The 107181-nt window shown below is 45.4% G+C and overlaps 3 protein-coding genes across 18 annotated transcripts; 2 read left to right on the top strand and 1 right to left on the bottom strand.

Moving 5' to 3' along the window:
• Positions 1–3881: 3881 nt before the first annotated feature.
• On the top strand, positions 3882–24478 carry LOC131193478 (zinc finger protein with KRAB and SCAN domains 1-like). Of its 4 annotated transcripts, none has more exons than XM_058173681.1 (4): positions 3882–3998; positions 11539–12692; positions 15381–15642; positions 21155–24478. In XM_058173681.1, the coding sequence occupies exons 2-4, from the start codon at positions 11916–11918 to the stop codon at positions 21835–21837; spliced, it is 1722 nt and encodes a 573-aa protein (XP_058029664.1). In that variant the 5' UTR covers positions 3882–3998; positions 11539–11915; the 3' UTR covers positions 21838–24478. The 4 variants fall into 4 exon arrangements, with proteins under 4 accessions (XP_058029664.1, XP_058029666.1, XP_058029667.1 ...); XM_058173683.1 differs by lacking the exon at positions 3882–3998 and adding an exon at positions 4022–4346; XM_058173684.1 differs by lacking the exon at positions 3882–3998 and adding an exon at positions 6501–6530.
• Positions 24479–24680: 202 nt separating this feature from the next.
• Positions 24681–53257, bottom strand: LOC131193472 (zinc finger protein 383-like). Of its 5 annotated transcripts, none has more exons than XM_058173660.1 (9): positions 52337–53257; positions 50725–50809; positions 50410–50644; positions 49097–49210; positions 46883–47569; positions 42684–43325; positions 40807–41013; positions 36604–36771; positions 24681–33963 (listed from the first exon to the last, which is right to left on the bottom strand). In XM_058173660.1, exons 3-8 carry the CDS (start codon positions 50411–50413, stop codon positions 36626–36628), a joined length of 1800 nt encoding a protein of 599 aa, XP_058029643.1. In that variant the 5' UTR covers positions 50414–50644; positions 50725–50809; positions 52337–53257; the 3' UTR covers positions 24681–33963; positions 36604–36625. The 5 variants fall into 5 exon arrangements, with proteins under 5 accessions (XP_058029643.1, XP_058029641.1, XP_058029638.1 ...); XM_058173658.1 differs by having other exon boundaries at positions 50494–50623; XM_058173655.1 differs by having other exon boundaries at positions 50494–50644; positions 52337–53256.
• On the top strand, positions 50830–72227 carry LOC131193473 (zinc finger and SCAN domain-containing protein 31-like). Of its 9 annotated transcripts, XM_058173662.1 has the most exons (6): positions 50830–51253; positions 51587–51680; positions 51920–52019; positions 59508–60497; positions 64357–64462; positions 68071–72227. In XM_058173662.1, the coding sequence occupies exons 4-6, from the start codon at positions 59703–59705 to the stop codon at positions 69087–69089; spliced, it is 1920 nt and encodes a 639-aa protein (XP_058029645.1). In that variant the 5' UTR covers positions 50830–51253; positions 51587–51680; positions 51920–52019; positions 59508–59702; the 3' UTR covers positions 69090–72227. The 9 variants fall into 9 exon arrangements, with proteins under 9 accessions (XP_058029645.1, XP_058029644.1, XP_058029646.1 ...); XM_058173661.1 differs by lacking the exon at positions 50830–51253 and having other exon boundaries at positions 51548–51680; XM_058173665.1 differs by lacking the exon at positions 50830–51253 and having other exon boundaries at positions 51662–51676.
• Positions 72228–107181: the final 34954 nt, after the last annotated feature.

The raw sequence follows: 107181 nt of genomic DNA, 5'->3' as shown, positions 1-107181 counted from the left end.
AATAGTTTGACAGTGTTGATGGAATTATTTGTTTAGCAGAGTGATGGCCTTCGGGAACAAACTGTTCTTGTGTCTAGTTGTTCTGGTGTGCAGTGCTCTATAGCGTCGTTTTGAGGGTAGGAGTTGAAACAGTTTATGTCCAGGATGCGAGGGGTCTGTAAATATTTTCACGGCCCTCTTCTTGATTCGTGCAGTACATACACACACATATGACCCAGAGAAACATCATAGTCTAGTTCAGATGAATACATATACATGGCGGGGGTGGGGGGAGAATCCAACTTTACAAGATGGATGGCATAAGGAACAAAGCTGTTACAGAATCTAGTAGTCCTGCTATAAATACTTTGAAACCTCCCAAAGGAGGATAACAGAAACAGGATTCAAGGTTCAAATCAATGATTCCTGGGCTGGTATGAAAACCTATGGGATTCAGTGGGAGGCTGTGCTTTTTTAGGTCCCTCTTGGTGAAAGTAAAAAAGCTGTGGGGATGGGGGGGGGCAGAGATTCCTAATTTTAAAGAACCCAACTGTGTAAATAAAGCTTTAAGATGTGAGGATTCAACTCCCAGAATTCCTTTGCCAGCCATGCTGGCTGGGGAATTCTGGGAGTTGAAGTCCATACTAAATTTAAAAAAACTGGTGTAATTTAAAGTGGACTACAGATTGTAAAAGCTTCAGAGAGATAATTGGGGGTGAGAATTGAGGAAAATCACAAAAGAGGGACATAAAAGACTCTTACTTTTATCTATGTCTTATGTGTCAGTTTTACATTCTGCCATTTTCTTTGAGTTTAGGAGATGGATATAAACTCATGCAATCTAGAAGTGAAAGGGAGCTTTTATTCATGCATAGATTTGCTTATTCTGGGGCTACTGATTTTGTCATTTGCACAATGGGGGCACGTTGTTTAGACAACCTTGTGGTTTATAATAGATACTGGTTAATGCAAGATTACTTCTGCCTTATGAAAACTACTAATCGGTTGATGAACTAATTCTGTCAATGGGTTTAAAACTATGTACAGAAAGTCCCTCCTTTCTGACATGAAGGCGAGGACAAATATTGTGTTTGAAATGTGATTGCAAATGTGACTACAGGTAGTCCTCCACTTACGACAGTTCACTTAGTGAGCATTCAAAGTTACAACGGCACTGAAAAAAGTGACTTATGACCATTTTTCACACTTATGACTGTTGCAGCATCCCCGTGGTCACATGATCAAAATTCAAACGCTTGGCAACTGACTCTTATTTATGACGGTTGCAGAGTCCCGGGGTCACGTGATCCCCTCTTGCAAACTTCTGACGAGCAAAGTCAATGGGAAACCAAATTCACTTAACAACTGTGTTAGTAATTTAAAAACTGCAGTGATTCATTTCACAACTGTGGCAAGAAAAGTCGTAAAATGGAGCAAAATTCACTTGACAAATTTCTCACTTAGCCTCATAATTTTTAGTCTGAGTTATGGTCGTAAATCAAGGACTACCTGTATAAAGTATTTGAAATACATTTTGGGGCACCCAATTATGAAATCTCTTCAGTCATCAAAATCTTAAAATCTTGGCTGTTATATTATTTTCTTAAAATATTACTCTTAACGCCATCCAGGATCCTTTGGCCATCGTGGTGCTGACATTTGGGGTAATTACACTTGTTCTCATATATTTGTTTTCAAATTTATATAGACGCCCATCTCACAAACAAGTGAATTCCTATGGGAAATACCCATGAATGTCAAGAAATGCGAAAAAAACCCACCCCTTCCTGATTCTCACAGCATGTATCCTCACATCCAGGACATAAACTGTTTCAACTCCTACCCTCAAAACGACGCTATAGAGCACTGCACACCAGAACAACTAGACACAAGAACAGTTTTTCCCCGAAGGCCATCACTCTGCTAAACAAATAATTCCCTCAACACTGTCAAACTATTTACTGAATCTGCACTACTATTAATCTTCTCATCGTTCCCATCACCAATCTCTTTCCACTTATGACTGTATGACTGTAACTTTGTTGCTGGCAATCCTTATGATTTACATTGATATATTGACCATCATTTGTGTTGTAAATGTTGTACCTTGATGAAGGTATCTTTTCTTTTATGTACACTGAGAGCATATGCACCAAGACAAATTCCTTGTGTGTCCAATCACACTTGGCCAATAAAAAAATCTATTCTATTCTATTCTATTCTATTCTATTCTATTCTATTCTATTCTATTCTATTCTATTCTATTCTATTCTATGTAGATCTAAATTGGTGATAGCCTCTTGTCCTCTGTTTTCCTGGACATGTTCAAGACAGAGTCTATTGGAATTGGCAGCTATAATAAATTTGAATAAATGAACGGATGGGTAAACAAATAGATGGATAATGCAACTCTGAAGCTTTCATTTGGATTGCCAAATTCAATAGCCTAAATTCCCACTTGTAATTTGGATTCCTCGAAGCAAACCAAGACTCATTGAACTAAGCACAGAATGCCTTGTCCTCCAACTGATGAGTGCGCCTGACCATAAACCCTACAAACCCGATGAGGATGCATCCTTAGATATCTTCCCCCATTGCGAGTGTTCCTGAGCATGGGCCAAGTGCTTAGTGCAAAGCAAAAGGTTTCTTAACCTGAGGTCAGAAAAGCAAGCTACGCAACATTTTCACCCATAAAATTAAAGCAGGCAGGAATATATCCGGGAATTTAAAAGGAAATTTGAAGTGGGAAGAGGGGAAGGCAATTAAAACAATTCCCCTCTTTCCTTCACCTAGTCCAGGGGTCTCCAACCTTGGTCCCTTTAAGACTTGTGGGCTTCAACTCCCAGAGTCCTTCAGCCAGCAAAGCTTTTTAAACTTAATGTCAACCGCTTTAATCTAGATTGCAGAAAATATGACTTCTGTAACAGAATCATCAGTGCTTGGAATACTTTACTTGACTCTGTGGTCTCTTCCTATAATCCTAAAAGCTTTAACCAAAAACTTTCTACTATTGACCTCACCCCATTCCTAAGAGGACCATAAGGGGCGTGCATAAGAGCACAAACGTGCCTGCCTACCGTTCCTGTCCTATTGTTTTTCTTTTCGTCTTCCTATATATATATATATGCTTATACCTCCTAATATTTACTCATATATATGTTTAGAATAGAATAGAATAGAATAGAATAGAATTTTTATTGGCCAAGTGTGATTGGACACACAAGGAATTTGTCTTGGTGCATATGCTCTCAGTGTACATAAAAGAAAAGATACGTTCATCAAGGTACAACATTTACAACACAATTGATAGTCATAAGGATTGCCAGCAACAAGTTATAGTCATACAGTCATAAGTGGAAAGAGATTGGTGATGGGAACTATGAGAAGATTAATAGTAGTGCAGATTCAGTAAATAGTTTGACAGTGTTGATGGAATTATTTGTTTAGCAGAGTGATGGCCTTCGGGAACAAACTGTTCTTGTGTCTAGTTGTTCTGGTGTGCAGTGCTCTATAGCGTCGTTTTGAGGGTAGGAGTTGAAACAGTTTATGTCCAGGATGTGAGGGATCTGTAAATATTTTCACGGCCCTCTTCTTGATTCGTGCAGTATATACTATATAATCTTTTTGTATGATGCCTACATATATTGTTGTGAGAAATAAATAAAATAAATAAATAAATAAATAAATAAAGCTGGCTGAAGAACTCTGGGAGTTAAAGTCCACAAGTCTTAAAGGGATCAAGGTTGGAGACCCCTGACCTAGTCCTAGACCTAGAACTTCCAACTGACTTATTCTGTTGTAAAATACCTTTTGAAAGAGTTAAATCCACAAAGTGTCGCCGCCTAGAGCAGCCCAGAAGCGTGAGTGGCGGCGGCGCGCATTTCCCTTTCCTGTCCGTTCCTCTCGGCTGGGAGGAAGTGGCCGCCGCCGAAGCCTGTCGGATTGTCCGAAGTCGGGCGCTGGGCGGCGGAGGGGGAGGGGAGGGGCGGCCCGTTTGCGGGTCCTCCGTTTGGCAGACGGTGAGTTTCGGCGAGGCGGCGAAACGGGAGGAGACTGTGGGCGGGACGGACCTGCAGCGACAATGCAACAATCCGGTGCATTCCAATTCTATAGGATGCAGAGCCCATCCTTCCCAGCCCCGCTAGCTGGAGGTGATGGGTTTTGTAGTCCAGCTCTCCCCTCTCTTCCCCAATCCTGACAGGGCGCCGGCTGAGGTGGGCGTATTGAAAGGAGTGAGGATCGCTCTGTCCCACAGAAAGAAAGTCCCACCCTAGTGCCCCCTTCTTCAAATACCTTGCTGGGAGTGACAGCGCCCCCCCCCCATTAGTGCTGCAAATGGCTTGGTTTCCACTACAGTAGCAGACCAGGTAACGAAACTAATCTCGTGTAATTCAGGACCACTGCTATTGTAACGGAACGAGGAATAGGAATAGGAAGAATAGGAATAGGAAGAATAGGAATAGGAAGAATAGGAATAGGAAGAATAAGAATAGGAAGAATAGGAATAGGAATAGAAAGAATAGGAATAGGAAGAATAAGAAAAGGAAGAATAGGAATAGGAATAGAAAGAATAGGAATAGGAAGAATAAGAATAGGAAGAATAGGAATAGGAAGAATAAGAATAGGAAGAATAGGAATAGGAATAGAAAGAATAGGAATAGGAAGAATAAGAATAGGAAGAATAGGAATAGGAATAGGAAGAATAGGAATAGGAAGAATAAGAATAGGAAGAATAGGAATAGGAATAGAAAGAATAGGAATAGGAAGAATAGGAATAGAAAGAATAGGAATAGGAAGAATAAGAATAGGAAGAATAGGAATAGGAATAGAAAGAATAGGAATAGGAAGAAAGGAAGAATAGGAATAGGAAGAATAGGAATAGGAAGAATAGGAATAGGAAGAATAAGAATAGGAAGAATAGGAATAGGAATAGAAAGAATAGGAATAGGAAGAATAAGAATAGGAAGAATAGGAATAGGAATAGAAAGAATAGGAATAGGAAGAATAAGAAAAGGAAGAATAGGAATAGGAAGAATAGGAATAGGAATATTGGCCAAGTGTGATTGGACACACAAGAATATGTGTGATCTTGGTGCATACGCTCTCAGTGTACGTAAAAGACAAGATACATTCATCAAGAATCATAAGGTACAATACTTAATGATAATCACAGGGTACAAATAAGCAATTGGGAAACAATATCAATGTAAATCGTAAGGATACAAACAACAAAGTTACAGCCATACAATCATAAGTGGAAGGAGGTGGGTGATGGGAACGATGAGACGATTAATAGTAACGCAGACTTAATAATTAGTTTGACAGTGTTGAGGGAATTATTTGTTTAGCAGAATGATGGCATTTGGGAAGAAACTGTTCTTGTGTCTAGTTGTAAGAAACTGTTCTTGTGTCTAGTTGTTCTGGTGTGCAGTGCTCTATAGCATCATTTTGAGGGTAAGGGTTGAAACAGTTTATGTCCAGGATGTGAGGGGTCTGTAAATATTTTCACAGCCCTCTTTTTGACTCGTATATCATAGCAATATAAATAGCAATAGAATAGGAATAGAATAGCAATAGAACAGCATAATAATAGCAATAGAATAGGAATAGAATAGCAATAGAGTAGCAATAAAATAGGAATAGAATAGCAATAGATAGATAGCAATAGAAATAGCAATAGAATAAAATAGAAATAGCATAGCAGTAGATTTAAAAACAATAGAATAGCAATAGAATAGCATAGCAATAGAATAGCAATAGCACTTAGACTTATATAGAGCTTCACAGTGCTGTACAGCCCTCTCTGAGCAGTTTACAAAGTCAGCATATTGCCCCCAACAATCTAGGTCCTCATTTTACCAACCTCAGAAGGATAGAAGGCTGAGTCAACCTTGAGCCTGGTGAGATTCGATCTGCCAAACTGCTGGCAGCCGGTGATCAGCAAAAGTAGCCTGCAGTACTGCATTCTTAACCACTGCGCCACTGTGGCTCTATACAGGTAGTCTTCAACTTACGACCACAATTGAACTCAAAATTTATATTGCTAAGTGAGAAATGTAAGTGTAATTTTGCCCCGTTTCACGACTTTTCTTGCCATGTTTGTTAAGTGAATTAGGTACCGCAGTTGTTAAGATTAGTAGCACCAAGTGAAACTGGCTTCCCCATCGACTTTGCTTGACAGAAGGTAACAAAAGGTGATCACATGATCTCAGGACACTGCGACAGTCATAAATGTGAATCAGTTGTCAAGCATCCGTATGTAAATCATATGACCAAGGGGATGCTGCGGTGGTCGTAAGTGTGAAAAATGGTCATAAGTCACTTTTTTCAGTCCTGGTTGTAATTAAGTGAACTATTGTAAGTTGAAGACTACCAGTAACATAACAGTAGAATAGAATTAGAATAAATTCTTTATTAGAATAAATGATGAAGATGACATTGACAATCCTCTTTGGCTGCTGAGTACTTTAATTTTTCTTTTTTTTTTCTTTTTGGACTTTATGATGGGAATCGATTTGCAGATCATTCACTGCCCGGAATCCCTTGCTGAGGTGGGAGAAATACAAATTGAATGCATGGATAAATAAATTTTTTTGCTAGAGGCGCTCATCTCACATACGAGACTTCCAATAAAATGGGAAGGTGGCTTCCAATAAAATAAATAAAGTAAAATAGATAAAATGCATAATATGCCTTATACAATGTAAGCCGCCCTGAGTCTTCGGAGAAGGGCGGGATATAAATGTAAAATAATAATAATAATAATAATAATAAAAAAAAAAAGACATTGCAGGCCGGCCTGTATTTTCATCTGTCGGTTGGCTGGCCAGTTGTAGCACACTTGTCACACGAGCAACATAATAAAAGCAGAAGTGGTTGGGTGACAAGAAGGGAGGAAATAATATGTGAGATGCAAAGGAAATATGTGAGGTACAAAGAAAAGGCAAGATAAAGTTACCTTTGCTGGCATAGACCAAAATCAAGATTATGCAATGATTCTATTACGTAAAGCCACTTAGCAACCGAATAAGGAGAAAGCACTATATCTTTACAGTTGCTTCTTCCACTTCTAGATCTAAAAAAAAAAACTTGACAGACTTGAACACAGGTGACAAGAAAAACCAAATGCCCTGATATAAAATAGGAATTACTGGCTCAACAGCAGTAACTGTTAAGGGATCTAGAAGTCCTAGTGGACAACCACTTAAATATGAGCCTGCAGTGTGTTGCAGCTGCCAAAAAAAGCCTAGGCTGCATCAACAGAGATAGTATCAAAACCAGATACAGTAGAACGCTCCTGACCAGTGGTTGGTTTCAAAAAATTTTATTACCGGTTCTGTGGGTGTGGCTTAGTGGGTGTGGCAGGGGAAGGATACTGTAAAATCTCCATTCCCACTCCACTCCAGGGGAAAGTTACTGCATAAATCTCCATTTCCTCCCAATCAGCTGGGAATTGGGAGGCAGAGAATAGATGGAGGTGGGGCCAGTCACAATTTTTACTACTGGTTTTTTTTTTTTTGCATTTATATCCCGCCCTTCTCCGAAGACTCAGGGCGGCTTACACTGTGTCAAGCAATAGTCTTCATCCATTTGTATATTATATACAAAGTCAACTTATTGCCCCCAACAACCTGGGTCCTCATTTTACCTACCTTATAAAGGATGGAAAGCTGAGTCAACCTTGGGCCTGGTGGGGCTTGAACCTGCAGTAATTGCAGGCAGCTGCTGTTAATAACAGACTGTCTTACCAGTCTGAGCCACAGAGGCCCTCCTCCGAACTACTCAAAATTTCCACTACCGGTTCTCCAGAACTGGCCAGAACCTGCTGAAACCCACCTCTGGTTCTGACCACGACCAAATCGGGATTTTTTGTAACCACCAAATTTGCTGTTGTTTGTTTACAAACAACAGCGACCCATGTGTGGCCACTGCATTAATTTTGGTTAGGGTTGGGTCACAACCAAATCGGGTTGCGACCAAAGTTATGGAACGAATTATGGTCGTGACCAGAGTGTAGTAGCCATGGTGGCGCAGTGGTTAAAATGCAGTATTGCAGGCTACTACTGATGTTTGGCGGTTCAAGTCTCACCAGGCTCAAGGTTGACTCAGCCTTTCATCCTTACGAGGTGGGTAAAATGAGGACCCAGATTGTTGGGGGCAATATGGTGACTCTGTAAACTGCTTAGAGAGGACTGTGAAGTGTTATTCCTGCTTTATGCTGCTTTGGTAAAGCTACCTTTGGAATATTGCATCCAGTTTTGGTCACCACGACCAAAAAGATGTTGAGATTCTAGGAACTAGAGCGCAGAGAAGAGCAACAAAGACAATTAGGGGACTGGGGGCTAAATCATTCGAATGCAGGTAGTCCTTGACTTATGACCACAAATGAGGTCAAAATTTCTGTTGCTAAGCGAGGCAGTTAAGTGAATTTTGCTCCAAAGTGGGGAAAATGGTCCTAGGTCACTTTTTTCAGTGTGGTTGTAACTTTGAACAGTCACTAAATGAACTGTGGTAAGTCAGGGACTACCTGTATGTGAGAGGTTATCACAAAGAAGAGGGAGTCAAGCTATTCTCCAAAGCACCTGAGGGTAGAACAAGAAGCTATGGGAGAAAACTAATCAAGGAGAGAATTTCCTGTCAGTGAGAGCGATTAATCAGTGGAACAGCTGGCCTTTAGAAGTTGTGGGTGCTCCATCACTGGAGGCTTTTCAGAAGAGCTTGGACAACCATTTTCCTGTAGTGAGATATGGTCTCCTGCCTGAACACGGGTTTGGACTAGAACAGGGGTCTCCAACCTTGGTCCCTTTAAGACTTGTGGACTGCAACTCCCAGAGTCCCTTAGCCAGCAAAGCTGGCTGAGGAACTCTGGGAGTTGAAGTCCACAAGTCTTAAAGGGACCAAGGTTGGAGACCCCTGGACTAGAAGACCTCCAAGATAACATAACATAAGATAACATAACATAACAACAGAGTTGGAAGGGACCTTGGAGGCCTTCTAGTCCAACCCCCTGCCCAGGCAGGAAACCCTACACCATCTCAGTCAGATGGTTATCCAACATTTTCTTAAAATGCGCTTCAAGGTCTTGATTACCATCTTTAAAGCGCTCCATGGCATAGGGCCGGGTTATTTACGGGACCACCTACTGCCACCGATCGCCTCCCACCGACCCGTACGGTCTCACAGAGAGGGACTCCTTAGGGTGCCGTCCGTCAGGCAGTGCCGACTGGCGACACCCAGAGGAAGGGCTTTCTCTGTGGGGGCTCCCACCCTCTGGAACGAGCTTCCCCCAGGGCTTCGTCAACTTCCTGACCTCCGAACCTTCCGCCACGAGCTTAAGACACATCTATTTCTTTGCGCAGGGCTAGCCTAGGGTTTTAGTTTTTAAATTTAGTTTTTAATGGGGTTTTATATTATTTTATTTTAGCTATATTTTTAATTCGGCCTAATTAATAAGTTTTTTAATTGTTGTTTTTACCTGTATTATTTGCATGTTTTTATCTGGCTGTGAACCGCCCTGAGTCCTTCGGGAGATAGGGCGGTATAAAAATTCGAATAAATAAATAAATAAAATAAATAAATAAATAAATTAAAAATTTCCAGTGTTGGAGCATTCACAACTTCTGCAGGCAAGTTGTTCCACTTATTAATTGTTCTAACTGTCAGGAAATTTCTCCTTAGTTCTAAGTTGTTTCTTTCCTTGATCAGTTTCCACCCATTGCTTCTTGTTCTACCCTCAGGTGCTTTGGAGAACAGCCCGACTCCCTCTTCCTCTCCCAATATCCCTGAGATATTGGAACACAGCTATCATGTCTCCCCTAGTCCTTCTTTTTATTAAACTAGACATACCCAGTTCCTGCAACCGTTCTTCATATGTTTTAGCCTCCAGTCCCCTAATCATCTTTGTTGTTCTTCTCTGCACTCTTTCTAGAGTCTCAGCATCTTTTTACATCGTGGCGACCAAAACTGGATGCAATATTCCAAGTGTGGCCTTACCAAGGCATTATAAAGTGGCACTAACACTTCACGTGATCTTGATTCTATCCCTCTGTTTATGCAGCCCAGAACTGTGTTGGCTTTTTTCGCAGCTGCTGCACACTGCTGGCTCATATCTAAATGGTTATCCACTAGGACTCCAAGATCCCTCTCACAGGTACTACTATTGAGCAAGGTACCACATATACGGTACCGGTGCATTTTGTTTTTTTGGCCTAAATGTAGAACCTTACTTTTTTCACTGTTGAATTTGGAAGATGGAAGATGTCTTCCATTGTTCTGTTTTGGCACCCACCCCAGTCATTCTTTCTTATGGGGATAACCGCCACCTGGCACATTCTGCTACCCACCTTCCTGATACCATCTGTTTCCTGCTCCAATTTCCTTTGGTTGTTTTATGCCATCTTTGGGTACATGCTTTTCCTGTCTCCTTTCCACCAGTTGTTTCTGCAGTTGATCTTCAGTTGTGACTCCCCAGGGTGAGAAATGCATTGCCTGGGCTACACTGTGAAGATTTTTCCTGACCTCAAGCAAGCATTTGTAGGGTTTTGCTGATCAAGATAGCCCTATATAGTAGAATAGAATAGAATAACAGTTGGAAGGGACTTTGGGGGTCTTCTAGCCCAACCCCCTGCTCAGGCAGGAAACCTTACACCACTTTAAACAAATGGTTGGTTATCCAAACTCTTCTTAAAAACTTCCAGAGTTGGAGCATTCACAGTTTTTGGAGGCAAGTTCTTCCACTGATTGATTGTTCTAACTGACAGGAAATGTCTCCTTAATTCTAGGTTGCTTCTCTTCTTGATTAGTTTCCACCCATTGCTTTTTGTCCTGCCCTCAGGTGCTTTGGAGAATAGTTTGACTCCCTCTTCTTTGTGGCAGCCCCTGAGATATTGGAACACTGCTATCATGTCTCCACTAGTCCTTCTTTTCATTGAAATAGACATACCCAATTCCAGCAACTGTTCTTTATATGTTTTAGCCTCCAGTCCCGCTAATCATCTTTATTGCTTTTCTCTGCACTCTTTCTAGAATCTCCACATCTTTTTTACATCGTGGTGATCAAAACTGGATGCCGTATTCCAAATGCGGCCTTACCCCAAGGCATTAGAAAGTGGTGTTGACACTTCACGTGATCTTGATTCTATCCCTCTGTTAATTCTGTAGCCAACATGGGGTTGAAAATGCTACTTTAAATTGAACATTAGTTTAAATCAGCATTTTTAAATGTTTAAAGACTGGACAGTTATTCGTCTGGAATAGTATAGGGTCTCCTGCTTGAGCAGGGGGTTGGGTTGGACTAGAAGGCCTCCAAAGTCCCTTCCCACTCTGTTATTCTGTTATATCTTCCCTAAGATCAGGGAGCAGTTGCATGGGGCAACCACGCAAAGATGCTAAAAGCTGCATCTGCTTTAACTGGTTCCTGCTAAACATTTCGCCCCTCAGGAGTCCAGATGGCTCAAACAACCCTCGTATCTATCTTTTTCCAGAACGTTGGAATGGAAGCAGCTGAAATAAATCCTGTAGTAATAAAAGTCTTTTCTCCCAACATTTTATGTCTCTTAGGTTTTTAGGGCGCCACTACTTCTCATGATGATTGTGATATCCTGCCTGGGAACGATGCCGTCTGTTTTGACCCAGCCGTCGATGCCCTGGCTGCTTCTGGCGTAAGGCAAGGGGCAAGGCCGAAAGGCAGCCCTTAAGTTCGCGGTCCGACTGCTTTTCCTGCTTTGAGAGGGCGGAGGGGGTGGGTGAGCCTGAGCTGCTCTCCCTCCCCTCCCTTCCAGAAGGAACCCATAGGCAAAATCTTCTCCGTGCCCTGCAGTTCTCACTGCACTCCCCGCTGGCCGCCGGGCAGGGCCAGCCATCCTTCCTGCCAGGGCCCCAGGGCCTCACCTCACTCATCCCGAGGTGAGACGTGGGCCTCCGTTGCGGGGGACAAAATGGCATCGGGGAGAGGAGAAACAGCTGCCCTTCACCTCCAGCAGCAGGGGGCTGCCGAGCCGAGCTCGCGGCCGGCCATGAAGATGGAGGACACGGCCGTGCAAGAGATGGGGCGGGGCGGAGTCTCGCGCTTCCTTCAGATCGGCTCCACGCGGGAGTTCTTATCCGGAGAGGCTTCGCGCCACGTCAAACAGGAGCCGGATGACCACCTCCCGCCCCATCACTGGGCTCCCCCGAGACAGGAGTTTTCTCCATCGGGGTGGAGAAACACTGCTCCACCCAAACTCCTGACATGGGACAATAGCTCTTTCCAAGCCCCATACGAGGCTCCGGCCAACCAGAGCCCCTGGCCCTCGGGGGGATGGGGAGGCCAGACTCTGGCCAGCCTGAGCAGGGGGACACAAACAGCCTATAGCATCCAGGAGCACCGAGAACGGAGGACCTACCGGGGCCTCAAGGAAGAGCCTCCGAATGAAGGGACGGTGGGCATAGAGATCCGGCGCCAGCGCTTCCGGCGGCATCGCTACCAAGTGGCCGAAGGGCCCCGCGAAGCCTGCAGGCAGCTGCAGGAGCTTTGCCACGAGTGGCTTCAGCCCGAGAAACACACCAAGGAGCAGATCTTGGAGTTGCTGATCCTGGAGCAATTCTTGACCATCCTCCCCCAAGAAGTGCAGAGCTGGGTCCGGGAACGGGGGCCGGAGACCTGCAGCCAAGCAGTGGCCTTTTCAGAAGAGTTCCTGGTGCGGCAGAGAGAGACTCAAAGGAAAGAGCCACAGGTAATCAACATGGGCTATTGTCCACCTACCTGCTCATAAGCCATCATTGTTCCGTGGGTAGATCACTGGGTGAGGTAAAATGGAGCCCATCCCCCCAACCTTTTGGGCACTAGGGACGGCTTCCGTGGAGATAGGTTTTTCCACAGATCGGAGGGGCCCCTGGTATAATAGGGTGCCTGCATCCAGTGATGGGATTCAAATAATTTAACAACCGGTTCTCTGCCCTAATGATTTCTTCCAACAACCAGTTCACCAAACTGCTCAGAAGGTTAACAACCGGTTCTCCCGAAGTGGTGCGAACTGGCTGAATCCCCACCACTGCCTGCATCTCACAGATGGGGCTTTGCTTGTTTGTGTGGCCTGGTTCCTGGCATGTCGTGGCCCAGTGCCGATCCACAGACTGGGAGGTTGAGGGTCCCTGATGTAAAATATCGAAACCACAACAAGCAATGAAACCCTGAACAGAGAATGCCAGCAGTAAAATGGATATACCGTATTTTTCAGAGCATAAGACATACCTTTTGCCCCGCACAAAAGAGGGTGAAAATCTGGATGCATTTTATACTCTGAATGTACCCCCTCCCAGCTTCTCAAAGGGAGGTTTCAGAGACTGAAAAAAGCATGAGAAATGAAGCTTCAGAAATGAAGCCCCCAAACAGAACTTCAGAGGCTTTTTTCTGAAGCTCTGTTTTGGAGGCTTTCAGAGGAATAAAAAAAAGTTTTTTCTGAAACAAAGTTTCAGAGGCAGAAAAAAAAAGCAAGGCACAGAGCTCACAACCAAGGAACCTGTTGCTAAAATTCACCACTGGGAACAGCTGATTGGGGGTATTCCGGGAGGCCGATCCACCTGCCAATCAGCTTTTTTCTTATTTTCCTCCCCAAAAACTAAGGTGCGTCTTATACTCCGAAAAATACGGTAGTTATTAACCGTTAGCAGGTAGTCCTTGATTTATGACCGGTTACTCAGCAACCATTGAAATGTATGACTAGATAACCACAAACGGTACAGCCCGATTCTGGACGTTCCAATGGCCACGCCCCCCCCCCAAACACACGGCTGCATTTTGGGCCCTTTGGCAACTGGCCTCCCTTATAGCTATTTGCAGCGTCCACAATTTATGATGGTGTTTGCTTCTGTCTTTCAGCAAACGCTCCCTAGCGATCAATGGGTTTGCGTAACAATCGTGGTGTTCAGTTAATGATCACAGAATCACTTCACCACCACCTCAAAAAGAGGTCGTAAATGGCAGGCACCATTGCGGTTGTAAGTCGAGGACTTGCCTGTATCTTAAAGCAGGATTAAACTAATTTGTGGAAGTGAAGATGATTGAAGAGAGTTGGTGTATATTTTATTTAGTTGTTATATCAAGCATCTAGCTGTCGTGTCCCTCTCCCCCTCCGAGGGCCGGGTCTGGGAAGTCTGTATCAAGCGTGGCCACGAAGCCTCTGCAGCTTTGCCAAATTCCTGTCAGAGTTCTCAGGGCAGGCAGGAATCCAAGGTGTGACTTCAGCAAACCAGATGGGACTTTGCTTGACTCAAGGAATGCCAGAAAGCAGATCCTTTATATAGGCCATGGGGTGTGGCTCCATGACTCAGCACTTATCCAGGCCTGCCTCTCCCTTCCTTTTGCTGACGTCACCTTTCCATTCTCCGGAAGCGTGGAACCGTCTACTGTAACTTTCCGTCCTTCTGATCTGCTGCCAGCAATTCTAGCACATGGCTGGCTTCGTGCTCACACGCTGTAGAAGGGAGGTTTGTTGGCTCATTCCTGACATACTGTCCGGGCATGGTGCCAGAGCTGGGGGCTGGAGGCATGCCAGGCCGTTCCTCTTCATTATCAGACTCTGACTCAGATAGCAGGAGATGGGAGGGGCCCGTCTGAGGAGAGGAGGGCGGGCGAGGCGCAACACTAGCAATGTAGCAAGGATTAAAAGGCCTGGAGACTTAAAACATAGGAAGAATGGTTGCAGGATTTGGATTTGACTAGTCTAGAGAAAAGAAGGACTGGGGGGACATGAAGCAGTATTTTGGTATTTGAGGGGCTGCCACAATGAAGGGGGAGTCAAGCTATTCTCCAAAGCACCAGAGGGCAGGACAAGAAACAACGGATGGAAAATAATCAAGGAGAGAAGCAACCTGGAATTAAGGAGAAACTTCCTAACAGTGAGGACAATTAACTAGTGGAATAGTTTGCCTTCAGAAGTTGTAGGTGCTTCATCACCGGAGGTGTTTTAGAAGTGACTGGCCAGTTACTTGTCTGAAATGGTAGAGGGTCTCTTGCTTGAGCAGGGGGTTGGACTAGAAGACCTCCAAGGTCCCTTCCAGCTCTATTCTGATTCTGATTCCGTTTTCCAAAGCATCAGAAGGCAAGACAAGCAACCGAGGGAAACTAATCACGGAGAGAAGCATTCTAGAACCAAGGAGAAACTTCTTAACAGTTGAGGACAATCAACCAGTGGAACAGCTTTGCCTCCTGAAGTTGTGGGTGCTTCATCGCTGGAGGTGTTTAAGAAGAGACTTGTCTGAATTGGCATAGGGTCTCCTGTGTGAACAGGGGGGCTGGACTAGAAGACCCCCAAGGTCCCTTCCAGTTCTATTCTGATTGATTGATACAAAATCCAGATCCCTCAGAGCATTTCCCCAAGATAGAAACAAGTCGGAATTAACCTCCCTGTTGCCATTTTCAGGTGATGTGGTCCTTCGAGGACTTGATGTTGAACCCTACCCGGCCACCATCTGTCCAGTATTCTGCCAGGACACAGCAGGTCCATTACCCCACGGTGGCACTGCCCATGCAGTACCCACCCTTGGCACCACAGTCCCAGTATCCTGCCATCGGACAGCCGGCCCCCCATCCCATTGTGGCGGAGCGAATGCCAGCGGATTCTCGGCAGAGGATTATCGGCAGGAAGTCCACGGCAGACGATGGCGCCACCCTCCGCCCTTATGGTAAGCTGATCTTCCAGGGGAGCTAGAGCTCCCTCTACTGGTGGGACTCCACTTCCCAATAACTTCCCTCAGCTGATCTGTGCCGGCTGAGAGTCGTGGGGTTGGATTCCCATCTTTCCAAAGAATAGCAAGAGTGGCTAAAACATGGGAAATTAATCTTTTTGGGTCTTTGAATGGATCTATTTCTCAATCAGTCGTTAAAAATTAGCTTTTTAAGACGTGGTTTCCTATCTTGGCTGCAAAGGGAAGAAACCACTGCAGGTAGACCTCGACTTACAACAGTTCCGTTTAGTGACCGTTCAAAGTTAGAGCAGCCCTGAAAAAAAATGGCTTCCAACCAGTTTTCACACTTGCGACCGTTGTAGCATCCCCAGGGTCACGTGATCAAAATTCAGACACCTTGGCAACTGACTCATCTTTATGACGGTTGCAGTGTCCCGGGATCCCCTTTCGCGACCTTCTGACAAGCAAGAGTCAATGGGGAAGCCAGATTCATTCAACTACACTTTGACTAATTTAGCAACTGCACTTTAATTCACTTAACCACCGAGGCAAGACAAGTCGTAAAATGGGACCGACTCACATAACAAATGTTTCACTCAGCAAGAGAAGTTTTGGGCTCCACTGCGGTCGTTAAGTCGAGGACTACCTGTACATCCATGGTCAGTATGAAAACACCCCTATAAAGATTACCGGTTGTTTCTCAAGAGAAGTGATCCTTGCCGTTTTCTCCTATCCTCAGCTTGAAATTGTGAAAAATCTTATGCAGGAATTCCATTTTCTCATTTTTGTTGCTTAACTTCCTACTTGTCAAGATTCACAGTCTTTCACATCTTTTGACCATGTTAAAATAATCAACGGTCAAATGATGTCTCTCTCCAATGTACAATTCTTTTTTTTTTTTTTTTTGAAAAAGTCCAAACAAAAACCCATAAACCCAAAAAGACAAACAAAAACATTTTTCCCCCTTTTCCCTCCCCTCCCCCCCGCAAAACCCCCTTCACCCCTCCCTTCACACACACACCCTCGCTTCCCGGGTCAATCACAAGGTATTGTTATACATAAACCAAACATAGGGTAAAATTTTCCCTTCTAATCCAATTAACCTCATCCAAATCTTTTCATTTCCTAACCCCCCCATTATATAAAATAATACATCCTAATTATTCAAAGGCAATCTGATATCTCTTAATCTGATATCTGTTTTGTAAATAATCAATCCATTTTTTCCATTCAATTAAATATCTTTCCTGCGTATTGTCTTTCAAAAAGGCTGAGATTTTAGTCATCTCAGCCAAGTTAGTAACTTTCAATATCCATTCTTCTATTGTAGGTAACTCTTTTTTCTTCCAATATTGTCCAATCAACAGCCTTGCTGCTGTTATTAAGTTCAAAATCAATATAATCTCAGTCACTGTACAATCCGTTATAATTCCCAAAAGGAAAAATTGTGGCAGGAACTTTATCTTCTTCTTCAGGACATTTTGAATAATCCACCAAATTCTTATCCAAAAGGCCTTAATTTTCTTACAAGTCCACCAAATATGAACCAATGTACAATTCTTTTTTCTGTGTTTCAAGGAAGCCCCTCCCTCCTTCCCTCCCTCCCTCCCTTTTGGCTATACCTACAGTAGTGACCAAAATAGTGGAAACCTTTTGGGAAAAGTGTATTTTCTAAAACTAGCTAATAACACCACTTTTTTTGGGAGCTGTTGTTGTTAGTTGCGAAGTCGTGTCTGACCCATCGCGACCCCATGGACAACATTCCTCCAGGCCTTCCTGTCCTCTACCATCCTCTGGAGTCCATTTAAGCTCAGGCCTACTGCTTCAGTGACTCCATCCAGCCACCTCGTTCTCTGTCGTCCCTTTCTTCTTTTGCCCTCAATCGTTCCCAGCATTAAGCTCTTCTCCAGTGATTTTTTTGGAGTAGTACCATAAAATTACACAGAAGAACTATACAAGAATGAGTTTAAGATCCCTGATAACCACGATGGGTGGTCACTAACCTTGAGCCAGACATCCTAGAATGTGAAGTCAAATGGGCCTTAGGAAATCTGAGCAACAACAAAGCTAGTGGAGGAGACAGTATTCCAGCTGAGCTATTCAAAATCTTAAAAGATGACGCAGTAAAAGTGCTACACCCAATTTGCCAGCAAATTTGGAAAATTCAACAATGGCCACAGGATTGGAAAAGGTCAGTTTACATTCCAATTCCAAAGAAAGGCAATGCCAAAGAATGTTCAAACTATCACACCATTGCACTCATTTCACATGCTAGTAAAGTTATGCTTAAAATCCTACAAGCTAGGCACCAGCAGTATGTAGATTGAGAACTACCAGAAGTACAGGCAGGATTTCGTAGAGGCAGAGGAGCTAGAGATCAAATACGCTGGATCATGGAGAAAGCTAGGGAGTTCCAGAAAAACATCTACTTCTGCTTCATTGACTATGCTAAAGCCTTTGTGTGGATCACAACAAATTGTGGCAAGTTCTTAAAGAGATGGGAGTACCAGACCATCTTATTTGTCTCTTGAGAAACCTGTATGCGGGTCAAGAAGCAACAGTGAGAACTGGACACGGAACCACTGATTGGTTCAAAATTGGGAAAGGAGTCCGGCAAGGCTGTATACTATCACCCTGCCTATTTAACTTATATGCAGAACACATCATGAGAAAGGTGGGGCTAGATGAATCAAAAATTGGAATTAAGATTGCCGGAAGAAATATCAACAACCTCAGATATGCAGATGATACCACTCTAATGGCAGAAAGTGAAGAGGGACTAAAGAGCCTCTTGATGCGGGTGAAGGAGGAGAGTGCAAAAGTTGGCTTGAAACTCAACATTAAGAAAACTAAAATCATGGCATCCGGCCCTCTCAATTCCTGGCAGATAGATGGTGAAGAAATGGAGGTAGTGACAGATTTTATTTTCCTGGGCTCCAAGATCACCGCAGATGGGGACTGCAGCCAAGAAATTAAAAGACGCTTGCTCCTGGGGAGGAAAGCTATGGCAAATCTAGACAGCGTACTAAAAAGCAGAGACATCACCCTGCCAACAAAAGTGCATATAGTCAAGGCTATGGTTTTCCCAGTTGCAATGTATGGCTGTGAAGGTTGGACCATAAGAAAGGCTGAGCGCCAAAGAATTGAGGCCTTTGAACTCTGGTGCTGGAGAAGACTCCTGCGAGTCCCTTGGACTGCAAGGCGAACAAACAAGTCAGTCCTAGAGGAGATCAACCCTGACTGCTCTTTAGAAGGCCAGATCCTGAAGATGAAACTCAAATACTTTGGCCACCTAATGAGAAAGAAGGACTCACTGGAGAAGAGCCTAATGCTGGGAAAGATTGAGGGCAAAAGAAAAAAGGGACGACAGAGAACGAGGTGGCTGGATGGAGTCACTGAAGCAGTAAGTATGAGCTTAAATGGACTCCAGAGGATGGTATAGGACAGGAAGGCCTGGAGGAACATTGTCCATGGGGTCACGATGGGTCGGACATGACTTCGCAACTAACACCACCACCATAAAATTATATATCAATAGAAAGATAATTTAATCAAGAATGTAATGCAATAATATTTAATATTTTAGTCTAACTTAATTTTAATTGAATTTTAATTGTATTAATCTATTTATAATTTTGTATTCTAGGGTTTTATATCGGTCTTTGACCGTTTTAGTTTTAAATTGGCCGGTTAAATATTTTATTTTAAATGTATTTTAAATTTGGGATTTGTATTGTGTATCTATGTGTTTTAATTAAGGCTGTACACCGCCCTGAGTCCTTCGGGAGAAGGGCGGTCTAGAAATCTAATAAATAAATAAATAAATAAATAAATAAATAAATAAATAAATAAATAAATAACTTCTATGAAGGATTTGCTATTAGAATACTGTAGCAGTCACAGTATAAAGAAGAAAAATGAAACACGTAGAAAAAATGAGCTATACAAAAATTATCTTGTATGTCATTTTTCTTTCTATTTTTCTTCAGAAATGTTTCATTTATCACACATTTTCATTTTATTTCTTTTCCCTTTTTCTTCCTGACTTTCTGTCAGATTTTATCATCTAATCTAAAAGTTTTAATAAAAATCGTATTATAAATATGAAATGTCTCCTGGCTCTAGCAATCACTAGGAGCAAATCCCGTACAGCTGCCTCCTACAACCTTTTTTTGGTCTGCTGATTATAACCAATGTCTAGTCCAGGGGTGTCAAACTCGATTTCATTAAGGGCTGCATCAGGGTTGTGTTTGACCTCGGGGGGAGGGGAGGGACCAGGGTGGACGTGGCCAGGGTGGGAATGGCCAGCTCGACGTCACTCGTGTCAGCGCCTGGGGTAGCCCAATCACACACCCAGGTGAAATGGAGCTCGTGTCGTTTCCCACCCCCCACTCCGACGAACGAGTCAAGGAAGTCCGTGACAAACTTGGCAACGAAGCCTCTGCAGCTTGCCAAGTTACTTCAAGGTTTATCAAGGCAGGCAGGAGTCCAAATTGGGATTTCAGCGATAGGGTCCGGTATCAGCAAACTCGATAAGACTTTGCTTGACTCAAGGTTGGAATGCCAAAAGCAGGTCCTTTATATAGGCTGTGGGGTGTGGCTCCATGACTCAGCATTTATCCAGGCCTGCCCCACCCCTCCTTCTGCTGGCGTCGCCTCTCAGATCTCCGGAAGCGAGGGTCCTCCCACTCTGAATTGTCTTTAGCTGGATCTGCTGTCACTAATTCCAGCACCTGGCTGGCTTCCTGCTCACACGCTGTAGGAGTGAACTTTATCGGGCTTGTCTGTTCACTCCTGGAATCCTCTCCAGGCATGGGGCCAGGGCCGGGGGCTGGAGGCATGACAGGCCGTTCATCTTCATTATCAGACTCGGAGTCTGATAAAAGGCCCGGTTGGAGATGGGAGGGGCCTGGCTGAGGAGAGGAGGGAGGACGAGTCACAACACCTCAGGAGCGCCACACACCCTCCCGAGCTCCATTTTTGCTGGCAGAGGCACTTTGGGCTGGTCCTTTGCTGTTTCCAGGGCAACCCCGCGGGCCTTGAGTCTGATATCCCGGTTTATGGAGATTCTCAGTCGTCCCGAGTAGGGTTGTCCCAAAGGTGCTTTCTTTTTTCACGAGACTTTCTGGTTTTTCTTTGAAGACGTTTTGCTTCCCATCTTCAGAGCGGAAGACGGACGAGAAGCGAAATGGCTTCAGAGAAAAAGCTGCCTCTCAAAAAAAAAAAAAAGGACCTTTGGGATATTGATACTATAAGTTTTGGAGCTCCCAGGAAGGTAGACCACCAGCATGGCAGTCATCTCCCGAGGGGTCCTAGTGTTCGGCTTTGGAACTAGACAAGCCAACATTGCAATTTTTTAAACGCGTTTTTAGGGTGGGGGTTAAGAGAGGAACAATTTCCACGGCTGTAAATCTCAAAGTCTCCAGAAAAAAAATCTAATTGTTTTCCTCCCCGCTCCCCTTCTGCATCTTCCCTCCCTCTCTCCCTCCCACATCCCAATCCCGCTCAGGGCCCATCCAGGAGTTCCGGAGGCCCCTCACCAACGCTGAGCGGATGAGGAACCGGAGGATGAGGAACCGGAAGCAGCGCTTGGAGACCAGCATGCAGCTGGTGGAGTCGGCCTCCCGGGCCCCCTCCATGCTGTTGGATGCCATGCGGGGCCTACACTGTCACGATCTGAAGGCCTTTGACAGGGCCAGGCAGGAGGAAAGGCAGCACCGCAAACAGGAACGGCGGCAGGATCGAGCCACGGCGCAGCTGATGGTCGACGCCATTAAACGCTCCCACCGCGACCTGGGGGAGTTCCTGGGAAGGCAGACCTCCGCCATGGCCGCCATCGCGGAGGTGTTTACGGGTCAGAAGTCACCTGCCCAGAGCACCCATGCCAACCTCAGCTCTTACTCAGGGTACGGCAACCCGCCCTGGGGTCCTCCAGAGCCTGGAGCTCCAGTACCATCCGGCCACATCCCTGGCATGCCTTCCGAGCCAGTCACCGGTCCCGTCGTTCCCTGCCCGGTGCCTCCGGTGGCTCTGCCTGGTGGCAGTGGTGACCCAGTTCTGGAGCCGTCTCCTACAGATGGACCAAGCGAGGCTGCTGCGCCCGATTCCCCAAAGCCTTCCACCTCTGATGCCACTTCCCGTGGTCTGGATGCCAGGCCCAGCAGGGGCACCAAAAGGAAGACGTGGGACTGAGGACCTATAACTCGCTCTAAAAAAAAAAAGTAGTGTTTGTTTTTTTTTAGGCCAGTTTCGTTTCCAGTTGCCATCCTGGCAAAGCTTGTCTCCCTGTCCCCGGTGTGTTAGGAGGACGGCCCATCTTATCTATGCAAGGAAGCATAAGGCAAAGCTTCAGGCCCAAGGGAAGGATTGCTGTGGGCTTCCGAGTCCATGGGGTTGCAGATCACAAAAGAGAGAAAGCAGCAGATAGCCTGATTTGTTGTAGGCGGATTAGGAGTGCAGCTTTGGGGCAAATCTGCGTCTGTCCATTTGCAAAATAGGAATAACCAACCCACGTTTACATCGTTCCTTCAAAAGAAGATACTATAAAGGTCATTTTACTTCTCCGGTAATTAAAAGGAGGTGGTGAAAATTGTAGGTTGCTTCAAATGACCACAAGAGGCTGTATTCGTCTTCCCAATTCTCAGTTACAATTTATTTATTGTATTTATTGTATATACATACATATATATATATATATGTACACACACACACATATACTGCCTAATAATAGTGAAGAACCAAGCGGGTTCCAACAATCAAAACACAGGCTTGCAAAATTAAAATAGCGATGGGGTGTGTGTGGAATACAGTGGTTACCGAGCTGCTGCTTCAAATAAGATTCCTTTTATACCCATTTTACAGATGGGAGGGCAGGGACTGAGGCTGAAGATTCGAGGTGCGCCAGATGTTTTCGCATCTTAGAAAGGTCTCATCCCGATCTCAAAAGTGGTGGCTCTGACTTCATGGGCAGATCCTTGTAAACCTCTAGAATAATCTTCCATGTTTCTGAAGATCACAAGTCAGGCTGGATCTCTGAAAACATTTCATCTTTCTCTCCCAAGTCTGGGTTGGGTTGGGCTGTTTGCTTTTCCAGATTCTAATACCTTTTTTTTTAAAAGTGCACCATTGTTTGGTTCTACAGCGGGGAAGGGCATCTTGAAATAAATGGCTGTTTCTGTCAGGGTAGCTTTATATCTTCTAATGTAAAGAGTTCCCAGCCTTGTTTTTAACCCTGCTTTTGCTGAGAAATTAGGATTTTCCCTCCACTTCAGGGGGGGGAAAATCCAGTAAAACTGAACATTAACCATCCTGTTGCCTTGATTCCGGATGTAGTATTTTTAGATCTCCTGTTGAAACAGAAGGCAAAAGAACCATGGCTTCCCTTGTCTGTTTCTTTTTTGTGTGTTCGTTTTTAAAAAAAATCTCACTTTGTCCCCAAAGTGCTGGGTAGAAAGGCTTAAAATGGAACTGGGGATTGTGATAAGGCCAGAGGTTCGGTCTGGTTTGGACAAACTGGTAAGTGACCTGTGGGTACAATCCCGTCCTATATCACTGTGTTTTTGACGCCACACGCATGCGTGGATGGTGCACGCGCACGAATTGCCGTGTTGTTCGATGCCGCACACACATACATTTCCGGTGGTGGGTGAACCGCTTGTAACTTGTGACCCAAGCCCAAGTAGGTAGTAAGAAACTCAGTCCATAAAAAAACCCAAAAACTTTATTTGAACAGCTGAGAATTACTTCATTCCCAGCGTAGTTCAACTAAATTAAAACAAATTCCTCCCAACACAAATTCCTCGGTCCTATCACCAATCTTGGTCCAAGTAGTCAAACTGCCAAAGGCCTTTCTTGGCAAACTTTCAGAAGTTACAAAAATAAATGCAAGACATAGATGAAACAGAAGACAAAGCTACCAATGTTGTTTTCCGTCAAAGCCCAAACGCCATTGCTGGTCTGTTTTAAGCCTTATGGGAGGGGCCAATCATCTCTTGGCCCTACTGAAGTCATCCTTTTTGCATGAGCTGCTCTTGCCTTCTGGCAGCTCTTCTCATGCGTGCATTAGGAACAGGCTCCTCCTGTTCCTCTGCCTCACTATTATCAGTCTCTGGAGGCTCTGGAGTCCGCACCTCACTCCCCGATGGCCCTGGCCTCACCTCAGCCTCATCACTGTCCGACTCCATTGCCAGCTCTCTAGGCTGCTGACAGATCACAACAAACAGTATGTGAAGCCCACCTCTGGACAAGGTCCATAATTTTCTGATCTAAAATCAGAGGTGGGCTTCACATACTGTTCCAACCAGTTCGGCCAGCACCAGAACTGGGAGCGCATGTGTGCCATCCACGCATGCGTGTGGCGTCACAAAACACGGCAATTTGCTTGCACATACATGCAGCGTCAAAAACGCAGCGACATAAGATGGGATTGCCTACCCGCAGGTGGTTGCTACCTGTTCGCCCAAACTGGCTGAATGCTACCTCTGTCTAAGATGACTTTCAGCGTTGCAGGTAAAGTCCTGCTTAGCACAGGAAGCAATTAAGTTGGGGAATGAACAGCTGGACTGGATCAAAGAGCCCAAATCACAATTCCAGCTGCATCTGAGGGTTGTATCCAATTTCCTGCTCTTAGTGCTCTTTTGTGAGCCACCTGTAACATGGCTGGGGTGCCCATGTTCATATGTGCAAATAAATGAAATTAGATGTCGGAGGCTGCCCCTTTGCTTCTGTAGCATAGCTCGTCCCCTTGAGGCACCCAAACACCTCCCACTAAAGAGAAATGCGGGCTGCCTATTCTCAAAGCAATGGGGAAAGGGGAGAAAATTTCAATTTTTTTTTTAATTTGAATTTATATCCCACCCTTCTCCGAAGACTCAGGGCGGCTTACATTGTGTAAGGCAATAGTCTCATTCTATTTGTATATTTATATACAAAGTCAACTTATTGCTCCCCCAACAATCTGGGTCCTCATTTTACCTACCTTATAAAGGATGGAACGCTGTCAACCTTGGGCCTGGTGGGACTTGAACTTGCAGTAATTGCAAGCAGGTGTGTTAATAACAGACTGCATTAGCCTGTTGAGCCACCAGAGGTGAGTGGTGGCAGAGGGAGGAAGTTGGATTCCAGTAGCTCGGGCAGGTTAACTGCCTCAACCTGGTTTCACATTTTCCAGAACAGCAAATGGCTCATTTTAGCCTTTAAGTGGAAGAGGGGGGATTCTGGGGTTCCATGGAAAATGCCAGCATTTGAGGAAAAGGATGTTTGCCCAAGGAAACCACCCGAAGTGGTACATTCCTGAATTAGGCGCTCTTTATTGCAGGGGTCTCCAACCTTAGCAACTGTAAGACTTGTGGACTTCAGCTCCCAGAATGCCCCAGCCAGCCTTGGGAATTTTGGGAGTTGAAGTCCACAAGTCTTAAAGTTGCCAAGGTTGGAGACCCCTGCCCTAGTGCCCAAATTTTAGTCATGTGACCAGATGTTCTGTCCCCCTCGCCTCCGTCCGAGCGATGGCTTAATTAGCTGGCACTATCAGCTCTGGCAGCAAACTAGTGAGCGTCTGTCAAGTGACTCTTATCTCCCTTGAGGCCGATGAATCACCCAGAAACAAACAGTACTTCAACTCTAGTTAAGCAGTTGATTTGTCTGCTATGAAGAGGCATAGCAACCCTCGCTGGTTTTATATCCTGTGGGGTGTGGCTGCATGACTCAGCACTTCCTAGGCCTGCCCCACCTCTGCTTCTGTTGTTCCCACCTCTCCTGCCTATGAAATCTAGGGTCCAGCCAGGCCTGATTGCCATCAGCTGGGTCTGAAGGCGTGGCCTGGGGGGGGAAAGAGTCAGGGGACAGAGGCCTCGTTATCTCTTCCACCTGGCCTACCTCTGGCTCCTGGAGCTGAGCCAGGGAAGCTGGTGCTCCCGAGGTAAGTCCTGATGGCCCTTCCCCCTCACTTTCCAAGTCACTTTCTGGCAGGGGGCCCGGCTCGGGAGGGCGCTGACACAACACCAGAGCTGGTTGTAAGTCACATTTTTTCCCCCCAGGAATGTAATTTTAAACAGACGTTAAGCAAATGGTCCTAAGTTGAGGATAACCTGTAAGGCACTTTTAAGAAGTGAAGAAAGACCTCTGCCTTTATCTGCAATAAAATGTATTTCTTTGCCGGTGTATTTGAGTGGCAAGTGAGAAGACGCAAGAAAAGGCTATGACAGGGAGAAAGAATTGCTAGATTTGGGGAAAACCCTTCCTTCTACAGCTGGATAAAAATGCCAAAAGGGAGGCCTTATCGCTGTCTATGGGGATTCTCAACCATCCAGGTCCTGGTTTGTCCCAAAGCTGCTTTTCCAAAAGGTCACTGGCCCTTCTTGTTTATTTATTTCTCCCCCTTTGAAAGCTGAAGAAGCTTCTTGAATAAGAAACGAAACATTTTGAAGGGGGAAAAAAAACAACCAAGAAAATCCAGTTGCCTTTTGGAAAAGCACCTCTGGGACCTTATCACTTTTTTAAACCCTTGCACCAATGACCATTGCCTCACTTCTTTGGCACCAAAATGTGGAGAAGGAATTTGGAGCTGGAAAACTGCAGAACCGCTCAGCCTAGAAGAGATGGACCAACGGAGGGAAACTAATCATGGAGAGAAGCATTCTAGAACCAAGGAGAAACTTCTTAACAGTTGAGGACAATCAACCAGTGGAACCAGCTTTGCCTTCTGAAGTTGTGGGTGCTTCATCACTGGAGGTGTTTAAGAAGAGACTGGACAGACACTTGTCTGAATTGGCATAGGGTCTCCTGCTTGAGCAGGGGGCTGGACTAGAAGACCTCCAAGGTCCCTTCCAGCGATATTCTGATTGATTGCAGCGTCTGCACCAGGGGTGAAATCTACTTACCTTCCTTATCGGTTCGGAAGTGCACACGCCCCACCTGCGCACACTCGCTTCCCTCGTGCGCACATCACATACGCGCACAGACCTGTGCATGCGCAAAAAGTACACGTGCAGAATGCAAAAACACATTACTTCCTTAAATTAATTACTTCCATTAAAACCAGGAAGTAATAATACCTGGGTGGGTGGGCGGAGCTTTGCTCTGCCATCGCTACTGGATTGCCGAACCACTGGCCGGATCGTGTGATCCGACCCGAACCAGGAGCATTTCATCCCTGGTTTGGACAAAGTAAATGGATAGGAGAAAAGAACCCCTCATTTTTTTTGTCTATTCCCCGCCCTCCCAAAAAAAATCTGGAACAGATAGTCCCTTTAATAATTCCATTGTGGAAAAATATCTGCTAGCATTTTTTTAAAAAAAAGACTTGCGTCTGTTGTGTCTTGCCTGCTCTCACAGCAGCCGGGGCCTTCTTATCTGCTCCCAAACACGGAGGAATGTATGCCTCCCGGCCCCAGTCCTGGCTCCATGCCCAGACAAGCTGAAGAGAAGGGGGCACCTCCCGGTCCCAGCCCTGGCTCCATGCCCAAGCAGGCTGCAGAGGAGGGAGCACCCCCCGGCCCCAGCCCTGGCTCTATGCCCAGGCAAACGGAGCAGCTAGACCCCTCCCCCTCCTCCACAGCATGTGAGCCTGAGGAAAGTTTATTTCCAACAGCTGCTGATTGGAGTGACCCTCGCATCAGAAGACTGGATAGGCGGAGGAAACAGAAGGAAGGGAGGGGCAGGCCTTAATGAGTGCTGAGTCATGGAGCCACACCCCATGGCCTATATAAAGGATCTGCTTTCTGGCAGTCTCTGAGTCAGGCAAAGTCGAACTTATCTTGCTGAAGTCACTTTCTGGTCTCCTGCCTGCTCTGAGGACTTTGCTAGGACTTTGAGCAGAGCTGCAGAGGCAAGCCTGATTCGGATTTCCCTGACCCGGCCGTCAGCGGAGGAGTGGGACACGACAGCGTCCTTTAAAATTAGGGCAGAACAGAGATGTGCAATGAACAGTGAGCAAAAATAACAACAGTTGGAAGGGATCTTGGAGGTCTTCTAGTCCAACCCGCTGCTCAAGCAGGAGGCCCCATACCATTTCAGAAAAGCGGCTGTCCAGTCTCTTCTTACAAGCTCCAGTAATGGAGCATCCTCAATCTGGAGGCAAGGTGTTCCACCGAGTTAGTTCTAGGTTGAGTCTCTCCTTGATTAGTTTCCATCCATTGCTTCTTGTCCTGCCCTCAGGTGCTTTGGAGCAGGAGTCTCCAACCTTGGCAACTTTAAGTCTGGTGGACTTCAACTCCCAGAATTCCCCAGCCGGCTTTAAGCCTGGTGGACCTCAACTCCCAGAATTCCCCAGATGGCTTTAAGCTTGGCAGACTTCAACTCCCAGAATTCTCCAGCCAGCTTTAAGCCTGGTGGACTTGCTGGCTGTGGAATTCTGGGAGTTGAAGTCCTCCAGGCTTAAAGTGGCCAAGGTTGGAAACCTCTGCTTTGGAGAATAGGTTTGGTGACCTAAACTGGATGCAGTTTTTTAGGTCTTGCTAAGCAAGATGATTGGGTGTGGGGGGGGAAAACATTTTTTGGCTGCAGCTCAGTCCTAGCGAGCTGCTGAGTTTAATATCTGGGAGATTACTGCCCCCATCCCCACCCCTGGCATGTTTGTTGGGATGTGACTTGCTTGCTTCCATCCAATACACTGCAATCCCAATGTAAAAAGCTGATATGGTAGTAACAACACCCTTAGCTCTGTCTTCTCCCTGACATCCGTGCTTTTTATGCATAGGAATAAGTGTGTTTTAACAGATTTCCAGAGTTGGAAGGGACCTTATCTAGTCATTTAGTCCAACCCCCTGCTCAAGCAGGAGACCCTACACCATTTCTAACAAATGGTAGTCCATTCTTTTCTTGAAAGTCTCAAGTGATGAAGTTCTCACAACTTCTGAAGGCAACTTTTGTTCCATTGGTTGATTGTTCTCACTGTCAGAAAGTTCCTCCTCATTTTTAGGCTGAATCTCTCCTTGGTCATTTTCCATCCATTATTCCTGGTCTGGCCTTCGGGTGCTTTGGAAAACAGCTTGACCCCCTCCTCTCTGTGGCAGCCCCTCAAGTATTGGAAGACGGCTATCATGTCTCCCCTGGTCCTTCTCTTCACTAGACTAGCCATGCCCAGTTCCTGCAACTGTTCTTCATATGTTATGTTATGTTATGTTTTAGTCTTCAGTTCCCTTATCATCCTGGTTGCTCTCCTCTGCACTTTTTCTAGAATTTTGTCCTGTCAGTCCCTATCTGGAGCCTGAGCTGATTTAGGCCTCAAAGGCCTGGTTTTCTTGCCAACCCAAGGTACATCCTTCTGGAAGGATCCTAGATGAGACCCTGGCAGTCTAGCAGGGAATTGGCGCATGCTAATGACGTACAGTAGTGGCCAAACTTGTGGAAACCTTTTGGGAAAAGTGTATTTTTGAGGTTTTGATGGTTAATAACACCACTTTTTTTTTGGGAGTTTCAAGATAATCCTGTTCCACTGCTGGAATGGCCTGGGAATAGCCCAGACCTTAACCCAATTGATGGAGCCAACTAAAGAAACTTGTCAGTCAGAAACGACCCCACAATAAAACCCAGTTAATAAGAAGCAATCATTCAATCTTGGTTTCATATTATAATAGCTGCAGAACTAAAAGACTTGGTTCACTCCATGGGAAGAACCATAATAAGGTTTGTAAGGCCATAATTCATGCTAAAGGTTACCCAATTAAGTATTAACTGACGTGATCATTTTTGTATATCACGTTTTTTCTACGTATTTCACTTTTCTTCTTTATACTGTAACTGATATTCTAATAGCAAATCCTTCATAAAGGTTATTGCATTACATTCTTGATTAAATTATCTTTCCATTAATATATAATTTTATGGTACTACTCCAAGAAAAAAGTGGTGTCATAAGCTAGTTTTAGAAAATACACTTTTCCCAAAAGGTTTCCACAATTTTGGCCACTACTGTGTTTGAATTATTTTCTGCAGAGGGTCATTTCCCCAAATCTCCTCCCTTCTGCAAGAGACACTCAGAAGCTGACTGGCTGGGGAATTCTGGGAGTTGCAGTCCATACATCTTAAATTTGCTGGGATTGAAAAATCTCAGCTTCTGAGTGTCGCAGACTTTCTCCATGAAAATAGGAAACAGTTCTCTTCAGAGGCAAAAAGTTCAAAAGCCAGGCTCCTCAGGCCAAAACATCCTTTCACGCCTCCGAGCAGTCTAAGGAAAAGGAGCTTCTGAGGTGTCATCATCTCTTTAGCAAGATCCAGCCAAAAGAACATAGTTTACCTGATCTTATTATTTTCCTCCTTCACTCAGACCAACCCTATATAGGGTTGTAAGAGTGCAGAGAAGGGCAGCAAAGATGATTAGGGGACTGGAGGCTAAAACATATGAAGAACGGTTGCAGGAACTCAGTATGCCTAGTTCAGGGGTTAGCAACCTGCACCTCTGGAGCCACATGTGGCTCTTTCACCCTTCTGCTGCGGCTCCTTGTCACTCAAAATATCACAGCCGCCAATGTGAGACACTTGCTGGCACACGATTTATTGAGCTTTTCAACCCCCCGGTAGGCCAACCATGTCTAAATCCAAGAAAAGAAAAGTTTCAGAAGAAAACAGAACATTTAATTCAACAACGTATGCTAGCTCAAGAAACAGGCATGGGAAGGGTTTTGTGGCTCCTGGTGTTTTCTTTTCCATGGGAAACAGGTCCAAATGGCTCTTTGAGTGTTTAAGGTTGCAGACCCCTGGTCTAGTTTAATGAAAAGAAGGACAAGGGGTAACATGATAGCAGTGTTCCAATATCTTGGGAGCTGCCTCAAAGAAGAGGGTGTCAAACTATTCTCCAAAGCACCTGAGGGCAGGACAAGAAGCAATGGGTGGAAACTAATCAAGGAGAGAAGCAACCTAGAACTAAGGAGAAATTTCCTGACAGTTAGAACAATTAATAAGTGAACCAACTTGCCTGCAGAAGTTGCGAGTGCTCCAACACCGAAAGTTTTTAAGATGTTGGATAACCATTTGTCTGAAGTGGTATAGGGTTTCCTGCCTAAGCAGGGGGTTGGACTAGAAGACCTTCAAGATCCCTTCCAACTCTTGTTATTCCAAATTTTAAATCTGTAAACCCTTTGTTCTTGATTTCATTTTGATCTTTTAAGGCATGGAAAAGAGTTTTGGCTGTTTAAAAATAGGTAGAAGCAGACTTGTGATGCTAATCATAATAGTAATTAAAATGCCACTGAACTCTTTATAGCACAAGAACTGAGATTAGAATGGTAAAACGATTGGGCTGTTAATCCTTAAATGAAGAGTTTAAGTTTTAGTCAAACTTAAGGGCCTCTGGTGGCTCAACAGACTAAGCAGTCTGTTATTAACACAGCTGCTTGCACTTACTGCAAGTTCAAGTCCCACCAGGCCCAAGGTTGACTCAGCCTTCCATCCTTTATAAGGTAGGTAAAATGAGGACCCAGATTGTTGGGGGCAAAAAAGTTGACTTTGTATATAGTATACAAATGGATGAAGACTATTGCTTAACACAATGTAAGCCGCCCTGAGTCTTCGGAGAAGGGCGGGATATAAATAATAATAATAATAATAATAATAATAATAATAATAATAATAATAATAATAATAATAATAATAATAATAATAATAATAATAATAATAATAATAAAAAACAACTTTCAAGGTCTATTCCCTACCATCTAAAAAGGCAGCAGTTAAATGGGCTTGTTAGATCACTCCTTCATTTTAAATATTGCCAAAGTTTCTTAAAATTAATGTGCACGTACGTATGTATACCGCCCCCCATTACAGAACTGCCAACCGATCAATACACAAAAACATTATCCTTCATTGCAACTTTCACTCAGTTATATTAATCCATGCTAGCTTTTTCCAATGGGGGAAAAAAAATCAATTGCACTTTGTCTGCTATTGCAAAGTAACTCAAGCCCCAGTGCTCACGTTTCATTTATTCTCGTCTTGACATAGTAAATTCAAAAAGGCAAGATGTTTCATTTCTGCAATCGCTTCTTTTAAATGCAACCTCCCCACCCTCACTTCCACTGAGCATGTGGAAGTCCTGGAACCGATATTTTGTAGAAAAATATCTACAAATACAGGAGGCTGCAGGACCCTGGCTGAATGTCCAAGCTCAGAAGCTAAGCAGGGCAGAGTCTTGTTAATATTTGGACAGGAGGCCACCAGGAAAGCCAAAGCTGAAGGTTGGGAAAGACCCCGGGGGAAAAAAAAAGGCAACTGCAAACTCTTTCTGCATTTCGTCAAGAAAAATGCAGAGTCCGTAGAAGTCAAACCCGATTCCCAAGGTCACTTTATACTTTTCAATGCAGGATCATTCTCATTTCTATCTCAAATTGGAGAACGATTATAAAAGAAATGCACAGGAAGAAATTTCCAAGGGGAAGAGGTTGCCAAACAAGGGATTTTGACTGTGTGAAATGTGAGAATAAAACTCCATAGGCAAGGAAGAAAAACAGAGCGACTGTTCAAAAACGGGAGGGGGGAAGGGAGTGGAAGCCATAGGGGTCGGAATAGCTGCTGACTTTTAAACCTCACAATCAAGATCTTTATAGTCAAGTGACATTCTGCACTAACAGCTGGATTCTGGTTATGCTAGACAAATGTTAACTACTTGCATTTTTTTTTGCAAATGTTTCCTTCCTTCCTTCCTTCATTTCCTCCCTCCCTCCCTCTCCCCATTTAGACAGCTCTCTGCCCAACAATGTTCATCTTCTCACAGCTTATTATTTTCTTTATGGCTTAAAGCTGGGGTGTCTAACTTCGGTAACTCTTAAGACTTGTGGACTTCAATTCCAGGCAAGAATCAGGAATTCTGGGAGTTGAAGTCCACAGGTCTTACAGTTGCCGAGATTGGCCACCACTGGCTTAAAGGCTAGGAAACCAATCTAATCCGTTTTTCAGCATGTGCAAATTTAGCCCTTGGCACATCTGTTTACTCAAAACAGCACAAATGCATCCTTAACCTTAAAAACCTTGCTCTCAATGACAGCTTAATAGCTGACCTCTCTTGCAATTTACTCTTTTAATTTTTTTTTTAACCTCTGGTCAGAAATATATCATTGTATCCCGGGTTATAAAACGAATGGCGCAGTGCAGAGGTGGGTTTCATCAGGTTCTGACCAGTTCTGGAGAACCGGTAGCAAAAATTTTGAGTAGTTCGGAGAACCTGTAGTAAAAATTCTGACTGGCCCCGCCCTCATCTATTCTCTGCCTCCCGAGTCCTAGCTGATCAGGAGGAAATGGGGATTTTGCAGTATCCTTCCCCTGGATTGGGGAGGGAATGGAGATTTTACAGTATTCTTCCCCTGCCACGCCCACCAAGCCACATCCACAGAACTGGTAGTAAAAAAATTTGAAACCCACCACTGGTGCAGTGGCCTAGAGGTGGAGCTGTCCCCTCACAATCAGGAGGCTGCGAGTTTGATCCTAGGTAGTGGCAGATCTCTCGCTCTCTGGGCACAATGAATAAATATCTGCTGCGAACTCTGCATTGGCGACAGGAAGGGCATCCGGCCAGTAAACACTCAGCTCCATTCAGTTGCCCCAACTCCACCCCGATGCAAGGGATTACGGGGTCATTAAAAGACAAAAAAAAATTAATAATCCCTGGTTATAAAACATGCTCTTGAATTACTCAATTTAAAAAAAGAGAGATCAACATAGAATTCAAAACATGAATATATTAGTTAAGGACACCTTGTGAATGGGACACGAAAAGCAAAAATCATATTCTCCACATTCCTCTTTTTCTCATGATCGTATTGTTTTTATATTTGTCAGGGAGCGAAGGCGAATGTTAAGTACATTAACTGCTACCAGGCCAAAATTAGGGCACTGTTGGCATGTTTTGTGTTCTTGGCTACTTCGTGTGTCAGAAGCTGGGAAACAGAAATGATTACATCGGGGGAATGCAAGAGACCTGAACAAAAAATTTAGAATCTCGTAGTTTCCTTATGCTGAAAAATATGGAGTTTCTGTACGCTGCTTGGTCTTTCTGACAATAATAAAATTATATTATTTTATCCGGTTAAAGGCAACCCCTCTGCCCTCAGAGCTGTACAAACTGGATGAGTAAGTGACCCTTAATACTGGAGGAGAAAGAAAAACACTGGTGGATTTTTTTTGAGTTTGTTTTTAAAAACGTTGCCTGAGGCCTTGGGACTGTAAGACCCCCTTTTTTTCTTTTTCTTTTTCCCCTCCTGGATAAAAAAGTTTTGCGTTGGGTGCTGTCGTCTTTTCAGCTGCTGGGCTGATCGTGCATTCCTATCGTCATCTTCTCCAAAGGCAAAATCAGGAACTGGAGGACAGAATGATCTCATCTGAAGTTGTCTGTAGGAAAAAAGAAAAGACAGGTAATCGTCAACTTATGACCATAACAGAGCCTGCCCATCATGATTGAAAGTTGATGGTAAAAAAATAAAAAATAAAAAATAGATGATCTATGTGACTGACCGATTTTATGGCTTTGTGGCAGTAGTTGTTAAGTGAATATTTCAATGGTTCATTATGGACCAGTTTTGCCAAAAACCAGAAGTACCGTACTTTTTGGAGTATAAGACGCATTCTCCCCGCCCCCCCCAAAAAGGGGGTGGAAATGTTGGTGCGTCTTATACACCGAATACAGCCATTTTTGGCCTCCAGAAACCACGCCCTGCGCATCCCGTTTTTGCCAAAAACAGGCCCTTTTTTTTGCAAAAAAAAAGCAGAGGGTTTGGGGGGCCTGCAAAGTATTCCTGGGGGCTGGGGAGGGCAAAAGCTCAACGCGTGGGGGTTTGGGAGGCCAAAACTGGGCCCATTTTTGCAAAAATAGGACACACAGAAGGTTTGGGAGGGTCGAAATCTCGGTGTGTCTTAAACTCCGGTGCGTCCTAGACTCCAAAAAATACAGATAAATATCCATTTCAAGTGTAATAGCACTTAGACTTATATACTGCTCCATAGTGTTTTACAGCCCTCTCTGAGTGGTTTATAGAGTCAGCCTATTGCCCCTCCCACAACAATCCGGGTCCTCATTTTACCGATCTCGGAAAGACGGAAGGCTGAGTTAACCTTGAGACTATAAGAATCGAACTGCTGGCAGTGGGCAGAGTTAGCCTGCAAAACCGCATTCTAACCACCATGGCTCCCTGAGCTGTCACAAAATGTGGTCACATGACTGCAAGATGTTGCAAGTCTACGTAAATGCAGGCTGATTGCTGAGTTCCACAGTTATGTAGAATTGACCTGTTCTTTCTTGGGCACATCTGTGCATTTTATGGCCCTCTCTGGGCCACCTCTGGCTCTTTGGCTGTCCCTGTCTGGCCTGTGTGGATTGCTTTTTTATTTCAAAAGCGACTTTTAAAAAAAAAATTACGTATGTGTATCCATGCATATGTACGCATCTTCACAGCGCTATTGGTTTGGCCCTCCACAATAGTCCCAGTTTCTCATATGGACTCTTAGGAAAATTAATTGCCCACCCCGGCTCTCAACCTCATTGCTACATTTCAGCACAGGCTTATCTTGACTTTGGACTTGCCCAGACTAAAGTATAACCATCAATCCCAAAGGTGGGTTTTTTTCAAGAGGCAATTGGACTTTCTGGGTTTTTTTTAAAGACGTTTCACTTCTCATCAAAAGAAGCTTCTTCCTGGGTGAGAATTGCTGACTACAGGGACCATTAGCACTACTCAGGTGACCCTGAGGACACAGATAAAGCTCCAAGTGCTACAACCACCCTCTAAAAGGATGCAGATGACCAGCTGTCTGCAAAGAAGATAAATTCCCCACCATCCAGTCAGAGTTGAAGAAGCTTCTTGGATGAGAAGCGAAAAACGTCTTCAAAGAAAAAAACCCGGAAAGTACAATTGCCTCTTGAAAAAAGCACCTTTGGGACAACCATGACCTGGATCACTGAGAATCTCCACAGAGATAAACCTACGTGTTTCCATCTTTATTTGTATGAAGGATGAGTTCCCGCCAGCGTTTTAAAAAGCTATGGCCCAAACAGAGCTTTTCAACGCACCTTGCAAATATAGGACTTTGCAACGCAAGAGACAAAACAGCTTAGTAGATCCCAAAACCATGTCTTTCTCCCTTTCCAGCTCGTAAAAAACCCCCGCAAAACTTCCCAGAATCTCTTGGGATGGTTTCTATGATATCCAGGTTAAGCTAACTTGTTTAACCTTGATAAAAGGAGCTGCTGATTCAGTTCTACAGAGGAATTATTGAGTCTGTCATTTGCACCTCTATAACTATCTGGTTCGGTTCTGCAACCCAACAAGAAAGACACAGACTTCAGAGGATAATTAGAACTGCAGAAAAAATAATTGCTACCAACCTGCCTTCCATTGAGGACCTGTATACTGCACGAATCAAGAAGAGGGCCGTGAAAATATTTACAGATCCCTCACATCCAGGACATAAACTGTTTCAACTCCTACCCTCAAAACGACGCTATAGACCACTGCACACCAGAACAACTAGACACAAGAACAGTTTTTTCCCGAAGGCCATCACTCTGCTAAACAAATAATTCCCTCAACACTGTCAAACTATTTACTAAGTCTGCACTACTATTAATCTTCTCATCGTTCTCATCACCCATCTCCTTCCACTTACGACTGTATGACTGTAATTTTGTTGCTGGCAATCCTTATGATTTATATTGATATACTGACCATCAATTGTGTTGTAAATGTTGTACCTTGATGAACGTATCTTTTCTTTTATGTACACTGAGAGCATATGCACCAAGACAAATTCCTTGTGCGTCCAATCACACTTGGCCAATAAAAAATTCTATTCTATTCTATTCTATTTAACCTGGATATCCATTTGGTTGCCAGAATTCCCCAGCCAGCTAGGCCATTCATGAGCATTCTGAGAATTAAATGCTTTCCAGGTGGAAGCTGCCATCTTGGAGAAAAAAGCCACAAAGCCTAATAGGATGATTTGGGTTTTTAAGTGAAGTCCATTGATCCTACTAACCGGATTCAGTCCATTTTTTCCCTCAAGCATTTCTGCTTTTAAAAACTACCCCGGGCTGTAGGGAACCATCTCTGTCAGAGCTGTGTGGTAACACATCACCGTCTTCTCCTATCACAAGGTCACTCTGTGGTTTATTTTCTGCCAGGCCTTCGGCCGTCATGTTGTCACCTAGTAAGAAAAAACATTCAGATGTTCAAACCTCTTGAATGGATGGATAGTCTCAACTAAGAACTGATTGTCCATTACAGGTAGTCCTCGGCTTACGACCACAATTGAGCCCAAAATTTATGTTACTAAGTGAGAAATGTGTTAAGCGAGTTTTGCCCCATTTTGCAACTTTTCTTGCGACAGTTGTTAAGTGAGTCACTGCGGTTGTTAAATTAGGAACCCGGTTGTTAAGGGAACCTGGCTTCCCCATTGACTTTGCTTTGTCAGAAGGTGGCAAAAAGGTGATCACGTGACCCCGGGACACTGCAACGGTCATAAGTGTGAACCCGGTTGCCAAGCATCTGAATTTTGAACGTGTGATCATGGGGACGCTGCAAAGGTCGTAACTGTGAAAATCGGTCATACTGTAAGTCAGGGGTTTCCAACCTTGGCCACTTTAAGCGAGGTGGACTTCAACTCCCAGCCATCTAGCACCTCGTCTCAGGAAGGGTCACCCCTTAGAACAGGGGTCTCCAACCTTGGCCACTTTAAGCCTGGCGGACTTCAACTCCCAGAATTCCCCAGCCAGCAAAGCTGGCTGGGGGATTCTGGGAGTTGAAGTCCGCCAGACTTAAAGTGGCCAAGGTTGGAGACCCCTGCTGTAAGTCATAGTTTTCAGTGCCATTGTAACTTTGAACAGTCACTAAATGAACTGTTGTAAGTCGGGGACTGAGTTTCTCCCATCGTTTCTGCTCGACTCACCAAATGTAGCAGAGGCCAAGCAATGGGCCCTCTCTATTATGTGATGTCATCCTGTAGACTAGGGGTGTCACACTGGATTTCTTCGAGGGACGGATCAGCATTGCAGCTCTCCTCCGCAGACCAGCCAGGGGTGGGGTGGGGAAGGAGATGGGATGGACGCTCCCTGCAGCACCCTGCTGGCCAAAATGGGGTGTGGGGGAGCCTCACGTGCCCCCTCCCCATATCCCGTTTTGGCCTGGATGGCCTCCTGCAGCACTTTGCCAGCCAAAATGGGGCACGGGGTGCCTAACTATTTCCAGGCTGGTCCTGCAGACCAGATTTAAGCACCCCACGGCAGAGGTAGGATTCAGCAGGTTCTGACCGGTTCTGGAGAACCGGCAGCGGAAATTTTGAGTAGTTCAGAGAACCGGTAAATACCACCTCTGACTGGCCCCACTCCCATCTATTCTCTGCCTCCCGTGTCCCAGCTGATCGCGAGGAAATGGGGATTTTGCAGTATCCTTCCCCTGCCACGCCCAAGCCACGCCCACCAAGCCATGCCACGCCACACCCACCAAGCCACGCCCACAGAAACCGTAGTAAAAAAAAATGAATTTCCCCACTGATATGTATCCACCTTCACAGACCTATTGATTAATCGGTGGAACAACTTGCCTGCAGAAGTTGTAAATGCTCCAACACTGGAAATTTTTAAGAAAATGTTGGATAACCATCTATCTGAGATGGTGTAGGGTTTCCTGCCTGGGCAGGGGGTTGGACTAGAAGGCCTCCAAGGTCCCTTCCAACTCTGATATTATTATTATTATTATTATTTGGCCCTCCACAATAGTCCCAGTTTCTCATATGGACTCTTAGGAAAATTAATTGCCCACCCTGGCTCTCTACCGCATTGCTACATTTCAGCACAGGCTTATCTTGACCTTGGGCTTGCCCAGACTAAAGTAGAGCCATCTATCCCAAAAGTGGTTTTTTTTTCAATCGGACTTTCTGGTTTTTCTTTAAAGACGTTTCGCTTCTCATCAAAAGAAGCTTCTTCTTGGGTGAAAATTACAGACTACAGGGACCATTTGCACTACTCAGGTGACCCTGAGGGCACAGCTAAAGCTCCAAGTGCTACAACCACCCTCTAAAAGGATGCTGTTGACCAGCTGTCTGCAAGGAAGATAAATCCTTCCATTGTGGGGGAGGGAATGGCAATTTTACAGTATCCTTCCCCTGCCACGCCCACCAAGCCACACCCACAGAACTGGTAGTAAAAAAATTTGAATTCCACCACTGCCCCACGGGCCGGATTCGGCCTCGCGGGCCTTGAGTTTGACACCCCTGCTGTAGAGCCTTCTGTGGAAGCACCTGGCAGAAAAATGTCTCCACCCAAATGGTCCCTACCCTATAGATCTTTTCTAAAACTCTGTTGACCAGCCTTGTTGCTGGTGTGGGCTATTTAATGCGCGGAAAATGTGATTTAGCTGGGCTACTAGCTTACAGATAATCCTCGAATTACAACCATTCCTTTAGTGACCGTTCAAACAACACGGAAAAAAGTGACTTATGAACATTGTTCACATTTATGACCGTTGCAGCATCCCTGCGGTCACGCGATCAAAATTCGGGTGCTTGGCAACGGACTCATATTTATGACAAGCAATGGGGGAGCCAGATTCCACTTAACGACCATGTTGCTAACGAAATAATTCACTCCACAACTGCGGCAAGAAAGGTCGTAAAACGGGGCAAAGCTCACCGAATAACTGACTCGCTTAGCAGCTGGAATTTTGGACTCGATCGTGGTCATTAAGTCAAGGACTACCTGTCGTTATCTTTTTGGCAGCTACGTACCTCTTCATTTCAACTTGCCATTAGAGTAATGTGGGGGGGAGGTGTCGCTTTTGAATGGGTTAGATCAGGGGTGTAAAAACTCTATTTAATTGAGGGCTGCATCAGGGTTGTTTGACCGGGGGTGTGTGTGTGTGGATGGCGGGGCATGGCCAGAGTTGGTGTGGCCAGCTTGACATCACTTGTGTTAGGGGTGTCTGCCAGTGAAAACCGGCTCCCGAGCTCCATTTTTGGCTGCGATGGCCCCCTGCAGCCCCCTGCCAGAAAAAATGAAGCTTGGGGGGGTGGGGTTCTGTGTGTGTCCCCACCCCACCCCCGGGTTCCATTTTTACTGGCAGAGGGCTGCAGGAGGCTGTTGTGGCCAAAAACATAGCCTGGGAGGGCCACACATGGCCTTGTTGCTGGTATCCTTATGATTTATATTGACTGTTTCCTAATATGATTTGATTGCTTATTTGTAGCCTATGACTATCATTAAGTGTTGTACCTTATGATTCTTGACAAATGTATCTTGTCTTTTTATGTACACTGAGAGCATATGCACCACTATTCTATTCTATTCTATTCTATTCTATTCTATTCTATTCTATTCTATTCTATTCTATTCTATTCTATAATTCTATTCTATTCTATTCTATTCTATTCTATAATCTATTCTGTTCTATAATCTATTCTATTCTATAATTCTATTCTATTCTATTCTATAATTCTATTCTATTCTATTCTATTCTACTTTATAATTCTATTCTATTTTATTTTATTCTATAATTCTATTCTATTCTATAATATATTCTATTCTATAATTCTATTCTATTCTATTCTATAGTTCTATTCTATTCTATAATCTATTCTATAATGTTATTCTATTCTATTCTATTCTATTCTATTCTATTCTATTCTATTCTATTCTATTCTATTCTATTCTATTCTATTCTATTCTACTCTACTCTACTCTTCCCGAGCTCTGTTTTCACTGGCAGAAGCACCACAGGTCAGTCCTTCGCTGTTTCCAGGGTGGCCCCATGGGCCAGGTCTAAGTATCCCATGGGTCGATCCAGCCCGCAGGCCTTGATTTTTAACGCCCCTGGGTTAGATGGAGAAACAAAACTTCTATAATTCTGCTGAAGGCCAATGGGAACCTGGAATCTGTTCAAGGGCATCACAACACGTGTAGATTTGAAGCAGACGGTTCCCATAATCAAGAGAAATTATTTGCATGGACTATGTGAGAGGTTGTGGGGTTTGGCTTAGAAAAGTACCGTTTTGTCTTGACATTACCTCACTGAATATTCAATAAACAGTAAGATTTCTGAAATGGATCCTGGATTTTTATTTGGATTCTCGACCTGGATGTTGACCCTTCCCTCTGGAGATTCCCTTCCCATCCTAAAGGGAAGCAGTCCAGATTCCAGGCTCAGTTAAGATCCATCTGTTGGTTGGAAGGATAAAAGAACAACTTACAAGCATCTTTGGGCCCTGCCCTATTGTAAGGGGGAGCAGGGCCGGTGGGAGATTTGTGGCCTTCAGATTCTCCCTCAGATAGGATCCGAGAGGGTTCAATTTGTCCCTTGCCTCGACTCCGACTCTCTCGGTTTTTCCTTTCCTCCGAGCGCTGGAGCCACCACGGCTCTCGTTGGGAGATTAAATCTGGGGTGGATGTTAAATATTCTGGTGAGGAGAGAAAACAGAATTAAAACAAACGAAGCAAGAAGAAAAGTGCTTTGAAGACACAGAGGGAGAAAATGGCGCAATGGCTGCTGCTCAGATTTCCATCAGATCGAATGGCCTGAAATCCTCTTTTTCGTCTCCCTTCCTTCAATTTTCCAGTTTCCTCCACACGGTTTTATTATTCTGTCCTTGCAAGACACTCACAAAGTTCATTTGTGGGTTTGGCAGGGGAGAAAGATTCTTCCATGATTGCATCGGTCACGCTCGGTCACTGGGATAAATGATTTTATTATTTGTGCATTGTTTATCGTGCTGCGTTTGATATCCTCCAGATGTTTTGGACCAAAAAATGGTTGCACATTTTGGATACTCTTTAAATTCAGACGTTGGACAGACAACGGGATGAAGAATGGTGCAGATGAAAATCAAACCCTTGAACCTTTATAATCTGAATCTTATAATTGTCTGCGCCCCCCGAGCCGGGCACCCTGCCAGAAAGTGACTTGGAAAGTGAGGGGGAAGGGCCATCAGGACTTACCTCGGGAGCACTGGCTTCCCTGGCTCAGCTCCAGGAGCCAGAGGCAGCCCAGGTGGAGAAGATAATGAGGACCATCCCCTGACTCTTTCCCCTCCCAGGCTACACCTACAGACCCAGCTGATGGCAATCAGGCCTGGCTGGACCCTAGGTTTCGTAGGCAGGAGAGGCGGGAACCAGGGGTGGGGCAGGCCTAGGAAGTGCTGAGTCATAGAGACACACCCCACAGGATATAAAAGCAACAAGGGCTGCTATGCCTTTTCGTAGCAGGCAGATCAACTGCTTGACTAGAGCTGAAGTACTGTTTGTTGACTCATCGGCATTGAGGGAGATAACAGAGGCACTTGGCAGATGCTGGCTAGTTTGCTGCCAGAGCTGATAGTGCCGGCTAATTAAGCCATCGCTCGGACGGAGGCGAGGGGGACAGAACACCTTACAGTCTTTGGTTAATGTTTCAGCAAGGTTTTCCTAAGAACACAGAACAAGCTTACGATTCATATATGGGCTCTTTTTAAACTAATATTCAAGTAAACAATGGTAAAGTACAAAAGTGTATAAGACAAACAATCAAGCAGAAAACAATACCCTAATCAAGGAAGTACCAAGCAGAAAACAAATACTGGTAGGGCAAGCTACTGTAAATAAACTAAACCCCATACTCCCTGGCACTGATGATGCTATCCAGTCAGGTGATGAAATATCTGCCAGCAAACAACCAAGCTCAGAGAAACACTCCACAGCACATAAGTTTCCTCTGTAGCTCCTAGAGGAGGGGTGTCAAACTCAAGGCCCGGGGCCCGGATCCAGCCGGTGGGGTACTTAGATCTGACCCGCAGGGCCACCCTAGAAACAGCAAAGGACTGGCCCGCGGTGCCTCTGCCAGTGAAAATGGAGTTCGGGACGGCCGTGTGTGGCCCTCCCAGGCTCCGTTTTCAGCTGTGATGGCCCCCTGCCGTCCTCAGTGAAAACGGAGCTCGGGGGGTGTCGGTGGTGCTCCGTTTTCACTCCGATTTCGCCTGCAGGCCAGTCCTTTGATATTTCCAGGCTGGCCCTGTGAGCCAGATTTAAACACTCCACTGGCCAGATCCAGCCTGCAGGCCTTGAGTTTGACATTCCTGGACTAACACCTGCTTACCTGGTTGGTTCTCCTCCTGATGCCCTGGGAAGGAAGAGCTGTCATAAAGGCTGTCCCTGCTGTCGAAGTATCTGTAGGTGTTCTCTCCCAGGTGGACCCTCTGGTGCTTGGTCAGGTAGGGCCTCCAGCGGAAGCTCTCCCCGCACTGGAGGCACTTGTACGGCTTCTCCCCAGTGTGGATCCTCAGGTGCTCCGTCAGGGTGGAGCGCCGGTTGAAGCTCCGCCCACACCTGGGGCACTCGTAGGGCTTCTCGCCTGTGTGGATGCGCAGGTGGGCGTTCAGGTGCGTGCTCTGGAAGAACCGCTTCCCGCAGGCCAGGCACTCGAAAGGCTTCTCCCCCGTGTGGGTCCGGCGGTGCTTCACCAACTCGAATTTATACTGGAAGGCTTTCCCGCAGTCGTGGCACACGTGCCTCTTCTCAACCTGAACGATCTTGATTTGGCTGATGTCGGTGACGTCGTTCCCGCCGGGGAGTGGCTCCGATTCAGTCTTTATGGGCCACCTGAGCGGCTGCGCACCTGAGCCTTGCCTGAGCCCACAGATCTCAGAGCTGGGCTTCACCCTACTGCACGGTTTCGACAAGACAGAGGCAGTACGCAGGGACTCGGCTTCTGGGACGCCACTCTCAATGGCGTCACCTGCTGGAGGAGAGGGGAAGAGCAAAGCGGAGACAGCAGCTGATTTAAATGCATTTATATCACAAGGTTTCTATTCCTACCCGAAAAAGGGTTTTACTTTTCCTTTAACTCTTTCCGTGTATCTAGAGATATATATTTTACTTATTTTGATTGGTTTTCTTTTGTTTTTATATTTCCATTTTATTTTTTTTTATTCAAAAAGTTTTACAAAAAAATCCCCCTTTCCCCAACCCCTCCTTCACTAATACCTCCCTCCCCCCTGACTTCCCGGAACAAGCACAAGCTATAGTTAAAAATAAACAAACATATGCTAAGAAAATTTTTCCCCCAAAACTATTATACCAATTTTCCCCTCTAGCTCTGACTTCCTCCTAACATAACCAAAATCCTTCAGAAAATTTTAAAAATTTTTTTTTAAAAAATTAACAATTAACAGTAATAAAATATATAAATCAATAGAACAAATTAATCCTAAAGTATTTAAAACCAACTAAAACATAAAAATCCAATCCAATTCAAAAAATATCTCCCTTATAGCTTCTATAACCATATAATTTCCCCCCCGGGTCTTTCTTACATAAGATCTTTTGAGAATATTCTATTTAAAATTCAGTGCAACACATTATAAAATTTCAATACAGAAAATTACAATATCTATTCAACTTTAGTCCTTCCTCATCAAAATCCAGTATAGATCCAAATATCTAATCTTTTATGATAGATATAAAACATATAATCAACCCATTTCTTCCAGATCTTCCTCACAAATTGTCTTTCCGGGACACTAATATTTTTGTCTATTAATATTTCAAAAAAACCTTCTTTCAAGGATAATACTTTTGTCTCTTGCCATTTTTTTTGATGCATTAATCTCTGTCTTTCCTTCATTACTCCTTTTGAAAGTTTATTTTATTTTTTAAATTTAATTTAATTATATTTTATTTATCTTATTTATTTATATTTATATTTTGTTTTATTGTATTTATTTTTATTCTATTTTATTTTTTATTTTATTATATTTATTATTTTATTTTATTTTATTATTTTATTATTTTATTATTTTATTATTTTATTTTATTCACACATACAAATACTGAATGGCACAACCCAGTAGCTGGCATTGTACACTGTGAGCTTATGCACCGGAGACAAATTCCTTGCGTATCCAATCATATTTGGCCAATAAAGAATTCCATTGTGTACAGGAACATCTGCGCAGTGCATAGGCGCTAGATCCTCCCAAGTCCAGATGGGAGATTCTACAGAAGGTCATGGAGAATAACAGCGCCAAGATCCTGTGGGACTTCCAGATCCAGATGGACAAGCAGATACAAGCCAATCAACCCGTCACCGGGGTAGTAGACAAGGAACAGAAGACAGAGATGGCAATAGATGTAATGGTGTCCAGGGACAGCAACGTCAGGGTGAAGGAGCATGAGAGGTTGTACCAGGGCCTGAAGGAGGAACTAGAGAGGATGTGGAAAGTAAAGGCCAAGGTGGTCTCAGTAGTGGCAGGAGCAATTGGGACAGTGACTCCTAAACTGGGAGAGCAGATCCCAGAATAACATCAGAGCCATCTGTCCAGAAGAGGGCAGTGTTGGGACAAACAGTTGGGATAACAGGAAAACAAACCCATCAGGAGAAGATTCTGCATTAAATGCATCTGCATTTAAAAGACACAGGTCACTCTTTTCAAGTCAGCAAAGTCCACATTTTGGACAGAGAGGACCGCTGGTTTTAAAGAGAGATCAAAGAGTCCATCTGTGTCAAAATTGAACAGCCCTGTCTCAACAGAGGGGGAGGGATACGACATCATCCATCTCCAGTCTATAACAACAGTCCTTTCAAAAGTTCCAAGAAGGCTCCACACCCATTTGCACCCCTGAGGACACCTCCAAGTGGCCTCAACGATTCTCTAAAAAGATGCAAATGTCCAGCTGTCTGCAAGGAAGATAAATTCTTCCCTTCCCCACCATCCAGTCAGAGCTGAAGAAGCTTCTTGGATGAGAAGCGAAACGTCTTCAAAGAAAAAAAACAGAAAGTCCAGTTGCCTCTTGAAAAACAGCACCTTTGGGACAACCATGACCTGGATGACTGAGAATCTCCATACTGTAGATCCTTAGTTCTAGGTTGCTTCTCTCCTTGATTAGTTCCAGTGTTGGGAGCATTCACAACAGGGGTGAAATGTAAAATTTGTTATTACCGGTTCTGTGGGCGAGGCTTGGTGGGGGGTTAATGTGACTGGGTGGGTGTGGCCAACTTTTTTTTTTTTTTACTTTTAAAAGCATTTTTTCTACAACCTCTTCGGCTGAAGAAAAAATGCTTTTAAAAGCCTCTGATGATCAGGCAACTCAGCTGGGATCGCCAGAGGAGCCTTTTAAAAGCATTTTTTCTTTGGCCAAAAAAATGCTTTTAAAATAAATTTAAAAAAAAAGCCTCTGATGATTGTGCGACTCAGCTGGGATCATCAGAGGCTTTTAAAAGTATTTTTTTTAAAAGAAAAAATGCTTTTAAAAGGTTTTGACGATCCCAGCTGAGCCGTGCGATCATCAAAGGCTTTTTTTTTAACTTTTAAAACCATTTTTTCACCTGAAGAAAAAATGCTTTTAAAAGTAAAAAAAACACCTCTCATGATCGCGCGGCTCAGCTGGGCTTGGGGGGTGGGGGCACAGGGATTTTTGCTACCGGTTCTCCGAATCACCCGCCACTATCGCTACTGGATCAGGTGATCCAGTCCAAACCGGGAGCATTTCACCCCGATTCACAACTGCTGGAGGCAATTTGTTCTACTGATTAATTGTTCTAACTGTCAGGAAATTTCTCCTTAGTTCTAAGTTGCTTCTCTCCTTGATTAGTTTCCACTCATTGCTTCTTGTCCTGCCCTCAGGTGCTTTGGAGAATAGCTTGAACTCAGTGGTGAAATCCCTTTTTTTTTTATTACCATTCTGTGGGTGTGACTTGGTGGGCATGGCTTGGTGAGCGTGGCAGGGGAAGGATACTGCAAAATCTCCATTCCCACCCTACTCTGGGGCCAGCCAGAGGTGGTATTTGCCAGTTTTGCTCAAAATTCCTGCTACCGGTTCTCCAGAACCTGCTGGATTTCACCCCTGCCTTGACTCCCTCTGAGCAGCCCCTGAGAAAGGTCTAATAATCTACCTATTGCTTTCAAATTGTGGTGCTGGAGAAGGCTCTTGAGAGCCCCTTGGACTGCAAGGAGATCAAATCAATCCATTCTAAAGGAAATCAATCCTGAATGTTGCTTAGGAGGACAGATAATGAAGCTGAAGCTCAAATGCTTTGGCCGACTAACGGGGAAGAGAGGACTCACTGAAAAAAACCCTGATGTTGGGAAAGACGGAAGGCACAAGGAGAAACGGACAGCAGAGGATGAGATGGTTAGATAGTGTCATCAACACAATGAACATGAATTTGGGCAGGAGACTGCGGAAGGCAGGGTGGCTGGCAAGCTATGGTCCATGGGGTTGCGAAGAACAGCATCCAATTTAGTGACTGAACAACAACAAGAAATCTAGAAAAGCAGAGAATAAAATCAGACTTGCCCGCTAGTCTTCCCAGAGGCTCCGGGAGGGACGAGACATCAAAGATGGCTTCTCTGTTGTTGAGGCCTCTGTAGGCAGCGTTGCCCAGGTGAATCCTCTGGTGCTTGGTCAGGTAGGGCCTCCAGCGGAAGCTCTCCCCGCACTGGAGGCACTTGTACGGCTTCTCCCCGGTGTGGATCCTCAGGTGCTCCGTCAAGGTGGAGCGCCGGTTGAAGCTCCGCCCACACCTGGGGCACTCGTAGGGCTTCTCGCCCGTGTGGATGCGCCGGTGGGCACTTAGGTGGGAGCTTTGGATGAAGCGCTTGCCGCAGGCCAGGCACTCGTAGGGCTTCTCCCCCGTGTGAGTCCGCCAGTGCAGCAAGAATTCCGACTTGCAGTGAAACCAGCGGTCGCATTCCGGGCACATGAGCTTCTTCCGGCCCACGTGGAACATGGAGCGCTTGGAATTGGCTGCCCTTATGTGCCTGGATGGCTCCCGCCAGATGTGCCCGGCCTGGAGTTCCCACTGTCTCTGCAGGCCGCACCGGGCCTCTGACCCTAAGGAAGGGTTCTCTGGGGGTGCCCTCAGCAAAGCCCACGGGGGATCTTCCGGATCCAAGATTTCAGGTTCTGCGATCTCTTCCTTGATGTCCCTCATGAATACCTCGCTTGCTGGCATGGTGGGAGAAGTCAAAGCAAAGTTGTTTCCTGAGAAAAAGAAAGGGGATGAGCTAAGGGACAAGTAGGGGAAAATGTTTTCACTCCGATTCCCAAATCTAGAGTAACTGGGCTCAATAGTGTGTAGTTTTGGGGTACCGTCTCTGAATTAAAATACACAGAGGCCTTTGATCATATAGTCTTGGCTGCCATGTTGTTATTTTTTTTCCTTCCACACCTACACGCTTTTGTGGACATCCCTGAACAAATTATAAAGGAGGCTAGAGAGACGACAGTCAGATCTGAGGGGTCCTTGGTGCTCTCTGACCTTGGTTGTTTTCTTGCAGATGTTTCAGTACCCAAACTAGGCAACAACATCCGTGCTAGTAGGGAGCGGGGTTTGCTCAGTGGTGAAATCCTCAGCTGATTGCCACCGGTTCGCTGCCCATGCATGCGCAGTGTGAGCCAAACGCATGCTTCGCACAGAAAAAGGAGGCTTAACAAGGTAAGTAGAACAGGGAGGTGGGGGGGAAACAGCTGTGCCGCGTGATTTAGATTCACTAGAAAGCAGGATTTCCTGCTTTCTAGCGCAGGGGTCCCCAACCTTGGCAACTTTAAGCCTGGTGGACTTCAACTCCCAGAATCCCCCAGCCAGCTTTGGGATCCCTGATCCCTGATCTAGCGAATATACATCGCGTGTGGAAATACCGGTTTGGATGAACAAGTAGCTTTTTTTTTTACAACCGGTTCGCCTGAACCAGTACGAACCGCTAGCATTTCACCCCTGGGTTTGCTCTGTTTATTTTCTAGTGGCTTCCCCTGTCAGTGTTGGTGGGGGTGGCCTTGGAAGTTCTTTGGTTGGGCTGTTTACTGTTAGCTTGTTTGGAAGTTCCTTGATTGGGGTAGTGTTTACTTCTTGATTGTTGGTCTGAAGTTTTGGTTCCTTTCCCCCCCCCCCCGTTGATTATCTCTTCTGCACAGTTTGTAGATGTTGTTTATGTCTATGTGTCTATTGAGTGCCAATTTGTCAGAGTGCCAAAATTCCAGGAATAGTCCAGAGTTTTTGGAACTTGGTTTGTTCTAGGATGATTTCAACAGTTTCCCATACAAAACTATGATTAAGTCTGTCCGTATGTTGTGAAATGAAAGAGTTTTCATCATGTCTTCTAACTACTAGTCGATGTTGATAGATACACTCATGGATGAATTCCTGAAAGGCTGGCACTCTGACAAATTGGCCATCGACAGACACACAGACATAAACGATATCTACATATGGTGCAAATGAAACCATCAACGACGGACCAAATTGGAGACAAGGAACCAATCAGGAACCAGTTTTCTTGGACCTCTGTGATATGGACCAATCAGAGACCAGCAGGCCAGCTTCATATTCAAATAGCCTAGTCAGCTCAGTTCAGTTGTGTACGGGCTGCCAAGTGGCACATCACAAAGCAGCTCGCTTGATCTCCAAAGATGTCCGCCACAGCTGTGGGTGGAACATCAGTACAACAGAAGATTAGACTGTGGCCATTTAGCCCCAAAGCTCATCGCTGCTTCGCTCTCTTTTTCTCTCACCTTCATATAGGTTGAGGGGGATTTTTTTCTCCTCTGAAGCTGCCTGGGCAGGGACCCATGGCTCTTCTCCTCGTTCCAGACGACAGATCAACTCAGGCTTGGGGATTGCAACAGCTGCATTGCATGCACAAAACACACAAGCGTACACAAAAGAGGGAGAAAACGACGACATTGGTTAAATGCCTGGCAGCCACAATACATTTCAGACAAGTGGCAATCTCTTTTTAAAAACCTCCTGGGATGAAGCACCCACAACTTCTGGTGGCAAGCTGTTCCACTGGTTAATTGTCCTCACTGTTAGGAAGTTTCTCTTTAATTTCAAGTTGCTTCTCTCCATGATTAGTTTCCATCCATTGGTTTTTGTCTTGCTTTCTGGTGCTTTGGAAAATAAATTCTCCAAAGCACCTTATTCTCCAAATCACCTGAGGAGAGGACAAGAAGCAATGGGTGGAAACCAATCAAGGAGAGAAGCAACTTAGAACTAAGGAGGAATTTCCTGACAGTTAGAACAATTAATCTAGTGGAAAAAACTTGCCTCCAGAAGTTGTGAATTTTCCAACACTGGAAGTTTTTAAGAAGAGATTGGATAACCATTGTCTGAAGTGGTGTAGGGTTCACTGCTTAAGCAGGGGTTGGATTAGAAGACCTCCAAGGTCCCTTCCAACTCTTGTTATTCTATTTTTCTTAAAAAATTGACCCTCTCCTCTTTGAGGCAGCCCCTCAAATACTGGAATACTGCTATCATATCCCCCCAGTCCTTCTTTTCTCTAGATTAGCCATACCCAGTCTCCTGCAACTGTTTTTTGTATGTTTTAGTCTCCAGGCCTTTCATCATTTTAGTTGCTCTTTTCTGCACTTTTTCCAAAATCTCAACATCTTTTTTCTAATGTAGTGACCAAATATTGCAGTATTCCAGGTGTGGACTTACTAAGGCTTTGTAAAGTGGTAGTGAGCGACTTAAGTCAAGACTACCTATAAAAGTACAGGTGGCAGGGAGATCGCTTTACACCAGAAGTGGGTTTCAGCAGGTTCTGACCAGTTCTGGAGAACTGGTAGCGGAAATTTTGAGAAGTTCGGAGAATCGGTAAATACCTCCTCTGACTGGCCCCGCCCCCATCTATTCTCTGCCTCCCAAGTCCCAGCTGATCAGGAGGAAATGGGGATTTTGCAGTAACCTTCCCCTGGAGTGGGGAAGGAATGGAGGTTTTATAGTATCCTTCCCCTGCCATGCCCACTAAGTCACGCCCACCAAGCCATGCCACGCCCACCAAGCCACACCCACAGAACCGGTAGTAAAAAAATTTGAAACTCACCCATTATTTACACCCATCATTTTACTTCAGTTCCCATTTGCACCCCACTAAGTAAAGTGGTGGTGGGGGAAATGGAATATTTACCCAGTGAAGCCACAGCCTCATAGTTTTCTTGCATGACATCCCAGTACAGGTCTCTCTGCTCTGCGTCCAGGAGCGCCCACTCTACCTCTGAAAAGTACACAGCTACCTCTTCAAATGAGAACGGCGGTGCCTGCAAGGAAGACAGAAAAGTCTGGGACGATGGGTTTCCCTTGAGGAGGACTTCATTTTATTAAGTGCGACAGATTTCGGTTCCCCCAACCCCTCTGCTACCTGAAAAGGTTCTGTGGCCACCATCTCTGTTCCTCCCGTAGGAGGGAAGGTTCCAAAGACAAATACACACATCATTTTGCCAAATCTGTCAGGGAGAAAAGGGGAGGTCAGAAGGGGTGCTATTCTTTGAAAAACCAGTTGGTCTCTTCGGCTAGATACACGCGCACTAACATATAAAGACGATCTGATTCAGAGAAGGTTCGGCCCCGCCATCCTTGAGGCTCCTGTTGCAAGGTCCCTTCCAACTCTGTTAATCTGAAACCTTTTTCAGGGCCGTTGTAACTTTGAATGGCCACAAAACGAACTGTTGTAAGTCAAGGACTATCTGCACTGTCCGAAAGGGCTCAGCAGGAGGGGCTGACCAATCCCGGATGCAATTGCAAGGAGGAAAAAAAAAATCTTTTAACCTTTTAACAATCTGCTCACGGAGAAGCTGGTGGGTGGGGAAAATGTAGGAAATCAGAAAGCAGCCGGGATAAATTCTCTTCATTTTACAAAATTAGGAATGGGACACTGGGATGAAGTACAGGTAGTCCTTGACGTTTTTTTCCATATACATGTACATATCCGAACTAGACTTTTGTTGTTTCTCTGTCATAATAATAATAATAACAACAGAGTTGGAAGGGACCTTGGAGGCCTTCTAGTCCAACCCCCTGCCCAGGCAGAAAACCCTATACAATCTCAGACAGATGGTTATCCAACGTTTTCTTAAAAATTTCCAGTGTTGCAGCATTCACAATTTCTGCAAGCAAGTTGTTCCACTTATTAATTGTTCTAACTGTCAGGAAATTTCTCTTTAGTTCTAAGTTGCTTCTTTCCTTGATTAGTTTCCACCCATTGCTTCTTGTTCTACCCTCAGATGCTTTGGAGAATAGTTTGACTCCTTCTTCTTTGTGGCAACCCCTGAGATATTGGAACACTGCTATCATGTCTCCTCTACTCCCCTCATGTATGTGAGTATATGCATGATTATTTATTTATTTATATTGTCATGTTTATGTAGTGTATATTGGAGGGGGTGACCCTTTGAGAGCTGTAGGGAATGAAATTTCATTTTAATGTATGCTGATTAGTGTACATTCAAAGTGACAATAAAGTTCCTATCCATTCCATTCCCATTCTAGTTCTTTTCTTGTTAAAGAATTAATTATCTTTTCTTGTCAAAAAATCTTTTCTTGTCACATGACCACAGGGACACTGCAACCGCCATAAATATGAGGCAGTTGCCAAGCATTGGAATTTTGATCACGCGACCACGAGGATGCTACAACGGCCGTTAAGTATGAAAAAAGGTAAGGTCGCAAGTCACTTTTTTCAGCGATGCTGTAACTTCAAACGGTCACTCAGTGAACTGCTGTAGGTCGAGGTCTACCTGTATAAGATGAACCCCAGGGGCATCTTAAGGCAACTTAAGTTGTGTGAACTCCCAGAATTCCCCATCCAAAGTGGCTCCCGACATCCAGAACTCTCCCCTGGGAGGAAGGATGCTTTAACCATCCGACCTCCTTTGGTTTATTTTATTTTATTTTTTTTTAAAAATCCATTATTTTCTTGGAAAAGGCAGGTGGGAAAGAGAGGTGCTTGCCACAGAAGCAAGGCCTTAGCTTACCTTCTTTCAGCTCGGATGCCTCTTTTCTGCGCTCCTCAAGGATGGAGGGTGCCTGGGCTGGGTGGATGGAGGGGAAGAATCATTAAGATCTGAAGAGTTGGAGGGGACCTCAGAGGTCTTCTAGTCCAACCCCCTGCTCCAATTGGAAGAGTAGAGGCTGGAAGGGATCGCAAGTGAACCTCCCACCCGACGCCAAAGCCTTTTCTTTGCTCGGCCGTTTGGTTCAGAGCGGGCGCCAAAGCCTCCCCCGAAGGCGCGGACACTTCGGCTCCATAGACCGGATCTCGGAGCCTCGGCCTCGAGGAAGACCAGCCCCTCCGAGGTCGCCGAGCGGGGGGAGCGAGGGAGAAGGAAAAGAGGCGGAAGAGAGGAGCTTCTTTTCGGGAGGCCCCGGCCAGCCGAGAAACCGGAGCCATCTGCTGGCCGCGCCGGCTTGCCGAGAGGGAGAAGCAACCGGAGGGCGCACGGGAGAGCCCTTTACGCGCGCTCCGAAGTGGAGAGGGAGGGAAGGAGGGAGGAAGAGATCCCCAAGCCCAGCTTCCCCAGCCAGCTGGCCGATCGGGGATGGTGGGACTTGTGGCTGGGCTGCCTGATCTGGAGGGTGCTAACTAGCTAGTTGAGTCCCCGGGCTGGTGGCTGCCTTACTATCTCCAACCTGGCGCCCTTCCCTTCCCTTCCCAGCGGAGCCAGGTGGAAGGTGCGCAGTGGAGTTGCCAAGCAGGCTTAGTGGTCGGGGATAATTATGGGAGCGACTCTGATCAAGAAGAGGCTGGGACACTACACTACTAACCAGAGCATATAAAACATTTGCTAGACCAATTCTTGAATACAGCTCCCCTGTCTGGAACCCATACCACATTTCTGACATCAGTACAATTGAACCTGTCCAGAAATATTTTACAAGAAGAAGTCTCCACTCCTCTGAATACAACAAAATACCTTATGCCACCAGACTTGAAATCCTGGGTTTAGAAAATTTAGAACTATGCCGCCTTCGACATGACCTAAGTTTAACTCATAGAATCATCTATTACAATGTCCTTCCTATCGAAGACTACTTCAGCTTCAATTGCAACAATACACGAGCACACAACAGATTTAAGCTTAATGTTGATTGCAGAATCTTGATTGCTCCAATCTTGATTGCAGAAAATATGACTTCAGGAACAGAGTTGTTAATACTTGGAATACACTACCTGACTCTGTGGTCTCTTCCCAAAATCCCCAAAGCTTCAACCAAAAACTGTCTACTATTGACCTCACCCCATTCCTAAGAGGTCTGTAAGGGGTGTGCATAAGAGCACAAGCATGCCTACCGTTCCTGTCCTACATATTTATGCTTATAGGGAATCTGGCTTCCCCGCTGACCTTGGCTTGTCAGGAGGTCACAAATATGATCGCATGGCCCTTGGACACTGCGACCTTAATGAAATAATGCCAGCTTCAATGTGTTCATCACGTGACCATGGGGATGCTGCAGTGGTCGCAAGTGTGAAAAATGGCCACAAGTCACTTCTTTCATGTCATTGTAACATTGGTCACTAAACAAATGATTGTAAGTTGAGATCTATCTATCTATCTATCTAATCTATCTCTTCTATCTATCTATCTATCTATCTATCTAATCTATCTCTTCTATCTATCTATCTATCTATCTATCTATCTATCTATCTATCTATCTATCTATCTATCTATCTATCTCTTCTATCTATCCATCTCTTATATCTATCTATCTAATGTATCCATCTCTGTCTATATCTCTGTCTATCTATTTCCCTCTCTCTATAATCTCTATTGTCTGTCTGTCTGTCTGTCTGTCTGTCTATCTATCTATCTATCTATCTATCTATCTATCTATCTATCTATCTATCTGTCTATCTATCTATCTATCTATCTATCTATCTATCTATCTATGTCAGTTTATCATTGTCTATATCTGTCTGTTTGTCTATCTTTATCTATCTGTCTATCATTGACTGTCTGTCTGTCTGTCTGTCTGTCTGTCTGTCTGTCTATCTATCTATCTATCTATCTATCTATCTATCTATCTATCTATCTATCTATCTATCTATCTATCTATCTATCATCATTGCCTCTGCCTGTCTGCCTGCCTGCCTGTCTTTCTGTCTATCCACATGCACATAGCTATCATGCTATTCCCCCGTCAGGGAAAATTACTTTACTTGGATCATAGGATATTCACAAGACATGACAAGCAAATAAATATTTTTATAACTTGGTGGCACATCCTGTTTTCTTCTCAGGAGAACATTCTGAGCCTATTTATCTGCAGCCCTTCCTGCGTATCTTATTTGGGGTAAGCAATAACTGGCTGATTAGCAAATAAACATTTGTTATTCTTTGTTTATACATATGCCCTTGTATCAGATGCAGCTACAGGGAATCACATGAAAAGCATTTAGTACAGAATCTCCTTTTTTCTCAAGACTTTTGCCAATAGTGATGTTTTCAGTTGCTTTTAGCAAACTTAACAAAAAGTTACTTGGGGTGTGCACTATTAAGGTTTCAGCTACATTTGTTAGTATCTGCTGTTTTGGGGTACCTGCCTAAAGTCTAATCCAGTGTTTCTCAATGCAGGTATTCCTTGATTTACGACCACAATTGAGCCCAGAATTTATGTTGCTAAATGAAAAATTTGTTAAGTGAGTTTTGCCCCATTTTACTACTTTTTTTGCGGCATCTGTTAAGTGAACCACTGCAGTTGTTAAATTAGCAGCACGGTTGTTGAGTGAATCTGACTTCCACGTTGACTTTGCTTGTCAGAAGGGCACAAAAAGGGAACACATGACCCTGGCATACTGCAACCCTCATAAGTATGAACCAGCCATCAAGCATCCAAATATAAATCACGTGGCCATGGGAATGTTGCAACGGTCGTAAGTGTGAAAAATGGTCATAAGTCACTTTTTTCAGTGCTGTTGTAACTTCGAACGGTCACTAAATGAACTCTTGTCAAGGTCTACCTGTATTTTCTCCAAAAAGCAAAGGATCCACTTCGAAGATGGGCATGGTTTGGCTTGTAAATCGCATGGCACCTTCTGGGTGTTCCTTTAAGATGGAGGGACTTCAACTCCCAGAGTTCTCCAACCAGCCAGACAACTTGAAGTTGGGGGGGGGGTGGGCTGTTGAAATTCTTCCATCTTAAGGTTACCTAGGTTGAGAAACAGTGTAAATGTACCCCAGATTTCATGAACCGCAAGGAGCTAGAACATCAGCTGCCTCCCCCATCTCTTCATGTTAAAGCTTGTCCTGCAACGCTCATCCCTACTAGCCCGCCCATCCTTCAGATTCACAGCCACAATCTCGAAAGATGACAGCTGGATAAACAACAGGAAAATAAAAATAAAAATACAACAACCTAGAAATAAGGAGAAATTTCCTGACAGTTAGAACAATTAATCAGTGGCACAACTTGCTCCAGAAGTTATAAATGCTCCGAAACTGGAAGTTTTTAAGAAGATGTTGGACAACTGTTTGTCTGAAATGGTATAGGGTTTCCTGTCTAAGCAGGGGGTTGGACTAGAAGACCTCCAAGGTCCCTTCCAATTAAACCTATTCTATTCTATTCTATTCTATTCTATTCTATTCTATTCTATTCTATTCTATTCTACTCTACTCTTCTTGTTAGTTGCGAAGTCGTGTCCAACCCATCACAACGCATGGACAATGTTCCTCCAGGGCTTCCTGACCTCTATCATCGTCTGGAATCCATTTAAGCTCACGCCTACTGCTTCAGTGACTCCCTCCATCCACTTCATTCTCTGTCGTCCTGTTCTTCTTTTGCCCTCAATCTTTCCCACCATTCCTATTCCTATTAATATTCCTATTAACATTCCTATTCCTATTAATATTCCTATTCCTATTCAACAAAGAATGTTCTTTCTGCGCCAACTCAGAAAGCTCAAACTGCCAAAGGAGCTGCTGATCCAGTTCTACAGAGGAATTATTGAGTCTGTCATCTTGACCTCTATAACTGTCTGGTTTGGTTCTGCAACCCAACAAGAAAGACACAGACTTCAGAGGATAATTAGAACTGCAGAAAAAACAATGGCTACCAACCTGCCTTCCATTGAGGATCTGTATACTGCACTAGTCAAAAATAGGGCTGTGAAAATATTCACAGACCCTTCACATCCTGCACATAAACTGTTTCAACTCCTACCCTCAAAATGACGCTATAGAGCACTGCACACCAAAACAACTAGACACAAGAACAGGTTTTTCCCAAACACCATCACTCTGCTAAACAAATAATTCCCTCAACACTGTCATACTATTTACTAAATCTGCACTACTATTAATCTTCTCATCGTTCCCATCACCCATCTCCTTCCACTTATGACTGTAACTGTAACTTTGTTGGTTGTATCCTTATGATTTACATTGATATTGTTTCCTGATTGCTTAATTGTACCCTATGACTATCATTAAGTGTTTCAAGTGTCATTCCCATCACCCATTTCCTTCCACTTATGACTGTAACTTGGTTGCTTGTATCCGTACGATTTATACTGATATTGATTTTTTCCTGATTGCTTAATTGTAGCCTATGACGAGCATTAAGTGTTGTATCATTAAGTGTTAAATTTGTACCCTATGGCTGTCTTTTCTTTTATGTACACTGAGAGCATGTGCACCAAGACAAATTCCTTGTGTCACAGTTGGCCAATAAAAAATTCTATTCTATTCTATTCTATCCTATCCAAGGGAACCTCCTGCATCCCAGCGCAAGAGAAAGCGCTTTGATTTCGGGAAAGGGCTCAGCGGAGCGAGGTACTCAGTGGGTTAAAGAGAGCGAGAGAGGCCGCTTGCTAGAGAGGCCCGGGCCTAGGAGAGAAAGAGAGAGGGGTTTAGTGTGGGGGGGGGATTTAAATACTCGATGCACCTTCCTGTGCTGTTTTAATCTGCCCTGTGTAAGTGGTGGGAAAGGGGAGGCGGGGGGGGGGCTCCTCCGGAGGAGCTGCTGGACCAACGGGCGGCGGGGGGCCCGGGGCGAGGCGCGCGCCAGTTAGGTGAGCTGCTTTTGCAAAAAAAAAAAAAGCGAGAGCTGCGAAGGGGCGAAATGCAAGGGAGAGCCGCCGGTGTTTTTCCCCCACCCCCGTCCTGTTCTTGAGAGGAGGGGAATCCCGTAGCTGCAAAGTCTTCCAAGTCCGGGCCTGTTTGGCTTTCCCGTCCCCCGCCCCCCCCCCCGGGGGCTCTGCGGCTAGGATGCACTACAACTCCCATCCCTCTGGTTCGCTGGAGCGGGGAGCGAGGGTAATCTTGGCGCCGTGCAAAAATTTGAAGATCGGGCCTGCTGGCTTCCCTGCTCCCAAGCTTTGCGGCTGGCTAGGGTGCACTACAACTCCCATCCCTCTGGTTTGCTGGGGGCGGGGAGCATGGGTAAAATCTCGCGCCGTGCCAAAATCCGTGCAATTTTGAAATCCGGGCCTGCCGGCTTCCCCGCTCCAGGCTCTTGAGGCTGGGATGCATAACTACAACTCCCATCTGCTCACTTCTTGGCTGAGAAGTGTAATTCTGCGTCGTGCAATTTTTGAAGTCCGGGCCTGCTGGCTTCCCTGCTCCAGGCTCTGGGGTTAGGATGCACTACAACTCCCATCTTCTCACTATCTTGGCCGGGAAACGTAATTCTGTGCTGTGCAATCCCGTTCCTACAGCTAGGATGGACTACAGCACCCATCTCCTCCCTGGCAGGGGAGCGAGGGCGATGTAACCCTGTGCCATGCCAAAAAGCCGGGCCATTTAGAGAGGGCAGCTTGTGCAGTGGCATCCCCGCTCTGCACCAATGTGTAGGAAGAAATGTGGGGGGAAATATTTATGCAGACAGGCAACTGTAATGGTGGGAATGATGGGCTTTGGAGTCCAGTGCCTCTTTTCAGGTTAGAAAAGGCAAGTGCTGGTCCTGCGGGTTTGCCAGCTCTTTGAATTGGCTCCTGCATCTAAGTCTGTTGGGGTGGCTTTGATCTGCCTGGATTAACAGGTGAAAGGTCTTTAGTTCTATTTGTTTATGTTTATTGCCTGCTTAATATTTGCATATCAAAGGTGTAAATAGCGGGCCAGGTTTTGATAGCCTTGGGATGAAAGTGCATTCCTTAAAAGTTGTGTTCATGATGAAATGATAAGTGTTTCATTATATAGACCCTTTGAGACAGTGGTGAAATCCAATTTTTTTTAGTACCGGTTCTGTGGGTGTGGCTTGGTTGGTGTGGTGTGGCTCGGTGGGCGTGGCTCGGTGGGCATGGCAGGGGAAGGATACCGCAAAATCTCCATTCCCTCCCCTCTTCTGGGGGAAAGATATTGCAAAATCTCCATTCCCACCCCACTCTGAGGTTCAGCCAGAGGTGGTATTTGCCGGTTCTCCAAACTACTTAAAATTTCTGCTACTGGTTCTCCAGAATCTGCTGGATTTCACCCCTGCTTTGAGAGCTGTATGCAACAAAATTTCATTCTAATATATTCCGATTAGTCTACATTCAAAGTGACAATAAAGTTATTCTAAGTCTAAGAGTTGCGGGGTTATTACTAATGTAGATACAGATATCGGATAGAAACCTCAACTCCACATGGATATAAGAGGGGGAGGGAGGTACAGTACAATCAGACTTGCAAGACTCTGGTGCAATAGCCACTCCCAATACAGGTAGTCCTCAACTTACAGCCACAATTGAGCTCAACATTTATGTTGTTAAGTGAGACATTTGTTAAGTCAGCTTTGTCCCCTTTTACGACCTTTCTTGCCACTGTTGTTAAGTGAACCACTGCAGTTGTTAAGTGAATAACGTAGTTGTTAAATGAATCTGACTTTCCTTGTTGACTTTGCTTGTCAGAAGGTCGCAAAAGTCGATCACATGACCGTGGGAGACACTGCAACTGTCATAAGTACATGCCAGTTGCCAAGCATCCGAATTTCCATCACGTCATCGTTGGGGAGGCTGCCGCGGTTGTGAGTGTGAAAAATGGTCCTAAAATCACTTTCAGTGAAGGCAAATCGCTTATTTTTTCAGTGCCGTTGTAACTTCGGTCGCTGAATGAACTGTCATAAGTTGAGGACCTCCTGTAAAAGTAGTTTTAGCCCTCCTGGGGAAATGGTTCTTGGTCTGGTCTTCTTGCTGGGCTGACAGTTTCTCATATTCTTTATTTTTCTCCTCAGAGAGGGCCACTTTGCTGCTGAATTATGTTGCATGGCCCATTGCTTCTTTAAAACCCTTCCCATCCTGGAGAAAACTGCCTTATCTGCCAGCTGTATTAGAGAGAGAGAAATTTTGGATATCCCTGCAGCCTTCTGGCCCAGGATTGACTGAAATTGCAAACTTTGTGGTCAGCGGGGCCTGCTTTTTGAGAGGCCATGGCGGCTGAGCAGAGAGCCAGAAGAGCTGATGGCATCCCAAGACACCGAGGGGTCAAAGTCGAAGAGCGTCAAACCGTCAGCCCGCGAGGGGCAGAAGGAACGGACCGTGCAGGGAAACTGCCTCGGGTCCTTCAAGTGGGCACCATTCGAGAGTTCCTAAATTGGGCTGCCCCACGGCAAATGAAACAGGAGCCTAAGGAGGACTTGCCCGAACTCTGGGAAGCACAATGGCAGGAGTTCCTCGCTGCGCTCCGGACCTCTCCTCTAGGGGAGGGACACCAGCAGCTGTCCGAGGGACCCGCCCCATGGGGGGACAACAAAGCCTTCTTCGCCTCCTTTGAACGTCTGGCTGGAACCTGCCAGGTGCCCCGCCGAGAATGGCTGGCTCGCCTGGTGCCCGTGTTGGGTAGGGAAGCCAAGGAGACCTACAGTAGCCTCAGCCTCCAGGACCGAGGCGAATACGCCAAAGTCAAGGCGGCCATCTTGAAAGGGGACGCCCTCCGGATGGAGGCGCAGCGCCAACGCTTCCGGCAGTTCCGCTACCACGAAGCCTGGGGGCCCCGGGAGGTGTGCAGCCAGCTTCGAGAGCTGTGCCGCGCGTGGCTGAAGCCGGAGAAGCACACCAAGGAGCAGATGTTAGACCTTTTGGTCTTGGAGCAGTTCCTGACCCTTCTACCTCAGGAGATCCAGAGCTGGGTGAGGGAACACGGCCCGGAGTCGTGTGCCCAAGCCGTGCCCTTGGCAGAGGCCTTCCTGATCAGGCAGCAAGAGGCCGAAAGAAAGGGGAAGCAGGTATGTCCGACAGAGCTGAGCTGCCGTGTCAAAATGGCGCAAAAATGGTCGTGTGGTGATGAATTTAAGTGTCGTTTTGTATTTTGCTGAAAGAGATCTTATCACAGATAGTCCTTGACTTCAGGACCGCAATTGAGCTCAATGTTTCTGTTGCTAAGTGAGACATTTGTTAAGTGAGTTTTGCCCCATTTTACGACCCTGTTTGCCACAACTGTTAAGAGAATCACTGCCGATTCTCTTAGCCGTTAGTATCACGGCTATGAAGAGAATCTTGCTTCCTCATGGACTTTGCTGGCCAGCGGTCGTAAAAGAATAGCATGGCCGTAGGGACGCTGCTTCAGTCGTTAAGTGTAAAGAACGATCCCAAGTCACTTTCTTCAGTGCCGTTGTAACTTTGAATGGTCACTTAACGGAACTGTTGTAAGTCGAGGACTATCTATATATTCATCCCAACTGCATCCCAACCGGTGCAAGAAGTTTTGGAAGGAGGCAAAGGTGATACGAATAACTTAGTAGGTGCGTTATGACCATAATTGAGCCTGGAATTACGGCCGTAAGTCATGTTGGTTAAGAGAGTCATCACACAACCAACTCAATTTTACCACAACTTTTTTTTTTTTATTTACATTTATATCCCGCCCTTCTCCGAAGACTCAGGGCGGCTTACATTGTGTAAGGCAATAGTCTCATCCTATTTGTATATTTATATACAAAGTCAACTTATTGCCCCCGCAACAATCTGGGTCCTCATTTTACCTACCTTATAAAGGATGGAAGGCTGAGTCAACCTTGGGCCTGGTGGGACTCGAGCCTGCAGTAATTGTAAGCAGCTGTGTTTAATAACAGGCTATCTTACAGCCTGAGCCACCCACGGTTTTTCCCAGAGTCATTAGGGCAAATTGATGATCATTAAGTGAATGTTGCAGTAATTGAATCAGAATAGAGTTGGAAGGGACCTTGGAGGTCTTCTAGTCTACCCTCCTGCTCAAGCACTGAAAAAAGTGACGTATATCCTATCCTCGCACTTAGGGCTGTCCTAGCATCCTCATAGTCATGTGATCAGAATTTGGACGCTTGGCAAGTGGCAGGCATTTATCACTGTTGTAACATCACGTGATCACAATTTGCAGCCTTCTCAGCTGGCTTATAACAAGCAGTGTCAATGGGGGAAGACGAGTTCACTTAATGACTGTGGCGATTTGCTTAACCACCGTGGCCAAAATGGTCATCAAATCAGGCGGGACTCGGTTAACAACCAGCTTGCTTAACAGTGGAAATTCTGGTTCCCATTGCGGTTGTAAGCCGAATTCAGTTCGTTCAGTAACCAGTCAAAGTGACGACGACACTGAAAAACAGCACTGACCGTTTTACACTCTTACGAACACCGCAGCATCCTCGTGATCAAAATTCAGACTGTTGGCTTCAAACCGGGGTGAAATGCTACCGGTTCACTCCGGTTTGGGTGAATTGGTAGTTAAAAAAAAGCTACTGGTTCAGTCAAACCGGTAGTTAAAAAAAGCTACGATCCGACGATCAGCTGTGCTGTGTAGTTTTGCTTCGCTAGAAAGCAGAATTTCCTGCTTTCTAGCAAAGCTAAACCGCGCAGCACAGCTGACCTGCTGTTCTACTTACCTTCCCAAGCCTCCTTTCGGCGCGTACTGCGCATGCAGCAGAAAATCCTGCTTTCTAGCAAAGCTAAACCGCGCAGCACAGCTGATTGTCAGATTGTAGCTTTTTTAAACTACCAAACTGGTAGCTTTTTAAATGCACAGCGCACATTTGGTGCTCACTGTGCATGCGTGCGCAGTGTGTGTTTGCTGCACATGTGCACATGCAGCACACGCTTGGCGCACAGCGTGCATGCGCAGCCAGCAAACTGGTAGCAAACTGGTTAAAATTTTACCACTGCTTCAAACTAACTCATACTTACGACAGTTGCAATGTCCCAGGGTCATGTGGTCACCTTATGTGCCCTTCTGACCCTGCAAAGTCAGTGGGGAAACCATATTCACTTAAGGACGATGTTACTAACCGAACAACTGCAGTGATTCCCTTAACACCTGGAGCAAGAAAGGTCGTGAAACGGGGCAAAATTCACTTCGCAAATGTCTCACTCAGCAACCGCAAGTTTGGACTGAATGGTTGGTTGTACAGTAGTGGCCAAAATTGTGGAAATCTTTTGAAAAAAGTGTTTTCTAAAATTAGCTAATAACGCCACTCTTTTTTTGGAGTAGTACCATAAAGTTATATATCAATGGAAAGATAATTTAATCAAGAATGTAATGCAATAACTTTTATGAAGGATTTGCTATTAGAATATCAATTACAGTATAAAGAAGAAAAGTGAAACACGTAGAAAAAACGAAATACACAAAAATTATCAAGTTAGTTAATACTTGGTTGGGTAACCTTTAGCATGAATTTTGGCCTTACAATGTCTTCCCATAGAGTGAACCAAGTCTTTTAGTTCTGCAGCTGTTATAATGTGAAACCAAGGGTTTTTTTTTGTAAAAAGTTTTTTTTATTTTTTAACATACACACCAACATACAATGCATTTTTTCTGAACAGAATATTGGCCAGGTTTCAAATTTATACAACTTTTAGTTCATCCAACACATTTTATATGCTTATGTTAATATTTTGCCTTTTCTCTCTGATTTTTATTTTCTTTCTCTTATTTACGTTGTATATGTAATCTTACCCTTCTCCCTGAATTCTAATAATTTATCAACTTCCCTCTTTTCCCCCCCCTCTCCTTACTCCCTCTAAATTAAACCCTTTATTTCCCATTTAATAATTATAAAATTTTATATATTCTACTTGTCAGCTTTGGAAGCCATGTTAGGCCGAAGGCTTCCACACGCTGCCACATTCCTCTATGGGAAAGGAGGGGAGGAGGGTGGTAGTGCAAGGGATTATTAGACATAACAACATTTTTCCTGCTGGTCAAGGTCAGGCTAGGTTCCCATCTGGAGAAGGAGTGGCTTGAGTGATGCTTCGAGGGTTGAGGAGTCATGAGGGTGAGATCTTGGAGTTTGTATTACTGAGGGAGGAACCCGGATCCCCAGTTTCGGTTTTCATCCAACTCTGCCAGTTTACCTATGCTAGTAAAAGAACTTTGAAAGATGTTGGCTTCGGAGTCTTTTCTGCAGGAGGGGTTTTCTGGAACGTTGACACAACTTATCAAACATTAGAATCATTCATATATTTGCAATTTCAAAAACAATTCATGTAATATTAACCATAATCAAAAAAGAAAAAAAACCCTCAGTTAATCTTTATAATATAATTTATAATGCTTTGAGTAAATTCCATAATTGCAATTAAAGACTTTTTGTACTTTCAAATTCCATTATTAATATTTAAACCATTCAATATATTGTCAGCTATTTTTTTATGCTTTCAAATTCCGTTATTAATATTAAACCATTTATTATATCACTAACTATTTTTTTATTTTCTTCTTTTCTCTCTGTTTTTGTTCTGCGGCTGTTATAATATGAAACCAAGATTGAATGACTGCTTCTGTTAACTGGGTTTTATTGCTGGGTCTCTTCTGACTAACAAGTTTCTTTAGTCAGCTCCATAGATTTGCAATTGGGTTAAGGTCTGGGCTATTCCCAGGCCATTCCAGCAGTGGAATAGGATTATCTTGAAACTCCCCCCCACACACACAAAAAAAGTGGTCTTATTAGCCATCAAACCCCAAAAATACACTTTTCCCAAAAGGTCTCCACTATTTTGGCCACTACTGTAAGTTGTGGACTACCTATATATTGTCTGATTGGAGTTGGTCATTAAAGGTGCGGCCAGGGATAAGATGGCTTTCTAAGGCCTTGCTTTCTGTTCTTCTTTCAGACTCGGGGAACTCAAGTGGTGAGCTGGGCTGAGATGAAACCGTCTTCTGTGGGTGCTGGGCTGAAGCGGATTCACCGAGAGATGAATCAAGATGCCAGAATCCTGGGTAAGAATCTCCAGCCTTTTGGTCCTTTGGAAGCGGTAAGACCACCTGTCTCTCAATCAGCTGTTCTCCAGGGTTGTGGGGACGCCAAGACCTAGAATTCTTGTCCAGAAATCAGGGGTACTGATAATTCTGGGAATTGCAGCCTCAGCATATCTAGAAGGTGGCCCTGTGAATCCTGTCACTTTTGGTGGAGCATGTTCTGACCTAAGCTTCCCCAGCGGCACGAAGCCGAGTCCTCGTCCCGATAAACCTCTTTTATTTAATTTACAATGGATTCCTCTCCAGCAAAGTCTTTCTTCCACAGTCTTTCAAGGTAGTTCACAATTACGGACCTTTGTCAGGCTTGGAGAGTGGCCAGGCCGATATCTTTCAGACTTCCTCAATACTTGGCAAGAATGCAGTAATGAGCTAATTGTCTCCTGCAAACTCCACTCCCCTTTCGCTCCTCTTTTATTCCCTCTGGGAGGGGCCATTCATCGTCCACTTGTGGCCTTACTCCCACAATAAGCTCTTCCTTTCGTCTGGCGACTCTGCGCATGCGCAACTGGGAACAGGCAGCAGCTGTTTGTCTGCCTCACTGATTTCTGACTCCAAAAGCAGCTGATAACTGGCATTCGGCCCTGGCCCCATCTTTGCTTCCGATGCCAAGCCCTCATCAAAGCCTTCCCCAGACTCCAGGACTAGCCCACGTTCCTCCCCAACCTCCTCACTGTCCGAATCTGCTGCCAGATCTGCTGGCGGGCCACAACAGAGCAAGCAGGCCGTAATAGCTCAGGCTGGTAAGAAGCCTGTTATTAGAAACACAGCAGCCTGCAATTACTGCAGGTTCAAGCCCGGCCCGAGGTTGACTCAGCTTTCCATCCTTTATAAGGTAGGTAAAATGAGGACCCAGATTATTGGGGGGGCAATAAGTTGACTTTGTAAATATACAAATAGAATGAGACTATTGCCTTATACACTATAAGCCGCCCTGAGTCTTCGGAGAAGGGCGGGATATAAATGTAAATAAATTTAAAAAAAAAAAAAGCAGAAATGACTAGATATGCAGTAGATTAGAGGTCCCCAACCCGTGGACTACAGACCGGTACTGCGCTGTGGCTTGTTCAGAACTGGGCTGCACAAGTAGTGGGCGGTCACGTGGAACCATCCCCTCTCCACACGCACACACACACACACACCACTGGCACCAATCCGCAAAGTCGGAAAGATGGGGAGCGCTGCAATAGATGATCCTGAAAGTATCCTAAGCTTGCTTCATGTAGGGCTTTGCAGATGGCAACCAACCCCTTGAATTGTATTTGGAAGTTGGTTGACAACCTTCCCAGATAAGAGCAGACAGGAAACACAACCAGATGAGCTAAACTCGATTTTATTTTTAGGCTATATTAACAGAATGGGCTTGGAAGTGGCTCAACAGGCTAATGCAGTCTGTTATTAACACACAGCTGCCTGCAATTACAATTACTGCAGGTTCAAGCCCCACCAGGCCCAAGGTTGACTCAGCCTTCCATCTTTATAAGGTAGGTAAAATGAGGACCCAGATTGTTGGGGGGGCAATACAAGTTGATTTTGTATATAATATACAAATGGATGAGACTATTGCCTTACACAATGTAAGCCACCCTGAGTCTTCGGAGAAGGGCGGGATATAAATTCAAATAATAATAAAAAAAGACTGGTATAAGCCTGAAAGTACAGATTTCCTGCTGTTTCTGTTTATAGCCTGATAAGTTAGGCTGAGGTTCCTTTCCGACTTTCTTTCTCCGCCTGTTATGCAGCTGTTGGGCTATGCCCCCTCCTATCTCATCATTCCCTAGGCAGCATCTCTCTTCCCCCCACACCCAACCCCGCACATCCCAAGGTCATTCTCACAGAATGGGACAGTTTGCTGTAGCCGTCTTGCCACAGCCATCTAGCCACGGTCAACTTGCGGACAATTCCACCACGGGAGAACTCAATGCGATAAGTGTTATCTGCCTCCGTTTCTTTGATATTAAGAGCAGTCATGGTGCAGTGATTAGAATGCAGAACTGCAGGCTACTTCTCACCTGTGTGGATCTGCTGGTGCTTTGTCAGATCCGAGTTCTAATAATAATAGTAATAATAACAGAGTTGGAAGGAACCTTGGAGGTCTTCTAGTCCAACCCCCTGCCCAGGTAGGAAACTCTACACCACTTCAGAGAAATGGTTATTTGTTATTTTCTTTAAAATTTCCAGTGTTTGAGCATTTACAACTTCTGCAGGCAAGTTGTTCCACTTATTAATTGTTCTAACTGTCAGGAAATTTCTCCTTAGTTCTAAGTTGCTTCTCTCCTTGATTAGTTTCCACCCATTGCTTCTTGTTCTACCCTCAGGTGCTTTGGAGAACAGCCCGACTCCCTCTTCTTTGTGGCAACCCCTGAAATATTGGAACACTGCTATCATGTCTCCCCTAGTCCTTCTTTTCATTAAACTAGACATACCCAGTTCCTGCAACCGTTCTTCATATGTTTTAGCCTCTAGTCCCCTAATCCTCTTTGTTGCTCTTCTCTGCACTCTTTCTAGAGTGTAAACATCTTTTTTACATCGTGGCAACCAAAACTGAATGCAGTATTCCAAGTGTGGCCTTACCAAGGCATTATAAAGTGGTATTAACACTTCATGTGACCTTGATTCTATCCTCTGTTTATGCAGCCCGGAACTGTGTTGGCTTTTTTGGCAGCTGCTGCACACTGCTGGCTCATATCTAAATGGTTGTCCAAGATCCCTCTCACAGTTACTGCTATTGAGCAAGGTACCACATATACGGTACCTGTGCATTTTGGTTTTTTTGGCCTAAATGTAGAACCTTACTTTTTTCACTGTTGAATTTCATTTTGTTAGATAGTGCCCAATGTTCAAGTCTGTCAAGATCCTTCTGTAACTTGAGCCTATCTTCTGGAGTGTTGGCTATTCCTTCCAGCTTGGTGTCATCTGCAAATTTGATGAGTTCCCCATCTATCCCCTTGTCCAAGTCATTCTGCTGGAAGCATTTCCCATAATCCGGGCAACCATAGCCCTAAGACATCTCGTCCTGCTGACTGCTGTCAGCAGTTTGATTCTGACCGGCTCAAAGATTGACCCTGAGCCTTCCATCCTTCTGAGGTCAGTAAAATGAGGACCCAGATAGTTAGGGGCAAGAGGCTGACTCTGTAAACTGCTGAGAGAGCGCTGTGAAGCGCTCTATAAGTCTAAGGGGTCTTCCTAATATTATTTTTGTCAGTGCAAATAATGTCAAAGAAACAATGGTGGATAACCTTTATCACATTGAGTTACCCTCTGTAGAATTGTCCGTTTGCAAGTTATCCTGCAGTGAGTTGGTTGCAGCAGGATGGCTGTGGCGAGAGTTCCTACACCTTCATCCCCAGTGCAGTTTGCGAGTGCGACTTGGCCTTAATGTGAAGCAGCCAAGGCTGCCCATAGCACTCTTTTCTGGACTGCTGCAACTTGCAAATGCTCTTCAAGGGCAGCCCCAGGTAGAGCACACAGTAGTAGCCCAGCCAGGAAATGACTGTGGAGTGGGGGTGTGGAGGAACCCCAAATGTTTACTTGGACAACCAAGTAAAGCTTCTCGTTCCTTTTTGTTTCAGACTTGGGGAACTCTAACGGGGAGCATGCCGAGAAGGCCCTGAACCGAATTACCGAAAACGGGGTGAAGGCTCCTGGCAGAGCTCAGCTGGGCCAGAGGAGCTTCCAAAATCCCGATAGCAGGACCGCTTTCCGCCCAAGCCCGGCCTTCTTCAAACACCAGCGGGTCCACGCAGCGGAGAGCCCGCACCAGTGCCCTGATTGCGGGAAGCATTTTACACAGCGTTCGAGCCTGACCATCCACCGGCGGATCCACACGGGGGAGAAGCCGTACCCTTGTCCCGAGTGCGGGAAATGCTTCCGCCAGAGTTCCAACCTTTTGAAGCATCAGAGAATCCACTCGGGGGAGAAGCCCCACCAGTGCCCGGAGTGCAGCAAATGTTTCGCCCAGCGCTCCAACCTGCTGATCCACCAGAGGACCCACACGGGCGAGATGCCCTACGTATGTGCTGAGTGTGGGGCCTGCTTCAGCCAGCACCGGGGTCTGGTCACTCACCAGCGGATCCATATGGACGAGATGCCTTACGGCTATGGTTGCCCGGATTGTGGGAAATGCTTCCAGCAGAACTCGGATCTGACGAAGCACCTGCGGGTCCACACAGGCGAGAAACCCTACAGCTGCCCCGAATGTGGGAAGAGTTTCAGCTACAGTTCCAACCTTAGCAAGCACCAGCGGATCCACACGGGCGAGAAGCCGTACCTCTGCAACGTGTGCGGGAAAAGCTTCAGCCATTTGTCGACTCGCAACACCCACCAGCGGGTCCACACGGGGGAGAGGCCTTACGGCTGCACCGAATGTGGGAAAAGGTTCATTTCCAGTTCCAAACTCACCCGGCACATGAGAACACATTCCATATACACTCCTTACATCTGCAATGAATGTGGGAGGAGCTTCGGTTCCCATTCGGCCTTGACCACCCATCAGAAGGATCACTCGGCTGAGAGTTACAGCATGGGCGGCTTGTGGGAGGGAGCCGAGCAGGGCCCTAGCGACTTCATGGGCAGGGTGTCCCCTCTGTGACTGCGGCGGAGTTAGCCTATTCCTTACGAGACTACTAGTTCAGGGTGCTAGTCCCTAAGGTATTGGAATATGGCAGCCTAGCCTGGCTTGTGGGGGCCGGATGTGAGAATAGAGAGAATGTCGGGCTATAGAATTTAAATGTGGTGGTTTTGGAAGGTAGAGTTAGGCTGGAGAGAAAAAAAAAAAAGATAGAGTAGTGCAGAGGATGGAGGCTTAGATTGTCAAGTTAGTTTTAGGAAGAAAGCAAAGCCTTCGCAGAAGGGAGAGCTTTGAAGCTGGCTGCTCATTAAAATGGCTTCCCCACCAGGCCCCAAGCCAGCCTATTTTGAGCCTTCCATTATTAGTGTAATCCCACCCCCTCTGCTGTAATTTAGCTATCTAATAGCTCTGTAGATTCCCCCCCCCCCAATATTCAGGAGCAAGTTATCTGTGATCATTGGGCACTTGAAGGTAATAAGTGAAAACTCTATGGCAGTGATGGCTAACCTTTTTACCGTCATGGGCCAAAAGCAGGAGGAGCGCGAGGGGTCACATGCGCACGTGCCCACACCCATAATTCAATGCGCCCCGCCCCACGGTGTGTGACACACACACACACACACACACACACACTCCCCCTGCTTTTGATACATGATGGCCTGGTGGGCCTGGTAGGCCCATTTTTTCATCCTCCCCAGGCTCCAGAGGCTTCCTTGGAGCCTGGGGAGGGCGAAAACAGGCCTTCCCCACCCCTCAGAGACCCTCTGGAGGCCGGAAACAGCTTGTTTCCTGACTTCCGGTACTCCTGGAAGGCCCGAAAATCAGCTGGGCGGAGCTGAGCTAGGGCAACGCTCGCGTGCTCACTGAATATGGCTCCGCATGCTACAGGGTCGCCATCAGGGCTGTATGGTCTCTGAAAGAGGAAGGCTTGAGTTATGATTTAGCAGCTGAAAAGCAAAAAGAACCACCATAGTTGTGGAAAAAAAAGGGGGGGGGAAATCCAGAGGTGGACAAAATCTCTAGTTTTGAAGAACTAAAATGTATTTTATAGTAGTGGCCCCCAACCTTTCGGGAAACAGGGACCGGTTCTGTGGAGAGAGGTTTTTCCATGGTGTGATTTCAAGTGCTGCCTGCATCCCTCGGATGGGGCTTTGCTTGTTGGCGAGGCCCGATTTCTGGCATGCTGTGGCCCAGTGCCGGGTCAGGGATTGGGGATCCCTGTTTTATAGGATTTAATTTTCCTCTCCCCTCCCCTCTCCTCCCGTCCTGTCCCATCCGTTCCTCTCCCCCCCCCCCAGTATTGCTAAAATCCAACTTGAAGATGGTGTCAAAAAGTTTTTGACATACTAAATTAGCACTTCATTTCGATGGTGCCATTAAGGTGAAGCATTGCAGGTTATGCACTGTGTCCAGTTATCCCCAGTTTAAAACACCAGTGCATATGGTTTCGGGTGGCAAGGTGACGTTCTGAATTGGGTGCCCATTGCCTCCCTTTGCTCGGGCAAAGTTTCTCAATCTTAGCTTCAACTTTTAGGAGGTTTGGACTTCAACTCCCAGAATTCCCTAGCCAGTCATGATGACTAGGGAATTCTGGGAATTGAAGTCCACACCTCTTAAAGTTGCTAAGCTTGAAAAATATGTGCTAGACTTTTCAGAATGCAGAAGAACCGTATATACTCACATGTAAGCCCATGTGTGAGTAAACAGGCCCTAAATACTGAAAAAATCCTGAAAAATGTGTCACTCACAGATAAGCCAACCTGCATTTTTCATGACAGTTGGGTTAAAAAATTCAAGGGCCTGCTTAGCTACAGATGGGCCTCTGTAAGATATATGAGCAATTTTTACAATGTATTACCGTATATATTAATGGATAAGCCAAGTCTGATTTTGGATATGTTTTGGAGCCTAAAATTCTTGGCTTATTTGTGTATATACATGGTAAATTACAAAAGAGAGAAGGTTCTGGAATAGAATATTGCAGGATATAGTCCAGTGGTGGGATCCAGCCGGTTCTATCCGGATCGTGTGAACCGGTAGCGGCGACTCCAGGCGGCTCCGCCCACCTGCCTGGATGTAATGTGTGACTACTGCGCATGCGCGCACGCTCACATTTGTGAACCGATAGGGAAAGTAAGTGAATCCCACCTCTGATAATAGTCCTTGATTTACAACCATTTCATTCAGTGACTTTTGACTGGTTCTCACACTTATAATTGTTGCAACTTACAATTGTTGCAGCATTCTCACGTGATCAGAATTTGAGCCCTTGGCAACTGGTATATATTTATGGTGGCTGCAACATCCCAGGGTCATGTGATCCCCATTTGAGACCCACCCAGCCAGCTTCCGACAGGCAAAATCAACGGAGCAAGCCAGATTTGGTTAACCACCATGTGATTCACTCAACCGCAGTGATTTACTTAACAATCCTGGCTAGAAAGATTATAAAATTGAGTGTGGATTCATTCAACTGCCGCCTTGCTTAGAAACGGAAATTCTGATTCCAAGGACCTAAGTCATAAGTCAAGGACTACCTCAATTTCACCCGGCCTTGCTCTCTTCTAGCATACTCCATTCTGTTCTCTCCAGCCTTATGTCCTTCATTTTTACACAGAAATGTAAGCAATATGCTCCGTCCCATAATTGGGTAGACCAGGTTGTTCTGATAGACTGGTCCCACCAGTGGAAAAACTCCACAGATACTAGTATCCCCATCAGGTATACCTGAATAACTAACTCAATTATCAAGCTAATTTAGATCTCCCACTTTGTATTTAGAGGTCTTTTTTTTTGTGTGAAATCATGTTTTATTTTTCGCTAGAGCAGAGGTGGGCAAAGATGGCCCCTTCGTGTGGACTTCAACTCCCAAAATTCCTGAGCCAACATGGCTGACTCAGGAATTCTGGGAGTTCAAGTCCACAAGGCATGAAGGAGGTCATTGTTCTCCATCCCTGCTCTAGACCTTTGGCTTTCTCAAGTTTGTCCCTTTTAGGTAGATGGGGTTTTGAGTGACCCCCAAAACGGTCTTGTCACAAAGTGGCTTTCATTAACTTTTCCCAACCTGCCCTCACAAGCATACACACATTCATACAAGACCCAACGTTTCATAAGATTGCTGCCGAGAAGGCGGCGCTCTTATAAAGTGGTAGCCAAAAATCAGAAAGGAGTCTTACTGGCTCCCTTGCCAGCCAACTTATTTTATAAAGCGGTCAACGCTTTTCGTTTAAGCTGCAGTTAGCTTCATTGGATGCACAGAGTGATTCACGAAAGCTTATGTCGATTGTACGTTTGCTCAAAGTCAGCAAATTCCGTCATCTGGTGGGAAGTGGCGTGAACATTTGGATAAACCATGGTTTGCCTAGCAACGCTCCAAGATGGCGGAATTCGCAAAATTGCTAAGGCATAAATACAGATCAGTCCTTTACTTAACGACTGTTCGTTTAGAGACGGTTCCAAGTTACAACCACACCAAAAAATGTGATCTATGACCCGTTTTTTACACGTCCGTTGCAGGTCACATGATTGCCATTCAGACGATTGGCAACTGGCATGTATTTGTAGCAGGGGTCTCCAACCTTGGTCCCTTTAAGACTTGTGGACTTCAACTCCCAGAGTTCCTCAGCCAGCTTTGCTTTGCTGGCTGAGGGACTCTGGGAGTTGAAGTCCACAAGTCTTAAAGGGACCAAGGTTGGAGACCCCTGATTTATAGGATGGTTTCGCCATCCTGTGGGATCATGCAATTCCTTTTTTGGCGGCTTTCTGACAAAGTCAATGGGGAAGCCAGCTTCACTCAACAACCCTGTTACTAATTTAACAACGGCTGTGATTCACTTAGCAACTGTGGCAAGAAAGGTCATAAAATGGGGCAAAACTCTCCCAACTGTTTTGCTTAGCAACAGAGATTTTGGGCTCAGTTATGGTTGTAAGTCAAGGACTACCTGTAAATTGGAGTGTGAACCACGGTTGACTGAGTCCCACAATCTGGGAAGGTAAATCTGAACAGGCCTCATTATAATGCCAGGGCCTATGTGTCCCCATTGTGTTAAGAGGAGGCTGAGAGGAAGATTTGATCCCCTTCCATCTTCAATGACTCTAATCCCCATTAGTGGGTGTCCTTGACAAATTATTTTCAAAAGAACGTGACTTTGGACAAAAAGAGCATCCTTTAGTCCAGTGATGGCGAATCTTCTTGCTGTCGTGTACCAAAAGTGGGGGGAGCGGGGGGTCGTGGCCACACCCATAATTCAATGTGCCCCATTGCCTCCGCGCTGTGTGCGCAACACCCTCCCCCTATTTTTGGCACACGATGGCACAGTGGGCCTGGTAGGCCCATTTTTCACCCTCCCCAGCCTCTAGAGGCTTTCTTGGAGCCTGGGGAGGACGAAAACAGCCTTCTCCACCCACCCTGAGGCCCTCCAGAGGCCAGAAACAGCCTGTTCCTAGACTTCTGGTGGGCCCAGAAGGCCCAAAAATCAGCATGCGCACCAGAGCTAAACACTCATGTGCCCACCACTATGGCTCCGCGTGCCATAGGTTCGCCATCACAGCTTCAGTCAATTAACAGTAAATAATAAAGGAGAATGTAGGTTTGGATTTCATTGGCTGCCTGGTTGCTAAGCATCTAATGGGGAAAACACCTGTGTGTTTAAGGAAAGCAGGTATAAAGGAGAAAAAAAACTGGTAGGTTTGTATAAAACGTATGAATAGAGTAGAGAAAATGATAAAGGGTAAAGGTTTGCTAAGTAGTAAAATGTGAGGGAAATTGAGCAAGAAGAGATTCAGGACAGACAAAAATAAACAAACATTCCTCGACTTAATAACAGTTTGTTTAGTGACTGTTCAAAGTTGACGACGTCACTGCAAAAAGTGACATTACCTTTTTTTTCATACTTACAACCGTCACAGTATCCCCGTGGTCACGTGATCAAAATTCAAACACTTGGCAACTGGCAAGTACTTATGACGGTTGCAGTGTCCCGGGGGGGGAGGGGGGAATGTGCTCCCCTTCTGACAGTAGGGAAGCTAAATTCACTTAACAACCGGGTTGCTAACTTAACAACTTCAGTGATTCACTGAACAACCGTGGCAAGAAAGGTCGTAAAATGGGGGCAAAACTCACTTAACAAATGTCTCACTTAACAGCATAAATGTTGGGCTCAATTGTGGTCGTAAGTCGAGGACTACCTGCAACAGAGTTGGAAGGAGCCTTGGAGTCTTTTAGTCCATCCTTCTGCTTAAGCAGACAAGTGGCTGTCCACTTTAAAGCCTCCAGTGATGGAGCACCTACAACTTCTGGTGGCAAGCTGTTCCACTGGTTAATTGTCCTCACTGTTAGGAAGTTTCTCTTCAATTCCAGGTTGCTTTTCTCCTTTATCAGTTTCCAGCCATTGTTTCTTATCTTGTCTTGCCTTCCGGTGGAAAATAGGGTGACTCCCTCTTTTTTGTGGCAGCCTCTCAAATATTGGATCAAAATATTGGAACAATATTTGAATAGTAGAAGGCCGTAAGCAGGGTAAGCATTCAAAACAAGGGAGGACGGCGTGCCAGATGGGGCTGGACCACGAATTTTAAAACCATTGCGCCTCCCCCCCCCATTATTAGATGGAAATGTTAAGGGCTTCCTCTTCTTGGTTATATACTATTTTACAGGGTTTTTCTTCTTCTTTGTACTTTCTACTGCAAAATAGAGGAGGTGGATGTCCTCTCAAGAAACAAATACCATGAATACCACTAAGTGTGGTAAGGCCACACTTGGAATACTGCATCCAGTTTTGGTCCCCACGATGTAAAAAAGATGTGGAGACTCTAGAAAGAGTGCAGACAAGAGCAACAACGTTGATTAGGGGACTGGAGGCTAAAACATATGAAGAACGGTTGCAGGAACTGGGTATGTCTAGTTTAATGAACAGAAGGGCTAAGGGTGACATGATAGCCGTGTTCCAATATCTCAGGGGCTGCCACAAAGAAGAGGGAGTCAAAACTATTCTCCAAAGCACCTGAGGGTAGAACAAGAAGCAATGGGTGGAAACTAATGAAGGAGAGAAGCAACTTGGAAGTAAGGAGAAATTTCTTGTCAGTTAGAACAATTAATCAGTGGAACAACTTGCCTCCAGAAGTGAATGTTCCAACACTGGAAGTTTTTAAGAGGATGTTTGTCTGAAGTGGTGTAGGGTTTCCTGCCTAAGCAGGGGGTTAGACTAGAAGACCTCCAAGATCCCTTCCAACTCTGTTATTCTATTCTATTCTATTCTATTCTATTCTATTCTATTCTATTCTATTCTATTCTATTCTATTCTATTCTATTCTTTACTGAAGGATTGCAGTAACAGAATTATGGAAGTGTGAAAACATGGCTCCCCTTCTTTGCGTTTGCTTTCCAAGGAATCGGGGGAAGTCCCTTCTGAGGTGCTTTCTCTACTCCCATTCCTTCTGTGGGCTGAGAGGCCTCTTATCTGATGCCCTGGTGGTGGCTCTCCTATTCCTCAAGGATACAGGTAGTCCTCAACTTACAGCAGTTCTCTTAGTGACCATCCGAGCTTACAACGGCATTGAAAAAAAGCAACTTACGACTGTTTTTCACACTTATGACCATTGCAGCATCCCCATGGTCATATGATCAAAATTCAAACACTTGGCAACTGGCTCATATTTATGACGGTGTCAGTTTCCCGGGGTGTGTCTGTCATGTGATCCTCTTTTACGACCTTCTGACAAGTGGGGAAGCCAGATTCATTTAACAGCCATGTGACTAACTTTAATATTCATTTAACAACTGTGGCAGGAAAGATTGTACAATGAGGTGAAATCTGCTTAACTGTCTCACATAGCAAAAGAAATTTTGAGCTCAATTGTGGTCCTAAATTGAGGACTACCTATGTTTCCCCTGACTGTTGCATCCCTTCCCCATGTAGCAGCTTCCACAGGTTTTTATCCTGAAGGCAAGATAGCCAGTTAGGCTAATAGACAAAACGAGAGGCAGACAACTGTGTGTTGTTGTTGTTGTTAACTAGGGATTAATCCCCGTGTCTTCCCACTTTTAGCTTGACATGTTAGCCAATAGGTGGGCATAGCGTATCCCTTAGATTTTAGTTAGTGTAACCTGGTTTCGTTGGATGAACTGCAACGGGAAGGCTCACACAACACACTAAGCCAAAGTTAGGCCAACTCCTATTAAGGCTTAGCCGTGTGTGAACTCCGCTTCGTTCTCAGGTTGGAGTCCAAATAAAGTTCAAAACCAAAGAAACGTCGTCGTGTCATTTGATATGATGGGAAAACGATTACGGGTTGGGTCATCCCAAGGGGGCTTTGCTGTGGGAGATTTTTTGGGGGTGACATGCAGACCACAAAGCTGGTTTTAGAATGAAGGTGTTGAAAGGCTCAGGGGGCAGATAGCAGCTAAATAGTGGGAATAAACACCTTGGGATAAAGTGTGTTGTGATAGGTTGATTTGGGAAGAAAAGAGGGACAGTTTTAAACCTGAAGTACTGAGGTGATTGTGAACCTAAATTGTCTTTTTCTAATCGGAGTAACCGAATTGGAAGGGGGCATGGAGATCTTCTAGTCGAACCACCTGCTCAAGCAGACCACCTTATACCATTCCAGACAAGTGGCTGTCCAGTGGTCAAATCTGAACCAGTTTACTATCAGTTCGGTGGCTGCACATGCGCTCTGGGTTGTAAAAAAATGCTTTTAAAAGTAAAAAAAAGGCTCTGACGATCGCGCGGCTCAGCTGTGATCATCGGAGCCTTTTTTAATCTTTTAAAAGCATTTTTTACCACCTGTTCAGGCGAATAGGTGGTTAAAAAACGCTTTTAATAGGTAAAAAGGGCTCTGACGATCGCACGGCTCAGCTATGATCATCAGCCTTTTTTTTAACCTTTTAAAAACATTTTTTTACAATCTATTCCTACCATCTGGGCAGGAAAAACGAGCGAGTCGGAAAGAAGCAGCAAGCGGGCGATTGGGCGATCGGGTGGGCATGGGCGGTGGGGGGAGAGCGGGAGGGATTTTTGCTAGTGGTTCTCTGAACCACTCACCGCCATCGCTACCGGATCAGCTGATCTGGCCCGAACCGGGAGCATTTCACTCCTGTGGCTGTCCAATCTCTTCTAAAAAGCTATATTGCTGACATTTAAAGCAGGGGTCCCCCAACCCCGAGGCTACACCCCACTACCGATTTGCAGCCTGTTCAGAACTGGGCTGTGTGAGTGGCAGGCGTGTCTGTGCACGCAGCTCCACTTCTGTAAGTGGCGGGCAAACGTATGTGCAGACATTGAATCTCCACTCCTGTGAGCGGCAGGTGCTTGCGCTCATGTGCAAAGCTCTACTTGTGTAAGTGGTGGGCACTTGCACTCTTGCACGAAGATCCATTCCCTCACACAATTGGAGCTGTGTGAGCCCGTGCCTGCCACTGGCAAAGAATTGGCCCCTCCCCCTGCCAAGCCGGAAAGGTTGAGAACTGATCTGAAGATAGTTAACTGGTTAACCAAACCTTCCCATCCATCCTTCAGAGCTGTTGTGCCTCGCTCGCCCCACTCTCCGCAGCCGGGCCCCTCTCATCTCCTACTATCTCAGCCAGAGACTGATAGTGCAGAAGAATGTCCTGGCATGCCTCCAGCCCCCAGCCCTGGCACCATGCCTGGACAAACCGAGCAAACAAACCTCCCCCCGATAGCATGTACGCCTGAAGCCAGCCACGAGCTGGAATTGCCGGCAACTGGGGACAAAACGATGCAGTGGATAGATCCACGCTTCCGGAGAATGGAGAGGCGACGTCAGCAAAAGGAAGGGAGGGGCAGGCCTGGATAAGTGCTGAGTCATGGAGCCACACCCCATGGCCTATATAAAGGATCTGCTTTCTGGCATTCTTTGAATCAGGCAAAGTCTAATTTGGATTGCTGAAGTCACATCCTGGTCTCCTGCCTGCCCTGAGAACTCTGACAGAACTTTGGCAAAGCTGCAGAGGCTTTGTGGCCATGCTTGATACCGACTTCCCCGACCTGGCCGTCAGAGGAGGAGTGGGACACGACAAGAGCTGCAGAGTGGTTAACAGGCAGGAGCCCCTCTGTCTAGCAGCATGGAAGGCACTCCCAAATATTAATGGTAACTGAAGCTGCTTGCTTGGCATAAAGCATTTGTGGGTCTCGGGCACAACTGGAAGAAGTGTATGGAGCCAGTTTCAGACCATGTTAGAGTACTCCGTACTTTTCGGAGTATTAAATGCACTCCCCCCTCAAAAAGGGTGGAAATGTTGGTGTGCCTTATACACTGAATACAGCCATTTTTGGCCTCCTGAAACCCTGCCCTGCACGTCCCATTTTTGGCCAAAACAGGCCTGTTTTTCACAAAAACGGAGCGCGCAGAGGGTTTGGGAGGCCTGCAAAGTGCTCCTGGGGGCTGGGGAGTACAAAAACGCAATGCCTGGGGGGTTTGGGAGGCCAAAAATGGCCCCGTTTTTGGGCTCCCAAACTCCCCACATGTCACATTTTTGCCTTCCCCGGCTCCCAGGAGCAGGGGAAAATGGGCACATTTTTCGCAAAAAAAAGGATGTGCAGAGGGTTTAGGAGGCCTGCAGAGTGCTCCTGGGGGCTGGGGGAGGGCAAATACTTTTTTTCTTGTTTTCCCCTTTGAAATCTTGGTGTGTCTTCTTGTAGTCCGAAAAATACGGTGATTTGGTTTGACAGAAGGGATTTGTAGGGACAGATCAAATAGCTAGGACAAGGCTAGTGGCTAACTGTTTTAAGTGAACCCAGCCTGCTCAAAAGCCCTCGCATCACGGCCAAAGAGGTTGTAGAAAAAATGCTTTTAAAAGTTAAAAAAAAGAAAGGTGGCCACGCCCACCCAGTCACATTACCCACCACCACCAAGCCACGCCCACAGAACCCGTAATTACATTTCACCCTGGTCTGAAGCAATAGGCGCAAAAATTAGATACTGAAAGCAATCCCAAATCCCTCCCCTCAAGGACCCAGGCTGAGTGTCCTATCCACTTCTCCTCATCTATCTGATATGCTGGAACGGTTGACCTTGACAGCTATTGGCTCCTTCCACAGCTGCTTGAAGCCTGTGAGAAGTTTCCTTTCCTCCCTTTTTCTCCAGACATCTCCACCAGCTCGCTTATCCCCCTCCCCCCATATACCAACAAAACCTCTCCCCTCCCGTTACAATGGCAGCTATGATAGAAAGCAAGCATCGTAGGCAGAGGCTGATACATTGGTTTATAGCAGGGATCTCCAACCTTGGTCCCTTTAAGACTTGTGGACTTCAACTCCCAGAGTTCCTCAGCCAGCTTTCCTGGTTGAGGGACTCTGGGAGCTGAAGTCCACAAGTCTTAAAGGGACCAAGGTTGGAGACCCCTGGTTTATAGGATGTTTCTTCAGGCTGGGGAAAGCTTTTGGAACAGGGAATGGATACAGCGACACCTCTATACCTTCTTTTTTATTTTGCTACCGTATGACATTGGAGAACAAGGTCTACAATCCCATGGCCAATCTCACCTCTCTATAAAGTCTTGGGAAAGGCTCCCCCCCCCATACGGTTATGAAACTGAAGTGTGTGTGTGTAATAGAAGGGGCAAAGTAATCTAATTATATATATTTAATGACATCTAAATTAAAACACATTTAGTTTCTGTCCTGGCCTTGTTGACTTTTTTGACACGTGTTGAAGAATGGCCAGATCTGAGCCACTAAAAGGTGAGTTAGGATTCTTGGCTTGAAAAAAATTTGGGACGTCCTATGGATTTCCTTTGACCCAAGATTCAGGCTCACCTGTGCTTGCTGAGTTTGCTGTCTGTTTATTCCCTGCTTTTATTCTGATGGGTTTTGGTTGCATTCTTTAATGATGACCCCACAGTGAGAGCCTGCAGAAGTCATTTGGAATTTCCTAACCTATCTCTCCTTTGGGCATAAACTTTCACTGTTTCTGGCCTGCCTATCACCTTCTTTGAATTCAGCCAGCTCTTGTGAGGAGACATTTCTGGCAGAGCCTGTTGAATACCTTAGGTGCTTTGTGATTATTGGTGAAATAATTGGTGAAAATTTTTAATTGTTATTTTAGTCTGTATTTATATGTACTTTTTACTTGCCTGTGAACCGCCCTGAGTCCCTAGGGAGATAGGGCGGTATATAAATGTGAAAAATAAATAAATAAATAAATAAAATAAATAGTATGATTATTTAGTCACACTAGATCAGCATTTTAGGATCTCTTTCCAGAGCACGATACCGTAGTCTTTTGAGGCTGAAGAATGCCAATGTCATAGTGAAAGAATTAAATGTACCAAATTCTGATTCCCCCTTCCAAATATACCAAATATCTCTAATGCTTCTTCCCAGGACTCAAAAGAGTGTGTTTGATTTTGTTTTTCCTCTGCAAATGATCACAACCAACCATCTTTGGGATGTTACTTCCTGTTAACCTGTTTTGTTTTTTCCCCTCTAGCTCCAACCTTGGCAACTTTAAGACTTCCGGGAGTTGAAGTCCACAAGTCTTAAAGTTGCCAAGGTTGGCTATCCCTGCTCTAGCTGGAACGGATGCTATTTGCTTCGGTGTATAATTTTGCCTCCTTTAATGGTGGGGTAATCCTATCCTGTGAAATTGGCATTTGCTCACAACATTCAAAAAATATTGGTTGTTGGCTATAGGGGCCAATTAATTGATCAGATTAGGACAATAGAACCTAGTTTTATCTGAGGGCAGTTCCTGTGAGGTATTGTTCTAAAGGATTGGCAGCTGAGCCTTTTTTCTCCCAATTCTAAGTTGAAGCCCACACCCGCCTTTTAAAAATTGCTAAGCTTGCTAGAGTTTTTCGAATGTAGAAGTACTATATATACATATCTGTGTAAGCCCATGTCTGAATACACTGACCCTCAATTTATTCACCAAAACACAGTAAACCGTGTGCTGCTTGCAGATAGGCCTTCTCACAGTTTTATGGCATTTTGATTAAAGACTAAACCCTAAGGTCACAGGTGACTTGGCACACTCTTCTGAAAAATACAGGTGAGCAGCTTTATTCAGTTGATAGTAGCTTCTGTTGTGGATGGAGACTAAGATTATGCATTCCCTCAGGTCACTTAAAAAAACTAAACCCAGCATTAGGAAGGTGGAATTACACTGCTGCACATATAAACTTTTCCAATGAATGAAACAAGCCAGTGTTTGTTTCTTTGTTTATATAACTGATTCCATAGGTGCAGTGGTGAAAGCCAGATTTTTTTACTACCGGTTCTGTGGGCATGATTTGGTGGGCATGGTGTGGCTTGGTGAACCTGGCAGGGGAAGGACACTGCAAAATCTCCATTCCCACCCCACTCAAGGGGAAGGATACTGCAAAATCTCCATTGTTATTAAAGAAAGTCTAGAACCGAGGGAGGCCACTATTCCTCAGATATCCAGTTGTGAATCCCTTTTTGTGAAGTGGGGTCATAGAGTTCAGGTGGGCTTGTTGATCACGTACCTGGCTCCTTGCTACATGACAACGGCCCTGCCTGGGCTGTTGGAGATGCTCGCTGGGGTGGCGGTGGAGACCCCCAGACTTATGGTCATGGGGGACTTTAACCTGCCATCGACCGGCGTGACATCGGCAGCAGCTCAGGAGTTCATGGCTTCCATGACGGCCATGGACCTGACTCAAGTAGTTGATGGCCCTACTCACATTGGGGGAGGCACACTGGATCTGATTTTTATCTCTGGACAGTGGTTGAATGATCTGGACTTAGGAGATTTAGTCATGGAGCCTTTGTCATGGTCAGATCATTCTCTCCTTCGTCTGGACTTTCGGACCGCCACCCAACACCACAGGGAGACGGGACCAATACGTTGGTTCCGTCCCAGGCACCTGATGGACCCGGAGAGGTTCCGGACGGAGCTTGGGCCATTCCCTGAGGGTCTGGCCCACGGCACGGCTGAAGAACTAGTTGTGGCTTGGGAACAGGCCGTGGCTGGGGCCTTAGACCGTGTCGTGCCTTTGCGGCCTCTGACCCGGCACAGGTCTCATCCAGCTCCTTGGTTCTCTAAGGAGCTGAGGGAGATGAAATGCCGGAGAAGACGCCTAGAGAGTGCCTGGAGATCCAGCCATTCGGAAGCTGACCGGACACTAGTTAGGTCATATAGTAGGGCCTACCTAGTGGCATTGAGGGAAGCGAGACGTTGCTACGTCTCCTCCCTCATTGCATTGGCAGATAACTGCCCGGCTGCCCTGTTTCAGGTGACCCGCTCTCTCCTTCAACAGGGGGTGCGGGATGACCCATTACAGGGACGTGCCGAGGAGTTTAGTGGTTATCTATACGATAAAATCGTTCAGCTTCGGGATGGGTTGGATCAAAATTGGGTAGATCCAGGTGAGAGGTCGGAGACTCATCTTGTTGAGACTGTTTGGAATGAGTTTGACCCTGTGGCTCCTGAGGACATGGACAGGTTGTTGGGGAGGTTGAATGCCACCACATGTTTACTGGACCTGTGTCCCTCCTGGCTGGTACTGGCCACGCAGGAGGTGACATGAGGCTGGCTCCAGGGGAATTACCAATGCTTCGTTGTTGGACGGGGTTTTCCCTGCTGCCTTGAAAGAGGCGGTGGTGAGACCCCTCCTCAAGAAGCCTTCCCTGGACCCAAATGTTTTAGGAAATTATCGTCCGGTCTCCAACCTTTGCTTTGTGGCGAAGGTTGTAGAGAGTGTGGTGGCACGTCAATTACCCCAATACCTGGAGGAAACTGTCTATCTAGACCCGTTCCAGTCCGGCTTTCGGCCTGGATACAGTACAGAGACGGCTTTGGTCGTGTTGGTTGATGATCTCTGGAGGGCCAGGGATAGGGGTTATTCCTCTGCTCTGGTCCTGTTAGACCTCTCAGCGGCTTTCGATACCATTGACCATGGTATCCTGCTGCACCGGCTGGGGAGTTTGGGAGTGGGAGGCACCGTTTATCGGTGGTTCTCCTCCTATCTCTCTGACCAGTCGCAGACGGTGTTGGCAGGGGGGCAGAGATCGACCCTGAGGCGCCTCACTGGTGGGGTGCCACAGGGGTCGATTCTCTCACCTCTCCTGTTCAACATCTATATGAAGCCGTTGGGTGAGATCATCAGTGAGGTACCAACTGTATGCTGATGATACGTAGCTGTACTTTTCCACCCCAGGCCACCCCAACGAAGCTATCGAAGTACTGACCCGGTGTCTGGAAGCCGTACGGGTCTGGATGGGGAGAAACAGGCCCAAGCTCAATCCCTCCAAGACGGAGTGGCTGTGGATGCCGGCACCCCGGTACAGTCAGCTGCAGCCATGGCTGACTGTTGGGGGCGAGTCATTGGCCCCGATGGAAAGGGTGCGCAACTTGGGCGTTCTCCTGGATGGGCGGTTGTCTTTTGAAGATCACCTGACGGCCGTCTCCAGGAGAGCTTTTTATCAGGTTCGCCTGATTCACCAGTTGCGCCCCTTCCTTGACCGGGATGCCCTATGCACGGTCACTCATGCTCTGGTTACCTCTCGCTTGGATTACTGCAATGCTCTCTACATGGGGCTCCCCTTGAAGAGCATCTGGAGGCTCCAGTTGGTTCAGAATGCAGCTGCGTGGGTGATAGAGGGAGCCGCTCGTGGCTCCCATGTGACACCACTCCTGCGCAGGCTGCACTGGCTACCTGTGGTCTTCCGGGTGCACTTCAAGGTGCTGGTTACTACCTTTAAAGCGCTCCATGGCTTAGGACCGGGTTACTTACAGGACCGCCTTCTGCTACTGATGGCCTCTCACTGACTGTGCGCTCTCACAGAGAGGGACTCCTTAGGGTGCCGTCTGCCAAACAATGTCGGTTGGCGGCCCCCAGAGGAAGGGTGGGGGCTCCCACCCTCTGGAATGAACTTCCCCCAGGACTTCGCCAACTTCCTGACCTTCGAACCTTTTGCCGCGAGCTGAAGACATATTTATTCATCCGCGCAGGACTGGCATAGGATTTTAGATTTTATTCGGTGTTAATTTTAGTGGGTTTTATTGTTTTAAAGATATTTTAATTCGGGCCAAATTGAATAAGTTTTTTAAATATTATTTTATTCTGTATTTATTCTGTTGTTTTTTATCTGGCTGTAAACCGCCCTGAGTCCTTCGGGAGAAGGGCGGTATAAAAATTTGATTAAATAAAAAATAAATAAATTCCCACCCCACTCAGGGGGAAGGATACTGCAAAATCTCCATTCCTACCCCACTCAGGGGGAAGGATACTGCAAAATTCCCATTCCCTCCCCAATCCTGGGGGAAGGATATTGCAAAATCCCCATCCCACTCTGGGGCCAGCCAGAGGTGGTATTTGCCGATTCTCTGAACTACTCAAAATTTCCGCTAGCAGTTATCTGAACTGCTCAAAATTACTACCACTGGTTCTCCAGAAACAGCTGGATTTCACCCCTGCATAGGTGACAAAGAACTGTCTAGGGCGCTGGAGTCCAGTTTCCTCTTGAAAAAGCACTTTTGGAACAACCATGACCTGGATGACTGAGAATGTCTACAGACTTTTAGCTATACAATTTGGGATGAACACCCTTTGAACGGTTGTAGGAGAAGGAATGGACTTCCAGAGAAAAACTGCAGACTACAGGGACCAGGAGCACTACTTAGATGACCCTGAGGACACACGTGAACCTCAACGACCCTCTAAAATGGGTGTCAAACTCGATTTCATTGAGGGCCGCATCAGGTTTATCTTTGACCGGGGGGGGGGGGACATGGGCGGGGCCAGGACGGGCAGGGCTAGCTCGACATCACCCATTTTGGAGGTATCTGTGGTGGCCTGAATGTTCTGCTAGCAAAAAATGAGCTCTTGTTTTCACTGGTAGGGAGTTGCAGGAGGCCGTCGCAGCTGAAAATGGAGCTCGGAAGGCAGTGGTGGTATTCAGCTGGTTCTATCCAGTTCGGGCGAACTGGTAGCGCCAGCTGCGGGAGGCTCCGCCCACCTGCCCAGACGTCATCACGTCCCGTTTTTGAGGCTTTGCACATGAGCAGAAGGCTCTGCACATGTATGGAGGAAGTGATTGGTCCACCCCTGTCAGAAGGGCTGCACACGGACTCCTAAGCTCCATTTTTTCTGGCAGAGGACCATGGGCCGGTTCTTGGCTGTTTCCCGGGAGGCCCTGTGGGTCAGATCTAAACACCCCATGGGCCAGATCTGGCCCCTGGGCCTTGAGTTTGACACCCCTGCTCTAAAAGGATGCAAATTACCAGCTGTCTACAAGGAATATAAACCCTTTGATTCCCCACCATCCAGTCAGATCTGAAGAAGCTTCTTGGATGAGAAGTGAAACGGCATCAAAAGAAAAAACAAGAAAGTCCAGTTGCCTCCTGAAAAATGACCTTTGGGAGAAGTCTTTTGAAATCAAGTTGGATGCAATATGGATTCTGGCCACTAGATGGCAGCAAGTGACTCCCATCTTTTGATTTCAGCTGATGGTTGGAAAAACTCAAGTGGGAAACAGGTTTTAATCTGGTTCAGAATCCCAGAATTAATCCCAGTTGGAAGGGACTTTAGAGGTCTTCTAGTCCAACCCCCCTGCTCAGGCAGGAGACCCTATATCATTTCAGACAAACGGCTGTCCAGTTGCTTCTTAAAAACCTCCAGTGATAGAGCACCATCCATGGCTCATGGACACGGTATTCCATCATGATTTGCTGATCGAAGAATTCTGGGAATTGAGGTCTGGAGATTCCGGGAGTTGAAATCCACACATCTTTTGTGCGGCAGAGCAGAGTACCATTCTTTTCACTTGTGAAATTGGGAGAGGTTAATAGTATCAGATTCAACCATCAGAGGATGTAGGCCTAGCCTACAGCCACAAAAATACCTCTGGAATGAAACCCTTAATTTGATGAGTAAATTGTGGTCAAGCCTCAAGCTAGAAAGGAAAAAAAAATCCTTTCTCCCTTGAAGAGTTCTCCTCTCAATCTCAAATCAGTCATTCAGGTTTACAGGCCCTCTTTTCTACCTCTTTCCAAGCACTGCAGTCATTTATTTATTTATTTATTTATTTATTTATTTATTTATTTATTTATTTATTTATTTATTTATTTAATCACATTTTTATACCGCCCTATCTCCCAAGGGACTCAGGGCGGTTTACAGCCTGATAAAAAACATACATATAAATACAGAATAAAACATCAATTAAAAAACTTATTAAATAAGGCCGAATATTTAAAAATAACAATAAAAGTAATAAAACCCCATTAAAACCAAATTCAAAATTTAAATTTCTAGTCCAGTCCTGCGCAAATAAATAGATGTGTCTTAAGCTCGCGGCGAAAGGTTCGAAGGTCAAGAAGTTGGCGAAGTCCTGGGGGAAGTTCGTTCCAGAGGGTGACTTCAGAGGTGGGTTTCAGCAGGTTCTGACCAGTTCTGGAGAACTGGTAGCAGAAATTTTGAGAAGTTTGGAGAACCGGTAGTAAAAATTCTGACTGGCCCCGCCCCCATCTATTCTCTGACTCCCAGGTCCCAGCTGATTGGGAGGAAATGGAGATTTTTACAGTATCCTTCCTCTGCCGTGCCCATCAAGCCACGCCCACTAAACCATGCCACGCCCACTAAGCCACACCCACAGAACCGATTGTAAAAAAGTTTGAAACCCACCACTGCTTGACTTCCCTCCAAACTTATGGAAAAATACACTCTAAAGACGGCTGTGGGACAGTGCCAAAATAAGAAGAGAAGTAACTATTGACAAATTAAGGTTGTCTCTTTACCGTTGTAGGAGAAATTGATTTATTTATATAACCTACAGATAGCCCACAGTTACATTTAATAATTGTTTGAAGTTACATCACTGAAAAAAAGTGACTTATGAGTATTTTTCACGTGACCATTGCAGCATCCCCATGGCCACATGATCAAAATTCAGATGCTTGGGGACTGACTCATATTTATGATGGTTGCAGTGCAGGTCATGCGATTACCTTTCGCGACCTTCCGATGAGCAAAGTCAATGGGGAAGCCAGATTCCCTTACCTACCGTGTTATTAATATAACAACTGCAGTGCTTTGCTTAACGACTGTGTCAAGAAAGGTTGCAAAATGGAGCAAAATTTACTTAAGTGTCTTGCTTTGCAACAGAAATTGTGGGCTCAATTGTGGTTGTAGTGCGAGGTCCACCTGTATTCTGTATTGGCAAAATCGTATATATATGTTACATGGATTATTTTCTGTGTATTTTCAGCGGGGTCGGGAGAGCGAAATCCGTGGCCTGTAATCGCTAAGCCACGGGTGTCAAACTGGATTTCTTCGAGGGCCGGATCATCATTGTAGTTCTCCTATGCGGGCTGGCCAGAGGGGGAGAGGGAGATGGGATGGATGCCTCCGGCAGCATTTTGCCGGCCAAAATGAACCACGGGGGGGGGGGGGCATACGCACCCTGTTTTTGGCCTGGAAGCCCTCCTGCAGCACTCTGCTGGCCAAAATGTGGTGTGTGCGGCCCCCCTCGTGCCCCATTTTGGCTGGCAAAGTTTTGCAAGAGGCCGTCCAAGCCAAAAATGGATCACGTAGGGGCACGCGCCCCCTCCCACACCCCATTTTGGCTGCCAGAGCAGTGGTGGAATTCAAATTTTTTTACTACCGGTTCTGTGGGCGTGGTTTGGTGGGCGTGGCAGGGGCAGGGGCAGGATACTGCAAAATCCCCATTCCCACCCCACTCTTGGGTCAGCCAGAGGTGGTATTTGCTGGTTCTCCGAACTACTCAAAATTTCTGCTACCGGTTATCCAGAACCTGTCAGAACCTGCTGAATAGCACCCCTGTGCCAGAGGCACCGTGGGCCACTTCTTTGCTATTTCCAAGCTGGCCCCATGTGCCAGATTTAAGCACCCTGCGCTGGATCCGGCCTTGAGTTTTAGTTTAAGTTATTTCAGACTTGCCAGATCTTCTAAAAAAAGAAATAAAGACTTTTGGGCCCTGAGTCCATTTCACAAAGATGTCCCCTCAGAATTAGCAAAGAAGGTGTCTTGGATCTCATTAAGTGCCGAGGGATTTACTTTCAGAACAGAAATGAAATTTCTCTCGGAATCCATTACTCATAAAATTCCATTCCTAGTTTTTCCATTTCCCATCCCAGCATTGGCTGATTTTCATCAGCCTTAGTTAAATGTTGAAGCAAAATCCTTTTATTATTATTATTGTAATAGAATAGAATAGAATAGAATAGAATAGAATAGAATAGAATAGAATAGAATAGAATAGAATAGAATAGAATTTTATTGGCCAAGTGTGATTGGACACACAAGGAATTTGTCTTGGTGCATATGTTCTCAGTGTCCATAAAAGAAAAGGTACGTTCATCAAGGTAATAAAATAATAATAACAGAGTTGGAAGGGACCTTGGAGGTCTTCTAGCCCAACCTTCTGCCCAGGCAGGAAACTCTACACCACTTCAGACAAATGGTTATCCAACATCTTAAAAACTTCCAGTATTGGAGCATTCACAACTTCTGGAGGCAAGTTGTTCCACTTATTAATTGTTCCAACTTTCAGGAAATTTCTTCTTAGTTCTAAGTTGCTTCTCTCCTTGATTAGTTTCCACCCATTGCTGCTTCTTCTACCGTCAGGTGCTTTGAAGAATAGTTTGACTCCCTCTTCTTTGTGGCAGCCCCTGAGATATTGGAACATGGCTATCATGTCTCCCCTAGTTCTTCTTTTCATTAAACTAGACATACCCAGTTCCTGCAACCGTTCTTCATATGTTTTAGCCTCCAGTCCCCTAATCATCTTTGTTACTCTTCTCTGCACTCTTTTTAGAGTCTCCACATCTTTTTTACATCGTGGCACAACACTTACAACTCTTATTATTATTCCCCTTCTTCCTTTTCAAACAGGAAGTTTCCAGTGTTCAACAACTGAGAATAACACATCCGTTACTGAGCTGCAAAGAGATCCAGATATAATACTCGGTGCTCAAAATTGGCCAGAAGTTTCTATTTTCCTTTCAGCCAGGCCAAAATGGCTCAGTTTGGATCTCAAAAAAGATACCTGATTACTCCCTGGTGCTGTTTAAGGTTTAGTTGTTTTTAATTCAAATTTGTTTCCATTCTGAAAGAAAGCAAACAAAATTAAGGGGTGGGTGGGTGGGAAACCAGGAGAAACAATTCTAAATCAGCAGACTTTTGAAACAAGAAGCAGGGGAATATCAATCGCAATTTAAATAAATAAATAAATAAAACATGCAGTGGGACTCTTTGCACAAAAAGATGGGTGTTAATTATGGCGTCCTTGCTGCTTTCTGAGTTTGGTTGCTTTCTTTCAGACATTTCATTACCCAGCTAGGTAACATTGTCAGTGTGAAAGGAGGGTGGGGTTTGCTCTGAAGCACTGAAGTTATTTTGACTGTTTGATTAATGAAACATCTGCAAGAAAATAATCACGCCCAGAGAACAATAAAGACCCCACAGTCCAACCCTGATCTACACATATTCTCTTAATTAATTGGGTATTAATTATTTTGAAGAAAGAAAATATTGAAATGAAGATGGATATATAGCTCAGCTCTGCCTGTTATCCAGCAAGATTGTAGCTGTGCTTTGAAAAATACCTCACAGGAACTGTTGGCAGACATTGCACTTCTTCAAATACTTCTCTTTTTTCAGATTTCTTTCATTCAAGTCAGGCTACCCATATGGGTACAGGGATGTTTCCACAGTAAGGTTAAAAAAAATAAGATGGTGGCCACAATGGGGTTGCCATCTTGATCTCGATTTGTTTGGTCCCATCCTATGTGTAATGTATCTTTAAAAGTTTTGGCGGGAAAATAGCACGTTGCTGATTGGTTGAAGCCTCCGGCTAAACTGTATATAAAGAGAGGTTTTTCCCAGCACTGGCTGCTGGGTTCACCATATAGTAAAGAGCTGTTGTCACTATCCTGGTCTCCTGCCTCGTTATTGCCCGAATCTAACACTGGCGACGAAGGTGGGATCTCGAGGCTAAGAGCGCCAGGAAAAGAGCTGAACTCACCAGGAAGACGCGAACCCAGCAAACAAGGGGCGGAAAGCAGCGATGTCCGGCTACACACCGCCAGCGCCATTCGACCCAGCTAAGGAAAAATGGGGGTCATACATGGCTCGTTTGAGTGTTTCCTCGAGGCGAGCGAACTTCAAGGAGTTTCAGACAACAGGAAGCGGCGTATTTCCTGAGCCACTGCGGTCCAGAAGTTTTGACACCGCAGAATCCTGGCGGAGCCAACGCCCGGTACAGTCGGTACCGTGGCAAACTCTGCAGACTTTATTGAAAGCCCATTATGCACCAACGCCGTCCAAGTATGTGCAGCGGTTGAATTCGGGGCGCAGACAGCAAGAGGCGAGTCCATCAGCGCATACATGGCCGCCCTGAGGAAAGCCTCAAAACATTGCGAATACCGAGACTTGGATGAGGCATTGCTGGAGCAACTCATCCGCGGGGTCAGGGACATCCGTTTGCGAGGCGGCTGCTGTCTAAAAGCAACCTAACGCTGGCAAACGCCTTGGGCGAAGCCAGGGCTCACGAGATGTCTACCCAAGCGGCGGAAACCCTACAAAAGCAGGTCGCACCAGCGGCTGGTGCGAAATCAACCCCAGTCCACAATGAAGAGGTCCAGGCCGAATCGGACGGTGAGGAGGAGGAAGGAGTCTTCCACACCGGGAGGCCGGAGAAAGAAGACCGGGGTGACTGCGCAAGTTGCGGAGGGCAACACCAACGACAACAATGCAGATTTAAGGATGCAACGTGTCGGCGGTGCGAAAGGAAGGGGCACCTAGCACAGGTCTGTCGAGCACCCCAACCTTCCCGCCAAAAATTCAAACCGGCCAATCAGAGCGCGGGAACGGCAAGCGGCCCGTGATTGGTCAATTAAAAGGCGCGAAGTTGAATCAGACTGTCGTGAGAGTGGGTCACGCATCAACACGCCTAGAGAAAAAAATCTTTACAAAGGCAAAGATTGAGGGGGTGCCGTGCCGATTGGAGGTGGACACCGGCTCAGCGATCACGATCATGTCCTGGGACACTCGTGAGCCTTACCCGCCATCGCAAAGCGCAAGCTGCAACCACAGAAATTAAGGTACAAGACTACCAAGGGAATCGCATCCCTGTTCGAGGTAACGTCCGTCCACGTCGAGTATGGACAATACAAGAAAACTCTGCCCATCACCATCGTCGATGGGACCCTGCCAAGCTTGTTGGGACTGGACTGGTTCGAGCATTGGGCATGGGAGTGACTGGAATCTTCAGAAACGAAGTCGACCTCAAAGACGCACTCGTGAAGAATTTGGGGCGTTTTCAGAGACTGCCTGGGCAAGTACAGGGACCCCTATCTCTTTTAACTTAGACCCCAAGTTGCCCCTATCCGTCTAAAGGCTAGGAGGGTCCCGTTAAGCCCTAAAGCCCAGGATTGACCGGGAACTGGACAAGCTAGTAAACCAGGGAATTCTAGTGCCAGTTGACCATGCTAAGTGGGAGACCCTATAGTCACCCCAGTCAAACCGGACGGGTCGGTCCGGTTGCGCTGACTACAAGGCAACGCTTAACAAAGCGTTGCAAAAGTGCTTACCCGTCGGTGGTACAGCACTTACTGCACTCAATGGGGCAAGGGCAAGTTTTGCCAAGCTAGACTTGGCCCAAGCCTATCAACAGCTGCCCGTAGATAGCAGCACAGCGAGCGCAGACAATTGTGACTCACAGAGGGGCTTTTAAGTGTACCCGGTTACAGTTTGGGGTTAGTGTGGCTCCAGGGTTATTTCAGAACCTAATGGGCGGCTATTGCAGGGCCTACCAGGGTGGTACCATACTTTGACGATGTACTGGTATCCGCTGAGAATCTAGAGGAATTAGGGGTAAGGCTGCGAAAAGTTTTGGGCATTTTCCGGTCTGCGGTCTCACGGTTAAACTAAACAAATGCCAGATCGGGGTTGAGTCTGTGGAATTCCTGGGCTACCGGATAGACAGGGAAGGATTCACCCACTGAGAGCAAGGTACGGGCCATCAGGAAGGCCCCGGTTCCAAAGAACAAAAGCGGAGTTACAGGCATTCTTAGGTCTGGTCAACTTCTACGCGGTATTCTTAAGGAATAAGGCAACAGTAGCCGAGCCGCTGCATAAATTACTAGCAAAGACGGCTGCATGGTCTTGGGGAAAGGCGGAAGCTAGGGCATTCAAGGGTAAAGAATCTCCTATCGAGTGATAGCCTCCTTATCCAATACAATGGCACGCTGCCATTAGTGTTAAGCTGCGATGCATCTCCCTATGGGGTGGGGGCTGTGCTCAGCCACAGGTTACCAAATGGCACAGAAGCCCCTATTGCATATTACTCCCGAACCATGTCATCAACTGAAAGGAATTATAGCCAGCTTGATAAGGAAGCCTTGGCTATAGTCTCCGGAGTAAAGAAATTCCATGAATATGTATTTGGTCGTGATTTTGAAATCATCACGGACCATAGACCTTTGCTAGGACTGTTGGCAGGCGACCGCCCAACGCCCGTGGCACTGTCGCCAAGACTGACCCGATGGACTATCTTCCTGGCAGCGTATTCTTACAAATTACTACACCAGCCAGGAAAGGAATTAGGGCATGCAGACGCCCTGAGCAGATGCCCGTTACCAGAGACTATCGAAGACCCCACTCCGGGAATACCAGTTCTGCTAATTGACTCTTTGGACTCTGGCCCAGTCACATCCAAAGAGGTGGTTCGGGCTTCGTATAAGGACATTACAATAAGAACTGTAATTGGTTGGGTACAAAGAGGTTGGCCCGCTGCGTCGGGCGAGCGTTTTAAAGAGTTTGTAAAAAAACGTGGGGAACTCTCGGCTCAAGGGGGGTGCCTGCTATGGGGGGATCGAGTGGTGGTCCGGAGAAATTGAGGAAAAAGGTATTGGACCTCCTTCACGAAGGTCACCCAGGGATCGTAAGAATGAAGGGTCTAGCACGAAGCTATGTGTGGTGGCCCTTAATGGACTCGGAAATTGCTGAAAGGGTAGGGAAATGCCAGGCCTGCCAGGAGTCCAGACCGCTGCCCCCAACGGCCCCGATTCGGGAATGGGAGAGACCCCCAGGGCCCCTGGTCTAGGATCCATATCGATTTTGCCGGCCCCTTCCATGGCCAAACCTTTCTGGTAGTAGTCGATGCCTACTCCAAATGGCTGGAAATCATTCTCATGAGATCCATGACAGCCGATGCCGTGATTTCAGTCCTACGGCACCTATTTGTAACCCACGGGTTGCCCGACACTTTAGTCTCCGATAACGGCCCGCAATTCACGGCAACCCAGTTTGAGGGGTACTTGGCAGAGGAGGGCATCCGACATGTCCTCTCGGCGCCTTTCCACCCTGCGACGAACGGCCTTGCAGAACGTTTCGTTCGGAGCGCAAAGGAAGCATTGTCCAGAATCAGGCCAGGCGATTGGCAAACAAAAATTGATACATATCTAGCAGTCCAACACAGGACCCCCTGTGTAACAACTGGCCGCAGCCCGGCCGAGCTATTAATGGGTCGGAAGCTTAGGTGCCCACTAGACCGTTTAAACCCAAACTACATACCAGACGGTTACAAAGGGGCATACGGTAAAACAAGAGAGATGGCAGTAGGCGACCTAGTGTGGGCACACAACTACAGCGAGGGCCCGACCTGGTTAGCAGGAAAAATCCTAGAAATAACAGGACCAAAATCATATCTAATAGAGATAGAGGATGGCCGGGTATGGAAACGCCACATAGATCAAATAAGGAAACGCATAACCGGTACAGCAGAATCAGACGAAACAGACCCTGACTATTCAATGCATAAAGCCACAGCTGACTCAAACCCGGGGCTAACGCAGGACTTATCTGAGTTCCAGGAGGTCCAGCGACGCCAACCGGTTCCTCCTGAAAATAGCAGGGACGACTCTGCAAATAATCCAGGGCCGGATGGCCTAGAGGAGGAGCTGAGAGGAACAAACAGTCCCTCCGGCCAGCTTGACTCACTCCCAGAAAATGCATTGCGCAGGTCCGAAAGAGTCAGGAGACGCCCAGTCTACTTGCGTGATTACGTTGACAAATAAGATGTTAATTTCATGTAAATATTGGTAAAGTGTTTTCTGGGAGGGAAGGAGTGTAATGTATCTTTAAAAGTTTTGGCGGGAAAATAGCACGTTACTGATTGGTTGAAGCCTCCGGCTAAACTGTATATAAAGAGAGGTTTTTCCCAGCACTGGCTGCTGGGTTCACCATATAGTAAAGAGCTGTTGTCACTATCCTGGTCTCCTGCCTCGTTATTGCCCGAATCTAACACTATGGATGCTTCTGTCCTTGTAACTTTGGGTGGTGATCAAACCATTCTGCCATTTTTCTTTAAAATGTGTGAACTTCAACACCCAGAACCCCCCAGCCAAAATTGCTTGTGGGGGGATTCTGGGAGTTGAAGTCCACACATCTTAAAGCTGCCAAGTCTGAGCAACACTGCTCTGAGGTTACGTTTTAATTGCATTTTAGGTGCAGTGTCATAACCTTGTTTATTTGACCAGTGGAAAGGCAGGAGTTTAACCTCATTCAGATCAGGGTCTTGGGGGTTTAATTCCCTTTTTTTTGGTTATAGACTCAGCAGGGTTCCCTTTCGATGCGTTAGGTCAGGGGTCTGCAAACTTGGCTCTTTTAAGACTTGTGGACTTCAACTCCAAAGCTGAGGAACTGTGGGAGTTGAAGTCCACAAGTCTTAAAAGAGCCAAGTTTGCAGACCCTTGCATTAGGTCAGTAAATGCCTTCTCAAAAATGTAAGCAACAAGGGAGAATCGCATTGGCCAGCCAAGCATGTCCTTCCGTCAAATTTTGTCCTTCAAAGCCCCCTCAAGATACAAGTCAAAAAGGCAGATGTTGGCAGAGCCAACAGCAATGAAGGCCTCAGAGCCCTTCCCTGTGTCCAGACTCATCTGTCCTGAAAGCAGCAGGGATTCAAATGGGACGGCCATCGGCGGTGACTCAGCACTCCAGAAGACCTCGGGGCTCCAGATCGGGTGAAGTCATGTTGTGTCAGGATTGGAAACAGATGTGAGCGGTGAATTTCTGCAGCTGTGCAGCCCACGATGCAAAACAGATGCGGCACCCGGAATGTGGAGATGGATGGAGACGGATGGAGGAAGGCCAAGACCTCGAGGGATGGAGGCCGGAAATGCGATCTCTCCTTTTTGCCCCTTCACTCCAAGAGAAAGGCCTACAGTCAAACTCATCCAAGACAGACAGACAAAGGCCTTCTTCCCTTTGTCTCCAACTGCTAGGTCAAGCACAGGACAATGGTTGGGAGTCTTGGTTCTTTGATTGTATAGAGAGACGCATCTAGTGGTTACAGAAGCAGTCAAAAACTGGTGTGGATGAAAGGATCCCCAAAGAGAAGGGCACATAGGTTGAGATCTGAGCTGAAGATGAACTGAAGAAGCTTCTTGGATGAGAAGCTAAACGTCTTCAAAGAAAACCAAGAAAGTCCACTTGCTTCTTGAAAAAGCACCCTTCGGATAGGCTGAGATCCTTCAACCTTTGCCGCTTTCTGGAGACGGTGCTAAGACTGGTTCCAGATGGAAATGTTTACTGGGGCCAAAGGTCACTAACCCTGTCATTAAATGAAGAGGCATAACATGAGCCACACTCAATCAAATCTTTATTACGGTCATAGGCCATCATAAGACGGGTGGAATCCAAAGAATAATTAAAAAAAAAAAGAAGTTAAAAGGAATTTAAAAACTGAAATACATTGAGCAGAAATGGAAGGAATTCAATATTTGTATTTACTTAATGCTTTTATCCCTTTATATATATATATAAATCCTATAAAAAGGGATAAAAGTATTAAATAAAAATAAATATCGAATTCCTTCGTTTTCTCATCATCTTCTCCTTTTCCACTGTAAATGTGATGTTAATTTTACAAGGCATTATTAGCATTGTTGTGGTTTGCCAAGCTGATTCTGGCACTTTTGGGGTTTGTACTGATAGGTACAAACATGCTTTCTGCACTGGGTTTTGTTACATCACTCAAGCCCACTTATGGCACCCAACCTGACAAAAATTGTATTGCCCCCGGTCCCCACCCCACCCCACCCCGTCTGCCCCAAGCCAGAGTTGAGATTCAGAGCATGTAACCTAAACTGAGAATAAATTGAAAGAACTAAAGACAAATTCTTTTTCCATTTCCGTCTTTCTCCAATGCTCTTTCTCTTTCCTTAGTCTCAAATATTAGTTTTGATAGGGTTCATCCATCCTCTTGCAGTCTCTTGTCCTGGAGCCTATATTAAAGAGAAAAATTGCTGGCTTATTGATATTTTATTTATTTATTTATTTATTTATTAATCATATTTATATACCGCCCTATCCTCCGAAGGACTCAGGGCGGTTTACAGGCACTTAAAAATACATAATACATAAATACAATATAAAACAATTAAAAAACTTATTCTAAAGCCCGTTATTAAAATATAAAAACAAAACCCAATTAAAACCCATAAATTTAAAATCTAGCTCAGTCCTGCACAATTAAATAGGTATGTTTTAAGCCCGGAAGGTCCGAAGGTCCAAAGCTGAGGAACTGTGGGAGTTGAAGTCCACAAGTCTTAAAAGAGCCAAGTTTGCAGACCCCTGCATTAGGTCAGTAAATGCCTTCTCAAAAATGTAAGCAACAAGGGAGAATCGCATTGGTCAGCCAAGCGTGTCCTTCCGTCAAATTTTGTCCTTCAAAGCCCCCTCAAGATACAAGTCAAAAAGGCAGATGTTGGCAGAGCTGCCAACAGCAGTGAAGGCCTCAGAGCCCTTCCCTGTGTCCAGACTCATCTGTCCTGAAAGCAGCAGGGATTCAGATGGGACGGCCATCGGCGGTGACTCAGCACTCCAGAAGACCTCGGGGCTCCAGATCGGGTGAAGTCATGTTGTGTCAGAATTGGAAACAGATGTGAGCGGTGAATTTCTGCAGCTGTGCAGCCCACGATGCAAAACAGATGCGGCACCCGGAATGTGGAGATGGATGGAGACGGATGGAGGAAGGCCGAGACCTCGAGGGATGGAGGCCGGAAATGCGATCTCTCCTTTTTGCCCCTTCACTCCAAGAGAAAGGCCTACAGTCAAACTCACCCAAGACAGACAGACAAAGGCCGTCTTCCCTTTGTCTCCTACTGCTAGGTTAAGCACAGGACAATGGTTGGGAGTCTTGGTTCTTTGATTGTATAGAGAGACGCATCTAGTGGTTACAGAAGCAGTCAAGAGCTGGTGTGGATGAAAGGATCCCCAAAGAGAAGGGCACATAGGTTGAGATCTGAGCTGAAGATGAGCTGAAGAAGCTTCTTGGATGAGAAGCTAAACGTCTTCAAAGAAAACCAAGAAAGTCCACTTGCTTCTTGAAAAAGCACCGTTCGGATAGGCTGAGATCCTTCAACCTTTGCCGCTTTCTGGAGACGGTGCTAAGACTGGTTCCAGATGGAAATGTTTACTGGGGCCAAAGGTCACTAACCCTGTCATTAAATGAAGAGGCATAACATGAGCCACACTCAATCAAATCTTTATTACGGTCATAGGCCAGCATAAGACGGGTGGAATCCAAAGAATAATTTAAAAAAAAAAAGAAGTTAAAAGGAATTTAAAAACTGAAATACATTGAGCAGAAATGGAAGGAATTCAATATTTGTATTTACTTAATGCTTTTATCCCTTTATATATATATATAAATCCTATAAAAAGGGATAAAAGTATTAAATAAAAATAAATATCGAATTCCTTTCGTTTCTGCGCCATGCTTTTTCTCCTTTTCCACTGTAAATGTGATGTTAATTTTACAAGGCATTATTAGCATTGTTGTGGTTTGCCAAGCTGATTCTGGCACTTTTGGGGTTTGTACTGATAGGTACAAACACGCTTTCTGCACTGGGTTTTGTTACATCACTCAAGCCCACTTATGGCACCCAACCTGACAAAAATTGTATTGCCCCCGGTCCCCACCCCACCCCACCCCGTATGCCCCAAGCCAGAGTTGAGATTCAGAGCATGTAACCTAAACTGAGAATAAATTGAAAGAACTAAAGACAAATTCTTTTTCCATTTCCGTCTTTCTCCAATGCTCTTTCTCTTTCCTTAGTCTCAAATATTAGTTTTGATAGGGTTCATCCATCCTCTTGCAGTCTCTTGTCCTGGAGCCTATATTAAAGAGAAAAATTGCTGGCTTATTGATATTTTATTTATTTATTTATTTATTTATTAATCATATTTATATACCGCCCTATCCTCCGAAGGACTCAGGGCGGTTTACAGGCACTTAAAAATACATAATACATAAATACAATATAAAACAATTAAAAAACTTATTCTAAAGCCCGTTATTAAAATATAAAAACAAAACCCAATTAAAACCCATAAATTTAAAATCTAGCTCAGTCCTGCACAATTAAATAGGTATGTTTTAAGCCCGGAAGGTCCGAAGGTCCAGCTGGCGAAGTCCGGGGTAGTTCGTTCCAAAGGGTGGGAGCCCCACAGAAGGCCCTTCCTGGGCGTCGCCAGACGACATTGCCTCGCTGACGGCACCTGAGGAGACCCTCTCTATGAGAGCGCACGGTCGGTGAGAGGTATTTGGTAGCAGTAGGCGGTCCCGTAAATAACCCGGCCCAATGCCATGGAGCGCTTTAAAGGTGGTCACCAGAACCTTGAAGCGCACCCGGAAGGCCACAGGTAGCCAGTGCAGTCTGCGCAGGATGGGTGTCATGTGGGAGCCACGAGGCTCCGTCTATCACCAGCGCAGCCGCATTCTGGACTAACTGTAGCCTCCGGATGCCCTTCAAGGGAGCCCCATGTAGAGAGCATTGCAGTAATCCAGGCGGGCGTCACGAGTGCCTGGGTGACCGTGCATAAGGGCATCCCGGTCCAGAAAGGCGCAACTGGCGTACCAGGCGAACCTGGTAAACGCTCTCCTGGAGACGGCCGTCAAATGATCTTCTAGAGACAGCCGTTCATCCAGGAGGACGCCTAGTTGCGAACCCTCTCCATCGGGCCACTGACTCGCCACCGATGGTCAGCTGATTTAGCTGACTGTGCGGGATGCGGCATCCACAGCCACTCTGTCTTGGCGGGATTGAGCTTGAGCCTGTTTCTCCCCATCCAGACCCGTCGGCCTCCAGACACCGGGACAGCACTTGATAACCGTTGGGGTGGTCCGGTGTAGTACAGCTGGGTGTCATCCGCATACAGCTGGTACTTCACACCGAAACCACTGATGATCTCACCCAGCGGCTTCATGTAGATGTTAAACAGTTGGGGCGAGGGGAACGACCCCTTCGGCACCCACAAGTGAGGCGCCTCGGGGCCGACCTGTGCGCCCCTGTCAACACCGAGTGCGGGCGGTCGGAGAGATAGGAGGAGAACCACCGATAAACGGTGCCTCCCACTCCCAATCCCTCCAACCGGCGCAGCAGGATACCATGGTCGATGGTATCAAAAGCCGCTGAGAGGTCTAATAGGACCAGGGCAGAGGAACAACCCCTATCCCTGGCCCTCCAGAGATCATAATTATGAATTATGCACTATTATTTGCTGTCAATTTCATTTTATGCCCCAGCTTTCCTTTGGGCAATGGATGTGGGTATCTATGATTATATTTCACCTTCTAAACGACAACCTTGGAGGGTAGTTCAGGCTGAGAGATGATTACTGATCCAATATCAGCTGGGAAGTAGCAGGCTTGCAGGAGTCTTAACAAAATAATAGAGTTGGAAGGGACCTTAAAAGTCTTCTAGTCCAACCCCCTACTCAAGCAGGAGAACCTATACCATTTCATTGAACAATGCCTGTTCAATCTCTTTTTAAACACCTCCAGTGTTGGGAGCACCCACAACTTCTGGAGGCAAGCCATTTGACTGATTAATTGTTATAACTGTCAGGAAATTTCTCCTTAGTTCTAGCTTGGTTCTCTCCTTGATTAGTTTCCATCCGTTGCTTCTTGTCCTGCCTTCAGATCCTTTGGAGAATAGGTTGATACCCTCTTCGTTGAAGCTCCTTAGATATTGGAACACTCCGATCATGTCATCCCCTAGTCAACTTATTTTCCAAAGGACCAGAGGGCAGGACAAGAAACAATGGATGGAAACTAATTAAGGAGAGAAGCAACCTGGAACTAAGCAGAAATTTCCAAACAGTGAGAAGAATTAATAGAATAGAATAGAATAGAATAGAATAGAATAGAATAGAATAGAATAGAATAGAATAGAATAGAATAGAATAGAATAGAATAGAATAGAATTCTTTATTGGCCAAATGTGATTGGACACACAAGGAATTTGTACTGGTGCCTATGCTCTCAGTGTACATAAAAGAAAAGATACATTCATCAAGAATCATAAGATACAACACTTAATGATAGTCACAGAGTACAAATAAGCAATCAGGAAACAATCAATATCAATATAAATCGTAAGGATACAAGCAACAAAGTTACAGTCATACAGTCATAAGTGGAAGGAGATGGGTGATGGGAACGATGAGAAGATTAATAGTAGTGCAGATTTAGTAAATGGTTTGACTATTTCAGAAGAAGTGGGTCTTCATCACTGGAGATTTTTAAGAAGAGCCTGGACAACCACTTGTCTGCAATGGTATAGGGTCTCCAGCTCTCTGGAGAAGTTTCTGAAGCTGGGAAAGAAAGGAAGGAAAGGGAAGACGAAGACGATCAACTTCAAGGTAGATAGACTCAATTTTGGTAGCAATGCAGACACTGCCGGAAGGCCCAAATGACTAGTGCTAGAAGGGAGTAAGGTTTACTCTAGAATACTGATAATGTTACCTAGTTGGGTAATGAAACGTCGGTAGGAAAACAACCAAGTTCAGAGAGTACCAAAGACTCTCTGACTCAACCCTGAGCTATAAATATCCTCTTCTATTGAAAGCATGGCATAGGGCCGGGCTATTTACGGGACCGCCTACTGCTACCAAATACCTCTCACCGACCCGTGCGCTCTCACAGAGAGGGACTCCTCAGGGTGCCGTCAGCTAGGCAGTGCCGTCTGGCGACACCCAGGGGAAGGGCCTTCTCTGTGGGGGCTCCCACCCTCTGGAACGAACTCCCTCCAGGACTTCGTCAACTTCCGGACCTCCGAACCTTTTGTCGCGAGCTTAAAACACACTTATTCATCTGCGCGGGACTGGATTAGATTTTAAAGTTACTGGTTTTAAGGGTTTTTTACTATTTATACTGTTTTTAATAATTTGGCAATAGAATAAGTTTTTTAATCGTCGTTTTTAATCTGTATTTATATGTATTTTAACTGCCTGTGAACCGCCCTGAGTCCTTAGGGAGATAGGGCGGTATATAAATATGAAAAATAAAAATAAATAAATAAATAAAGCAAGAGGGGATCCAGGATTTTTAATATATGACATGTAAAAAAAGTTGGGGGGCTTTGATCACATGATTATGGCCACCATTTTGAAAGTTTTGATTCTGCCTGTCTCTGTGAGCATCCTTGGACATAGCTGAAATCAATATAGGTAGTCCTCGACATATGACCCCAATGAAGGCCACAATTTCTGTTACAAAGAGACATTTGTTAATTGAGTTTTGCCCCATTTTACAATCTTTTTTACCTCAGTTATTAAGTGAATCACTGCAGTTGACCAGTTAGTAACTCGATCGTTAAGTAAATCTGGCTTCCCTGTTGATTTTGCTGGTCAGAAGGTCACAAAAGGGGATCACATGACCTCTGGACAGAACAATGGTCATAAACAATGGTCATAAATATGAACCAGTTGCCAAGCATCTGAATTTTGGTCACGTGATCACGGGGCTACTGCAAAGATTGTAACCGAAAAACGCTCCTCAATCACTTTTATAACTTTGAATGCTATTGTAACTTTGAATGGTCACTAAATGAAATGCTATGAGTCGAGGAGTACCTGAATGAGGAAGAACTTTTCTAGAAGAGTCTCTTTTTGAATGCATTCAAGGCCTTTCTCTACACAGATTTTGTGCGGTTCTCAGTTCCAAATGGCCGAAAATAAAACTGCTGATTTTCAATATTGCATCCAGTTTTGGTCGCCACAATGTAAAAAAGATGTTGAGACTCTAAAAAGAGTGCAGAGAAGAGCAACAAAGTTGATTAGGGGACAGGAGGCTAAAACAAAGAAGAGTTGCTGGAATTGGGTATGTCTAGTTTAATGAAAAGAAGGACCAGGGGAGACATGATAGCAGTGTTCCAATATCTCAGGGGTTGCCACAAAGAAGAGGGAGTCAAGCTATTCTCCAAAGCACCTGAGGGTAGAACAAGAAGCAATGGATGGAAACTAGAATATAGAATATAGAATAGAATTTTATTGGCCAAGTGTGATTGGACACACAAGGAATATGACTTCTGCAACAGAATCATCAGTGCTTGGAATACTTTACCTGACTCTGTGGTCTCTTCCCATAATCCTAAAAGCTTTAACCAAAAACTTTCTACTATTGACCTCACCCCATTCCTAAGAGGACCATAAGGGGCGTGCATAAGCGCACAAACGTGCCTACCGTTCCTGTCCTATTGTTTTTCTTTTCTTCTTCCTATATATGTTTATATGTGTATATACTATATAATCTTTTTGTATGATGTTGTGACAAAATAAATAAATAAATAAATAAATTTGTCTTGGTGCATATGCTCTCAGTGTACATAAAAGAAAAGATACATAACATAACATAACATCAGAGTTGGAAGGGACCTTGGAGGCCTTCTAGTCCAACCCCCTGCCCAGGCAGGAAACCCTACACCATCTCAGTCAGATGGTTATCCAACATTTTCTTAAAAATTTCCAGTGTTGGAGCATTCACAACTTCTGAAGGCAAGTCGTTCCACTTATTAATTGTTCTAACTGTCAGGAAATTTCTCCTTAGTTCTAAGTTGCTTCTTTCTTTGATCAGTTTCCACCCATTGCTTCTTGTTCTACCCTCAGGTGCTTTGGAGAACAGCCCGACTCCCTCTTCTTTGTGGCAGCCCTGAGATATTGGAACACAGCTATCATGTCTCCCTAGTCCTTCTTTTGTTAAACTAGACATACCCAGTTCCTGCAACCGTTCTTCATATGTTTTATCCTCCAGTCCCCTAATCATCTTTGTTGCTCTTCTCTGCACTCTTTCTAGAGTCTCAACATCTTTTTTACATCGTGGCGACCAAAACTGGATGCAATATTCCAAGTGTGGCCTTACCAAGGCATTATAAAGTGGTACTAGCACTTCACGTGATCTTGATTCTATCCCTCTGTTTATGCAGCCCAGAACTGTGTTGGCTTTTTTAACAGCTGCTGCACACTGCTGGCTCATATCTAGATAGTTATCCACTAGGACTCCAAGATCCCTCTCACAGGTACTACTATTGAGCAAGGTACCACATATACGGTACTGGTGCATTTTGTTTTTTTGGCCTAAATGTAGAACCTTACTTTTTTCACTGTTGAACACTGATACGTTCATCAAGGTACAACATTTACAACACAATTGATGGTCAATATATCAATATAAATCATAAGGATTGCCAGCAACAAGTTATAGTCATACAGTCATAAGTGGAAAGAGATTGGTGATGGGAACTATGAAACGATTAATAGTAGTGCAGATTCAGTAAATAGTCTGACAGTGTTGAGGGAATTATTTGTTTAGCAGAGTAATCAAGGAGAGAAGCAACTTAGAACTAAGGAGAAATTTCCTGACAGTTAAAACAATTAATAAGTGGAACAACTTGCCTCCAGAAGTTGTGAATGCTCCAACACTGGAAATTTTTAAGAAGATGTTGGATAACCATTTGTCTGAAATGGTGTAGGCCAGGGTTTCCTGCCTAGGCAAGAGGTTGGACTAAAAGACCTCCAAGGTCCCTTCCAACTCTGTTATTCTATTCTATTCTATTCTATTCTATTCTATTCTATTCTATTCTATTCTATTCTATACTATTCTATTCTATTCTATTCTATTCTATTCTATTCTATTCTATTATTCTGTTCTGTTCTGTTCTGTTCTGTTCTATTCTATTATTCTATTCTGTTCTGTTCTGTTCTGTTCTGTTCTATTCTATTCTAATCATGAAGCAACTAGAAACAAGGAGACATTTCGTGACATTGAGAACAATTAATCAGTGGAACAACTGGTCTCCAGAAGTTGTGAATGTTCCAGCAATGATGTTTTTAAGAAGAGGTTGGACAACGATTTGTCTGAAATGGTGTAAGGCTTCCTGCCCAAGCAGGGGGTTGGACTTGAAGACCTCCAAGGTACCTTCCAACCCTGTTATTCTAATTCTAATAATAGGGAATTGCCTGGGTCCTGGGGGGTTGAGTCAGGTCATCCCCTCCTGCTGAGACAGAGAAACTAGACTTTGAAAGGCGGAGAAGACAGTTTCTCATTTTCTGAACTCCTATGTCCAGTTCTTGTCCAGCGCAGATGGTTACAAAACGCAGCTGGTGTCTATAAAGAAATGTTTAGTGGGTTGATTAATAAGACGAATGGGCACATTTTAAAAGGAGAGAATAGTTGCTGTTTCTGACTTGTTTATTCTTGTATATGCTGGTCATCAGTTATCTCCCCACCCCAAGAGGGTCAGAAAGCTCTTAGATTTATGGATTTTTAATAAAGACAAAGAGTTCCCTTACGGAAAAGGATGAATAAATAAATGTCTGAGACAAAGTTCCCAGGAATGAGCTCATCCTTATCAAATAGGAATGAATTGATAGCCGCCCGTTCCTCTTCCTTTGCATTATTTTCACCAAAAAAAGAAGAAAAAAAAGGTTCCCCCCACCAAATGTTGTTGTCTGAGGCTGGTCATTCTAGTAATTGGTAAACTGGTACAGGTAATCCTCGACTTAGAACAGTTCATTTAGTGACTGTGCAAAGTTATGAGGGCACGGCAAAAAGTGACTTGTGACCGTTTTTCACACAACCGTTGTAGCATTCCCGTCATCACGTGATCAAATTGCAGTTGCTTGGAATAACAAGAGCTGGAAGGGACCTTAGAACAGGGGTCTCCAACCTTGGTCCCTTTAAGACTTCTGGACTTCAACTCCCAGAGTTCCTCAGCCAGCTTTGCTCTGGGAGTTGAAGTCCACAAGTCTTAAAGGGACCAAAGTTGGAGACCCCTGCCTTAGAGGTCTTCTAGTCCAACCCCCCTGCTCAGGCAGGAGACCCTATACCATTTCAGGCAAACGGCCATCCAGTTGCTTCTTAAAAATCTCCAGTGATGGAGCACCATCCATGGTTCACGGACACGGTATTCCATCATAATTTGCTGATCGGAGAATTCTGGGAATTGAGACCTGGAGATTCTGGGAGTTGACTTCTCCACACATCTTTTTTGTGCGGCAGAGGAGAGTACCATTCTTTTCACTTGTGAAATTGGGAGAGGTTTATAATATCAGATTCAACCATCAGAGGATGTAGGGCTAGCCTACAGCCACAAAAATACCTCTGGAATGAAACCTCTGGTGGGTTTAGGGCCACTGGTGGCTCAACAGACTAATGCAGTCTGTTATTAGCAGCAGCTGCTTGCAGTTACTGCAGGTTCAAGTCCCACCAGGCCCAAGGTTGACTCAGCCTTCCATCCTTTATAAGGTAGGTAAAATGAGGACCCAGATTGTTGGGGGCAATAAGTTGACTTTGTATATAATATACAAATGGATGAAGACTATTGATTGACATAGTGTAAGCCGCCCTGAGTCTTCGGAGAAGGGCGGGATATAAATGCAAATAAAAAAACAAAAACAAAAAAAACAACCCTTAATTTCATGAGTAAATTGTGGTCAAGCCTCAAGCTAGAAAGGAAAAAAAAATCCTTTCTCCCTTGAAGAGTTCTCCTCTCAATCTCAAATCAGTCGTTCAGCTATACAGGCAAAGAAATTCAGTATATCCCTCTTTTCTACCTCTTTCCAAGCACTGCAGTCACTTGACTGTACAAACAACAGTTTGTTTAGTGACTGTTGTGACCGTTTTTCACACAACCGTTGTAGCATTCCCGTTGTCACGTGATCCAGATTTAGTTGCTTGGAAACTGGCTCATATTGATGATGGTCGCAGTGTCCAGGGGTCATGTAGTCACCTTTGTGGATTGGATGAGATGTTGTGGAGCAGTATGGAGGTGACGTTGAAGAAGAGATTCAGCAACCATCATGAAGGAACCCCTCGGGAAGTCTACTTAATTGTTATAGAGCCGTGATGGCAAACCTTTTCAGGACCGAGTGCCGAAAAAGTCATGCGGAATCGTTATGCGTGGATGTGCACGCTCGTTGGAGCCGCGCTCCGGAAAAAGCTGAACTTCTGGGTTCTAGCGCGCATGAGCACTCAATGATCAACTGGCGGGTACGCATGCACAGGCCGGTTTTTGAGACTGCTGCATGCATGAAGGACAGCTGATCGTCACGCACACAAGCACGACAGAAACCCGGAAGACAAACACGGCCGCGCGTGCCGGGTGGCATGGCTTCATGTGCCTCTTTGGGCACGGGTGTCATAGGTTCGCTATCATGGTTATAGAGTATTATAACCGAATCTGGGAAGCCTGACAGATTGCCTCTCTCTCTCTCTCTCTCTCATACCCAAGAGCATCACAAATGAAAGCAAATATACATGTCCCAGGATCTAATTTGGATTGGTCACTGGGACTAGAGGTTTAGTCTTCTGAGCTTTGGGACTCATTCACATTCTGGTAGAGAGAAGTTGCCTGAGAATGGGCTCTAGCACGAATCCGAATGCTCGGAAGACTAAACCTCTGGTCCTGGTGACCAACCCAGATTGGATCCTGTACCAAGCGCATCAAAGTGGAGAAAACCTGAGGTTTCCTCAGTTCTTCCTTCCAGAGCTAAGCTGGGGTTTACCTAAAGGCTGTTGAATGTCTTCTTCAAGACCATCTCTGCACTCCTTCCCAGAAAGATTGAACAGAGGAGGAAAAACTAGACTGGAATGGGCAGATTGTAGTGTGTGTGTGTGTGTGTGTGTGTGTGTGTGTGTGTGTGTGTTTGTGTCCTTCTCAACTCTGAGAGTGCCAGTGTACAATGGGATGATAGAGGAGGCCACAGCGTTGTAAGGCCTGCCGGCTGGGAAATCAAGGAGGTGAAGCCCAACACATCTGGAGAACAGGTGGATCATGCCATTACATAAAGCTATCATGTGGCCACTTTTAGAACAGCTTGTGC

This window comes from Ahaetulla prasina, chromosome 2, assembly GCF_028640845.1.
Source record: "Ahaetulla prasina isolate Xishuangbanna chromosome 2, ASM2864084v1, whole genome shotgun sequence".
Taxonomy (NCBI): domain Eukaryota; kingdom Metazoa; phylum Chordata; class Lepidosauria; order Squamata; family Colubridae; genus Ahaetulla; species Ahaetulla prasina.
This window is presented reverse-complemented; position numbering and strand designations above follow the sequence as displayed.

What these genes read in the sequence shown, in the direction of transcription:
- LOC131193472 (XM_058173655.1), bottom strand. Translation starts at nt 50,799, where the DNA reads ATGATGTGTGTATTTGTCTTTGGAACCTTCCCTCCTACGGGAGGAACA. An exon ending in TGGCCACAGAACCTTTTCAG is followed by an intron (nt 50,645 to 50,724) that starts GTAGCAGAGGGG and finishes CCATCGTCCCAG; the next exon opens with ACTTTTCTGTCTTCCTTGCA. An exon ending in TCAGGAGGAGAACCAACCAG is followed by an intron (nt 41,014 to 42,683) that starts GTAAGCAGGTGT and finishes TCTCCTCACCAG; the next exon opens with AATATTTAACATCCACCCCA.
- LOC131193478 (XM_058173681.1), top strand. Translation starts at nt 11,916, where the DNA reads ATGGCATCGGGGAGAGGAGAAACAGCTGCCCTTCACCTCCAGCAGCAG. An exon ending in CTCAAAGGAAAGAGCCACAG is followed by an intron (nt 12,693 to 15,380) that starts GTAATCAACATG and finishes TGCCATTTTCAG; the next exon opens with GTGATGTGGTCCTTCGAGGA. An exon ending in CGCCACCCTCCGCCCTTATG is followed by an intron (nt 15,643 to 21,154) that starts GTAAGCTGATCT and finishes AATCCCGCTCAG; the next exon opens with GGCCCATCCAGGAGTTCCGG.
- LOC131193473 (XM_058173662.1), top strand. Translation starts at nt 59,703, where the DNA reads ATGGCGGCTGAGCAGAGAGCCAGAAGAGCTGATGGCATCCCAAGACAC. An exon ending in CCGAAAGAAAGGGGAAGCAG is followed by an intron (nt 60,498 to 64,356) that starts GTATGTCCGACA and finishes TTCTTCTTTCAG; the next exon opens with ACTCGGGGAACTCAAGTGGT. An exon ending in TCAAGATGCCAGAATCCTGG is followed by an intron (nt 64,463 to 68,070) that starts GTAAGAATCTCC and finishes TTTTTGTTTCAG; the next exon opens with ACTTGGGGAACTCTAACGGG.